We start from the raw sequence: 144,179 nt of genomic DNA, 5'->3' as shown, positions 1-144,179 counted from the left end.
AGGGGTTGAGGTAGCCTAGACCTGGAGCGGGTAGCGTGTAAGTGGGAATGGGCATGATCAAACCACTCTTTCGCAGAGACTGAAGAGAGCCTAGAGGAAGCATTTCTTCACCTGCAGACTCCAGGTAAAGCCTGCCAAGTTCCCTACTATGGGTATGATGATTCACTTACTGTTACTAACAATCATGCCTACTTTCTGTATGGAAAACATCACAATAATGACACATTGAGAAATTTCACATTGGTCTGTGTAAGTGGTAACATGCCACTTGCATGGATGGGTGCCTGCAGGGTCCAGTAAAATTACACTTCATTATATAAAGATAGAAAGACCTCGCACAAATGAAACACTGTCAATTAGCAGAGACCTTTGATCTCCTAAACTGGTCCTGCTACATTTAGGCATCTGAGGTTGGTGCCTCCTGAGTCTTGGTACCTAGGGCTTGTCCTGGAGACAGCATACTTTAACTATAATACTCATGCATTATTAAAGAGGTAATATTTTCATATCAGAGTCTGCTGAGATGTAATGTAAGATCAGGTCTAAAATGAACGCGTTAAGAGTTAATTCGACTCTAGTTGTATGGCTTTGCACACTAAAACAATACAACTTGCAGATTCAGTAACCTGCAAGTCGTCTTCAAGAGCATTTAATTTTAAATTTTGCAAGTTGCAAACGAGGGCATGCAAGTCCACTGTGAGCGGATATGTTTTTTGCAAAATATTTATCCACCACTACATTTAATAACATATAATATTAAACCAAGAGTCACTTAACCAAGAGTGACAACAATGACCTCTCCTCTTCCCTTATTTAAAGAAACCTTGGGTTTCTATTGCCCTGTGAAGTGTTTAGATATTTTATATTCTAAACAAATCACCATGGAAGACATAGATCCCAAGCTGTGCCTGCCTCTCACCTAATATACTGTTTCCTATGACATGAGGTTAAAATAAATGACTTATTACATGGGCATCTTTGCCCTCCTGCCTGTTGGATAAAGGGTTTTAAAAGTTCATCAAATCTTCTTTGGCACGGACCCCATCCCATGCACCTTCTCCATCTCTGTCCTTCTGGTACAAAAGGTCCACCAGTGTGCCCTTTTGGTGGCATGAGGTCGGAACCCAAGGGGTGCAATGTCCACAGATGGTCCATGAAGCCCTCGGTCCTCATTTTCTTTACAGAAAAGGTGACTTTTTGCCATTCAATAAATTAGGAGTGTGTGCAGACGTGATGCATCCCTGTATTAAGCTTACATTTTATACAACTAGCAAGCGCTCACAGTTTAGTGAATAAACTTGACTGTAACTGTGGTTGTCAAATATGACAAGTAGACGCGGTATGTTAAATGCATGGGCTTTTTTCATTTTGCTTTATTTTCAGGTTAGAGGAGGTCTTTAAATGTCTCACTCTATTTACTGTAAGGTGTGGATCAGTAACACCCCATAATAAACATTTTTATACATTTTTCAGAATAATGGGACTGCTCAGCTTCCCATATTAATAGTATGATTTAACCTGGACCCTGTGAGGCATTTCAGCTTGTATCATGTCTCAGTTAATTCCACTTTGCATAAGTTCCTTTTTTGTTGTTAAAGTAATTGCCACGTGATGTTATTATTTGCATTGAATGCTAAATGCTTGTATTGTGTTGGTGAGGGCCGTATTTCTCATTCCAGGGTAAAGGAAAGGGCAAACATCTACTAACGTACGGTGCGAGACACAGTATAATGTATACGCTTTGCTTTATCGTGTTTGTTTTGAATCCCATGGATCTATTAAGAAAATAACATTTAATTTAATAAACAGCATAAAACAATTTCCTCACTTTTTTTTCAAAAGATCCACAACATCATGAGGTGTCCTCTAAAGCAATTTCTATCTGAGTAATCCCTCCATAATTTAACCATTTGAAAGCCTATTTGCGCTATTTAATTTTTTGGTAACAACTACACAAACCATCTAAAGAAAAAAGAACATAAACAATATAGTTTCCTTCATTCATTTCCCATGCATTCCAAGCCAAATAGTAAAACTTGTTTAAATTAAATAATTCTCTAAAAATCCCCCACCAAGCTTAGTAAATTTATCACTACAGATGATATCGGGGACGTCTGAAACTGCCCATTTCTAGTAAAGGAGAGTGTTTATTGTCTGAGACTGCTCATGTCTGGTAATGAAGGGAATTATTTGTCTGAGATTGCTCATGCCTGGTAATGGAAGGGGGTTAATTGTCGGAGACATTTCCAAACAAATTAAAGTCCATGATTCTACAGTGAGAAAGATTTTTCTAAAGTGGAAGACAGTAGCCAATCTTCCCAGGCGCGGACGTCCCAGCAAATTCACCTGAAGGTCAGACCATGCAATGTTCAGAGAAATTGCAAAAAAAAAAATGCCAAGACTCTCAGACTCTACAGGCCTCAATTAGCATGTTAGATGTTAAATGACAGTACAATTAGAAAAAGACTGAACAAGTATGGTTTGTTTGGAAAGGTTGTCAGTATAAAGCTTCTTCTCTCTAAAAATAACATGTCAGCACAGCTTAGGTTTACAAAGTTGCATCTGAACAAACCACAAGACTTCTGGAACAATGTCCTTTGGATAAGACCAAAGTGAAGATGTTTGGCCATAACTCGCGAGACTGATAGTCATACAGAAAACGATTACTTCAAGTTATTGCTGCTAAAGGTGGTTCTACAGACTACTGAATAATAAGGTGTACATAGTTTTTTTACATATGGCTTCTCCAGTTTGGCTTTATTTGTTAAATAAATCATGACAGAAAGTAGTATGTTATGTGTTGTTTTTCATCTGAGGTTGTATTTACCTCATTTTTAGACCTCCTAAGAAACAGATGATTGTTATTGTGTCCAGAAATGTAAATCCATAGAATTCAGAGGGTCTACTTTCTTTTTCACACACTTGTATATTATATTTATATATTATTAAATCTGAAATCAGCATGTTTCTAATGGCTTCCTAATAATTTTTGTAATCTAAAATATATTTTATGTGTATGTGACAGCGTGTGCACCGTGTCATGATCACTCCATCTTTGAACTCAAACAGCTTGTCTGCACCATCTTTGGCGCAATCTTTCCACCCAAATGGCTTGTCAGTGCCCTCAAATGGTTTGTCTATGCCATCTTTGCTACCAAAAAAGATAAGTAGTGAAGGGGAAGTCCTGGTGGTAAGGGGATAATCTGAGGATGGAGGCCCTCATTGCATTGCCTGGCTACAACCCTTTTTACCTATATTATCATTCTGGCTGAAGTCTCAAAGACCTGGACAATTGACTGCTTGTTGGCTCGGGATTGGGAGCTCCACCAGACTACAGACACATTTTTAGAGGGAACCCTACAGTGCCACCACGTATGAGATGCGTAGTCGGCTACTAGGGTCCTCTTTGCTAGCCATGTATCAAATACGTGGTTGATATTGAAACCGTTAAAAGGAGCAACAATTAACAAGATTTTACTGCTATGTTAAATCTATTATTGTGATAACAAACCATTTAAAGGGAGTCACATAACAGTATTCTCTTGGCATGAGTGACATCATCAGGTGGAAGGAGCTTGGGGTTGCTATTACATATGCTGGGATGCTGTGATAATGTTTGGCTGCAGAACCTAGAGTAATAAACAGTTATTTAATCAAACTTTTGCTGGACAGTGAGAGGTAAAGCTGAGCATCCAGCAATGAAAGAGTAAAAGTGCTAAAGCATTAACTCCGCTTCAACAAACATATATACCAGGAACAGGGCCGGCCCGACAATTGAGACGAGTGGGGCAACCGCTCCAGGCGGCACTTTTGAAGATCCCCCTTTTTTTTTTTTTTTTTTTTTAAAGCGAAAGAGAGAGTAAGGGGCGCCGAGTGGTCAGTACCCGCTCGGCGCCCCTCTCTCTCTCCTCTGCGGCGGGTCTCCCTGTTAGGTCTCGGTGCCGGCTTGTAATGCTGAGTGCCGGAAGATTTCTGGCTCTCAGCGTTACAAGCCGGCACCGAGACCGAACAGGGAGTCTCGCCGCAGGACTGCTGAACGGTAAGTTATGGGGCGGGGGGGGGCGGCAGGGATGGAGGGAGAGGAAGGGTAGATAAAGGGGGGCCTGGGGCATTTTAAAATTCGCCCCAGGCGGCATTTTGCCTTGGGCCGGCCCTCACCAGGAACACAGCTTTAAAAATGTGTGATCCTTACTGTGAAGAACATTCCTGCGCTAACGGTTGACGGCAGCCGTTTTGTATACATTGAGAAGCTACGCAGGTAAACTGGCAGCAGCGTTATAAATGCTTTCATAAACTGCTGGAGTAATAAAAAGCTGAAGATTCATAATCTAACATCGTTATATGACAAATGGCTGTGTTTGGTAAGCTGTCAGGATCTGATGCAGAATCAGAAACCTGAATATCCTAGGTGGAAAGACTTAATTGCAAACAATGAAACAGATGGAAAGTATGTGTCTGTCTTCCTAACTGCTATGGGTCAAAAGATGTACAATGTATTACATGATTTAGTATACCCAGAAAAACCGGCTTCTACATCTTTGAAGAGATAAATGCAATTTTAAGTCATTACTTTCACCCAAAGCCGCTAGAAATTGCAGAGCGATACACATTTAGTAGGCAGCAGGCACCATGCGAAGACGTAAACCCATTTACAGAGGCTTTATGTAAATTAGCTAGCGCTTCTGTAATTTTGGGAACTATTTATCAATAGCCATCAAAGACCAATTTGTCATGGGCCTTAAGGCAGAAACGATTCAAAAGAAATTATTTGAGATCTGACTTTCAAAAGAGCGCAGGAAATGGAGCAATTATGGAGCAATTGAAAGAGGCAGAAACATCGCAGTCGTCTGTTGCAAATTTATTACTGAAGGGAAATATACGACAAATATTGTGAGACAAAAACGCACTAGTAAAGTTTTATATCTTCAAATTCAGTTTCCAGTTCTTGCTACAGATGTGGCGCAGCAGGCCATGATACGAGATTTAGCAGATTCCAAACTGTAAATTCTCATAATTATGGTAAACAGGGTGATCTGAAACATGTTTGTCGGAGTTTGAAGGATAAGCGAATTGTAACAAAATCAGCTGCTAGGAAGGAAACGTACAAAATGGATCGACAACATGATTCATCAAATTCATACGAGGACGATATACTGAGACATCTTTCTTTCTGCAGCAGTACGGTTATTAATAAAGATCAATGGCATGCTCTGAAGTTGAACCGTAAATCGACACCCATAAAAATAAAATTTCAAACGTATTCATTAGAGACTCTAAAACCACTGGGATGCTACTAAAGTGTTATCACTGTATGTGTTACAGAAGGCCGGTTGGTCACAATTGGTTCTATGCATTCCCCTAAAAACAAACAAAGCCCAAATACAATATTACATTTTGGTGCCCAATTTGGTGTAAAATGTTTACAGCCCCCCCCCCAACATTTTGTTTATTTTATTTAACAGGGGATTTGGAATTAAGCTTTTCCTTAACAACGGCTTATTTACCAGACTGTATGCTATGCTTCTTTCCTACTAAATGTTCTGCTTAAATATCTGTTAAGAATTCAAATAAGTCAATTTGTCTGCGGTATGTTTTCTACTAAGTTGTGAGAAGGAAAAGAATAACTGGGGGTTTTACTTCAAGATAGGACTGAAAGCACCCCATCTCCATGTGCAATGTAATGGAAGCCGATAAGCTGACCAAAACAATTTGCGCTTCTAGATTTATGATTCTATGCAAGCCTCTATCTATTCAATCTTTTAGTTTGGTTATTGAAGAAGTTGGTCTCTTGCCAGTAATTGTTTTACCAATTAAAAACTCAAAACAAAAGGATCAATGGCATTAGAAAAAATTGAGGCCCTCCAAGCTCATCCTACACACTCACGCACAGTAAAACACACACATACTAACATACGCACACATGCTAGTATGCCTACACACTATACCATATGGAAACTAGCATATGTGCTTACACACACTGTAACATACAATAACATATTTTCACACACACAGTAACATGCTAACATTCACACAAACACATACATATAGTAACATACATACACTCACATACTTATACACACTAATATTCTTACACTCAAATACTAACCTACACACATACACCCACCTTTGTTGGCTCAGGAGGGGTTTAGCTGGTGCCAGGTCTTCTTCTCCCCTGTGGTCCTCACACTCCGCCTATGTCTGAGCACCTGGAAATGATGCCAGGCCTGGGGTAGATTGGAGGAACCGGGTATTTAGGGGCACCCACATTGCAGGGCCCCATCCTGTGATGTAGGGGCCTCCATTACACCAGGGAATTCGTAGTTCACTGATTGAGGGAAGACATCTTATTTCATTATTAAAATAAAGTGCAATGAGGCGACAAACAGAATATTAAAGCCTTACTTTAAACATTACTCACCGTAACTATTGTTGCACATACAGAAAACACGTATTACATTTCACAAATGATTGTAATTAATGAAACTCAAGTCCGAATGTAGAAAGCATTGGTAATATGTAAGGTAATATGCAGGTTTCCATGGAATATAAAGAGGCTAGGTGAAATTTGTCAGAACTTGTGATTGTAAACTCGTTTGAGCCGGGCCCTCCTCACCTGTTGTCTCTGTTAGTCTATTTGTTATATTGGAATTTGATGGCGCTATATAAAACAATAAATAATAATAATAACTAGGCTTTTGTAATTTAGAAGCACCTCTGGGTCAATGAATTTATGGGTTGTTTTTTTATATTTTTAACTTAACTGGACTGGGCTGCAGTTGAGATGAAGAGTTGAGTGTAGTCTGAGTCGGTATAAATTTCTAAATGCGAATTTGACATTTTATTTGATCCTGCAAGCACGCCTCGGCTGTCGAGTTACATTTAACTCTAAAGGTTCTAAACCCCGCAGGCAGCAATCGTATTTACATTTTACATTTATCTTACAGTTAGAGAAGCAACACACTGAATGTTACTACACATGGCACATATAGTTAGCATCCGGAGCCCAGGTTCTTGTACGTAGCTGCCACTCAGAGTTGAAACATACCTTTATTTTTAACATGTAATATTAACTCATTTTAGTGTACAGAAACAACAAATTGTATCGTCCACACTTAAGGGTTAAAACATAAACATACATTTTTAATATTAACTAGTTTTTTTGCTACTGAAATGACAAATTGATTCATTTTGAAAACATAAATTCAGAAAACTGTTGGCACCTCCTAATTCAAAGATCCCCCAAAACATTTTCTAAAGGATACTTTGAAGAAGAATTGATAACATACTTTGGAACTTTCCAGGCTGGTTTGCCTAGAACTCACCCCCTGATACATGTAGAAGCTGGGTTAGATAAGATATATTTTACTAGTGACATAACATAGAATGTGGGGTCACTCATGCAGTGACGTATCCTCACCTGGGGGGGAGGCAGTCCGACTGCTACAAAACTGGGGGCCCCTTAGAGTCCCACTGCACAATGGGCAAGTTATAAGGGAAATCTCCACAACCGACCTATCTACACCATGGAGGCTGTGCATGGACCACCATAGCGGCTATAGACTGCATTAAAAGGCGCTACACGCCTTAAAGCCGACTGATAGGTACCAGGTATGATTATTACTGCCCCGATACACAGATTGAGTTTTCAAACCAGTGAACATAACATATAACAAGTAAGTGAATAGTACACGGGGGCATGTATTAAGAAACTCATATGACACCTGTGTCATTTCCATATACAAACATGGCATGCATTCCCTTAATAGTTTAGCTAACACTTATGTTATCAACTTTTCTTCATTGAGTAAATGGCATTGTTGAATCATCCATCGGGACAGCAAATGCTGCCACCTGATATATTGATTCTATCTATCTATCTATCTATCTATCTATCTATCTATCTATCTATCTATCTATCTATCTATCATCTATCTATCATCTATCTATCATCTATCTATCTATCTATCTATCTATCTATCTATCTATCTATCTATCTATCTATCTACCTATCTATCATCTATCTATCATCTATCTATCTATCTATCTATCTATCTATCTATCTATCTATCTATCTACCTATCTATCATCTATCTATCTATATATCTATCTACTTTCCTGCTAATCTACCCATCCATCATCTATATCAGTCATCTTATTTAGCTATCCAGGGCCTGACTTGGACCATCAGACCTCTTGTGCAAAGTCAGAAGAAAGTTTTTGCCCCCAGAGAGTAAGCGGCTAAATATGCTTTTGGTTAACAAAATTATGTATGCACATTATACGCAGGTACATATTACACATGGTATTTTATAGTTTTGTATAAAGACACGTGGAACAAGAAAGTAAGTGTTTTATTGAAGGAAGATAAATGACAGAAATATCACTATGAATGTGGGGTTATTACAAAACAAATCACGAGAGTACTTTTTGTTCCCATGTGCTATCATGGCTGATTAAAAGACATTTAAATGTATATCAGATTCTGATTCCCTGAGCATTGTACTTGTAGACAAAAACATATTTTTATAAAAAAATCAACCCCATATGATAATTTTCAGCTGCAATACTATATAACCCTGAGTCAATATCTTGCATGAAATATGGGACCAAATATTATATATGGAAGAAAAATCTAGAGGAAGTTTCAGAGTTCTGTAGTGGGGGGAATAATTATTGTGTTTTTTGGCACCATGAATTAACATGCCCAAGCTACCATATACGGTATATATTTTCTCATATATATATATACTTAGCATGTTTTCTGTTTGTTTACAATATTGCTATGTTTAGCAAGTATGCAGGGTTTAGATTTTCTACTTTTTGGTTAAATAGTCATTCTGTGACCCCTGCACAGCTGTACTTTGATTAACCCATTTGTTGATCGTGTTGTTAATTGGTGTGATAAGCATTTATAAGTACTTCGATTGTAAAGCTTGGTGAGCTAGCTAGCGTTTAGCCTTCATTCCTGCGTCTTGGGTCGCTACATGTACTTGCATTTTACTAGTCCAAGGACTACAATAAAACTCTTCTTATTTTATGGGCAAGTATCCTCTTGTTTTCCAGTGTCGCCTGACGTATTTCTTTTGTTCACACTACTGGGAAACTAGAATTTGAGGACCCTTTGGCCAAAATGTGGATACACTTAGGTATGGTTGTGACACATTAGTTATTTCATTATTCATCTTGACAAGTTCAGGTTTCATTTGAAGAGGACCTCCATGTGACCCCTTGAATAATAGGTTAATATTATGTTTAGCAGCTCATCTAAGGTTCACAAGGCCCTGGGTACAGAGGGGAAAACCACGAGTCAATATTCAAATTGTATCCATCTGGGCAGAGATTCAGAACTCCTCAGGATTTAGGTTGTAGATCATATACATACTTGCGATGGGAATTTACAAACAAGCTAGCATAGAAACCTTTCAGCATGCTAATCTTGTAACCTTGTTTATCTTCGATTTAGGATGTCTTTATGTCTGTCCCATGCATGTTTAAATTCCCTTACTCTGTTAGCCTGTACCACCCCCAGTTCCACTTATCTACCACCCTCTCAGTAATGGAACACTTCCTTACACTTAAGCCTCTTACATTATAGTTTTAGGTTTTGACCTCTAACATTTCTCCTTTTCTGAATTAAACTCCTCTCCTGTACTTTGTTAAACGCTTTGGATTTTCAATATTTCCACGACATCTCTTCTTTCCTCCGAGCTATCCAATTTTAGTAGCCCTCCTCTGAACTCACTCCAAAATCAATATTCTTCTGGAGATGAGGTCTCCAGTACTGTACGCAATACTCTAGGCGACGTCTCACCAGAGATCTGTAAAGTGGCAGAACCGCCACTCTCTACCTGCTACTAATGCCTCTATACTATCAAACAATCTGCTTGCTTTTTTCCACGCTTTATTGCAGTGCCCGATTAACTTTAAATCATCAGAAATATTCCCAAGTCCCTCTCTTCTGACAAAACAGTCAGGGCTTAGAGTGTACTTAAACCAAGAGCCACCCTTGACTCTTACTGATATCATGGGTGGTCACCATCAGAGTGATAAGGGTCAAACAGAGTTAACCCATGGTGTGTTTCACCTGTGCCAGTGTCTGGATTCAGCCAGATCTCTCATGATTACAGAAAGGAGATGGCTGTATTCCAAAAACTGTAACACAAAAACCTAAACACGGTGCCGATAGTCCATCCCACATGTGTTTACTCGGTTTCAGATCTACATAATGTGCCATGGAGCATGTGGGGGGACTAAAGAGGAGAAGGTCTGTGAGTGACAGTTAAGACAGAGTGATGAGTTCTACTATATGTGGATGCAATTTATGAGTGCCCTTGTATTGTTTTACCTTCCTTTGGTCCACAATTTATAATCCATATACGTATTTCTGCATCCTTTCATTCATAGTACTAAATCTAGTTTTACCTGCCTACCCAACACGATTGCACTTGCATTTGCTAATGCAACATATCCTTTAGCCTTTTGGCTAATGTTAATTTCTTTGGCGACAATCAATGTGAAAAGCCAGTACAAGACCAGTGTTTCAAGACCATTAAAATTGTGAATCGCTTATATAAATACAAATACCAGTACATTAAATACAGCAAAAACAGCATGTGTCTACCAGCCAGTGGTATACAATATTTTATATTAAATTATATGTTTTAGTCTGCAATGTATTTTATATTAAAATAATTAGCAGTGCAACATAATTCTTCTTTCATTCACTTTGTTCTAAAATGTTCAAAGTTTTCTAGCAGAATATTCCTGGTTGCGTCTCTGGAGAAATCTTGGAATAAGTTCAATAAGATGAAATTTGATTTAAATTTCCAGTTTTTCATTTTCGAACTGCTCAATAACAGAATCAAGAACTGCTAAAGCCTCGGCCACATCTGGATGGAGCTCCTCGTATTGGGATGTCTCCTCATTTTGTTTCTCATTTTCTAAGCCTATTTTTGAAACCCTCGATGAAATTCTCTGGATTAGGTGAGCTACTAAAGAAGGCTCGTTTGGTGTTTCCAGGATGTGGTCTTTATCATCATCAGCGTGTGCATTCGGAGTGTCAGAATCAGCAGTGACATCATAGGGGTTTAGCAGTAAGTCAGAATTTACAATGCTTATGACGTTTTCACAAAAGGAATTATTTTCACATGGAGATGCATGTTCAATGGATTCTCGCCCTTCGGAGTTTCCTTTTGAGGAATCAGTCTCTGTGGAGTAATTTTCATATTCTTTGGTTTCTCCTATTGTGTTGTTATTTAAAATAGGGCATTGAGAAGCTATCGTTGACGGTCCATTTGTAACAGGCGTATCGTGTTTATGATTAGTCTTTTCAGTTCCGTTGAAGAGATCATGTGAATCAATGAATCTGTTGGGCTCTTCATGCACAAGATCACTAATCTTCACTGTTGGTAGCTTTGAGCGGTCGTACTCATTGAAACTGTGTGCTTCATTGACATATCCTTTTAGCTGTCGTTCGCCTGGTTCGGGTCTGGGTAAAAAATAAAAAAATATTAAAATTGTGAATGAAAACACTCATTATGTCTCAGTTTAGCAGTAGTTGCCTAAAATAGTTACATCTCAGCACCAGGAAACTAACATGGCACATAATAAATAATAATAATGCTAAATATGGCACTTAGGTATATATATATATATATATATATACCGTATTTGCTCGATTATAAGACAAGGTTTTTTAAATACCCCTCGTCTTATAATCAGTGTTGTCTTATAATCAGACCTCAAATAGGTCTGAATATGAGACTAAGATCCAGATCCCCCGTAGCGCTGCAGGGGACCTGGATCCTCCTGTCTAATGCCCCCCCAACTTACCGGTGCTTCTGAGTCCCCGGTGTGTAGCCGGGGCAGCGTGTAGACGTCTACGGGATTCGCGTGGGCAACTTCTGCTGCAGCCGGAAGGAGGTGCGGTTAGGTGCGGGGGCTGTCTGCGTCCATCGTGCAGACCTTCCCCGGCTGTCAGAGATCAGAGTTCCCCGCACCGGCATATCACAGGTAGACGAATCGTGTAGACGCCTACACGCTGCCTCGGCTACACACCGGGGACTCAGAAGCACCGGTAAGTTTGGGGGGGGGAGTGTTAAATGGGGGGCATAAGGCATTTCTGTAGGCAGAGTGCTCTATGAAATGCCTTTTAACCCCCTTAATGCCACTCTGCCCCCAGAAATGCCTTTTAACCCTCTATACGCCACTCTGCCTCCTGAAATGCCCTATACCTCCCTATATGCCACTCTCTGAGTGAGTGAGGGTGGAAAAAGCAATGAAGCTTCTGAGCTCTCTGCTTTGTTTTTGTTTATTTCATTGGGGTCCCTCCTTTTTCAGACATTTCTATCAATTAACGGAATTGGCAAATTTAGTTAAAATTTAAATTTATATGAATCCTAATACACAAGTCTAATGTACACAAAATGTCGCAGGCACAGCTCAAGTTGAAGAGCTGTCAAAAGTTACAAGTCACAATGAATGTTTGATTTAACTTGCCTACAACATATCTTTCTCTGAGGCTTAAACTTGGTTGGTAAGGGTAAGTAGCATTAGCCAAAGCAAATGATCTATCTATAATTTGTTACACTCACATGCTAACGGTTCACATATACATAGAAAATATTACTCTAGTCATACCTCTCCAGCATTTTGCAGCACGTGCACCCCATCTGGATTTTGTCATTTAATACCTAAACCGAAAAAAAGGAATTTTTTTTTTGTGTGTCATTGAAAAACAGTTATGTATTTAAATCATTTCAAAGGCTCTATGATATGATACAAAATTAGGCAATTTCCTTATACACTAGTACTCAGTTTTAAGAACTGAGTGGGTGAGTGGTGTACAGAATGAGAAGTTCTGAACCTATGTATCAGACATCTGCTGACCTGAAGGCTTCCATTCTCCAAAGAAATCCCTTCCTTCCCAGACTTCCATTAGTCAGATCGTCAACCTGGGTGACTGATACTGAGCCATTCTATTGTTACCATAAGGCGATATGATATGGCTGGGCTAAAATAATGCAACTAGAACATATGCAAATGACTAATATGCAGCTGTCTGAATACATTATGTTATGCAAAACACAGAATTGTTGATTGATACGAGTAATAAAACCATTTCAAACAAAAGTGATTTTCTTTGACACAAACCATCCAATTTCATCTAATTTCTGCTTGCTTCTCATCAAAATAAAAACACCTATTAAATCTTGAAAAAGATACTTTTTCAAGAAAATGCTCTTTTATTAAAAAACTTGTGATAAGGTTACACAATACCATAACAAAAGAAAATGCACTATACCGTAAAGGTATTCCATTAGACGACAGGAGAAGGAGATGGACATCGTACAGCACTGCCCCTAAAAAATAAAAAATAACAGAAGAGGTTGAAAATCAGTTGATTCTTTCCTCTGACATTTTAATCGTAAAGAAGTACAGACATGCTTATGAAGTTCAGTTTATTTGGCAGCAACCTATAAGTTTCTGTACTAATGCTGCATTTTAGTTAATAAAAGTGGTAAATTAAGCAGAGTAGGTGGAACTGCACCTTTACTGGGGTAGTTAATTCAAACTGGAATGATGTATTGTTGTTACCTTCTAAACAAGGTCACTTAAAATGAATCATAGCTGCAAACCACTTATGCACACAATTATTTTATATAGTTTGAGCATGTTTCAGCATTTTACTAAACAACCAAACACTTTGTATCCGATCCAAATGCACTTGAGAATTTTTTTAAAGAAATCACTGCTAATAATCCATAGCAAAATTAGCACAGTAAGGCAACTCGAGTATTACAGCAGAGTAACAAACAGACTTAACCATTCCATATTACTCCATAAAACTCAAAGAACAAAAACTCTTTTCCCTCTACGCTGTCACACTCTGGGCATCGGGCACCAAGCCTACTAAGTCACCTCAATGTGTGAGTTAAGTCTTTTGGCAAATGATGATTATTAGCTTAACGAAAGACCATATCTATAAGAGCCTTATGGGCTTCTAGCAATCATGCCCTCCTCAGAGGAACGTATGGAATTTTGATTACATTACATTTATTTCTATCGCACCAGCAGAATCCGCAGCGCTGTTACAATCAGTCAGATAATTTCAAGTCACACACAATAACAAAACTGGTACAAAGCAGAAGAGGTCCCTGCTCCTGCGAGCTTACAATCTAGTGACGATGCTCAGGTTTGGTATGGGAAGGCCTTATGTGGCCAGTGCTTGCTGTCTTCGGGGTAATACTTGGAAAGGCCACAATAAGGACATTTAGTATATAAAATGATGGTGCGTAAGTGATGTGTTGACCGGTATGGGACTAGGAAAGGTGTTTCCCACAAGTCTATTTTACTCACACAGCCCCAGAGCTATAATTTTCCAGTGGATACACAATATACCACACTCTACCCAGTTCTTGTCATTAACTTCTTTAGAGACGTCAGAGGTGATATTAGTAACGCAGAGACATAGTCAGCAGGTAAGAACCATTTGGCCATCTATGCTGCCCAATGTTTTGCTGTACAAATCTTAAACCTCGTTTGGTCCTTGGTCTTGTCTTATTTCAGGGATAGGCTTATCTCGTGCAATTCTCTCACAGTATTAACCTCTTCCATGTTTGCTGGAAGGCTGTTCCAACTATCTACCATCTTTGTGAACATCTAAGCCTCTGCAAGCGCCTAGAGACATGTGTAGGTATCTCAGTCACTGGCATGCGTGTCACGTACTGCATGTGCGGAAAAAGCACTGCCTACGAAGCATCCTTTCCACCGCAGCGACACGGTAAACAGTCCACCCTGAGTACACATTACAGCGCAAAGGTAAACAGAGCCATTTGAACATTACGCCGAGAGGAGTGTCCGCAGTGAAACAACAATGACAAGCACGGTAGCTTTTATTAGAAGTTATTTACATGTTGGTTGGCTGCGACGCACGGACTATTGATGTTTCTACACACACCCTTCTTTGTTTTCCTTTGGTTGGAAAGGCCATTGGTAGGTTTCTGAAAAGTACTATGTGCTATAAAGAATATATTTTAGTTGTGTGGGAAGATTTGTTTATCATTTAATGTCACCAGCAAAGGCAACAATTCTATTCCCATATACGACAAAGGCCTATATGGAAGCCGCCGCACTCCAAGCTGTACTCATTCGCTAGCGTTAGTGCTCAATTAAATAAACCCACATATATAAAATGGTTGTTATGGTTTATTGATTGGTTTATTATTATTTTTTATTTCTGATAATACGGCTGCTGTAACCCTTTTTTTTCACTTTACTCAGTGAAAAACGCCAATAGCATGGTTTTGTCTGTTAGTCATTTATTGATATATCGCCATCACATTCTGTGGTGCTGTACAAGGGGTAAACATGACATAACAAGCAGTGCGTCACATAACAATCCTTATAGGAAAGGTTTTAAGGGCCCAGCTCGAATGAGCTTACAATCTATCTATCTGCCTTATCACAATAAACCCTGATCTGCCAACAAATAAAAATAAAAAATTATAACTTTAAAAATTAGGCTAAAACCATCTAAACAGTAGCGTGAGGACAGCGTACCACAGAACGCACAATCACAAAGACACTTGTATAAGAACTATTCATGCATACAGAACGCATGTGTACAAAATCAATATTTTTAGTTCAGTTCGTTCAATCATTTTGGTTCTTTTAGTTTTTTTGCTGTACATGACAATTAAGCTGCTCTATGGTATGCTTCATATTGTGTGAAGCTAATGTTTGGCCAGCTGCTGTGTTATTTTTTCGTAGTCGCATAGTTCCTTTTTAACGTATAACACACAAACTGCCAGGGTTACTGAAAGGTGAAGCTGTGTGCATTGTTTTGTTAGGTCAGTAGTCACAATAGGGCATATGAATGCAATATACTTAGAACTTTCAGGTATTCTTTAATAACAACTATTATTTTAGGAGTTAGGGCTACATATATTAATTACGCTCTGTGAATCAGAGGTCTCCTGTGACCTTAAAAGACACACCTAAAGTGTCCTGTGACCTTATAAATTTACCAGCATGTAGATGCTGGTTACTGGGTGCATGCTGGCGCAGGTGTAATGTCATGAGCATATCTCATCCCCATGTAGCTGATCTACGCCAAAGATGGCTGTAATATCACGGTGGGCATCTGATCAGTACTGATCAACTGTGTGGGCACTTCTACTGCAACAAAATGTAAAACCCTTCTGTCCCAGGATGTTCGCTGCCCCTCCACTCCCACCATCAGCCAAAGGTTACCAGGCAGTTCATGCTGTCCAGGCATGGCTCTTCTTGCATTGCACATTTTAAATGTTCTGGCACTGAATGGATTAACATTAACTAGGCCTGATCATTGTGGAATTGTTGTAGACACTTATTCAAATATTTAGGTTTCAGAGTGCTTGCTCTGGGGAATATGAGGAAGACTAATGAGAAAAGGGACAGAGGCAGGTGTAATTCAGGATAGTTCATGAGAATAAACGAAACAAAAAATAACAATAAAGAGCTATAAATTAATTCCCACCAAGAGAAATAGGAGATGAAATGTTCCGGGGCAACCTATCACTCATCAAGCAGGCAGTGGCTTTCATACATACAAAAACTGTCACTGTGTCCCTACTTTTTCACCCGGGCGGTTGTCTGTTTTCTGGCACCGTCTTTGGTCTGATGTGTTTAGAAACAGCGTAAGTGATTCGTTTCATTCTCATATTTACAACCTGTTTATTCACTATTCACTGGAAGTTTTTTTTTAACAAGATTACAACCAAACAATATCTCTTTGTCCTTCTTCAGTTTTTTATAGTAGGACTACATTTGCTTTTACATTTGTTTTTCGTGTATATATTTTGAGTAGCATAAGCAGATCCAATGAGGTTTAAGCATTCTCTCATTATCCAACCTTTGCGCCATTTTGCCAATTTTATGCATCATTCTCATTATGTTGTTGTTTACTTTTCCCTGGTGTTGAGAAAGCAGAGTTATGTTCAGCAAGCATTTTCCCCCCAAAATTGTATAGTTTTACTTGAACCCTGATCTCTAACAGCTTCTAGCTCTAAATGCATTACAAACTTAAAACAGTGATCCCCTGCAATTTAGTTATTTACAATAACATTTCTGAAACAATGGACAAAGAGTACATTGCTCATGATATACAGTATATATATATTACAAAGTTGAACAAGGGGCTACCTGTGACATTGGAGTGCCCCCTTTAAAGAAGAAAGGGAAATTGTAAGTTCCTACATGGGTTTAAAAAATACAAACTTGGCTAATGAATCATGGGTAATGGAAGTAACATGTATCTGGAATAAACCAGCTTTGCCATTGGTGATGGAAATATAAATCTAACTACTGTCAAAGCTGAACATTAAAGACATGATAGAACGTTTTTGGTTTTGGATATTTTTTTACAACGAATTTGAAAGTTAATGACATTTGAGTAAATCAGCCCAAAAGACACATAAAATTAGTAAAATAGGATCGCTGCAGCGGGAACCTCATAAATTCCCAAATAATTTACATAAAGAGTCGCCTGATGAACTTAAACTAACATAGAGGTGGTTTTAATTAAGTTTCCCATTTACACTTATTAATGAATATAACCTGGTTGTATGACATCACTCCATTAAGGCTGTTAGAAATCCTTTCTACGGAGTCATTACTGTGGCACACGGTAATTTAGTTCCACACAGCGCTCGCATAAAGCTGATTCAATGTACCTTTCATCAAATATTTCCACAACAGAAAATCGGTAATATTATATCTGTGATGTTACTTCAAAACACCATTCAGGGATATTTGCTTTCCATCTCACTGAGCACATCAAATAAGAAAGCACAGCTGCAGATTACCTTGTCTTTAGGGTCCATAAACATTTCTATTTCATTTATCTTTGGACCATGAAATTACCCTGTAATGTTTATTTATTTATTTAGCAAATTTTAGCGGAACAATCGAACATTAAAAACTTAAAGGAATGCTAATGGGGGGGTGTAAAATAGGGTAAGGTCTTCTCCTTGCTCTATGGTCAACCATAAATGTCTTCTTCCCTTGGATGGCTAGACAGCTAGAGGGCCATGCAGGACCATATCTGTTATCTCATACTTTTATAATTGTATGGTCATAGTTAGTTTGCTGCCATGCCTGCAAATAGAGACTAGTTATACTTTTCTAAAGTCACACAAGAACAGAGCTAGAACTAAATATATGGCTGGATTGCTGACTACTTGGTAAATGTATTCAGAATTGTGTATTCACATTTATTTGCAGATAAGTGTTTTAAGTCATGAATTTGCAAACACAACCCATACTACTAGTAAATTTATAAATTTGCTGATCTTAACCCCTTAAGGACAATGGGCGGTTCCTAAACCCATTGAAAACAATTCATTTTGAGCCCGTACATGTACGGGCTTTGTCATTAAGGGGTTAAAACTCAACCTATTTGTAATCAGACTGGTCTGTTCATCAAACCTGTCGGTCAATTAAGGCCACTGAGTTGTAAAGGACTTACATTTTAAAGGACTGCCAAGTTTTGGTGCCAACTGGCAAGTTGACTCTTGTTAACTTACTTTCACCCGTTACAAATTAGCTGTCAAGTGGTTAGGTTAGAAGTGAAGTTTACTTTAGTGAATAGACTACTTATGCCTGGATCCTATACAGATCCTCTATAGAATAGTGATACATGTATATGAGATGAGATTACACTTTTACACAAGGAGTTTATCATATTACAATAGAACGCATGGAAAATAAATATAAAGTAAATCTATATAACATTAGATCTGTGTATAGAAGAAGTTCCAAAAACTTTAACCTGTAGCCAATGGGGAGTTAAGAAGACACATAAAATAAGCAGGTTATTCATAGGAGAGATGTCAATGGGTTTATTTTAATAATTTGACATAATCTGGACTATTTTAATGGGGTGTGGAAAAAAATGAACTACTGTTTCTTCAGTCTTACTTCACTACCTAAAAACAATGTGAAGGAAGCATCTCTGCTGCTGTTTCTCATGGATTGTGTTACTTCTCGGCTTGATTTTTAGCGGAGCATTTGTTATTTTAGAGAAGACAGCTTTCCTCCCACTCCGTGACCTTGCATGCCTTTGTACATTGGCAGTGTACAAAACTCCATTAAATTGGTTTAGAAGAAACAAGCTACAATGATTCCGATCCAGCTGACAATGAAAGTCAATGACACATTCCATTTGTAGGACAGCACTTTTGGCCGGACGTGTAACTTGTGTTACTTTGTTTATCTCTATGTCAAAGCCAGAGAATTCTAACGTGCTCTAAAAGTGCTAATTTACTTTCCATTAACGCATTCACACATTACATTCAGTACATCCATAGTATGCTTGTCACCTGTTAACTTTGTAAATGAGTCCCATGAACATATTAACTTTTTGACAACCCATCACACTTTTTCAAATGTTGCCATAGTATAGTATGTTCTTCTACTCTAGATGTCAGGATTATCCCCAATTGAGACACCTTTGGTCATATCTGGTGATATATTTCTATTAAATAAAGAAATAGTTGATCATCAAGTCAGAGTAAAGAAGGGCTATGTCTGCTGATGCAAAAAATACAATTACTTATACTTTTGTATACTTACAAAACCCCTTGGATTTTGAAAAATGATTTGAAAAAGGTCAAAGCTCCTAAAGGATTAGGTACAAAATACTGAGTGTAGCCATGACCATAAACCATGAAGTAAACAGTAAATGTATGTCAACTAAAAGGTTAAAAATAGGAAAGTAAAATACGTTCTGTGCCCAGGTATCAGTTTTATATAAGTAATAAGCCCCAACAATACTTGTTAATGCAAGTTCAAGTTGTTTGAAATAAATGCAGTGTCTGGATGGGCATCTTAAAGGTGCCGATCCACATACTCTTCTTAATTACCACTTTTATTTCAAATATTTTATCCAAAACACCATTCTATAATTGCTGAATCACCAGACCCATCCCAGAAATAATTCTTTAATCATGTACAATGTTGCCTTATTTATAATTTTGCCAGGAACACTTGTCAGAAACACAGGCTGTGTTTTTAAGTTTCTGTGTTCATTTTTTGTGATTAAACCTTCAGAGCAAAGAATAATAGGGTTAGTTGCTTAACATACTTAGACAGCTAATGTGTTTTATAAATGGAGCAGGACATTTCATTCAGTAATATGGAGCAGCACACATTTATCATGTGCTGTGGGTGAGCCACGGCCACAATCGACTACGAGCATATTTTGAGTACAAGAAATGCAAATAGTAGGGTTTTTTAAGATTTTCTTTCAATACTAGTTAAACAAAAAAAAGTCACCTGTATAAGGGGTCAGACAGGCCTTTCTCTCTCTTTTCCTGCTTTTTTAAAATTTAGACCTTCTATTCATTTATTTATAGTTTTCCCAAATGAGGCCTGACTTGCTGAACTACTGCAACACTAGGCATCCATACTTCTACTCATTATTAAAACTTAAAAGTGAATAAACAAAATTAGAAGAACATAACACAGCAACAAAGCTTTGAATACCTTCACACTGCTAAACTGTAAGAACAGATGTCCACATTTTATGGAAACGTGAATAATTAACCCCTTAAGGACAATGGGCGGTGCCAAAACCCATTGAAAACAATGCATTTTGAGCCCGTACATTGTATCAACAGTGTGTCTCAGAAAACATGCTCATCCAGGTCAGTTGAGTAAGAACCACCAGGGACCAACATGTCCTTGTTTTCCGAACCTCTGTAGCACATTGTTGAGAGAGCTAATTTGACTTTTTAGATTGGTTTACACTAGATGTTTAATTCTTAAAGGTTGGCGTTTATAGATATATCGGTAACTATGAATTTATGTGGTGTGAGAATACCTCACTATTTTAGCAACCAGACCCAAACAGTGAAATTCATTTATCAGGCTTCTATGAGGGACAGTGTTAAACGCCTTACTATTTTGGCAGGTCACTTGAGCAGATTTTTGAGGCTGTACACATTGATCCCGTGACTCTGATTCTGACATAATGTAAAGCTTAAAGAGGGCTTACACGTTAACCCGAAAGTAATAGGTGTACGAGACAGGAGTGACCTGGCCACCAGTATGTTTGGATGGGAGCCATGGCATTTTTACTATCCCGAAACCTATCATATTTCTTTTCCTGTTACAAGTACCTTAACTGTTCTCATTCACAATAGCACAACACAATCTTTGTGCTTGGCTTGCTTTATATTTAAAACAATATGCATGTATTTATTTTTGTTCCTCCTATAATTTCACATATTATTCATTCTGGGACCTTGCCAAGATCTCTCCACCCTCCTGTGTGGTAATATGTTTCCTTTGTTCTTAGGTACAAAGCGGATTTTTGGTGGCATGCAATGGTTGATCAAATACCATGGGCATTATGAATGGTAAAAGAATAAAAATGTGCTTATTTGTTCGGCAAGTTTGGCTGATGAATTGAACGATATTTTAGGCAATTTGCTTTTATTCATAAAAGACAACTTAATTAAAGTCCAATGCAATATTTATAATTGAAACACTACAAGGTAAGAACTATATTTTAGGACAGCTGCCAGGAATAAAACGATGCATGGAGTAGGTATGGTTCCTACCAGTACTGCTCCTTGTGGTCATCATCTATGACTCATGATAGGTTTGCTCAAGGATACAAAAATGTTTAATTCGACCCTGTTCCTCCGTCCCTAATGCCATCTGCTGAATCCTGAGAACATGCACAAAAACCTGTTTCAAACCTAAACTTAATATCAAGCCTTCCAAACCCATGCTGGATATAAACAAAGCAAAGCGATTCACACACCGTGTGCGGGCTGGATATGTTTGGGTCGAAGTTAGGAACCCTACATGTAAACCAAGATAAAATGGCAAGAACGTTATGAGTTAGATCTAAAAACCCAGCAGCTATACATATACAGTAGGGACACAAGGCATGTCACCTTTTGATTCCCATGGTAACCCATCCTGGAGAAACTGAAAATTATCCTGCAGAACAAATCAGTATAATAACCTAGATAAACAGAATGACAGATCGGATGGTTAAACAGGTTCTTATCTGCCCTCATAATCTGCATTTATACCTTCTGTGTATATCTACGGTTTACAGGGTATCATTTTCCATTGTAGCTTTTCAATAAATAACATACTTTTTTTCTACGTGAAAAAGGTTTACATGAATTATGCCTTATACTTTTAGAGATTACAGTGTAGAAGAAAGAAAACAGTGTGGGGAATAAAACACTGCTAATGAAAAATCCTTTCCTCTCTGTGTTTCTAAGACATAATTTTTATATTTTATATTGTTGTATTACTTTACTGAGTGGGTAACGTAATACATGTACTTTATTGAGAGGTTGGGAGATAAGTGGTAGAAGCAGGGCCAGATTGACGGTGGAGCTCATAGAGCTATTGCTCAGGGCCCTGGTGTTTTGATGGGTGCTGCACCAATTGCTCCAAAGCCCCATCGCGCTTGTCCCATGAAGCAGCTAACCAGTTGGGTCCCGCGACATGCAGCAATCACCCTCCATCACTGACACTGCTCACCTTGAAATTACATCCATTCTCGCCACACAGTGTCAGTGACGGAGGAGGACTGCTGCTCGGTGAGGGAACTACAGGCTACAAGAAGGACACAGGAGCGATACGGTAAGCACTGTGTGTATGTGTCTGTCTATACATGTATGTGTATACATATATGTCTACATACGTGTGTATTTGTATATGTATTTATATTTATGTGTATGTATGCTGTAGCATTAACATTACCTTTCACTGGAACTAAGGGGCCCAAACCCTGAAAAACATTACCCCTCCTCCTCTAAACTTTACAGCGGGCACCATGCGTTCCGGTAGGTAGGGTTCTCCTGGCGTCCACCAAACCCTGATCTGTCCACCAGACTTTCAGATAGTGAAACGTTATTCATCACGCCAGATGACAAATTTCCACCGGCTGAGCTGTTGTTACCTCTAGATGCTTCTACGTTACATCAATGGCACTTACAGTGGGCCGGTGCAGATCTAGCAGGGCAGAAATTACACGGATTTGTGGCAAAGGTGGCATCCTAGGACAGTGCCACGTTTAAAGTCACTGAGCTCTCCTGCCAATGTTTGTCTATGGAGACGGCTGCCTACGTGCTTGGTTTTATACACCTGTTTGCAATAGGTGTGGATGAAACACCTAAACTCAGTAATTAGGAGGGGTGTCCACATACTTTTGGTCGAGTAGTGTATGTATAGGTGGATTGGATAATAGAAAGGGCATTCAAAACATGTAGCAAAAATAGTATCTTTTGTTAGATTAAATATGTCAACCCCCAGATAGATACAAAGGAGCTATAGCTATAGGTAACTTTTGACTCTAAAAATGACATCTTTCCCTCACAATCTGTGGTATTAGAAGAATGTACTTTGTTACAAATACCACAGGGTATACATTAACAACATATAATTATGTATACAATTATCTAAATACGGTATTTGCAATGTAATAATAACAAACCTGTGCTTGTATATACACTTTTCCTAAATATGCAGACTTTCAAAGAATGTTTGTGTGTAAAGCAATCACAAAACTGGTCAAGTGAGCTTACTGCTATTTGACAAGTTCTATCACACCTGTGTACGGCATACAAGGTTTTGTGCTTTTTCACAATCTCGTGTTATTAACCATACTCTGTCCAGAAAGTTAATTGGACGGTTCTGATGGGAAGTGGTAGACTCTCAATGCCCAAATTGCCCAACAGGGTTTGTGTTTAGGCGGCCACTGTCCATGTTTTGCATTACAAGGTCCAGATGCCCCCATCGCGCATTAAGGTTACTAGTGTAAGGTTGTCATCGATGATGCGCAATCCAGCGTCGCTATGAACGCTGGGATCGCGAGGGGTGCACGTGATCGCATTGCAGCGAATCACGATCACGGAATGAAAATATTAAAAAAAAAACAAACGCCGGCCCTGAAGGGGTTAATCCCCCCAAATGCCTTATTCAGTTACATTGGTAGCTAGACATACTTTCTCCGATCTGAGAGTTTTTACTTAAAATTTTGTTTGTCACTTACGTATATTATATTGTCGTGGGGGGGGGAAGAAATAAACTCAAGATCTCCTCCCCTGCTACTACTTTCCTTCACATGTTTCCAGCTGTATTTGCTCCTTAGCAGTCTTATCCATTTCATGTAAAATGTCCGGCATGTACATACAGACCTTTTATATATAAGAATATAATAATTACCAGTGCAGTGGACTCGCCAAGCAACCAAATCTGTTTTTAAGCAATTAAGAAATTCTCTGTCTGCCTCAGGCTTTAACAAATGGATTGTAAGTCTGCTGCGATCAAGAAAACTATACAGTCTATGGTGATGCAAAGATTTCCCGACCTTGCCGTTACAGTTAGGGCGAAGCACAACAAAAAAAAAAAACAAAACAAGAGTGCTATTAAATATTAACTGCAAGCCTCGGCCTGGTAGTCTGTCAAGCACAATATTTCTGTCATTCTCCTTGAGACCTCCAAAGACATTTATATTACACCCAAACTGTATCCAACTCTTTCTGAATGACACTCAAACCTCACCTAAGCCTCAAACCCTTTATGTTTGACATTTGACATACATCACTGGTATAGATTTTCACTGTTGTTGACATCACCGCCAACACAATCAAGTTTTTCTACGTTCTCCAAGTTAAATAATGCTCTTGCAGTAGCTTACTAGGTTACGACTGCCTTAGTAAAAGAAAAAAATGTTCCTCTAGTACTGTCAATGATTGTTAATTAGACAGATTTTCTTGCTACATACGTACAAGAACAGCATACTAACAAATAACGTTTTAGGGACATTAACAACCACAAGTCATTCAACGACTTTGAATGAAGGCAACATCAATGATGCGTCTAGTTGCAAAAGGTGGTAAATGGTGAAGAGAAGTCCACACGGCTAATGGACTGAAAGGGAAACAGCCACTGCCTATAAAAGCTTTGAGGACACACAGCAAGCTCATTCTGGAGTGGAGAAGACATAGTCAACAATACAAAAAAAATAAATCTCTTTCCTAGAATAGCCAGGCCAAGAAGGGAGACCATTGACAACAAACAATCATTAAATAATGCATTCTTAAAGAGGTGACGGTGTACATATGTGTGATAAGGCACAAAAATGGAAAATCTTACTATACATGATATATAAGGCAAAGGCTCATGAGAATCCAGGAATGGTTAGTAAAAGCTGCTCCTGACTCAGAGAAACTGGATACCTAATAATAATAAACACTTAAAAGTCTTCTAAATATACTACATGACATCATGTCCTCACAGGTTTTACCTGTTTACACCACATGTCTCACTGCTTCTCCTATACACTCAGTCTGTGGTCACGAGTCCTGCTTCAAGTGTTCTTCTTTTACTTTATTGGATTATGATGTTAGATGATGAACTCTTAAGGGGTGTGTTGACATACACAAGGCTAGTCCTACGGTTCAAGGGAAACAAGGTGTACTATGTTTGTAGCCCAAGTATAACTTGCTAACATATGTGGGGGGGGGGACCCAAGAAATCATTAAAGCGCATCTATTCAGATACACATGCATCCTCCTCCTCCTACCACATGCATCCTAATCACCCGTCCTCCTGAGCCTCCAGATCTACCTGCCCCTGACCTCTCCACATCACATCATTCTCACCCAAGCAGTCCCTCTGTTTACATCTCATTCCTCCTGAACCTCCTAATCATCTGTAGCTCGCAAGACCAGGACTCTGTTCTCCCTCTGTAGCAGTATATCGTAACATGTTCTCATCTTATTGTCAAATTAATGTTGTTGTTAACTCACTGCCCATTATTGTAATCTGCTGGCGTTCTATAAATAAATGTAATGTAATAGAGATTTTATCTCAAGTATTTTAGAGCTTCTTGAGGCAGATCCATAACTACCCAATCAATTTACTGCCCTCAAATAACTTAAAGAAAACATTAACTGAACTCACTGGTAGGTTAAGCAAATAAACCTTAGCTGACCTGTCATTTTACGCTCTCTTCTTACGTTTTAATCACATATGTAGAACACAAAATATTTAAGATCTTTAAGAAACAGAGTTTCTGTGCAACAGCCTATCAGTACCTACTTTTGTGTCACTTGACAATAACGTGTTCCCAGCAAAAACGCCATTCTCGTCACCCCACACTTAGAAAGCAAATAAACTACGTAGATACATATTCAAATAAAATGAATGTTCAAATTTGGGAATCACATCTGCCGGACTGACAATGGCACGGTGACCCTGGCACTTTAAGGCCAGCAGCCGTCTGATGAAGTATGTGCGGCTGAGAGCTGTGTATGTGTGGCTGGATAACCAGTCGCCGGTCGCATGCTGGTGAGTGGCAGATCAGATGTGTGGTGCTGTTGGCCAGCAGCCCACTAGTCATTTGCCCGCTGTGCCAGATGGCCAGTCCACCTTCAGAGGTCCCATATGCAAGAGGAATCCCCCATCCCAGTTATTGGAATGACACATAATTTCTACATTAATTCGTAGTAAAAAAGTTAAAATTACAGATCCGTAATACTGTGATTAACACTTTTTACAAGTGGATTTTAATATTTTACTGAGTTCTGAATGAATGATTCATGCTCTGTAAAACATCACATTTTATAAACTGCTACCATCTCATGTTATACGAAAAAGAAAGCTGATTTTTGATCTATTTCCCAAAATCAAAGCGTTATAGAGCACTTGGACCCTCCTTCTCCCCACTCTCTGTAAAAAAATGACCGGCTACTGAGTTGGAGGATGCTGAAATAAAGTACATAAATGGTGCACTTAACAGGTAAAAGGGGCTATTAATCCTGAAACCGCTCAAACCAGCTAAGATTGACTAACTGCACTGCAATACACATGAAGTCATAAGGCAAGGGAGCATTTAAACCCGACTAGAACGCTCTGCAGGTAGGGCTGGATTTTCCTCTTCTGCACTTTTGGGAGATTTGCTGCTTCTTTTATTTTGGGGAAGGATGTATCCCGGATAAACAATACAATTTGCAGAGAAAACATGGGCAGCGTGGGTCCCTCAAGTAGAATGGCCGTTGTCACATAGTATACATTGCCTAGATGCCACGTTTTAGAGGCTTATTCTCACGGGTAAACCACGGCTTTGATATTAGGTACACTATTGCTGTGACATCTGTCATTAATGCATGTGATAACTGAGTGTCCCTTTAAAATCCTACCCCCCCCTGCAAATCCAGCAGAACCCCCCCATGCTTTTAACCTCTTCCCTTCTGCCCCAAGCTCCCCAGCCCAATAGTATGTGTTTAAACGTGTAACCATCATGTTTACATGGTGTGTTAATGCATTGTCAGAGTTCCAGATTAAACATAATTTGTGTCAACAGCACCATGACTGGTAGCGTTTACTTATCCACGCCTCAAACCGAGATAACACGGGCTACTTGTGCCCTTTTTAACCATCCGAGTACCAGACAAGTATGGCTGGAGAACACGGAAATGATTCTCAAAAATGATAAAACATTGATTTAGTGTTACACCGATATCCTGATACAACACGCAACAGCCGCATAACAATACAGTACAAAATATTGTGTACCAATAATTGTACGCATAAAGCGCATTTTGGGACACTCAAGCTTTATTAACACATTTTTGAAATAGTGAGACTGTAATCTCCACGCGCATGAGCCCAATGTATACCTATTGTAGCCCAATCAAAAAGTCTGTAGAGTTACTTATTATATGACAGCAATTATTGTATGTACCCTTTCTTATACTGTAAACCTAAAAGCTCTAAATAAATCTATTAACACGCAATATATATATATATATATATATATATATATATATATATATATACACACACTGTATATCTATATATATATATATATATATATATATATATATATATATATGTGTATACATATATAGCATTGAGGCGCTGTATCTTTACTGGTACAGTTCCACCTGTAACAGGTGTGCCAGGTAACATGGTAGTGAGCACAGCAGCAGCCTGAGATAGTATTAAAGGGCTCTCTCTGTTAATCATTAAGGAAACTTACTTTAAATAAGATTTTTTTTAGATGCTATGAAAAACTCTTACTTGTTTCCTCCGTGTTCTTCAGCCGGGAAAGTCTTTTTCTTTGGATTTCCCATAGTGTCAGGTAGTCCTGTGGATTTCTATGCAGGGTGAGTGACAGCGGCTGCAGCAGCACCCTGCAGCCTGCATGACCTCTTAATGAGACACTGTAGGTGGTGTCGCAAGGAATTAGGTGATCACGTGACACTGCAGGGAAATTCAGGGCTTTCAAAGTTTGGATTTCATACTTCCTAGACATACAGCAATTAACCCTTTACCTGCAGCCTGCTGCTAACCAGACTGAACTAGGACTTGTTTTTCTTCCAGGGCTGTATAGTAAAAAAACAACAATTCTGGCTTCATATTACTTCATTTATACAGGTTTAACAGGACAGGGAAGAATATTGACATTTCTGCTGTAGCTCTCAGAGAAAGTGTATTATATATATGTATGTATATATATATATATATATATATATATATACGCTATATATATATATATATATATATATATTTTATTATTATTATTATTTTTAATGTTTGTTATAAAACATCTAGAATGTACATTCTAGATTTCTGGTATTTAAACTCATTTAAATAAGAAGGTATTCTATATTATAGTGCTTATCTTTTTCCCCAATATATATGTATACAGGTATACATTACGTTACATTCTATACATTTTGTATATATTATATTCACACGAATAACCAGGGCAATATTTACATTCCAGGCACCCTTGGAACCGTGTGACCTGCATATGAAGTTGTGGACAGGTGTATTATACTTAAGAGACTTAAACGTGATGTATTGAATATACACTGAGCATCATGTTTAAAAAATCTCCACTTGCAGTACTTTCTGTGAAAACTGATGCTTTACCTATTTCTGTATGAACTCCCATGAAAACAATGACAAGCACAAAAAAGTTCAAACAAATTTTCCTGAAATATTGCGTCTGTAGTGACATTTTCTGAGATTGACACATTTTTTTCCGCCCCAACGTTACTCTTTAAAATGCAAGGATTACATAAAATACTAAGATTAGAGTATCGGTGAGGTTAATGATGTAGGACTGTAGTATCTGTTCTCTCCGGAGAATTGGTTTTGGGCTATTTTATCTACAATCTCATGAGCTGTTAATTACAGTAACAAAAGACTAATTACACTGCTGTTTCTGAGGAGGATCTAGTGCTACTCACTACCCTCAGCACTCGTTCAGAAAATGCAAATAAACATATTTAAATGTCCATGACTTAAAAAGAGATATACAGACAAAGTCATCCACCGCTAACTATATAGGATGATCTTTGTTGTTGCCATGTGCAGTTTCTGCTATTTCCTGACACTGTTTTCACCGTCATCATTACATCACAACATTCTGCTCCAAAGATGGACCTCTATTAGATCACTAGAAGTTCCTGAGAAGACCTTCTACATAAGCTACAAAAACTTTGCTTTTTGGGGAGGGTTAAACATATAAGTTAGAGGTGGTCTGATCATTCTTGTACTCCATTCTTGTACCTTCATGCATGCACACACTGCACTGTTGGCTCTCAAAGCTGGCCCAGCTGAAATATTACATGGCATGTTAGAAGAGCTGATCTCCATTGTTTAAAGTAACAATTAAAAACAAAATACTAAAATCTATGCTTTACACTGGAGTCGCAAGCTGTTCCTCAGTTACTGTACACGTTTTCCCCATAAGTAGAGGTGGATCAACAAGTGTATGATAGACCTGTGCTTATTAAAGGAATAGCCCTCCTTTTTTTTCTTTTTATTGCCCATTAGCCTTTTTTTAGAAGGTGAGTGTATGTATAGTAAAAACTTGCCCCTAGTGGCGAAGCATTGGGTACACATGAGCACCAGGCGGTGGTAAAGGAGTGTTTAGTGAAGCATTTCTAGGTTTTTTTTTTACTGATAAGAAGTGGATCTGTGAATTAGGAGAAATCATAGACATTATTATCTGTATTCTCTGGCAGCGAGAAACATAGGAGCTTCCCACTATTAAATACCACATTCTACTTTAATTTATAAGATTGTATTTTTGTTGGAGGGGCTCCCGCTATACTTCATCCATCTGTACAAATGAATACACTCAATCCTAAAAGATTTATGTAGGTCCTTTGAATTGTTAGGGGACTTATTTGCCAAAGGGTATTATGACAGAATGAGAACATTGTCTGCGTTACTTCAGGATTAATATCAGGTGGGTCGGTCGTCTCGCTGCCGCAGAATGTGTGTATTCATTTCTATAGTTCTGTATTTAGGAGCTTACAGAAATCGTTAACCATTTTATTACCAATGAGCTAAGCTATGTATCACAAAACATTCATTTGCTTATTTACTTAACACACAACAGGTTTGTGTTAATTAATGTTCTTGTCATGCCGCAGGTGTGGAATCCAACATAAAAGGAGCTTTATATATATTATTTCCTCTTTTGTTTAACCTGGGGTTGGACCCATTCATCAGCTGTATATCGTATATAATATAGATACATAACTCACCTATACACAGCCAGCTTTAAAATCTGATTGCTAAAATCACTAACAATTATTTCAGTCTCTTTCATTGAATTTTATCAGGCAAATACACTTTATTAAAAATGGTGATATCCCCCGGATTTTATTTCACGTAAATATTCTTTCTTACCGTTGAGAAAGTATATACGTAATTTAAGTAAACTATTTACGACATTCATTTGGAGTGATAGCAAACCTAAGATAAACCTGAATTGCGGTAATAATAAATTGCAACGCCCAACTCAAAATCTAGGTCTTAATCCCCCTGACATGAGGTCCAGAACCTGGGTAAAATTCCCAGTTTGACCATTTACTGGAACTCGACAGCCTTTATTCTTGGCATATATTGCTCAGATCAGACCAAGCTGGAGAGGGAGCAAAACAATTGATGGATTTTGCCCTCTTGGCCAGGACCCTGAAAAAGACGGTGTGACGTTTTTTGAGAAGCATTTATTGAAAGGTACAGCAATACATAAGTTGGATGTGTTTGCATAACTTCCATAGTATAGTACACAGGAACTTATTTGCCCACCAGGAGTTGCTGGCATTCCTCTTAGTTTTCATGATTTGGGAGGTTGTGGTTTCCCGTGGTGGATCAGAGGTCTGGCGTGAACACAAATACACATCAAGAATTTCCCCTAGAGTCTATGAAGTACCAAGTTTGATTTGGTTCATGTTCCCACTTTGGTTTATCTTTTGTTTCTAGTACTACTAGTTAAGTTTTTTACTACTACATCAACTTCTTAACTTACAATGGTGAAAATAAAGATGCAGCAACACTGCTTCCAGAGTAATAGTTTCTTCAAATTTACAGTGTAAACTACGATGTCCGATTGATTGCTAACTTGATTTGATATTTAGTTGTGCATTTTAGTTGAGGTGTGCCCTAGACCTGACCCAGGGTAGTGCACCAGTCATCTCCAGCACTTACTTCTGTGACCACTGTGCTCTTTGTCGCCTAAGAACATGGGGCACCAGGTAAAGTTACCACAAAACCCATTGCCTTCTTATATATTTATTTATTTACTGTATATATTAAAGATGATTTTCAGACTGAGTAAAACCATGGTTTCGAAAAGTCAACATTTTACTTGAAGTGAATGGTAGTAGACAACACCCCTCTAAATTGTCCACACCACATAGAACCGTACTGGAGGCTCACATCTCAGTGCAGCCATGGGTTTTGAAAAACAGCCAGCTTTATCTACTTTATCTAGTTCCAGGAAATATTTTTATTTTAAAAGGTGAAAGCAATGATGAACGATACATGCAAACAAGACCCACCTTTCAGGAAGTGTATTAAGAAAGGAAAATAACACGGTTTTTAGCAAGACTGATTTCCTGGTCACTGGCTCACCTGATTTTGAGTGTGCTTATGTACCACTGGATTACTTAATTGCTTGCTGATAATTGATCTGTGTCACGATTAACTCATGATGTAGGGGATGCATGGAAGGATAATCCAGCAGAGATGGTTCGTTTCTTTGTGTAAGCATTGAATGGGTTAATCTGATGTTTCTTTGTGCATGGCCTCTGTATCTGTTCTGGCTAGACATGTCATCTTCCCAGAGGACCCCTGTGGTGATTCATGGCCCAACTGATAAGGATCCTGAGTTATAGGAATTCCATTCCTAGCTTAAGTGGAGGGGTTTTTCATCACTTTTACCCCAACATAACTTATTGGCACATCAAAGATGGGAACCAATTCTTGGAAAAGGTGTCATGTAATCGGACATGTGGCCAGAAAGGTGGCCACCATGCTTGACTGTAGGCAAGACACACTTGTCTTTGTACTCCTCACCTGGTTGCCGCCACACACGCTTGTCATCATCTGAACCAAATAAGTTTATCTTGGTCTCATTACATTTAATTTAGACATTTAGGCATTGATGGCTGTGTGTTGAGTTATTTTGAGGGGACAGAAAATTTACACTGTTATACAGGCTGTACACTCCCTACTTTACATTGTAGCAGAGTGTTATTTCTTCAGTGTTATCACATGAAAAGATATAACAAAATATTTACAAAAATGTGAGGGGTGTACTCACTTTTCTGACATACTGTATATGTTGTTTCCCCGGGGTGAGTTGATATACATATATGACACATATTTTAATTTGTATATCTCACAAATCTGGTATCAAAATCGTGAGTGGTGGCAGACTACCTGGGGGGATACAGGCAGGATTTGGGAGTTAATTTGGTAAAACTTATGCCTTGTTAAGGGGTGAAGTGAGTAAATCCAGAGGCCTGGTGCCATTAACCCCTTCATGCCCACGCCCTCCACACGGCTTGGCAAGTAGTCCCGACCGTGACAATGTGCCCTAAGGTCTGATCAATGCTGATGAGCACCCACGAATCTCTAGGTGAACTGCAGGATAGAGATACAGATGTCTTTTAATTACATTATTTGTCAAGGTTGTCCCCAAAATATTATCCTGTTGTGACCTTGTTGAAAAACAGTCCTTGTTCTGGAAAATTAATTATTCCCCTTCTCATCCCCCAATTATTACCTATCTTACAGTTGTCAGTTTACAACATCACTAATTATTGCAGTACAATACGTGAAAAGTTATTTACCTGCTTTTTTTTGCACATTCTCATTTAGTTTTAATAATAAAACTAAAATAAGTATTTCATAAAGAAAGATGCTACAGATTTTTCAATATAACTTCATTGCTTTATTTGTACAAACAATGCATTCACAAGACATATATCGTATGAAGACCGCCATAGAGTTCTCATTTAATTACTCTGTAACAAAAGGTAACTAAGTTAAACATTTATGAAAATATAAATCTCTGTGGGTAAATTTCCCCAACAATACAAAGTTTACATAAAAACATTCAATATTATCTATTGATTGCAAACAAGATAGGAAACACTATATCGGTTTGTACGCGAAACACAGACATATCCCTTAAAACCCCCACCTTTCACAGCCTGCAAATCTGGTGACGCTGAAATGTGACTTCTATCAATCCTGGTTTCTTTTTAGTCCTTTTGTATGCCAGGAAAGGACACACTTTGCAAAATACACAATTACCAATTTTCCCCACGTTTGAATGATTACGTGTTTTTCTTACATAATGTCTGAATTCCAACACCGTGTACAAAAGTTCTAAACAGTCATTCGCTTAATGGTGAAGAATTCATATAGCACATCAAAGAGAAGTAAGAAATACCCTATAAATTCAAAATAGTATAGAACCTTTGGATATATATTCAATGTTAAAGATTTTTTTTATTTTTTTGGACAAATTGCAGGCATTATGTTTAATCCCAGAGTTCTTGTGACACGGAAAATAACAGATATTGTAAGGCAGATGTCACACAAAATGAAACCACAGAAGGTCGACGTATTGAAAAACTTGGGCTTCTATTGACATTCTGTTTCGTAAGTAAACTATAAACAGACTAGGGGCTGATGCCTAGCAAAATAGACGCGTTGAGTTATAATTAATACTGTAGTTATTTATCACGGTATATGACTTTAGAATGGTAATTGGTTAATAAATGTAAATGTATAATAATTAACATACAAAGAATAAAATTATAATGTTAGAAGATTCATCCTGTTCAGAGGCGAAATGAACACAATTTCCGTATGGTTTATCAGTTCTATAGATTGCTACTGTCTTTAAATGCACGCACATTCATCGGCGGTGTGCACATCATTATATATGAATCTTCTTTTAATTAATTGGGATACATTCGTTGATCATACAAAGGTTTGCTTAGAAAGTATTTCCATGCTGGATACTAGCTGGGCTGCACAACACTGAATGTGCACAATGCCACACGAATAATTTGTCACTCTTAATGCTAACATCAACGTTACTAAAACATTTTGCATGTCACAGCTACCAAAATATATTGCTAGTCATTTTAAACCATAGCCCTGTGTAGTGCATTCTTGGACAGAGACAGCATCCTTGAGTACATAACAGAAATGTTTTTCTAAATATTTTAAAACGGTGTTGCTGATGATATTATGGATACTAAATTATACCAAGCAATAAACTTCAATTTACTCATCTACAGGGCAATGATGTGTAAACATTTATAATACCCATCGCCTCTAGATCTCAGCTGTCATTGGCAAAACTCTGCCCCCTACAGTCAATGGCAGAGCACATTTTCTCATAGCAAAAATTGTGTTTTTTGGTCGGTGTTGTCTCAGTGCCTTCGCCGGAGTCTGAAACTGTGATGGGGCTATCTCTGGCGAACACTTCTGTGGACTCTCTCCACAAGCAGTCGGGTAAAATCTTAAAATTGCAATGATTGCACTTGGGTCTGAATATATGTGGCTTGGTACTGAAAATCTGACGGCTATTTGATGTCGCAATTTTAATCTTCAGCGTGGCGTCAACGCGGTCCACTACGGTGTAAGTGCCAAGGCTTCCATCTTCAAATCCTACAACAATGTTAAGGTGCCTTTGTGAAACAGCAAGAAAAGTTGGAGTTTTATATAATGAGCAAGCACCAATGTTTTTCCCATCTGCTAGTCTCATTACTATTAAACTTGAGATGGAATTGTCCTCATCCTCTTCTCCACTGCAAAAACAAATGTAGACAAGGTAGCGCCCGTCACAGGACAAGCTATGCTTCCAAATGATGCCTGGTGCTTGTACAATGCGTAATTTGCCACTGTGTAGATCAAGAATATTGATTTTTTCATCACCATGTGTTACGATCCCAAGTTTGCCATTTGGAGAGATTTGAAAATCATCCAGATTTTTTAAAAAGTTGCATGGCAGTTGAACTCGTCTACAAACGGTTTCTTCAGCAAGGCTCCAAATGTTCACAGTTTCAGTCGATGTAATAAAAACCACAAATTCTGGGCAATCTGGGATCAATTTGAAATTAACAATAGTTGCACCATCATCACAGCAATACTTTTTTGTTATGCTTCCTGTCCATAAGCTAACGGCTAACAGTTTGTTCTTGGTCATGCCAACCACAAAAGTATTTGCAGTTGTTATAAGTGCATTCTTTAAGGCAGCTAAAATGTTACAAACTTTATGTCCCGTAGCTAGTCTCCATACTCTGGATGCATTTTGTTCGCAAAGTGAAACAATAAATTGATCGTTATGAGTAATTAAGAGCTGAGATATCCTTTGCCCACTAATGCGGAGGATATTTTCTCCACTGCCAGTGTGCCAAACGTACTGGTTGCACTTGTCGTCAGAAGTTACCATTAGTTCTGCGGCGGCTGTAAGTACACAATGTTCAACGATGCCCTCATGTCTAAAGGCAGACTCTATAAAACCTGTGTTAAAATTCCACTTTTGAATGGAATCTGATCCATCGAGCGAATAGATGTAATCCCCTCGACTGGTGACTAAAACCGCTTGGACGGCTTTTCCAGTTTTGTCAATGTTGGACATTGCTGTCAAGATGTCAATGTCCCAGATGGAAAGGACACCACTGATGGTCAGAGACAGAAGTAAGTTGTGATGGCTTGATTTTACTAGCTTCACTATGTTTCCTGAGATTTCTTGTAAACTTGCCATGCATTGTCCTGTGTCTCTTCTCCAAACAAAAATAGATGAGGTATTTTCCATGGAAGCAATAATACAGTCACAATTTTTAGAAAGTACAGCGAATATGAATTTCTCATTATGCTTGGCTCTAAACTTTTCTGATACTTTCCACATACGTGTGTCAAGGAGCTCAATGCTTGACGCTTTACATATAAGAATTGCACTTTGGTCTTCGGAAAGCTCAATGCTGACCACATCTGTGTCTTCCTTGGTACAATCAAACTCTTCGGTCAGTTGAGGGTTTGTTATTTCCTCTATGTTCCAAACAGAAAGGCTTCCTTCATTGTCAATCATGACCACTTCTTGGGTGTTATCAAGCACAAGAATGGATTTTACAAACCCCCCTGAAAATTCAGACGTTACGGTTGACAGCTTTTCACCACTACTCAAATTAAAAATGGTGGTTGTATTGAGGTACTGTCCACAAAACGCATATTGTCCATCTGGAGAACATCGTATGCATGTTACTTCATACCAACAATGGAAGTTATATAAAGGCCATCCATAAAGTAGATCAATAACATTAACATCTTTACTCGCCTCCAGCCATGCAAGTGCATGTGTGTTTGACAGTGTGAAACCATTAATTACATTTGATCCTGCTCCAATGCCACTGTGCTTAGACCCTTTTACTTCTACTTCGGACAAAAGGCAAGAATTAAGGTTGTCATAAATCAACAGGGTGTTCTTTGTCGTGGATACAACAAGATATTTTTCATCTGTTGTTAGCTTCATACCAATTATTACAAACTGTGTTGTTGTGATTCGTCTAAGGAGTTGTCTAGATTCTACATCCCAGGTACTGATAGAGCCATTTTCCAGGGCAGCAATTATAATATTTGGGCTATAAGTAGGAAGGACCTCTGTGACATGCAATGAGCTAGATGACAAGGAAAGTCTTTCAGGGATATAATTTACATCCATAGATGAATGTAGTGGAACAATAGAACAATATTTAGGTCCATCTTTGTTACATTCCATAAGAAGGTTCCGGAACTTAGGCAACGAACTTACAACTGGTAAGAGTATTTGTTGCAGCTCCGCAGACAGTGATCCAGGATATTTAAGAATTTTATTTTTTATGCTTTGAAGGGTGCTGGCAAGGAATTTCAGCTCTTTTTGTTGTGAGTAATTGTATGCTACTTCAATATCACCCAGTGCCCTGTCAAACTGTCCTATTTTGATCATGGTGTAAAGCCAGCTAAAGTTCATTGCAAGCCCAGACATCAGTTCATCCATCATTCCACTTCTGGTCAAGTGATGTAACAGTTCTGTCATTTTCCTGTGATTAACAAAAAAGATATCTGGCTCAAGAGGGTTACATTGAAATGCCCATGGCTGCTCAGGAGCTTGCCTGTCAAACGCAGATTCATTGTTAAAGTGGTTCTCCTGATCGTGAATCCCTCTGTTTTCATTTGAAATGCAATTTTCAAAATAATGATGCTCGTCGTAGAGAGTTTTTTTTCTTCCTCCTGACCAAAAACCTAAAAAGTATTCCGCCATATTTGTATGCATTTCTTGCAATTCCTCATCATTGCTTAGATATCTTTTCTGGGCAATTAGGTGCAATTGTCTGTTAGACCAAACCAGGAGGGTAACATTTCTTACGTGTCTTTCTATCAGGTAACCAGTCAGGTGCTCTTTAAGGTGTGCAATAACTGTGTAGGGTATCCTTAATGGATTGGATGGTTTCATGCCAGCCAGCAACTCTCTCATCACACTATTATCAAGAGCTAGGATGTCTTCCAGTTCCACTTCACTGAGTCCCGTCTTGGCCAATGTGATATAGCCAAGTGCTCTGGACACAATATTAGGACCGCATTTATTTTCAAGTGACCAAAATAAATGCTCTATGTTCTCATGAACAGTGATACTAAGAGTTGAATCATTAACATCTTTATGAGATCTCCAGGTCCTAACCTCTCTAAATGTTAAGTTCACAAACATAGGCAGAGTACACCTTGAGAATGCTTCATTGACGTAGATTTGTTGACCTGATGTCACTTTTCGCTTTACGCCAAGTAGCTGATGCTTAAGTATTTGGCTGCACATTTTTCTGTCCCTAGTTATAAGTTCGATATAATTGTCCTCATTATGTATAAGGCACCTTAGTTTTTGCAGGATTCCATGCTTGTTTGGCAGTGTTGATATGATTATCCGAACTGTACGTGGAAGATGAATAGGCAACCACCAGAGCTTTCTGGCATCATCGGTATCTGAGAGTTGTTCAAGGCTATCCAATATAATAATAAGTGGTCTGTGAAAAGAGGACTCATTCAACAAATTTAAAAAGAGTTCATGGAGATCCCGAACCTTTTTGGGAAGGTTCTGCAGTAAACATTGGTAGTTTTCGGCCAATTGTTCACATAGACTTTGCAGCAGATTGCTTAAATCAGAGCTCATTTCTGTAGATCCTACAAATCTTACAATGACTACGGGGTCGGAATCTGATGCCATTTCTTTATGAAGCCATGACCAGGCCTGCAAAAAAAAGCAAGATTTGGTTTATAAATGTTTTGTTTTGGTACAGCACTGCAAGAACTAATTAAACAAGAAATCATAAAGCCTAATCCCATTTTAACATACTTTTTGTCCCCCTGTTATTGAATCTGATGAGTTGAAAGAAAGATAGCAAAGAAAAATCAAAGTGCCCATAATGTTATTCATAGAAAAGAAAGTTCACCAATGGGAGCCAAAGCATAGCCCTCACTTATGAACCATTCAGCATACATATGGGTGTTATAAGACACATCATGTACAGTATATTTCTTCTGATACATTTGGATACGATTGATATCTTACTGATATTTTGCTGATAGGGAACAGCAGCAAACCTAGATTGTAGTGTATTTAACTTCATGTAGAAAAACGGCTCATATTTACAACAGAGTGCTCTTGAATATACTTAATGTAAGATTTTAGAGATGATATATGCTAAGGATGCACTGAATATCTTATCGAAGTATAAGAGTAGCCAGAATTGCATTGTTACCTTGTGAATATACCGAGTGCCGACCAGTAACAGTTTTAAAGTAATGCTATTTGATTATAGATGTGTGCCTTTAAAACATTTTACCAGTAGTCCCACTCAATTCCCCCATTTGTTTGTGTGTGGAATATGGCAGAGCCACTTGTTTTTGCAGTTTTTAATTTTCAATAGTCTGCTATGCAGGCTACCGCGCAGTCACAGCACGCAAACCCCTGATATCTGAAGTTTTGGCCTAGAAGCAAAGGTTTCAAATATTGATTTTGAGAGCTAAAGACAGTATTTCCACAATATAGCCTCATATACTATAAATGTGTAGACACAGTGACATATAGTGAGACGCAATAAAAACCAAGATGCATGCATGGAGCGGGGCCCGGTATTGTTATATTCCCTTTACCAAACAAGTGTCAGCAGCAATGAAGTCTAAATTTAATTGAGAACCCAGTTTCTTAAAAGCTTTGAGACTCCTTTCCAATGTCTCCTTTCCAACCCCCTATGTGAATTTACCTATAGATGAGGTGGCAGTGGTTGGTGTAGGTGGGTTAGGACATCTTATCTCTGACTTCCAGAGATCGCCAAGAAGCAGAAGAGAGAGAAGTCTGTCTAAACCGAGGTATATATATCAACCAACTAGACTACTAAGAGCTCACAGGACATGCAGCCCAGTGAGTCTCCTCGATTCCTGTCTTAGTTGCACCCCAAGAGACCCCTGTCTCTACACCACTATATACAGGGATTAAAATAAGTGCTTATTGCATACAATATATAAACACATGTTACCTTTTTTGCAGCTTCTGCTAATAAAAGGGTTTTTCCAGTGCAGGCCCCTCCATAAACAACGAGAGGGTTAATGTGTCCTGATTTGCAAGGCTGTATATATTTGTGAATTAAATGCAGTGCTTCACATCTGTATTCATAGAATAAAGAGTATGTTCTACAGAGAGACAAGTTTTGCAGGATTTCATCATAAAGGGAATCAGTCTCTATATCAAAATTCTGCTGGACAGTTGCCTGGATAATATCAATCATATCTTCATAAAACTGCTTTCCGAGTCCGTCCACGTAGTGATTTTCTACTTCTTGGGAATATCCCAGCTTCATGTCACAGTGCGTCACTGATGTGTAAACTCGCAGATTGGATGACGCAACAATAGTTGGAATAAACTCATCTCTGAGCTTTACCAATTTTTCCAAGGCTTCAGGATCGCGAGTATTCTTATTCTCCACTTTAATGACATCTGTGTATTTTCCCATCTCTGGGATTTTCACATGCCTTTCAATGTTTGAAATTTTACGGATGTAGCACACACATTTCTTTAAAAAGGCTGCAGTCTGCTTTCCTAGTGCAAAATCAAACTCGTCTTCCAAGGCTAAAACAAGACATATAGAAAGAAAATAAAAACATTAAATTATAGAAAAAATCCAAGAACACTATAGTATAGTAAAATGATAATACACTGAAACTACATATATAATTAGAATTATTAGATTTTTGTAATCCTTTCTCTATATAGCACCAGATTTTATTTAGTGCTGCATATAGTACACACATTCAAAAAACATCTTTTAGAACATCTTGGATATTGATTTGGATCAGGTATACAAACTATTCTCTAGATTTTATTTATTATGTTGAATATAAATAAAGAAGCGCCCTCTGAAGATTTTTGATTTGATGTTTTGATTGAATACAGGTCTTCATTGAAAATATGTATTTAATTTGCTTTTAAACAGTGAATTCAAAGCTTTAGAATTGGCTGGGAAAAAAAGAAGCCATCCATGCTGATAGACATGATAGACATTTCTGGTGGAATAAGCATAATAGCTAATGATTTAAGTAAATTAGAAAAATGCTGAAGAGAGCGGCAGCTCCAAAATATAGCACCTAGAGGTACTGTTCTGTCAGTGGTAAAATGGATTTGGGAAGAGATGGATTTGGGATTAATTATTTCTGAGGACTTGAAGGTAAGCAGCAATGCAACAAAGCACGGTGTTCGGTTATAAAGCTTGGGGCATTAGTAGCAAGGAGGTGGTACTGTAATGTTAAACATATCCGGTAGTATTGTGTGCAGTCATGAAGACCTCATCCAGAAGGATATTGACATTCTGGAGAGAGTTCAAAGAAGGGCTACTAAAATGGTGAATGGCTTGCAGGATACAAAATATCAGGAAAGACTTAGGGAAATTAATATACACTATATGAGCAAAAATGATATGGACATCTGACCATCACACCTATATGAGCGTGTTGGAGATTCAGGCAAAAGAGCATTTGTGTGGTCAGGCACTGATGTTTGATAAGAAGGCGATTCCACAATTCATCACAAGGTTATGGACCTTGCTTTGTGCACTGGAGCACAGTCATGCAGGAAAGAAGGTTCCCCAACCTCGTGGAAGCATATAATTGTCTAAAATGTGTTTGTAGTGCAGTGGTGTTAATATTATGCTTCACTGGAACTAAGGGGCCTAGCACAACCTGAAAACTCCAGACCATTATTTCCACCAAACTTGACAGCAGGCACCATGCATTCTGGTAGGTAGGGTTCTCCTGGCATCTGCAAAACCCAAATATTTTCATCAGACTTCCAGATAGTGAAGCATGATTCAGCAGTCCAGAGAACACGTTTCCATTGTTCTAGAGTCCAGTGGTGGCATTGTACATAGTAATTTTCAGCTTGTGTGCGTCTGCTTAGCCAAGGAAACCCATTTCATGAAGCTCCCCACACTCAGTGTTTGTGCTGATGTTGCTTCCAGAGGCAGTTTGGAACTCTGTGGTGAGTAATGCTACAGAGGACAGGTGGTTTTTATGCACTACATGCTTCACCACTCTGTGAGGATGTGAGGTCTACCACTTTATGGCTGATCTGGTGTTACACCCAGATGATTCCACTTCACAATGATTTCACAGTGGACCGGGGCAGATTTAGAAGGGGAGAAATTTCATGAACATGGCAAAAGGTGGCATCCTAGAACAGCGCCACGTTAAAAGTCACAGAATTTTTCATTACGACCCATTTTATGGGTAATGTTTGTCTATGGAGATGTGCTTGATGTTATACACCTTTTGGCAATGTGTTTAGCTGAAATACTTAAATTAAATAAACAGAACAGATATTAGATATGGGCGCAGGCGTTTATTTCAAGGGGGGGTGTTCTTCCTATCCAACGAAATTCGTCCAACATTTTTGTTTTCAGAAATCCCTTTTGTCAGTCCAGTTGCCATGGAAACAAGAAATAAACGTGTAAAATACGTTGAATAGGAATATGAGATCAATGGATGGAAGAAAGAGGGTCAAAATTAGCTTAGAGTTAGGGTTAAGGTTAAGGATAGTAGTGGACTGGTTAAATGATCTTAATTAAATTAACAGTCTTAATTAAATCAAAACATTAGAGAGACACTGTGAGAAATAGCAGGCTGAGGCTCACCAAGTCTCACACAGAAGAATCTCACTATGTAAAATGCTCAGATGCAGCACAACAATGTCACATAAAGCAGTCAGACTGAAATGAACGGATCCTCTGCATGCTCTGCTCCTATATAGGCTCTCTTCTTTACTAGTCTCTTTTTGTTTCTTTGAAAGATGAAGAACAGCCATTGGACAAGCCCTCAGCATGATGTGACAGGATTGAGCTGCTGGACAGATGAAGATCAGCTCACTCAATGTACCTTTTCTTAGTAAAGGCAAAATGGCCAGATTATCCTCCTTAGTATAGTTAAAATGACAGCTGCGGTGACAGAATGAATGAATGAAAATTTTCGTATTGCGCACATTTGTTTTTTATTTCTTTCCTCCAGTGTTGCATTTGTTGGCTCGTTATTCGGAAAAATACAAAACAGTAAAATTGGGCACGAAATGGCATTTGTATGAAAATGAACGAGCAAGTCTAATAGGTATCCACATACTTGGTCATATAGTGTATTAGTACTGCATTTGTGCATTATTAGGAAACATTGAGGGATAGAGTAGCATGATGGGTGTTATTTTTATATATGGGAATTTTGGGGGTCCTAGGATGAATGGTGTGGAGGCTGCTGGAGTTGATATATTGGCATTTTGATTTCACTTTTGTGGAACCAAATATAAATCATACCTCCCATCATTTCCAGTGGCCAAGGAGAGACGTGCTTGTTTTAGCAGATGTGGTTAAAGGTTTGTCTAGGAGTTGGCTTAATCAAGATGTTTTTTGTGGCTTTGCCGCTTCTTCTGCAGCACATTTCTGCCTTTTTTATACACAATAATGCAACTTTTTCGGTTGTGGAACACTGTCATACACAGTGAACAATGGATATTATGGACAGAGGGATTTGTAAAGGTTTTCTGAGAAAAAGCAGTACAATTGCCATAGCAACCGATGATTATTCCTGCTAATTGTTCCACTTTACAAATTTGGTGAAGTAGAACAGACTAAAATGTAAACTAGACATAAACACAGAAAAAGTTATTTTTTTCTTTTTGGAAATCACCTTGCTGTTGATTAGTAAGGGTGACAGTCATCACATTGGTGCCGGGAGATTCAATCAAGCTTCAGCAATCACACACAGTTCTTTGTCTACGTAATCAGACTTGAACTTCAGCAATAGGCAGGTTTTTCAGATGCTGCTGCATGCATCTCATTTATCAGCTTCACACCTGCATAACTGGGACACAAAGCCCACTAGATTCTACAGAAGGACAGTTTCCAATCCTATGTTTGCTGGGGTAAATATGGGGATACTTAACTTTTGGGTGGCTTCTTTACGAAACATTCAAGGGTCCATGATGACATGTGTGGGTCTGCCCACCATATGTTAAAGATATTGTGACATCACATGTCCTGCATCAAGACATCACAGCCCCCCAAAAATGCCCCATCTCTACCACTTTGCCAGGACTTGATTCAGCAGAGCCACAGGCAGCCATGGGTGTTGGCAAAAATATAGGGTAAATAGAATAGAATAGAATAATAGAGCACCCAAAACATTTGGAGCACCCCATACATGCAGTATCCTACTAGCATATTTTACAGAAATGGAATGCATACACAAATCATAAAAGGAGCATAGAGAGGATCCAGTTACCATCATGTAACTGCCACTTAAAAGTCTTAGACACCTAGACACTTGGTGGCTATATGTAGGAAGTAAAGGACAAGCTCAGGTAGTGAAGCAAAATCTTTAAAGCAGAGCATATCAGAGGCTGATTGCCCCACATCGCCCAGAAAGGTTACAGAATACTAGGTACATATCATTACCTGTGATAACATATTTTCCTCCATTTCAGCTCTGTTATCCTTACAAATACAGTAACACAGATAAAAACTTCCAACTCTACCCGCCTTCCCGCTTTATATCACTACAATGTTTCACAGCTATCTCTTTATTAAACTACATTAGTTTCTCCCTCAGGCATACAAGGCCTTCGGACATACACATACTTTTATCACTTGGGCAGTCAAAACAAATGTCCAATCCTATTTTCATTTTTAAACCACAGAGTCGCTGTTTTGCTGTAAAAACAATGTTACAACTGTTTCCTTGTGCTAGATAAAAAAAAAGCACGGAAAAGTAATGATACACAGTAGTCTTATTATTTCTCGGGTGTTTTTTCTCTGTACGCCAGAGAAATACAAATTTCTCTGGTGTTTTCCCCCGAGATAAGACATAGAACATTTGCGTTTTGAGAGAGGCTTCTGCTCAGGTAATTGTGTTTGATTGTTACGTCACCACAAAAATAATTATTACCAGACGATAAATATCTCTTGGCTTGGCTGGTTTTCAACTTTCCTTTCTCGTGAAGTAATTTAACAGCAGTATTAAAAATATGCTTTATCTCTTCAGCTACCGCTTGCCATTTCTTCACATTTGCTGAACTTGTGGAAGAGTCCGTCTGTAAAAAAAAAAAAAATAAAAACCATAGAAAGACCTGTAAAATTCTTTTAACCTATAAAACACGGCTATAATCTTTTCAATCATTTATTAAAATCTGTAAGAAACACACAATTTTAGGAATCCTTAAAGGGACACACCATTCTACCTCCACTCGTTAATCCCATGTTTAGGAGAACTAGGACAATTAAGCCACAGAGTGACAGCAGGTTGGACACAAAGAAAGATGTGAAATTATATCAAAATGTATTTATCCAACATTTTTATTCCATGTGTACATTTGTGTACGGGAACTTCTCAGCATCAAACAAGTAAACCAATACCTTGGAGAACTCATTATCTTTCAAGTTATTCATTAACCACGGAAATATTCTCATGAATGCGTTATTGCCAGCCAGCGCGACATGAAAACAATGCTGCATTTTGAAAAAGTAATTAAAATAAACATAAACAGTGATCTATTACGTTAAACCCTAAACGGTTTCATACACTGTTTGACTTGTGTGAATGCATACTTTTTATTATACACAATAATAATTCCTATTCGTTAAGGAGTACACATATTTTGTTACAATACGTGCTTGTTCCAATATAATCAGTAGAAACACTGAATGGTGTGACATTGAAAGGGAATTTCTTTTTGATAATGTTCTGTAATGCGACATTTGTGTTTGCCCCTTAGCTAAGCCATTCAAAAAGAAATCTCTGAGTGATTTTATTATATTGTAAATAAAGGGGTGTTTTACTTCTTTGGTTATCAGTAGGATCATCTCTAATTATAGACACTTTCCCAGCCCTCGGATAATAGAAACTATTTACTTTGGCTCCCTTTAATCACGACTGACAAAGAGCTGTGTTGTCCATCTAGGTTTGTGTAACGTAAAACAAACTCCACAAACTCTCAGATAAACTATTTATAATCATTTGTGGGCTAAAAAATATTTGTGAGCCATATATATAACTACACTCATCCCTCTTTAAAAAAAATACAGAAAAAAACTATGTTTCAGGAACTAATGCACAACCCACTTGACATAAAACGTAGGATCCTGCATCCTGTAGCTGAAATTGTAAAAGAATAAAAACTGAGAAACCTTTTAAGAAGCAAATGTCTGACGCTCTAAAAAAATAGTCTATCCAAAATCTTAAAAGCGAAATCATTTCCGAAATATGTTAAGCATGCTGTTCCACAGAACGTAAACCATTTGGCAAAGAAAATTAAGCAGATCTGTCATTTGATGTGGTTATAAACAGTGGTGTACTTGGGGATGCCACTCATTAGAGGGGTGCCACACTCACACAGATCCCCAGCAGGGGTATAACACTTGATGGAGATCACTTAATACCCACAGCTAGCAGCACGGAGAGCAGGAGCAGGCTGGTCGCTCCAAAAAACTCTCAAAAATGGGCCTTCAAGTGCACTGCTAGCTAGCTGGAGAGCGTCATTGTGTGTCCCACTAGATCACCAGTGAGCAAGTAAGCAAGTCCTGGACAAAGGAGGAGAAAGCAAGGAAATCCATGCTTGCAAACATTATATTTTTTGTAGACGTCTTTACATTTTAAAGTAGGGGGCTGCCAAATCTGCCCTAGGGATGCTCCTGGTTATAAATAAAGGCAAATTATGAAAAGGGCAACTATTCTGTAAGTATATTATCTAGGTACGTTGCCTTTTATCCTATTGATGCTCTCTTATATAGTCACAAGACTACAAACCAGAACTAATTATGATGAAAAATATAATTGTGGAAAAAAACGACATTAATAAATATTTGTATATAATAGTTGTGTATTAAAATGCATTACTTTAGTACTATATTTAAAGCCACACTGCCATTAATACAAATTTGTAAGTATATAAAACATTATGGTTCTGTGAACTAAACGCATACAATGGTGTTCACAAATTAATAACAATTTATAGCAGGGTGACCCATGGTAAGTGCAGTCTTTGTAAGACTGGGGTGAGCAGAATGAAAATCATTCCAGGACAGGAAATAGCTTAAAATAATTAATGATATACTACATTATCCAAAAATGGTTACGTTGACGTCAATAAATATGCCATTGTCGTTAGATTTAAATACTGAATTTAATTATGCAACAGTTCCACTTAGGAAATGAAATCATAGTAGATGAAGCTACAGGCACTTTTTATTTTTATTAAAACAAGGCCTGCCTTGTTCAAAGTAGAGTTCAACATATTGATTTTAAAATGTGACATGCAAACATTTTTTTCCTGACTAATGAAGTTCAACCTTATCCCCGGACCTCACCACTACCCAGCAAGTCGGGTTATTAGTACCAGTATATATATATATATATATATATATATATATATATATATATATATATATATAATAAGTTAAAATAACATGGGGGTCTTACAGGATTATGATGATTGCTCAGCATTTCTTCCTTTGGTCTGAGGTAATACGCCGGTGGCACGGAATTTTCATCTCTGCAATACCATTCCTCCAAGGTCCTCGTTTCCAGCTTAGCTTCAATAGCAGCATCCAGGATCATTTCAAATTCAGATGACTCAACCTCCCCAGGGATTCGAATGGTTCCATATTTCTCTCCAAGAAGGCCCTGTGAATTGGAATGATAACTGTTTAGATCTGACATATTGTGACTCCTATTAAAGTTCAATCATAATGGTTAGCTGTATAAAATGGAGTTTGATATGGGTGCAACTCTACATGTATTTATGGTTGAAATACTTTATCTCCAACACTTCAGTATTTTACAATCATGCTGATGTAGTTATGGGATACCATCAAGCTTTAAATATTTACAGCTAGCTACTGCGTTGAGAAGATTCATCTAAATGGTCTAGATTACTCACATTCTTGATTTGTAATCAAGTACCTTCACCAACTTCACATGCCTTAAACAATTGAGATATAATAATGACGTTATTTAACTTAATTTAAGGATTATTGGGTTTAAAAGACCTACCCTAGGGCTGCTCCAATTCTTAGATGTTGGGCCACTATCAGAAGAATGAATAGGAGTCTTCTAGATAACCTGTTTTGGAGGGTGTACATTGAAAAGGGCTGGATAGTGCACATGTTGTCCAATTCCATGTTGCTGGGATTTCTCCTTAGGCTGAAAATTTCCAGGTGTCCATCGCCTGTTGCCCATAGGAATCTTACTTCTGACTGCCCCAATCAACAGTGGCTAGTTACACAAATTAGGGTCATGGTAAATCTAATGAAGGGGGCCAGTAATATTACTCTACAGTAATGCAATTAATATATCTATATCTATCTATCTATCTATCTATCTATCTATCTATCTATCTATCTATTTATCTATCTATGTGTGTGTGTATGTGTGTAAAATATTAACCTCTTTAATCCCAGAATGCAAATATACCATTACTTATAAATGAATCATTGGCAGTATCTATGGAACTACATACTGTTACATAATTTATTATACACACACACACACACACACAGGGCCAGCCCAAGACATAATGCCGCCTGGGGCAAAGTTTAAAATGATGCTCCCCCGCCCCTGCCGACGCCAGGGGTCATTATCTACCCTTCCTCTCCCTCCCTATTATCTACCCTTCCTCTCCCTCCCTATTATCTACCCTATCCCCCCCCTTTGTACTTACCTTTCAGCAGTCTTGTGGCAAGTCTCCCTGCTCTGCCATGGTGCACGCTGCTTTACTGCTGAGCGCCGGAAATGACGTCATTTTCCGGCACTCAGCATTACAAGCCGGCACCAAGACCGAGCTAGAGGGCTCGCAAAGGAGAGAGAGGGGCGCCGAGCGGGTACTAATAACTTGGTAAGTGAAAACCACTCGGCGCCCGTCTCTCTCCTTTGCTTTAAAAAAAGCAATTGGGGTGGCAAAATGCCGCCTCTTCAAAAGTGCCGCCTGGGGCAATTGCCCCACTCTGCTCCATGGTAGAGCCGGCCCTGCACACACACACATGTCTAGACAGTCAAGGGTAGGAGTACTTACTGTTAGAGTAATAAGCCCATTGAATAGAAGTGCTTACAAGATTGGTTTTGGGGTGCAATCATGGGCACAGGACCCACAGAATTATGCTACACGGAAATGGCACAAAGACATTTTGAATTGGTGTTCAAATTTTTTCCATGACTTATTTGAAAGAGCCTTTGTGTGGGGTACTATGTGAGAAAAAAATATTTAAAATACATAAAACTGCTTTTTTGAGATACGGAACAGGAAGTAGAAACATTTACCCGTGCCTATGTGAAACTTGAAGGCCACATAAAGTACGGCCTTTGTGTGTTTCATTGGAAACCAGGTTTGACCCAGAGTCTCCAGGTGAAGAGCTGCATTCTGGGTCTCTGGATCATTTTCCTCCTTCTCTCATGCCCACTCCGGCCCACTTCCCCCTTATTCAAAGCTCTATTCAACAGGTTAATAGGGCTTTCAAGGAAATGTTTGTTCCAAGTTGCATTTTGAAACACGCAATTGTAAAATCACTATTTAATATACCCAAATTTATGCTTGCATTTTAATTAGATTATTATCACTTTTTCATGAAAAGAAATAGCATTTAAGCATAGTTCCTTTTAATAACAATAATTTACTTCTGCTTCAAGTGTTTTCTTTTTAATTTCAGCTATTTAAAACCAAGGCATTGGATTTTAGTGGTTAAAAAATAATCACAATTTGTGTATATATACGAAATCTCAAGTAGTAATAATAATGCCAAGTGCACATTTTAACTGAAAACCCTGCTGTGCTTAGAGATTTTGGATTAAATAAAGATGCAAAGTGGGGTGTTTACAAGAGCAGCCATCATTTTGTGCGGAAAACAGAGTCTCCTTTTTTTAAAAGAAAGAAACCCAGTGTAGTGGGGGTTAGAGGGTAATTAGACAGGTTTAGTAAGGTACGGGTTAAAAAACCAAAAAGCTAAAAAGAAAGATCCAACTGTTTAACATTTTGTTTATAAAAATAACGTCTTACATTTATGTATAAGAATATGATTTAAAAAAAAGAAGAAAAAAGCCCTACTTGTCTGGGAAAAAAAGAATCATTCGTGTGATGATAAAGCCCACCGTATGTATATACTAACAAAACCATCTTAGCTTGTGTTGTTCAGATCTACATGATTATTTCTTCGCATTAAGTTATTGCATCTGTAAAGTCAACTTTTGTATGTCTTTGTACTTTCATACACCTTATTTTTAAATACTTTAGAAGTAAAAAATAAAAATTCATTTTAAATGCAAAATTACATGAATTATTAAGATAAAAATCAAATAAATCTGTTAAGTGTCAATGCTTCCCTTAGGATATTTTTTTGATATTAGTTTATTAATATTATTGGTATTATTAATAATAGGGTATGGAGGAGTAGAGATACTTAGGACTATGTACCTTCAGGGGCGTACCTAGAGTATTTGGTACCCGGGGCGAATCCTGTATCTGGCCCCCCCACACTTTAAAATATAAAAACACCCTCAAAAAAAATAATGTTGACAAGAATATTTATTTTATAAATCTGTAAACTGTATGCCAACTGGAAAAAATGAGAAATATGAAAAAATAAATTAACTTATAAATAAATTAAATTGAAATAAATAAATTTACTGAGCAGATATGGTACAGCATAACTCCTATCACTATATACTGAGCCAGACACTGATGGAAGTGCAGAGTAACTCCCATCACTATACCTGTTCTACCTCTGCCCCTGAAACAGCCTGCTTGTGCCACCTCTGCCCCTGAAGCTGCCTACCTGTGCCAACTCTACCCATGAAGCAGATTGTCTGTGGCACTTTTGCCCCTGAAGCAGTCTGCCTGTGCCACCTCAGCCCCTGAAGCAGTCTACCTGTGCCTCTTCTAGGGTGCGAGCTCCACAATAGTATGCTGGGGATCCGCATTAGGCCAGATAGGTATCACCTCAGCCAGGTGGATACCACCCTTCCCTTCATAGGTACTTTAAGTATTGTCACAATATATATATATATATATACCGTATTGGCTCGAATATAGGCCGCACTTTTTTCCCCCACTTTAAGTCTTTAAAGTGGGGGTGCGGCCTATATTCGGGGTCTAGCGCCCGACACCCGGGACATGCAGTCCCGGGCGCCGGGCAGGCAGGCAGCGGGGTTAGGATACAGATCCCCGGCAGCGGTGCAGGGGACCTGCATCCTACTCCCCGATACGCTCAGACAGCCTCCCCTGCCAGCACTTCCCACGGGGGGGGTGCCGGCACGGGAGGTTGTCTAAGCGCATCGTGCGGACCTCCGCACGATGCGTTTTACCTCTGCCCCCGCCCCCCCCGGACTTACCGGAGCAGACTCCCGGGTGTCTTGCGGGGCCGGCGGGGGACATCTACGCAATACGCGTATACAACTTCCGGTGCCGGCACATCCAGGGCCGGCACCGGAAGTTGTATTGCGTAGATGTCCCCCGCCGGCCTCGCAAGACACCCGGGAGTCTGCTCCGGTAAGTCCGGGGGGGGGCAGAGGAGGACAGTGGTAGCGTATCTCGGGGAGGGAGGGCAGCGGAAGCGTATCTCGGGGAGGGAGTGCAGCGGTAGCGTATGTCGGGGAGGGAGGGCAGCGGTAGCGTATGTCGGGGAGGGAGGGCAGCGGTAGCGTATGTCGGGGAGGGCAGCGGTAGCGTATGTCGGGGAGGGAGGGCAGCGGTAGCATATCTCGGGGAGGGAGGACAGTGGCAGCATATCTCGGGGGGGGGCAGAGTGGCAGCATGTTTTTTTGGTGCTTTTTTAAAGAAAAAAACTTTTTCTTTAAAAAAGCACCAAACTTTTAGGGTGCGGCCTATATACGGGGGCGGCCTATATCCGAGCCAATACGGTATATGTAATGTCTTTAAAAAAAAAAGCAATTGTGTATTCTCTTCTGACTGCAGCATATCATACTAAAGATTAGGCTAAATCTGAAGGGGTTTATTAATTAAACCTAGAGTTTACGGCTGAGGTTAAGATTAACAAACACACAGTAGCTGCTGCAGAGCTGGTTATACTGGTATGTGAATACCCTCCCACAACTGGTGATTATCTTTTATTACATGGCTGACACAGTAAAGAATTACAAACCATTACACGTTAAATGCTTCGCAACTGTCAGTCTGTGACTTGACTCTCCTAGAACTTTAATTATTAGACACTATAATTCGGTGCCAACAACAACTTTTTAAGATACACATTTGTATTAGCTATTTGTAGATGGTCCACCCTAGATTTTGCAACAAATAATTGCTGTGTGTTTAGGAATAATGTAACAATTATACTACATACACATATTAATTTAAATGTGAAACATCTGTATATTTAGTAAATTGTCATTCACAGTACAGTAATAGCTGTGTACATGTGACTCTTTTAAGAAGACTTTATGGGAGAGGTATACAGTACTAGCGGTAGTAAAATGTCATAAATAATTCTTATTCGGGGTCATACCAAGGAATATTAAAGCATCATTGGAGTTGTAAATGACTTATTTAAGTGACACAAAACTATTAATATATTACAATGATCTATATTTCAATGCAGTCATGGGATACTAATAACATTATGCAATTTGATTTGGCGTAGGGGAGTGTCAAGGTATTTTTAATGACTCCATATAGGGACCTTGTATAGAAGCCATGCAGTCCGCACAATTTAATTGTGTTGCCCAAGTAGGTGGCTATAGGATGGGAACAAAGAATCTCTAATATATTTTCATTGTTGTGGTCTATGTAAAAGAGTAAGGTTAATAGCAAGTGTGTTGTAACCTGCTTGGTGTAAACAAACAAACAAAAAAATGCGTATTTTGCTGAATGTGTGTTACAGGTTTATCTGGGGGGGGGCAGGCTATTAATCGGTGGTGTATTCTCCCTATGCCTAGAACGACAGGAAGGGCGGCAGCCAAGGACAGATCATGACTTCTCCTTGAACCAGTTGGGAAAATCAGAGATCTCCCTTGTGACAGCTTTCCATAGTGACCTTACCTACTGATGTAACATCCCGACACTCAGAGGTAAATACTAGGGGATGGCTGGCTACCAAAAGACCATTCTGAATTACTAGGAAAGAGGGACATCAGGGGAGGGGGTACATACATACATGTACATGGTTTCTGACAATCACCTTTATTTTTATACTAGTTCCTGAGTGGTTTAGAAACTGCAAATTATCTTTTCTTTCTCTGCTACTGACATAAACATGAGGATGCTGTTTCACAGCTGGCTACAGACACCCGTTTAAGAGTCAATTGAATTATCCATGAGCCAAACTGATTCTTCAGAAGTAATCCTTTACGTTCCATAACAAAAACATCAACCCTGTCAGGCTTACATTGCTATGACAAATGCCTACTGCCCACCTGAGGGAATTAAATTGTCATCCAACCACAATAAAATATAATCAGTGCCCTGGAAGATATTATGAGCTGGGGAGGTCACGTGGATTGATTTGAGAAAGCAATTTAATATGTTACACCTGGTCACAACTGTTTTTCTTCTTTTGTCACCATGTACCTTTTGAAGACCAAGAATAACAATCATTACTGTTGATCAACGACGAAATCAATTATAAAATTGTGTATAGGATAACATTCAAGGTGGGTGGCAGGACTGTATAGAAAGTTGACTGGGGATATTCATTAAAATGTAAAATTCAGAAACTAACTTTTGTGCTTTTTATGTATTTTATTCACAAGGTAAAAGATCTGATTCAAAATAAATTAATTGCATATTTGCACATAATAATAATATATATAATATAATAAAAATAATGATATTTAATCATGGTTTCTTATCAGGGATTTATGTGAACTGGTAAATACTGTCCACTAGGTGGCGATGTGGCAGTTTTTTGAAGTAACAAGTTTCTGCTTTAGTCATTAAAGGCGATAAAACAGCAAAATTATTATCATGGTAATTATACAAGAATTCACACTTCCCACAAGCAAACACTTGATTCTATTCTTGAAGGTGGTATGTTCTCACTTAATTAAAAATCAAAAGAGAACTTATCAAAATTTAACAATGCTTAAGGTTTTATTTTCACTTTGATTATTTTTTCTCCTGCTAGGACTAAGTAACAATTCATTTGAACACAACGTTCAATTAATGCTGGTTTATGATTTTGGATTATTTCTGGTAAAAGTGTTTACTAGTAAGTATACGTCACTGTTTAACCAAAAACAAAATAACATATATATATATATATATATATATATATATATATATATATATATATAAAACATAACAATAACAAAAAGGTGTTATGCTCTGTGACACCCCCTTGAAATGTTTTTCAGTCTTAACCCTCCGCATAACATTGAAATTGAATATTTATCAATTTATTCCATTTACAATATTGATGGACATTAGTAGTTTGTGGGAGAGATGTGGCTCAATTCACTATTCATTATGAAGGGCCAACACTGGCAGGTTTTTCCAGCAAGAAGGGCTGAGCTGGCCCTGCATAATAAAATGGGTAAGAAGGCTTTGAAGAAATATCACTAAATTACCGTATTTGCTCGATTATAAGACGAGGTTTTTTCCAGAGCAAATGCTCTGAAAAATACCCCTCGTCTTATAATCGAGGTCGTCTTCTAATCAGACCTCATTCTGCTTCGGCCGTTCTGCTTACCGGGCTTTGATCGCGAGCAGCGTCAAAGCTAGCACAGTCATCACATAACTCTATCTCCCCCCTCCTTCCTCTGGGGGCGGGGCCAGAGAAGTTGTTCGCACTGCCGGGCCCCTGCAGAAGTCTGCGAGTGGGAGATCTGCAGTTCAGGTAAGGGGGTGGGGGTTTTTAGCGTGTGTGTGTATGTGTGATTAATGGAATGAATGAGTATTTAAATGTTTGTGAATGAGTGTGTGTGTGATAGCATGGATGTGTAAGGGGGGTGGGGGTGGTAGCATGGCATAGGGAGGCTGTAATCACACTTCTAACATCCCCAGGTTCCAGCATGTACTGGCTGCCTTGGCTTGATAGGAGTGTGGTTGCTGTTAGCAGTATATATATATATATATATCTCCAGAAATGCATTTTAACCCCCTATATGCCACTCAGCCCCATGATATGCCTTTTAACCCCTATATGCCAGAGTGGCATATAGGGGTATAAGGCATAATATTGGGCAGAGGGGCATATAGGGGGTTAAAAGGCACATCATGGGGCAGAGTGGCAAATAGGGGGGGTATAAGGCATTTCTGGGGGCAGAGTGGCAAGCCTGGGGGCAGATGTGCATAACTGGGGGGGGCAGGTTGGCAAATAAAAGGAAATAAAAATATATATTTTTCTCAATCATAGCTTTTATTAAATAGGAAAATTAGTTCACATGAATTAATATTTACTAGTAAAACTTTTTTCCTATAGGGTAGTCTTATATTCAGGCTTTTTGTTTTTTTCCTAAATTAATATTTTGATTTTGGGGGGTCGTCTTATAATCATGGTCGTCTTATAATCGAGCAAATACGGTATTATGCAGGGCCAGTTATATAAAAATAGTGAATCTGACACTAATCCAATCCATCAAAAAATATACATCTTTATCCAAAAATAGACTGCCTGTTTACTAGGCTTCGTAGTCATTTGTGGAGCCGTTGACATATTAGAAACACTAAGAAGACTTTGACAGCTGACAATAGCCATTCAGCCGTCATTTTTTCCTGATGTAAACACCTTAATCAGTGCCTGGTCTCGTCTTAGATTCAAGAAGAAATTCATCCACAGCCTACACTGTAATTGTAACAACAAATACATTTTACTCTTCACTGAGATTCTTTGATCATATTCCTGGGAAGTTGCCCCAACTTATTAAGCAATTATAATAATTATGCATTTCAATGATAATTTTTTATTTATTTGTTTTACAGTTGCATACTGAAAAAAAACTCAGATTTGTCTGACAGCTTTTGATCATTATATTATGTGTGAAATTAAATCTTTTAGCCTCAGAGCAAATCTGGAATATTTTCGTCTCTATTTTATTATTATTTCTCTTTATTTCTCTTTGATGTTCTTATTTATCCCCAATGTGCACATGTATATTTTACATTTACACATAGTGCAGTATTTCCGTCAGATGTAAGAAATATACTGTAAAGTCTCACATATAATCATATTTTTTCCTATTGTAGGACACTTAGGTAAGTATAATACACGTGTACACAATAACATGAGGCTTAATGTAAAGTTGTTTTACAACATTAGTCTAAAATTTAGCCTGAGTGTTAAACGTTGCTGCATCTTATACTTATTGTGCATAAATATTGTGCATAAATTTTGTTAATATAGCAGCATTGCTATACCGAACTATGTCCTTAATGCCATATTTATTAACATTTATGAAAATGTGGTGCATAAGTGGAATAGTCTTCCAGTAGAAGAGGTATAGGTTAATGGGAAAAGCATGAGACTATATACCAACTACATAAAGATGGGCTAACTACAAGGCACTCATCAAGCTGTAAATACTGCAGTTTTTGTGGATACAGTAACCTCAAGAGCAGCCACTGAAACCAAAAGAGCCCCAACATGGGCACATTCTAGGAAATCTAAGGGTCCAAAATGATACGACCACCACAGGCTACAAATTAGCAGTGGTGATAAAAGGGTTAATTTTTAAAATGTATATCTTTCATCCTACCTAACTCTAATTCTAGCCAATTCTACCTGTTTTTACTCACTATTATGTTTTGATGTTTTTTCCCTCTTTACATAACTCCAGGGGTAGGCTGACCTGGGGGGCAGCGAGACAATTGTTAGTCCACAATTCTTCAAAAAGTCCAGACTGTAAGTGTATGTTGCGTGAATGTGCTAGTGTGTTGGAATGAGTGTGTATGTGTAAGTGTGTATGTGTGTGCTAGTGTGTATATTAGTTACCAGGAGGAGGAACACTTGACCAGAGTGCGCCAGTCCCCCCCTGCCTAACACTGAGCAAATAGGATGTATTTCTTATCAATCAAGGGCTACAGTATGTCTGCATGGTGGCATGGAAGGCCTTTTTAGTGCAAACAGGTTACATCCTTCTAATCTAAAACACGCTACTTGAACACACTAATTTAACTCCAGTCCTTGAGAGCTGCAGAAACAGCAGGTTTTCAGGATGATTTGTAATGCCCTATATGAACTGTCTCATTACATGTTCATTAAATAAACTCTGAAACTCTAGCGGAATTTGCCTCAAGGACTAGGTTGTGTTAATCATTACCCAGGCAAGTGGAATAAAAAACTGGCTTCCTGAACCTGGAGACATTGGTAGCGCAATCCTAAACTACTGGAATCCTAAACTACTGGAATCCTAAACTCAAGTTACATATTATGTATAGTTATGTATTATGTATAGTTCCGTATTATGTATAGTTATGGATAGTTCTGCTATAATGCAATCTTAAGTGGACTTAAGTTTTAATACTTACTTTCTCCATGAGAGTTACAGTGGAAATCAGAGTCATGGACAGACTAATCCAAAAAGTATGTCATATCAACTGATCTTTAATAACTCCAATGCACATGCCCTATGCATACACAACATACTCACTTTAACCCCATCAATATTCACTATATACACACCATCCATCTACACTCTACATACACGCTATGCATCCCATGGTTGAATTACACATAGCCAACTCAACTTGCAGAATAAACATTGAGTTGGCCATGTGGTGCATAATGAAGATGACAAACATGTTTAGGCAAAGGAATTTGCTGCTTAATGTTTTTTGGTCACTGCAAGTAAATTATTTAGGGGATCAGTAACCTTCTGATCACTAATTTAGAAACGGTGTATATACATCAGTGAACAGTTTCTATTTTGTTTCTTAAAAAAGGCAACGTTTATAATTCATCTTTTTTATTTTTTTAGCTGCTTCATAAAGCATTTTTAATTAATTGTGAAGTGGGACCTGAATTAGCAGGTATGCATTTGTTTAATACCTTTAAACTTTAAAGTTAAATGTGTTTTCTAATTAATGTGGACAAAATCATTTTACAGAGACAGCGCATTTTGCTGTGTTTTGTGCATGCAGATGCTTAATTGGGAAACTAATTAATTAAGAAGAGTAAGGTTGTTAAGGAATATATTTTGTAGAAATATAGTGGAACAAGGATAATCATTGCTTTTGCAGCACTCATGATCGCCAGCCAGCTTGTTCCTAGCCACATAATACCGGCGCACGTATCCCGTCATTGCCCGCACTCATGTCATCATATTGTCACGAGGCCGGCCCTGACAGTCATCATTGGAGTTGTAGTTCATCAGCAGCTGGAGAGTTCTCTGTTGCCTACATGCATGTCTATGCAGTTTACAATAAAACTCGCTGTGTTGGCTGTTTTAGGATAATGCAAAACAAACAGGGTGTTTTCTCCTCTTACTAACAAGGGATAATTGTAATCAAATATTGATCCATGGGATTATATTTCAGTACCACGAGTGGCCATGATGTCTTTCACCTTATCAGCCTTTGCCAGGAAATCTCCCCATCTGGCTAGCTTTTTTTTGCCATTTCCTTCTAGAAACCTAACCCCCATTTTTAACATTCTGTAACTACACTTAAGATATGTACCCCTGTATTTATATATATTTATATATATATATATATATATATATATGTGTGTATATATATATATATTATTTAATATATATATATATTATTTATATATATATATATATATATATATATATATATATATATATTACAAACAGCTATATATTCCTAACAGCTATGTACAATGGGTAAACAGGATCGAGAAGTTATAAAATGTAATGATTTTCATGGCTGTATCCAGTTTACCTCCACGTGTATCATCAGAAGGGTTGTCTTCGCTGTAGCTATTAGTATTTTGAAATCGTGACTCAAGTAATTATATAATATTAAGAACTATAATTTTCCCCTCTGCAACCCTTGACAGCCTACTCTAGAACAATCTGCCCAAACTCAGCGAATGTCTTTTATAAAATGTAAATGACTCAAAAAGGATTAGATGAAGAACTGTAAATATATTATTACTGTGCAGAACCTGTATCGGTAATACTAAAGGCACACAGTGCCAAGAAAACCCAAAGGGAGAAACATACATTTTATATTTCCTTCGGCTTTCATGTTTTGTTTTACTAAGTAAAAAACTCGCCTGGTAGGGTAATATCCATGTTTATATCTTAAGCATCACAAAGGCATTTGTGAAAAAAATATATCCTACTTAAGGACACCAATGGTACTTAAATTCCTTATATTCTTAGATTTTTCATTCTTTCTTGCCAGTCTTTCAATAATGTTTTATTTTCTTTTCAGTTTCATATCGGTAGATCTTCCTCTGACTACTTTGAATCAACATTGCTAATAGGTTCTTGGGAATATGACTTTCCAACCAGGGAAACTGAATCCGCAATGCCTTCTCCTCATACTTCTCCATGCTACGGTACTAAAAAACCTGTATAAAAATGACTTCCATAACTCTAGTACATTGTCTGTCTAGTAGCTATCACATTCCAGGAATCATATTTATTCTTTGAAACTCTTACAATACTTATTTCATTTACAAAACCAAACATTCATCTGTATGGTAAGCAATTCATTGTGTGCACAGCACACCAACGTGTTTTCCCTCTGGAGTTAATGATAATACTGTGGCTATAAAACTCCTGAAAGCTATTGGTACAGGTTAGACTACAGCATCACCTTTCGGAGGCTGCTTCTCTCGCCATCTAATGTAGGAGAAGAGTAATTTGGTTTATAAAAGAAAACATTTTAATTTTACAAGCTTATTGTCAAGGGCTGGATAAATAATGCCAATGGCACAGGTATATAGGAAAGGATAAATATCGATTGAGTGTTGTGGCTCATACGGTCATATTCATCCCTTTCCCAGGGCCAGCCATGCTATGCAAGACTTCTCCAGCCTATAAGGCTTTCTTCTCCCACAACAACTACTGTAAACTACTCTGTTAATGCCTTTAATGCCTTTAATGCCTGTTTGCTGCCAATCCTCATTTTCCATATCTGAACCACTGCCTGAAAATGCTGTTTGTGACTGTATCTACCAAAATAGGTCATGCTGATTACTTTTAAAGGAGAAAACTTGAAAATATGATAGCAGTACATATAAATGTTGATATTCATTTGGGCATGTATCAAGACTTCATAAGAAATGTTTCCAATTTTTTTATGGGTTTTTTTTTGACCATGAAATATGTTTATTAAATTAGCACAATGCATAGTATAAAACATGTTTTCTTTTAATTCATTATGATAAATTCATTTGCCAGTATCTTGATTAAGGGGCATTCTAAATAATGTTACAATGGAAAAACGTCTGAGGATTTCACTGATTCAATGAAACATTAGACATAAATATGTAATATTTCAGTGCAAAAAAAATCATTCACAAATATCTACTGTCAGAATACTGCTTGTCATTTAACATACCATATCATATAATATAAAAAGCTCTGTCAGGACTAATTTGCTGTATTTGTCATTGATTAATAAAGTGTTACAGAAGAAACCTCATATAAGCTAGACCTATTAACATTGATTGGGTAAATGCAGTGATATAATGCATGTCTACTGGGATGGCGACTCTTCACACTGGCTCCAGTTACACAAATAGGGTTTTCACCAGTTCTTTGATTTAGGCACAATAGGTGATTGTTAATATACATTGTGTCTGTTCTGTGGATTTTTATGGATCCTTTATTCTTTAATTTTAAATTCTATGTTTTTTTCTACCAGTGTTTGGATGATCATCTGATTAATAAACACTTTTTTTAAGAACTGCAAATGTAATATTACTCACCACAAAACATGGTCCGGCAGACGTTTTCAGACAGTCTTCTAATAAACGCATACGGGTTTTTTGCAGTTCTGGACAATCCCACTCCTCTGGAGATACGCCCCAGTACAGATCTATGGCCTATAAATTGAAACACAGTAGGTGCTAAAGTCAAGTAAGAATCACTGCCTAGGTAATCACAGAGTAATCCAGGACTGTTCTGAGCAACACCTACAAATATGGGAAACACAGAACATAAGAGGATAAAAAACCCCTCGGCCCACCTACTTTTTTATCTGCTGTAAAATTTCCTTTGGTTTTCTTCAATAGGACAGGGGACCAGCCCCAGAAATAATTGAGTACCATATTACAAGGAACCATCATCGTGCATACGGCAAATGCGGGGTTCCTAGCCCTAATATTTTTTTAGTTTTGTTCGGAATACAGACAAACCATGATTTCAGAAGTATATTCATAAGTCATTAATAAGATACATATGATAACATCACTGTGGCCCATGACATGTAATGGCTTGGAACCAATGGGGAGAACATGTATGAGTATGAAGTATGAAATTAACCATTTTTAAGTTTAAAAAAAAATAAATTACTGAAAACAAAGTTCTTTAAAGCACGGAAATCACTTTCATAGAAGATAATAAACAGGATAAGAAACTTGAGCTAAAACTGTAAGAGGGAGGTTAAGGGAGGGGAAAATGTGTGAGCTGCTGTGAGTGAGTGTATTTATGTATGTGTATGTGTATGGTGTTAGAGTGGCTGTGTATATGTAAGCATGTATGTATAAGTGTATGGTATTAGAGTGGGTTCATGTGTATGTATGTAAAGTGTAGAGCTGTCACTGACCATCTTCATACACATACATTACAACTATCCCCCAACTACCATATTTATACCCCCCACATCATTCCTCCCCACCATCATTTCCATCCCCAAGCATTATCACCCTGTATTGGCACACAAATTTACACATGCACTGTCACACTTACACAAACACACACATACTACTCATCCTACACTAACACACTCATGGTAACACATGTACATATATAACTCATGCTAACAAACATTTATGCTAACACACTTGCACATATGCATTCATCCTTGCACACACTTACACATACATGCTAACACACATGTACACATACACACTCATGCTAGCACACACTCCCTAACACACAAACGCTCATGCTAACAGACACATGCACTCAAGTTAACACACACTTACGCATACACATCCACATAGATACTCACATACTCACCCCACTCTATACCTTCCCAGATGCTTCTTTCACCTGCAGCCACACTTACACTTTTAGTCAGTAAGTCCATCTAAGTCGTGCTGTTCCTTTTTAAAGATCATTTTTCCCCATGCTCCCTGGACTCGCACCCCCATCCTTGGATGGACAGCATCAAGACCAGCCACAGGGTGGGCAGCCCACCAGGAATTTTCTCTGTATCCCGGTAGGCCAGTCTGGCTCTGCTTAGGTTGGGGCAACACAGACCATTTCTATTCAAAACAGCCAAAAGTTGAGTGTTGTAGCTGTAACCCGCTGTAATGTCCCTGTAAAGTCCTCATTCTAATGTTAGTAAAAATGACCGTATGGCTATACGACTTAAACCTTTGTTGTGTGCACCATCTGGAACCAGAGATAAGCAAATTATGATCAGCTACTGCACAATATCATGCAACTGGATCCATTCTTTCAATGGGAGTTAATCAGTAAAATATTGATCACATTTGTACACAATGTTTGTGTTTTTGTCTCTGGAGCTAACATTGTATTTACTAGGCTTTAGATAATTGCCTAATGTTGGGAACTGAATGCAGACAGTTTATACAGGATTAATGTTTCCCTCCCTTAGGCTTTGCTCTTAAGGGAGGTTTACACAGTATACGTAAATGAGCAATTACTATACTATCAGGCTTCATAAATACAGCTCGGCTCCAGCCCGACATCATTAACGTAAATTCATATGAAGCTGAGTTATTGAAAATTGCATATGACTTTGGACTGATGTTTTACCATACCTGGGAACCGATAGCTCACTCAGTCCTGGGTCAAAAGGTGGGGCTAATAATATATGGAGGTCTCTGTCACCTAAAAACAGTAGGCATTAATCTAGAGAACATAAAAAGCCTATGTGGTTTAGCAAACCACAGTTTTAATTTTTTTTATTGCTGTTTCACAGGTTTCCAATGCAAATATGAGAAACATAGAGTATCAAGACACAAACACAGCAATGGCATAAGCCACGCAACCACATTGTAACACAAAGGATTATTATATTTGGTTATACTAATGTTACCAGTTTACTCAATTTCACATTTTATTAATTTTTTACTTTTTCACCGCCAACACGGTCTAATGTTACCCCAACACTGAAGTCATCTTGTGGTCCCACTTTCCAAGGATCTGCTCCAGATAAAAGCTGGTCACTATACCAGGATTTGTATTGAATGGTGCTTTTGATCTGTTGCCAAATAGTGTCATCCATATAGGGACCCCATAAGTTAAAACATATCAGTATGCATGGAAACCCAAAATTGCAGACATAGATCAAAGCACCCCCCAAAATGCAGATTGGACACATAGATCTTGCCATATTTTTTTCCCCCCAAACAGCCTGCCTGTGCCATCGCCCCAAACACCCTGCCTATGCCATCTTTGCCCCCACCTAAGCATACACGTCCATGCTATCACGAACATAAATACATACTCATTATCATGATGTACTCATATCATTACATAATGTGACCTGCTACGTTCCTCCTTCCCTGGGGAGGTAAAAGAAAGATTGCTTGCACATTGTGCAAGCAACACAGAGGTAATCTGCAGGCCTGCGTGAACATGGTCACAGGGGTTGCCCAGGTCACCGTTGTATTTGCAGGCTCAAGGGACAACTGCAATCGGCCCCCAGGAATAATTGGGCCAAGGGCAGCTGTTCCTATTGCCCCATGTTAAAGACAGCCCTGACCTGTGGAATACGAGGTGGGAAGAAGTGGGGTAAAACATTATATGTGGTCTGGACACTATATTATACAGTATATTATTATGTAAGGTCCCTATTGGTGTGGTTAACTGCAATATACATTTTTTATACACAACAATAAGCAAGAATCCCCCATTCTGAAGTCTGCTTAATACAACACTGGTCATATCAACCAATAAACACTCCTTGAGGTCAAGTAGTCTGATCAATGTAAATAAAATGCTTATATTTTTTATTTAGATAATATTGATGAATGTACGAAATAAAATCCAATAATAAAACCCATTAAGAAGAAAAATGTGTGGTTCCAACACATCCAAAGCACTCACAATTACAGCAATGTTATTATGCATAGCAGTGGGTAATGAGGTAATAGCAATATCTCTATTAAGAAATGTGCCAGGTTGTATTAATAAATAATATTATAATGTAAAATGCTATTAGTCAGGAGTTAAAAAAAAACACCAAAGTAAGTCTCTTTCAGAAATACAACATGCATTAGCACTTATTTAATTATCAGCAGTCCTAAGCATACATCCTGAAATTGCCTCAGCAGTTTTTTAATGGCTCTGTATGACTTTTAATTATGTTAATATGACAACTGATGCCTGATCTCCCATGTTTTTGCTTTTTAATCCATTTTATAATGTAATGGCTCTTCTAATAAAATCGCCGCAATCTGAATCTCCTCTATTAGACCATTACGATGTAGGACATCCAATGTTCTCACAGACATGACATTTGACATTGTTCAATGAAAAGACACACATTGCATATTGAAGTTGTTTTAAGGTATTTTAATCTGCATTCTTTAACCTGTTTACCTTTGGTAAATTCTTCCATGGTCCTGTGACAGCCCTTTCTGTACATGCCCCCAAAGACCTTGTAACCGCCTGAAACTAGGCTTGCGCATTCGTTTTTGGACGAATGCGTTTTCATGCTGAATGTTACAGTTTTGTTCATTTGTCCGATTAACGAAGGAATGCAACATTGGACAAAATAAATAGAAAACGAATATACGCGATAAAAAAAATCTTGGTTCATTCATTCATTTGTTTGTCACTGCAGCTACCTTTTAAACTACACTAAGTGGAGAAGAATCTCGCCATTTTGCCTGCACTAAGAGGAGGGGCATTGAGTGAGCTGATCTTCGTTTGTCCAATCAGCGAATTCCTGTCACATTATGCTGAGGGCTTGTCCAATGGCTGTGCTGAGTTTTTCAAAGAAAAGCAGACTAGTAACGAAGAGAGCCTATGTAAGAGCAGAGCAGGCAGAGGATCCATTCGTTACACTGTGACTACTTTATGTGACACTGCTGTGCTGCATCTGAGCATTTAGATTCTTCTGTGTGAGACTTGGTGAACCTCAGCCTGCCATTTCCCACAGTATCTAAGACTCTCTAAAGTTTTCATTTAATTAAGATCATTTAACCAGTCCACTACCATCCTTAACCCTATAACTCTAAGCTAATTTTGATCCTCTTTCTTCCATCCATTGGTCACAAATTCCCTATTGAATTCTATGTGCTTATTTCTTGTTTCCATGGCAACCTGACGAAGGAATGAGATTTCTGAAAAAGAAAATGTTGGCCGAATTTTGTTAAAAAACAAAAACGAACAAGTACTTTCTGCCATGGCCCAAGTTATCTGGTGGTGAGTATACCTCATGAGTAAAGGCACTAGGATATGTGATGGCTGAACACATCTCGTGCAAGCCAAGCAGCTGGGGTCAGCATCAGATTAACAGTGGTGCACATGGCGCAATTGCTCCAGGCCCCTGGCATGCTAACTGGTTTATGCTTCTCACCTGTCCCATGGCGGTCGATTTGATCAAGTCCGGCGACATGGGACAAAGTGATATCGATAAATTAATTTGCAAAGAGGAAGGAAAGAATAGAACTGAAGGAAAAAGATAGCAAGAGGCAGAAAGCAAAGAAAAATGTGGAAAAAGAGGGGAGCACTTGTTTAGCCCTTCAATCACTGTAAGCGTTAAGAAAAATCCTGGCACAAAAAACTTGACCAATTGTGATATTACAATGCTATTACTCATTTTGTTTTTGAAATCCCATTAACATGATTTTAGTTCCCTAATTTTTTTATACACTGTTATTCCTTCATGTAAGCAAAGGGGCCCGTAAATTAGAATATTCTCCGTTACACAGAACTACTAGCCCCTCTCTCTTCTTCACACACTCAGTATAATGGAATTCCAGAGCTGTAATAATTGGCAATTTGTATAATCTGTATATGGAAAGTAATGATTAATTCACAATGATCAGTACACACATACATTAAAGGGACATGATGAGAATTGGTGGAGGGATACATTTCATCTAAGAATTAGCATCTACCTTTAAAGATCACCAAATCATTCACCTAGGTTGTTCAGGACACATTTACAATATATTAATCTGACCCAGTTCAAATTTCGGCAGAAAGTCATAATCCTTTTTAGACAAGAGGTATTAGCACAAAGTCATTGCTTGTTTTTGTGGCGGTAGTGTGAGGGTTTATGCAAAGTTGAACATAATATATTATATATATATATATATATATATATATATATATATGCATATGTTGATATAGATATATATGCTTGCCACCCTAATAGGTAGTGATCAGAAAACCATAAATTATTCAAAACTCAGATAACTCAGTCATAAATCATATATACTGCTATCTCAAAAAAGAATACGTTTAATAATTCTTGTTTTAGGGTGACCAACACATATTCTGTAGCCCTGTGCACTGAATAACACAATGTAGTTCTACAAGAGAATAATATATCAGTAGATTAAAAGCCTATCATGTCTGCCCATTTTTTGAATAATATGGTGGCAATTATTGCAATAGCAGATTTTATCACATAAAATAATCCAATTGGATTTAATTTCAGTGCAATGATGGGGTACCTGGAATTCCATGCCATAATTCTCTCTGCAGAATTCTCTCAACTTGGGATATATTTGCTCTTTTAATGCATTTCTTTCCGCTACTGTATCTGTGAAGAACAAGAAATACAAAAAAAAGTTTCTATTATAATTAGTTTCTATGAATGCAGGCAAAGTAAACTTGTTAAGTGAATTACAAGAACGATACAAATGGATTGAAAATATTCAAAATGTGTGCCTTCATTATATTATAACGCTGCATTAGCTTCCAGCATAATTACATATACTATATAATTTCCTCTTGAAGTGTTCTATTTATATGATTCACACCTTGGCAAGTTACATGCTGTGTTCACTTTCGTAATGTAAGATGTTTCGGAAAGTTGCTTTGTCTGCCTGTTCCTCGGGCATGGAAGTTGCAGTATAAACTGGGGCACATTGTGCCTACAGTGATCTACTATATTAAGCACACTATTGCCTCCAAGACGGAAGAAGTTCCACAATGTACTTGGTTTTCTCTAAAAAGTGCTTCCACTGATATTTAATATTCCTTATACCAGCCAAGCGTCCTTGGATCAGTAGGATGATGATAGGTTTGGACAATGGACATTACGTTCCATCTTTCTGGGCGAGAGAAATAATGACCCATTCTGACTGTTATTGTACTATGTGTTTTACCGGACATTACCAGCACATAAATTAAAGACTAAACATTAAACATGAAGCTTTGGTACTGTATTATTGCACACAAACTAAGTTGCCACATCAAGGCACCCCCCATGAGAGTTGAGAAAGTGTTACTTGGCTAACATAAATCGGCAGGACTTCACAGAGGGTCAATTGGACTTTAATTGGCTGATGTGATCATCCTTGCCGTTACAGAAATAAAACTGTAAAGGGAGGACTAAAATAAGAAATAATTATTTATGCCAGAAAATGTAATGATTTATTCTGCCATTTTAGCTGCCAATTATGTATAACGTGGGAATATTTTTATTATACTATTATTTTGCAATAAACTAACAAATTCTAGGCTTGATTAAGTTACCCAAAACGCAAGAAAAGATTCTTTAAAGTGACTGTGCCACATAAACTGTACAACTATAAACGAATGCCACAATCTGCGTAATGAATTATAGTATTGGCGAAATGCATATACATTTGTATGTTGTGAAAAAAATTGGATGTCTTGTACAATTAAGTTCCCTTAAATTAGCAACATTTAGAGATGGTCTCTAAGGGAATATTTGCTTCTAGGCATAGTATGTGTTTATATCTGTGCCTAATTCACAGTATTTGCCATTGACAGCACAGAACCCCTGTAATTAGGGTGGAATGGAGTAATTAGGATCCATGATAGATCGTTAGGCTGATTAAATAAAATAGAACAGCAAATCTGCTATCTGAGATGTAGTTCATCTCAAATTAGAAAAACACTGCAATTTCTTAGCTCATTAAATAACCCAGCCTCTCGTACGTATTTTTATCTGAAATAAACCCTTTCCGTGGTAAAAAAAAATATGATAAAAAAAAAAAGATTTGGTATAAAATAATCAAGATCATTGAGTTATTTTATCTGTATTAATTAGATAAAGCTTTCACTGTATTTGCCGGCACAACATGTGCATCCTTTATATACATATGAGCTACGGTTCATTATTTAGCTAGTGGCCCTCTATCCACAAAATCAATTTTGTGCAAAGTTAATCATTTTTGCCATGCTGTATTAACCGGTTTCCTTCTGGATCTGACCCAGACAAAGCAGATAAAACCGTGTAACAATTATGCAGAAACATATGCAGTTATCTGCAGCCAATATGGTGATAAGTGCTCTTTTTATAGGCTGCTTCTCGTCACATACATGTAGGCAGGGTTATCTTGTAGAATAGGGGATTATGAATTCCCTAATTTTTTTTACAGGGTAAAAATGTTCCATTTAATTATCTTGCCCCAGCAGAGTATCCCCTGGATCAGCTGGCCATTGTCCTAATGACATTTATCGGGAGGAATGTATTTCAATGGTTAGAGCCCCGCCTCAAAGAGAATTGGTGCATTCGGATTTGTAGAATTTGTAGAGTCCCTAACAAAACAAACAAACCCGTTTCAGTGCCATTGCAACATGTTTTGCCACTATTTCACAAGGGAAAGCGAGAAGGGACTGTGTGTAGAAGGGCACATATAAATAGTTTATCGGTAGATGTAGTCTAAAAAATTGATGGGCTGGTTTTGATGATTATGGCTGTAATTGAGGGGTCCAACAGCCTGTGGGTTTTTTTCTTAAATGTTTCCATTATGGCCAATCAGGCTTATACCGTGTTTCCCCGATAGTAAGACACCCCCGATTGTAAGACGTATCGGGGGTTTCAGAGGGGTCGGCTAATATATGTCTTACTTTCGGGGAAACACGGGGGATTTGCCGGGTCCGCCACTCTAAGGGGCCGGGAAGTCCCCACCAAGGCCGGCCTTACGTGTCTGCGGCCGCACAGGATTTAAATTAAAACATCGGGGTTTTTTTTTTAACTTTATTTAACATCCTCCATGTTAAATAAAGTTTTTTTAACTTTATTTAACATGGAGGATGTTAAATAAAGTTGAAAAAAAACCCCGATGTTTTTATTTAAACCCTGTGCGGCCGCAGACCCCTAAGGCCGGCCCCTTAGAGCAGGGCCGACCTTTGGGGTGTGCGACCGCACAGGGCGCCACACTCCAGGGGGTGCCAACCTGCGGCACCCGGCACCCCTCCAGAGACGGACAGTAATGTCCGCCGCTGGAGGAGCAGGCTCGCAAGGGAGCGGTATCGGAGGTCTTTAACAGACCTCCGGCTCCCTTGAGTGATTTTAAGCCGGGTTGAACCCGGCTTAAAATCACTCAAGGGAGCCGGAGGTCTGTTAATGACCTCCGATACCGCTCCCTTGTGATCTGCGCGGCAACAGCTGTTGTGCGCCGGGGTTTCTTGTCAGATCCCGGCGCACAACACTGAAGCCGCGCCCACCGCTGTCCGTGCCCTCTGACCCGGAAGGAGACAAGAACTGAAGAAGAGGAGCGAAGAGGAGGAAAAGAAGCTGAAAGAAGAAAGGAAAGGTAGGAAAGCATTAAGTGAGAGTGGATTGGTGTATATGTGTGTGTGGATTGGTGTATGTGTGTGTGGATTGGTGTATATGTGTGTGGATTGGTATATGTGTGTGGATTGGTGTATATGTGTGTGTGGATTGGTGTATATGTGTGTGTGGATTGGTGTATATGTGTGTGTGGATTGGTGTATATGTGTGTGGATTGGTGTATATGTGTGTGGATTGGTGTATATGTGTGTGGATTGGTATATGTGTGTGGATTGGTATATGTGTGTGGATTAGTGTATATGTGTGTGGATTTGTGTATACGTGTGGATTGGTGTATATGTGTGTGGATTGGTATACGTGTGGATTGGTAGGTGTGTTGATTGGTAAGTGTGTGAGAGTGATGGGTGTTATGCTGTACCATTTCCAATGTCTTTTTCATGATCTAATTATGCTCTAAAAGTACATCATAACTCCCATCACTCTCAATTTTTTCCCAATATAAGACATACCCCGAAAGTAAGACATAGTGGGGCTTTTAGGGATAAAAAGAAAGTAAGACACTGTCTTACTTTCGGGGAAACACGGTATATATATATATATTTATATTAACATTTAAACCATTTTTAAAAGAAGTTAATTGAATACATGCTATGTTCGCCTGACACACCTGATGTTCTCAGGGGTGAAAAATAACTAGGTTCTCCTTTTCTGCTGCCAAGATGAGAGATATGTCTGTGCAGAGCGGGTGAAGAACAATCCCAGTGTCTTTCTTAGGAATGTGCGAGTCTTCTAGGGATTTGGCCACTGTTTAGTGTACCTATCTTGTGCAGATGGAGGCATTGAGAGGTGTGACTTTTTCAACCCTGAGAAAGCCTTCAATAGGCGAAGTGCATCAGGGGAACATAAGGTGTGTTATTGAGGGTCTATTATAATAATTTTTTGGAACAATTTTTGTTTGAAGTGTTTTTAAATACACCCACTGGCCACTTTATTAGGTACACCTTGCTAGTACTTAGTTGGAACCCTGTTTTGCCTTCAGAACTGGCTTCATTCTTCATGGCATGCTTTCTACAAAGTGCTGGAAACATTCAATTGGTGCTAAGGGGCCCAAAGTGTTCCAAGAAAATGTGCCCTGCATAATTACAACACCACTTCATGTTGTTTACGCCATATTCTGACCCTGCCATCCGAATATCGCAGCTGGAATCGAGACTCATCAGACCAGGCAACGTTTTTCCAGTCTTCCATTGTCCAATTTTGGTGAATTGTAGCCTCAGTTTCCTTTTCTTAGCTGACAGGAGTGGCACCCGGTGTGGTCTTTTGCTGATGTAGCCCATCTGCTTCAATGGTCGACGTGTTGTGCGTTCAGAGATGGTATTCCCCATACATTGGTTGTAACGAGTGGTTATTGGAGTTAGTGTTACCTTTCTGTCATCTTGAACCAGTCTGCCCATTCTCCTCCGACCTCTGACCATCTTCGTCGACACAATTGCTGCTCACTGGATATTTTCTCTTTCTCAGACCATTCTGTGTAAACCCTAGAGATGGTTGTGGGTGAAAATCCCAGTAGATCAGTGGTTTTCAAAATACTCAGATCAGCCCATCTGGCACCAACAACATGCCATGTTCAACGTCACTTAAATCCCCTTTCTTCCCCATTCTGATGCTCGGTTTGAACTTCAGCAAGTTGTCTTGACCACCTCTACATGCCTAAATTAATTTAGTTGCTGCCATGTGATTGGCTAATTAGCTATTTGCCTTAACAAGCAATTGAACAGGTGTACCTAATAAAGTGGCCAGTGAGTGTACATTTTGATATATATGTGGTACTGCAAGTATCTCACACTCTTTGCTGAGTCACTTGGAAATTTTGGTTTTATCACCCAGTGCCTGATGAGCTATGGTCTCAAGTTATGTCACATTTCTGTGTTTTCACGAAATATGACATTCCCAAAAGTGATGTTGTGCTAGTGTCAGTCAACGCAGACAACATAGACAAAAATCCAGCCCAAGGGTATTGAATGTCTAACTGAATTTACAAAGGAACTGCAAGCCCGCTATTATCTTCTGCTTCTGGTATCATAAGGTTTGTTTACTAAAAGTAGAGTTGTGGTTTCAGCAATCTCACTTCACTATTTATTATAAAAGGCCAGCCGTCAAAGGTGTCTACAGCAAAAAGGGCTGAGCTGGCCCTGCACAATGCATAATTTAATTGGCGAGGATATTGACGAAACATAAGCTGAGTGGGGTTGGATTTTCAGAATGTATAGTAAAGTCAAGGAAACCACAACACTTGCAATCTTCTGTAAGGATAAATATTTTCATCAAGGCTTTGTTGACTGCAGTTTAAATGATAAAACCTGCGGCCCTCCAGCTGCTGCAGGACTACATCTCCCATCCTCCTCAGCCAGCCCCTTAGCTGAAAGAGCATTATGGGAGATGTAGTCCTGCAGCAGCTGGAGGGCCACAGGTTGGACCCCCCTGTGATAGTGGATATTCAGTGGCAGGTTGAGCTATGGTTTTCTCTGAGATGTGACATCACCTACTTAAATTAAATTTAAGTTTGCCTGTAATGTATTATGTCAGATAAATCCTTGTTTGGGCAGGGGGTGTCCCTCTGATGCAAACCACTAAACAAATTGAATCTTACTACACTTCAGCTTTGCTCCAGATCATTTTCTTTAAACGAATCTGAATGTGACATACAGAATCTTTATTTGGGTACTGAATTATTTTGTAGTCTTTAAAGATAATTTTGAAGAGAAGTGCCCTGAACTGGAAATATCCATGAGATCTGTGACCTACATATACTGGAGACAGGCTTGTTTCTTACTAACGTGCATGGAAGGGTTTTGGATAGTTGTAAATTATGGGAAGATTTTATCATTGAAACAATACAGCGAGATGTGCTTTGGTGCAGTGCATTTATTATAAATCTAGACGTATTACAAAATAATGTATTATTCACACATATTGCTCGTTCAGATATTATTTCTGATTCCCAAACACCCTTTCAGCAATGCCTGAAGTGCTATTGCCACCATGATTTGCTGTGAGCAGTAGTTGCCATTCTAGAATTTAAAGGGACAGTGCTAAGACCCCTAAAGCCCCTCCAATTAAGAATGTACATTAAGTTACTTTGTAAGTTATATGGTGAAGGAGGTCCCTTGTCAACTCTTCCTCATATGAATGAACCATAGTAATATGAATTTGTCATTGGTGAGATTGTGTGACTCTGTAGACCTCGTCAAAAGACGATTGTCAGTTTGTCCCCATAGAGCTTATAAGGATTTATTACTTTTGTGAAGCACGCAATGATAACTAAATGAATTTTTCCCAGGCCAAGCTTTTCTGCAGGAATGTACAGACAGTGTACCATTGACAATGGAAAAACATTGCACAACCTAAAACTGACCCTACTGGTAAAAATTAGAATCTAGATGTGTTCACAGACTAATGCTTGATGATAATGATTAAGAAAAACACTCAAAGAAGTTTCGATCAAGTGGTGCATGTGATTCTTGTGAAGATTCTTTAATCAAATAAATCATAAAACGGATCTCATTAATAGGGTAAAAGAGATGTGATTTACATTTTATTAGAAAAAACACAATGTTGTCATGTATTTGGATCAAGAAGAGGAAACAATTCCTGAGAAAGAACATACATTTTCCTTTTCTTACACCGTTGCCATTATTAAAACACACAATATGCACAAAAGTATTAGATCACACCTCTTCGCGGAATGGGTTTCCATGGCCAAGCAGCTGCATGCAAGCCCCACATAACCAAGGACAATGCCAAGGGTCGGATCGAGTGGTGTAAACCACGCCGCCACTGGACTCTGGAGCAGTAGAAATGTGTTTTGTTTAGTGATGGATCACGCTTCTATGTTTCTGATGGGAGAGTCTGGGTTTGGTGGATGCCAGGAGAACATTATCTGCCTGACTGCATTGTGTCAACTATAAAGTTTGGTGGAGGAGAGATAATGGTACTGGGCTTTTTTTCAGGAGTTTGGCCCCCAAATTTGAATGCCTCATTGTACCCAGACACTATGGACAATGCTATGCTTCCAACTTTGTGGGAACACTTTGGGTAAGGCTCTTTTCTATTCCAACATGACTGTGCCCCACTGCACAAAGCAAGGTCTATAAAACATGGTTGAATGAGTTTGGCATCGAAGAACTTGACCGGCTGCACAGAGCCCTGACCTCAACCCCATCGAACATCCAAGCCTTCTGTACAACATCAGTGCCTCACTTCACAAATGCTCTACTGGATGAATGGGCAAAGAATCCCACAGAAACTCTCCAACATCTTGTGGAAGCTGTTAGGCTAGATTTCCACTTGGTTTTTTTTTTGCTAAAAACGCCCATAAAAACGCCAATAGCGCCACCTGGCGTTTTTTTTTTAAAAACGGCTGCAGCCAGATGTTAGCTGTTCTTCAATAGGAAATCGCAAAATGCCATTTCCACTTGGCATTTTTCTGTTTGGCGTTTTTTCAGTCCTCTTTGGCGTTTTTCTGCTTTTTTGGGCTCTGTGGCAGTTTTTCAAAATCGCAGCATGTTGACACTCTGGCGTTTTTTGCAAGAAATCTTGGCGTTTTTCTCCAATAGAAGTCTATGGGAGAGAAAAAGCGCCATGTGGGTTTATTGCCTTGGCGTTTTTTATGGCGTTTTTTCCACAGTTACAATGCAGAGGATGGACCCAGTATCTGTGTGTCCTACGAGAAATAGGCTGGAAACAAACAGTTTCACACAAAACAAAGTCCTGGACTGGTTCATATTGAATTTTACACCATTTGGAACAAACATGCCATTACAAACAAACATACGCGACCGGATCCTGCGTGCCAAAAGCAACAGCAAACAATTTGCACCATCATTTGGGGCCAATCTTCCCAGAGGAGCAGACATTCGAAATAAAGCATGCCTTACAAACCACAGAAAAGAGACAAAAGGGTCTACCAAGTAAATGACAGCAGGAGAGGGCAGATACTTGCCATTTATCCTAATCCCTTTTAGCTGGGTGAAACTTCTAACTTGTAAAGGCTGGAAAAACTGCCTAAGGTCAAAAAAAGCAATTTCCACAGAAAGGCTAAAACGCCAGAAAAAACTCCAGAAAAAACGCCAAAACGCAGGTAAATGCAGTGGCAGTTTTCTTGGCGTTTTTCCTGGCGTTTTTCATCAAGAAAAAAACGCAGGACAAAAACCCAAGTGGAAACCTAGCCTTATAGCTGCAAAGGGGGACCAACTACATATTAATGTCTATGTATTTAGAATACGATGTCATAAAAGTCCCTGTTGGTGTAATGGTCAGGTGTCCCAATACTTTTGCCCATATAGTGTATACAAGGTATAGTAAAATGAATAATAAAACAAAATATAACATTCTAAATACATCCATATGTCCAAACAGAATTTTCCATTTACCATTCGCTGCTCCCGACATATAAATATATATATATATACGTACCTGGGCCTTTTTATTATTTATTGATTGACATAACACCATTACATTCAGCAGAAATGTACAAGAGGTAAACCGTACATAACAAGTAGGGCATCAGATAACAATCTGGACTTACAGAAACAATATCATTTCTATTTAAAAAATATTCCACACAAAATGCCACTTGCTTACTCATTTATACAGGTAAAAACTCGTTTGCCCACAGACACACACGCAATAAACAGCCATCAGGCAGGTAATGACATGCATACATCAAATAGCATTTGTGAAAATGCTCACGTCATTTTGAATTACTGGAAGTATGTGCAGCTGAGCCGCTATGTATGAGCGCTGCACAGCTGCTCCTGGTGTTCTAATGAATGACCTTGTATCCAGTCCTAGACAGCCTGCCAAATTTTAGTCACCTCCTTTTGATCCTTTGTGTTCTAATCATACTACATGGTGAATGCTCCGATGCTTTGGTGCACTGTAGCTGTATGAAATGTCTATGTTGCCAATAAAATCCAAATTACCAGGTTGTGTTCAGTGAACATCGATGGGTGCATCAGCCACACAGGCATCATGTATTGTAGTTGCTCTACTTATATTTTGATATATCTATGGAGTTTGGGTATTAACCCCTTAATGACAAAGCCCTTACATGTACGGGCTCAAAATGCATTATTTTCAATGGGTTTAGGGACCACCCATTGTCCTTAAGGGGTTAATGTTGCGGGTCTTTACAAAAGATAGTAGTTTACCATTTCTGGGGGATATTTTCGCATGCGTATCCAAGAAATAATTTTCTTATGTTAACATCAGATATCTTTGAGAAAAGAAACATGTAAAAATCCAGGGCAGCGCTGGCACTTTAAGGCCAGTGGTTACCTGATGACATTAGTGTGGTCAACATAGAAACATTAAAAATTATGGCAGATAAGAACCATTCAGCCCTTGCAGTCTGCCCAACCTCTAAATACTTTCCTTAGTCTCTGACCTTATCTTATACCTAGCTTAGCCTTTTGCCTATCCCATGCTTGCTTAAACACCTTCTCTGTATTCACATCAACCGCTTCTGCTGATAGCCCATTCCATGCATCTACTACCCATTCAGTAAAGTAATATTTCCTGATGTTACTTTTAAACCCCCCTCTAGCTTAAGACTATGTCCTCTTGTTGTGGTAGTATTTCTCCTTTTAAGTAAACACTCTTCCTTTATCATGTTGACTCCCTTTAAGTATTTTAATCTTCCTATCATATCCCCCCTTGTCATATTCCCCCTGTCTTTCTTCCAGGCTATATATGTTAAGATCCTTTAACCTGTCCTGGTAAGTTTTATCCTGTAATCCATGAATAATTTTAGTAGACCTTCTCTGAACTTTCTCCAACATTTCTATATCCTTCTGGAGATACGGTCTCCAGTACTGTACACAATACTCCAAGTGAGGTCTCACCAGTGATCTGTACAGCGGCATGAGCACTTCCCTCTTTCTACTGCTAATACCTCTCGCTATACAACCAATCATTCTGCTAGCATTACCTGCTGCTCTACTGCATTGTCTGCCTACCTTTAAATCTTCAGAAATAATTACCCCTAAATCCCTTTCCTTGCACGTTGAGGTTAGGACAGTATCAAATATTCAATACTCTGCCCTTGGGTTTTTATGCCCTAGATCAGTGATGGGCAACCTTTTTGGCGTGGTGTGTCAAAAATCGGCAAAAAATCGAGCATAACTCGCGTGGTGTGTCACTTCGACAAAAAAAACATAATTTTGCGCAATTTATAGTTTAAACTACAAAAATGTATAATTGCAATATATAATTGTATTTAATAAACCAAAAACAAATTATTTAACATACCTGCTTAGTAACTACTTACCTTTCAGGAGTCCTGCGGTGGGGGTGCAAGGCCTCTGTCTCCCAGCTCTGCCACTGTATGGAACAGTATAGAGTGATGGGAGTTATGATGTACTTTAGAGCATAATTATATAATGAAAAATACATTGGAAATGGTACAGCATAACACCCAGTGGCGTCGCTACAGGGGGGCAAGGGGGGGCAATTGCCCCCCTAGGATATTCCTTGCCCCCCCTGTTGCCCCCCCGCCGAAATTGGAGCCACCCAGGACAGTCCCATTGACTGCTAACAACGGCATGGTGCCGTCGCTAGCAGTCACAGTCAGGTGCTAACGACGGTACCATGCCGTCACTAGCACTACCTTACCTTGATGGAGGTCTGTGGACCTCCATCACCACCTACCACCCGATCCGGCCGGTGACGGCACGCGCGATGACGCGATGACGTCACCGCGCAACTTTATTAATATCTGACAATTGTCAGTTAAAGCGGTATGGGGGCATTCTGCTTAGATGCCTGTATCTCAGGCATCTAAGCAGCTACAGACCTCCAACATATACCGTTGGAAAGGTAATCGCCTCACCTTTCCAACGGTATATAGCTTGTAAAAGAATTTAAAAAAATTACGTTAACAAAATGTAAAAAAAATGATTTAAACATAAAGTAGTTAAACTTTAAAAAAAATAAAAAGTTTAAGTATTCTAGCTAAATGATCACTGTGGTAGCCAATGTTACCTCAGCGATCATATAGCTATAAAAAGTCACATTCCCTTTTTAAAAATGGCCGATACTAATTTTTAATCCCATGATCCCTTTGATCATGGGGTTAAATTTAGCCAACGGTAGAGGGAAGCAAATTTTGAAATCCTGATGAACTGCAAATATTATTAAAATCAGCCATTTAGCCTGTGCGGTACGTAAGTTAACCATCTCATCCCTGGAGCGCCTTGCATTTTTACTGCAAAACTTATTTTTGCTGTAAAAGTGATTTTTTTTTTCTCCCTTTACCATCATTTCTTTGGGATTGTAAGGGGAAAGAATGGTGTGTGCTTATGTGAGTGAATCTATGGAAAGTATGGTGTGTGCTTCTGCGAGTGAATGGAGATATGAAAGGCGTGTGAATGATCAGTAATTAGGGTTGAAGCCTTGACATAGCATTACTGCTCATGTAGGAAGTTAAATTATGGCACAAAAAGTACACATTTGCAAGAACTACACACTTTGGCGCATCAAATGAGGGGCTGCATGTGTTTCTAGCACAAACATGGAGTGCGCTAGACACAAATGAACATGTCGCTATGGATAGAAAAAACATATTTTCTAGCCAAAGCGACATATTCCATCATTATTTGTGCACTCAACTTTTGTCCTAGAAATACAATACAGCCCCTCATTTGAAGCTCCAAGGGAGCGTAGTTTCTTAAAATGGATGAATTGTCTGAATGAGGGAGAGCATGAGTTAATGTGTGGATGAATTGTCTGAATGAGGGAGAGCATGAGTTAATGTGTTTGTGTGTATCATAGATGTATAATTGTGGAAGGGCAAAGATGGTACTAGCAGGATGTTTGAGCCTTGGGGACCGAGATGGCACAGGCCGGGTGTATATGGGACAAAGATGGCAAATCGTATGTGTGTTATCTGGGTGCTGGCCAGGTTCTATGTGGGCAGTGTGGACGCCAGGGCTTGCTTTGGGGTGTGCATCCTGTGATCTATGCCTGTAATTTAGGGGGTTTTAAATATACCTTTAATGCTGTGTTTTTATGTGAATTCCAATTGATCTATACCTGCAAAGCTGGGTTTCTGTGTTATTCTGTAGATCCATATCTGCTATGCTATGTTTCCATACATTATTTATGTATACCTGCAAATACAGGGTTTGTATGTCTTGTTCAGTTGATTAATACCTGCAATGCTGTTTCCATGTATTTATTTGATCTATACCTGCGATGCTACGTTTCATATATTATTATTGTATACCTGCAAATACAGGATTTGTATGTCTGATTCTGTTTATTTGAAATATACCTTCAGTGCTGAGATCACAAGTGAATTTAAATTGATCTATACATGCAAAGCTGGGTTTGTGTGTTAATGTGTTGATCTATACCTGCTATCGGCAGCAGGGTCTAATATTTATATATATATATATATATATATATATATCGTCAGCAGGGACTAATATTAATATATATCGGCAACTGGGGCTAATATTAATATATATGGGCAGCAGGGGCTGATATATATGTATATCAGCAGCAGGATCTAATATTAGGCCCTGAAATCATTTAGTGCAAAAGTTAAGGTATTGTGTTGTTTAAAGGATTTCAAGGATTAGTCGTACTAAATTGTGGCTTCAGGCTTCCCATGTTGAATGATCAAGTATTGTATTGTCCAATAACAAAAGTATCATTCCATAGCACATTACTTTTGGCAATATATATATATATATATATGTGTGTGTGTGTGTTTTTTCAGTGGTATCATTTAATGGTGGAAATTATTAATGCCCCCCCAGTTTGACCGTGGTATCTTGTGTGCCCCCCCTATATATTGTTTCTAGAGTCGCCACTGATAACACCCATCACTCTCACACACTTACCAATCCGCACACATATACCAATCCACACACATATACCAATCCACACACATACCAATCCACAAACACATACCAATCCACACACATACACCAATCCACACACATACACCAATCCACACACATACACCAATCCACACACATACTAATCCACACACATACCAATCCACACACATACACCAATCCACACACACATACCAATCCACACACATACACCAATCCACACACACATACCAATCCACACACATACACCAATCCACACACATACACCAATCCACACACATACACCAATCCACACACACATACCAATCCACACACATACACCAATCCACACACATACACCAATCCACACACATACACCAATCCACACACATACTAATCCACACACATACCAATCCACACACATACCAATCCACACACATACCAATCCACACACATACACCAATCCACACACATACACCAATCCACACACATACACCAATCCACACATATACCAATCCACACACATATACCAAGCCACACACATATACCAATCCACACACACATACCAATCCACACACATACACCAATCCACACACATACACCAATCCACACACATACACCAATCCACACATATACCAATCCACACACATATACCAAGCCACACATATATACCAATCCACACACACATACCAATCCACACACATACACCAATCCACACACATACACCAATCCACACACATATACTAATCCACACACATACCAATCCACACATACCAATCCACACACATACACCAATCCACACACATACACCAATCCACACACACATACCAATCCACACACACATACCAATCCACACACACATACCAATCCACACACATACACCAATCCACACACATACCAATCCACACACATACCAATCCACACACATACACCAATCCACACACATACACCAATCCACACACATACACCAATCCACACACACACACACACCAATCCACACACATACACCAATCCACACACACATACCAATCCACACACACATACCAATCCACACACACATACCAATCCACACACACATACCAATCCACACACATATACTAATCCACACACATACCAATCCACACATACCAATCCACACACATACACCAATCCACACACATACACCAATCCACACACATACACCAATCCACACACATACTAATCCACACACATACCAATCCACACACATACCAATCCACACACATACACCAATCCACACACATACACCAATCCACACACATATACTAATCCACACACATACCAATCCACACATACCAATCCACACACATACACCAATCCACACACATACACCAATCCACACACACATACCAATCCACACACACATACCAATCCACACACACATACCAATCCACACACATACCAATCCACACACACATACCAATCCACACACATACCAATCCACACACACATACCAATCCACACACACATACCAATCCACACACATACCAATCCACACACATACCAATCCACACACATACCAATCCACACACATACACCAATCCACACACATACACCAATCCACACACACACACACCAATCCACACACATACACCAATCCACACACACATACCAATCCACACACACATACCAATCCACACACATACCAATCCACACACATACCAATCCACACACATATACTAATCCACACACATACCAATCCACACATACCAATCCACACACATACACCAATCCACACACATACCAATCCACACACATACCAATCCACACACATACACCAATCCACACACATACCAATCCACACATACACCAATCCACACACATACACCAATCCACACACATACACCAATCCACACACATACACCAATCCACACACACACACCAATCCACACACATACACCAATCCACACACACATACCAATCCACTCTCACTGTATGCTTTCCTACCTTTCCTCTTTTCTCCTTACAGCTCCTTTTCCTGCTCTTCGCTCCTCTTCTTCAGTTCTTCTGTCTTCTCTGTCTTCTTCCGGGTCAGAGGGCACGGACAGCGGTGGGCGCGGCTTCAGTGTTGTGCGCCGGGATCTGACAACAAACCCCGGCGCACAACAGCTGTTGCCGCGCGGATCGCAAGGGAGCGGTATCGGAGGTCTTTAACAGACCTCCGGCTCCCTTGAGTGATTTTAAGCCGGGTTCAAGGGAGATCCTTGAACCGGCTTAAAATCACTCAAGGGAGCCGGTGGTCTGTTAAAGACCTCCGATACCGCTCCCTTGCGAGCCTGCTCCTCCACCGCCCCGCCCCCCGCTAGGTACGCTACTGCACGTCCCGCCCCCCCTTTTTTGGGGGGGTGACACGCGCAGGATTTCCTGCGATTCATCCTCGGCTCCTGCACGGCCGCCGAGGATGAAAGAATCTGTGGTGGAGGTCCTCCAGCACAGATTCTTTCATCCTCGGCGGCCGTGCAGGAGCCGAGGATGAATCGCAGGAAATCCTGCGCGTGTCACCCCAAATGGCTACGCGTGTCAGCACTGACACGCGTGTCATAGGTTCGCCATCACTGCCCTAGATGCATTACTTTGCATTTATCCACATTAAATGCCAATTGCCACAGTTCTGACCATGTTTCCAGTTTACCTAAATCATTTGCCATTTGGCTTCTCCCCCAGCAACATCAACCCCGTTGCGGCAAAAAGACATACCTTACCATCACGACCTTCTGCAATATCACTAATAAAAATATTAAAGAGAATGGGTCCAAGTACAGACCCCTGAGGTATGTGGATGTCATAGCATTTGAGACCCAAATTCATCAGTAAGGTCCCTTTGGTAATAAAATAATAAAATAATTGGTGGGTTTTTTTTTTCTTCAAATTATTCTAAACACATCCTACGCCTTACTTTTTTTTCTCAGCATGTTATTTTATTCCATTTCCCCTTCCACTAAACTATTTAATAGTTCATGTGTTGGCTTTCAGGACTTGGGATGCATGCCGTTATGTCTAAAAATACTCATGATCTACTAGCATTCTGTAGGAAGCTCTACTCTCCAAGGTGCTGAAAATGGTTTGATGTACACAATATGTACAATTTCAAATCATGGAACACATGCAGATGTGCTAATTTAGTTCTGTTTTCTTTATAAAGCATAATTAGCAATAAAATTGTTAGAATTCTATGCATACATTTGCAATGAATTTGACATAGAGATTTCCACTGGTTGTATAATTGTAGAATTTTAATTTTAAGCATGGGGGGGTGGGGGGTTCCTTCACCCCCCCCACTATAACTTATGTTATATAAATGAATGCAAAAAAAGAGATTTGTCTTTGCAATGACATTACTTTGAATAATATTAAGAAACAAAAAGTGAGTAGACAATCCACCACTCAATCAATCTTGCAGACTATCCTTCCAGAAGGAAAAAAATACAATAAAATTGATTAAACTGACAGGCAGTGCATGGAACGTGTGAATTATATTAGCCAGACTGCTTGTCTTTGTCTGCCACTAATCTATATGTTTACCGAAAACATGTTGCAGTTCTGATTGTTGATTGGACCACCTGTGCTTACCATAATGTCGCCATTGATGGAAGAAAGCTACAGATCGTTTCTTTGCAATTTGTTTTGACTTTGGTAAAAAAAAAAACCTGTTTACCTGTTGGAGGACATATTTTATAATTTTATGCAAAATGTGGGTGGGGGGAGATACCAAATGTACCGTATTTGCTCGATTATAAGACAAGGTTTTTTCCAGAGCAAATGCTCTGAAAAATACCCCTCGTCTTAAAATCGAGGTCGTCTTCTAATCAGACCTCATTCTGCTTCGGCCGTGCTGCTTACCGGTCTTTGATCGCGAGCAGCGTCTCTGCTATTAGCAGCAGGAAACAGGAAGCTAGCACAGTCCTCACATAACTCTACCTCCCCCCTCCTTCCTCTGGGGGCGGGGCCAGAGAAGTTGCTCGCACAGCCGGGCCCCTGCAGAAGTCTTCGAGTGGGAGATTTGCAGTTCAGGTAAGGGGGTGGGGGGTTTGAGTGTGTGTGTGTGTATGTGTGATTAATGGAATGAATGAGTATTTAAATGTTTGTGAATGAGTGTGTGTGATAGCATGGATGTGTAAGGGGGGTGGGGGTGGTAGCATGGCATAGGGAGGCTGTAATCACACTTCTAACATCCCCAGGTTCCAGCATGTACTGGCTGCCTTGGCTTGATAGGAGTGTGATTGCTGTTAGCAGTATATATATATATATATATCTATATATATCTCCAGAATGCATTTTAACCCCCTATATGCCACTCAGCCCCATGATATGCCTTTTAACCCCCTATATGCCAGAGTGGCATATAGGAGTATAAGGCATATCATGGGGCAGAGGGGCATATAGGGGATTAAAAGGCACATCATGGGGCAGAGTGGCAAATAGGGGGGTATAAGGCATTTCTGGGGCAGAGTGGCAAGCCTGGGGGCAGATGTGCATAACTGGGGGGGGGCAGGTTGGCAAATAAAAGGAAATAAAAAATATATTTTTCTCAATCATAGCTTTTATTAAATATGAAAATTAGTTTACATGAATTAATATTTACTAGTAAAACTTTTTTTCCTATAGGGTAGTCTTATATTCAGGCTTTTTGTTTTTTTCCTAAATTAATATTTTGATTTTGGGGGGTCGTCTTATAATCAGGGTCGTCTTATAATCGAGCAAATACGTTATATTCAGAATCCTTCTACGCATTTGGATAAACAAAAAATTTAAAAAATAATTAATAGGTAATAGCCATCATAATACACAATCCTGATTATTCATTACGATAATGTCGAGGATAAGTACAGTTAGTGCCTGCAACTGAGGTTTAGGTCTATACTGAGCTAGAATATACAAAGACCAATTAAGGACACTAGAGCCTATTGGGCAGAAAAGATGCATTCTCCCCACGGCCCCTCCGTGTGCTGCATTGTGATTTATGCAGCTCCCTGCACCGCACATAGGAACTCAGAGCATAATGTTCTAGGGGAAGTGGGGCTCACTTGGTGTAGGGGGTACTGCGGCAGAGGTATCTGCAGATACTCAGACAGACTCCATTTCTGGAGTATGATACAGCGATAGCGGATGGGGCTTCTCATTTCCTGTCACGTGACAGAATCAGCCAGAAAGAGGCTCCTTTAATAGTCACATTCACCTTGCATGGAAAGCTCAAAAGCTCAGAGTTACTGTCTGAATCCCTAAGACAGCAGCATTTAATGAAGAGAGATCAGAGATACTCAATGCAAGCAGACCCTTGGATCCATCTGTAATGAAGTCAGAGTGTGTGTGTGTACTTAAGTTGGAATGTGTGTCGATGAATTAGACTTGTGCATTCAGGTTCATATGAATTGTACATTTACCATATTTTGTTTTGGTAACAAGACCAGACCCCCCCCCACAAATCGAATGAAAACAATGCAAAAAGCTCAGAATTTTTGTCCAGAATTTGTGGGTCTACATGCTTCTGCCCATTTCTGTACCCCACCCAACTAAATGCCACGCAGAAGATGTGTTGGGCCAAATACATCTTTGTGCATGTGATATACTCAGTACTGGAGCTGAGGTGGCATGGCCAACATTGTGGGTGGTGGCATGTTCATTGATTTCAATAGGAGCAATTTCCTGCCACTGATCTTTTTTTTTTTTTTTTAAAGAACCCAGCTTTACGTACATCGTTCAATATCATGTTGTCTTTCTGATTATGTCAACACGATCTCTACAACTCAACTAACATAAATATATAATTATCAGCTCATATCTTTCTATGATTCTTCTGTTTTTTTTCTGTATTAGCATGGTCAAGTAACAATGTACATTTTATGTTAATTGACACGCCAAGATATAATAAAATAATGAAGACAATCCCTGTACACGGAACGCTGAGTTGTATCAATATCTGTCACAAATTCCCTATTTCTAATTACCACACGACCTGGATAATGATTTCTCTGAGGAAACGGTTAGCTGGCAGACCATTTCTACGCATATAGTCATCTGTTCTCTTCCAGGAAGAAATGTAGAAACATTGACTGGAATAGGAGTTTGAAGGAAATGTTACATTTGCTCAATGCATTTGCTCTGCTTAAAAAAGAAAAATCAATATTTTTAAAGAATATCGTTTCTAAAAATAGCTATAATACAAGGCATTGTTATCTTTTTTACTATATACTAACCAGAAACACGACGGGGAGAGAGATATCAGGGGAAACCATTTTACGGAACTGCCAATGTTTTCTGAACAGTATACTAATTAGCATCTATGCTCCATCTGATGTGGACAGCAATATGCCATGGGGGTTAGTATGGAGCAAAAGTAGGCCAGCTAAAAAAAGAACCAGACCATGGACATATTTTAGATCTCTAAGTTTTTTTTTTGTTCCATTTGCTCAATAATCTATGTATTAAGAATCTGGAATGTTTTTATGTGCATTTTATGCACACGCATATGAATGTCTATTTTATTTTTATATATATATATATATATATATATATATATATATATATATATATATATATATACGTCTTGGGGCAACAACAACAACATTATATTTATTCATGTAATAAAAAAAACCCAGTAACCTTTGTGGCATTACATTTAAATCTTACATTTTCTTTTATAAGAACAGAAGAGTTGTCTTAATAAAGGGCTTAACATGGAAAAGAATCAGGAGAAAATAAATAAGTGATAATTGAGTTGGAGATAGGCAATAAATATTTTTGACACTTTTGAAAAGAGTTAATTACAGAAGAGAGAGCTAAGCAAAACAGGGTGTAAATTTATACGAAGTATCTTCTTTTATCTTTATATTCTCTTCAGACAATAATATGAAGCTTTGGGGACTGCCGTCTGGATATGTTAATTATGCTCTCATAGCATGTGGCCGGGAATATCCAGCCGGCATCTCACATAAACTCATGTAGCCAGACAGCCAGTCTGGGTCTGAACTGGAACACAATAAAATAATACCAAATACAAACTCTTATTTCATAAAAGTACTATTGCTTTCAACATAAGTGCAACTCAGTTTTAACAAGTGCAAGCCTAATATAATGACGCAACTTGTTTGTTGTGTCCTAAACTAGACAGGATGACTTAATTTTTTTGTTTCTGCACCCAATAAAATTGATGTCATAACTATGACTTTCTGTTAAAGCTGATAAAAGCAGACTGTGACATCAGACTCATGCATTTGATTCCTGCCCTAGGCAAAGGAAATCCTTTGCTTCTGAAAATATTGTTTCATTCTGTAACATTTGCCTTCTTGTAAACTGTATTTCTGACTGCTTTTACTTGTAATATGGGCTGAGAAGTAGGCGGTCTACTGATATAATTGTGACTGAGCAACAGGGCCCCCATCAGGGGGGTACAGCCATTACAGTTGTAAGGGTCCCAACTGTCCTGGTGGGACGTGCTTGAGGAGACAAAGACTTTTAAAAGCTCTGCACTGGACCACTAATTAGAGTGAGGGGGGGACCTCACTAGGATGAAGGCAGTCTCAGGATCAGGAGATACTTCTCAACACTACTGATTGTCTAAGTCTGCTTACATCTGCTAATGACTATATGTATATTATAATCTAATAATTATAAGTGAGGGTTTGTGCATGTGTGAATAAGGGTGTATGTGAAATATGTATATAGGATACGCCTCTGTGTCTAATCTCATCTGCTTCATGTCCTTGAATGGCAGAAATAAAATACGGCAACCCTAGACCTCACTGGTAGAGGCGTCAGGGGAGAGTTCCGCGATGCTTCAAAAGACATCTTCATCCCCAAATGGCTTGTCTGAGCGCTCACACGGCCTGTCTACACCATCTTTACCCCCAAATGGCTTGTCAGTGCCCACAAATGGCTTGTCTGTGCCATCTTGGCCACCAAAAAACATGAGTAAAAGAAAATCCTGGTGATGTGGAGGAAGGGCCATTTGAGGAGGGGGGCCATTTGAGAAGGGGGGCTATCATTGTTCTGTAATGGGGCCCCAAAAGTTCTGATGGCTGCACTGCTGAGCAAGTCATTTAAAATAAGCCTAAATATTGTATTTATACAAACGAAAACACATTTCAGACGGAATAATAGCTGCACAAGGTTTCCTTGTGTCTAGTCAATGTAAAAACTATACAATGGACTAGTAATGTCATGCTGGTGGTAAATGCTGTATTCATTAAGAAATATAGTATATGTTTAATAATAAACTCTCAGCCAAACCAACCGAAGACAGATCTGGAGGACTGCAAGGCTGCTTATAATTGCCTTTGCCATTAATCAAAATATTGGAGTCTGTTATTGTCCCATTTGTCTAAATGTTTTAAAAATGCATATGAGCTATTCAAGACTTACCCTTATTATAAATGATGAATATTTATTCAGTTACTCTCTACTCTATTCAGTTACTCAAATTACTCTCGCTATGCCCAGAAAGGCCAGTGAATTACCAAGCACTCACTCTATAAGCCAGTGTGAGTTTTCAATGTCGTAGTGAACGCACACACGTTAAATATCCGAGTTACCAGACAATGTCTGCAGAGCAGAAAGTAAAACGTCTCGTCGTCATAAGGTATTGCAAATGCAAAGGTTAAATGGTTGATTTCAATTAATTTATAAGAACGTATTTCTTTGATCACTCAATTGCCACAAACTGTAGCTTTTATGGATCAATTTCCTGAAGCAGTACAATAAAGATTAAAAATGTATCTGATGGAGGAATACAGCGTTGTGTATTAAAGAGACACTTTCAGTGAGTAGAATCACTTGCAATTGAATGGATGGATTCTTCAAAACCTCCTTAGATGCATTTCCCTGCGCCCAGCTATTTGACTTCACTACCTTTCATCTCCAGTGCTGGATTGGTGAGAGTTCTGGGGTAGTCGAATGAGACCATCTGTGAACATTCACAAAAAGCGCTCGGGACCTCAGAGCTTCCCCTCATTACCCCACATTAACATACACAATGGGGTGCAGATCATGTATGTAAAACGAAAATGTACCTAAAGTGAAGCACTTTTCAATGCATGTACTGCACTGCAATCGTCAGGTCATTTCCACCACAAATCACAAAACATACTCAGGGCCAGTGACATATTCCTGCTTAGGTTTCTGTTCTCTTGTCCTGTCTACAAATTAAAATTTATGTTGCCAAAGAGGAGGGTTAAGGCTGCACCAGATGCTCAAGAGTCTAGCTGACCCACCCATAATCCATGCAAAGAGACTCCAAGCTTACCCTGTACCTGCAGCACCAGATGCTCAAGAGTCTAGCTGACCCACCCATGATCCATGCATAGAGACTCCAAGCTGACCCTGTACCTGCAGCACTAGATGCTCAAGAGCCTAGCGGACCCACTCATATTCCATGCATAGAGACTCCAAGCTGACCCTGCAGCTGTGGCAAATGTTGGGCAAATAAGGCACGATACAAAAATAAAGCACGACTGTGATTTAAAAGGCTACTATTTCCCACACATATCCACTTACATATATATATTGATATTAAGCATAGGTAATTTAGGCCTTTTTCTCTTAGTGACAAGCACACTGAACCGCAGAACTGATCTCCTGCTGAGATTATACTATATTCATATCAGAAATGCAACCCAATCACTAATCAACATTCCATCTACAAAGATTGCATGTTATTCCCTTCAATTATCTGAATGTATCAACTTCCTTGAAAATTGCTATATTCAGAAATAATTTAACTTTGGAAATGTTACTTAAAGGTCATTTCAGAACAAGTACCGGTATATATTCATTCTAATGTTGATTACTACTAATGCATCTTAAATTTGCCACTTTAATTTTCAGATTTCATTGTAATTGGAAACCATTGAATAATTAATACAAAAGAGATAGAGCTACCGAATATCTGCTAAATATTGTTATTTAGCATCATTGTTGCCTACAAATAAATAAGATAAAAAATACATACATATATACATGGCACATAAAGTTAGATTTCTTTATAGTATAATGATTTATAAAACATGTAATTCCATCTACTATCAACTATCTTACTTCTTCTTCATAGTGTGGTCTTTGAGTAACATGGACCATGCCTATGCCAACACAAATGACACTAGCAAATGCAATCAGGGTATTGAACATGAAAGTACTTCAGAAGTAACACGTAAGTCCCCATACCAACATTTTGTGTTAGGTAAATATGGCTTTTGGAAAAAATCCCCAAAATGAACAGTAAAACCATGGTCAGTGGTATGTGATGCATTTCAAGAGCACATAGTCAAGTAACAAGCATTAACTGATCAACCACATATTTAGTGAAGAAATCAGAAAGTCCCACAACGAATGCTGGTTTCAATTGAAAATCACTGCTTGCCTAAGAAGATCAAAGCAAAACCCCGGGCAGCCAATTGAGATCAAAGTAATAGAACAATTAGCTAAACTAGCCATAAAAAAAACAAGATCCCCTTGATATGAAGTGAAACTGATACAAGACAAATACAGCCTTTACATATGAATACATTTAAAACCCTACAAATTATCAACATGTTTATGATTTGCATACACGGAAGAGAACATGTGCATACAATCCAACCATCATATGCACTTTAAAGCTGAACATCCTTCACGTTCATCCTCACCTGCCACTGGCTAGCAACTTACACTGGCACAAAAACAGAACCACCGATGGGCCTCCTTAAGGTACTTTTTCCCCTATAGGTTAATAAATGCATAATGTACTTACAAAGTAACTGAATATGTGTTCTTCATTGCTGAAAGTAACTTGGCCCTTTAAATATGTGTAAATGAGATACAACTTTAATGTAATAATATAAATGCAATACATAATAATAATAATAATAATAATAATAATAATAATAATAATGTTTTCAAGAAAGATACCTCTGGATAAGTTATAGTGGGGGCATTAAGGCAAACAATTATTAAATAGCTCGGTTTATCATCATACACGAAAGTGTTGTGGCTAGTGCAAATACAGTTTGGAAATTCAGAAATGTGTTTTCATATTCAGTAGGTTTGGGTTAGCCTGGATTATATTTCTTTTAAAAATTAAATAGATGTCAGCATTGCAAATGTTATTGATACACTACTTTTCTTTATTGTGTGGCAGCATTTCATAAGCTATTTTTGAAACATTTTTTCTACATGAGATTGTTTGATCCATTAAAGAAAGATAGAATCATGTAGGCATGAAGCCCTGACAAGTGAAACAATATTCTATTGAATGTGCAACATTGTAACAAGTTGAGCAATAAAATCATTTTAATGTAGTTTACGCCAATGAAAAACTCAGATGAAGTGAAGCCCAGAACACAATTCAGAAAAGATCATAATAGACCCTTAGCTATCATAGTGAAGCAATAATTGCAAAAATAACCCTTGGAATGCTGGCAACGTTGAGCTATAAAATGGGCATTCAAAGTTAGTCTTATCAGCTAACAGTGTGCTATGCATACATCCTTTATCCACGTTATTCACTTCACCTGTCAGTGGTTATAATGTTATGGCTGCTCTGTGTATATGCTATACCAATCTGCTACGAGACATACCTATCAGTTACTTCCATATCTTCACTAGTTTCTGTTGATGGTTATTATCTTTTATTTATATAGTGCCAACAATTTACACAGCACTTCTTATAATAAGCAAATTCATAGGATATGACAAAACTAGGATTGACAGATAAACACAAACTGATACATTAGCTAAAAAGTTCACTGCTTGCAAGCTTACAATCGAGAGGGTTAAGTCAATAAGCTGTTCTAAAAAGTGTGGCTCAAAAACAAGGTAAGCAATCCTCCTCTTTGATAGTGGAAGGGAATGGGAACAATATATATATGTGAGATAACCTAATGAAGTAACGGATCCAAATACAACATGATTAGCTCAGAAATGCACAGAATACAAACAAAAATAAACATAACAAGAAGTATAACTCTAGGTAGCACAATTACAAGGTGAGGTTTGACAGCCAAATCTCTCTGCTTTACTCTGTGAATATTCAGAAATATAAAACAGCAGGAAGACTCGTGAGATTTGATAAAAATATTTCTTGGGGAAAAGGGAGGGAAAACTACAAAACTTCCTGCTGCAACAATAACTATGTTCTTATATGATGTTAAATTCAAAATAAGCTACTATATCAAGCCCTTTCTTTCAATTATAATTATATCAATAGGGTGTGGTAGTACTAAAATGGAAATAGCAACACTTCTAGTACATATCCTTTAACATAATACCTTATAGATGCCAAATACTCCTCCGTTGTCGTATAAACAGTTTATTTTAAGCCATTAAAAATGATGTGGTATTAATACCACATACCTCCAGTCCAGCTTACATTTTTGTGTGTTCATTTAACCCTTTGTGGTTCTTTTATATTATAAAACCTAATTGTCATTACATTAAATAGGTGCTTTTATCCTTAACCTTGCGCTCGGGATTCAACAATAAGTTTCAATGCAGCAAAGCGACTCGCTAAAAATGAACACATGAACTTCATTTAAACAGCAATGATCAGAGGTTTAAATGATAACACTACCAAGTATACCTTACACCGGTGGTTTTGTTCTTTTACTTGTAGGGAACAGAAAAATGTCTGCCTAAATTATCATTGTAATGTGCTTTATACAATGCGCAGCATCAGCCGAAGCACGAAAGCCTCTTTTAGGGCACTATCTCCTACACTACCCAGAAGGATACGTGATGACAGGTAATTACTCCACCATTTGTCTAAGGGCTAATCATAGATTTCTGGCAGATTGGACAGCTTTGGGATCATAGTAATTCCAATTATGTTGGCGAAAAACAAGTAAGTTTTCTGGAGCAGCATAAAACTAGACATGGATAATGAACAACTTCATGTTGCAAATGAGATTCTAATGAGGTGCTCAGTGCATTCACCACTACCCACATCTTGAAACGCATTCAATTATAGTACACCATTTAGTTATAATATACTGCAGTCTTACCGCTTCACGGAATATTCATGGTCAGCCACTGGTTTGAAGAAGCAACCATAGTCCGGTATAATTTTAAGTTACTAAAGAGGATAATAAGTGTGTAAAAAGGATAAAGTATTTCATTTTAAACCAAAAGGAAAATGTGGAAGTGAGTCGTACAGAACAAACACATTTAATATTCATAGTAATCTGTAGATGTTCATCAAAACCTGCAGGCTATTGGCTTGTGCCAGTTTAAATAATTATCATAAAGCAGAGTATTTTAAGAGATTTATGAAACTGGAGCCCTATGTTAAAGTAAACATCATCAACATACATACCCGCATTTAAAATAATGGATATTATTATTTATTAGCGAAAACAGAGAGAGGTTTAATTTTTTAGTATCTTTAGTATTATTAATGGATATTCTAAAAAGGGAAATAGACTGAAAGCATATATGATTACCATATGGGAATATGCCACCTAAAGCAATAATACATGTATATATATATATATATATATATATATATATAATAAATACATACAGCAAAACCAAAGTTGATCTATATATATATATATATATATATATATATATATATATATATATATATATATATATATGTGTGTGTGTGTGTGTGTATATATCTATATATATATATATATATATAGATATATATCTATATATATCTATATCTATCTATATATATATATATATATATATATAATTACCTCAGTTGAAACATGATCTTGCAGTGTCAGATCTATATATAATACACCATCGTCAGCATTTTTATTCTGCGCCACATATACATCTCACATTATGCTGTAGTATGTGGGATATATAAACTCGCAGAAGAAAAGATTGTGCTTAATCAAGATCATAGTTCACGCCATAAAACAGTGATGTGGCATTAAATGTGTTTGGAAAAAAAAAATTCTCCAAGTATATCTCTAGGCACATAATCACTAACAAATCGCATACTGCCCATGTGTCTCTGTTTACGAGGAACAGTCCTTTTTTGGGGATCCATATCAGTAAGTCTGTGTTTGTCCACTTAAATCCCTCTTTTCTAGGAGTTCTGAATGTCTGCTGGGTATGAGTATCACAGGGTTTTACATCCCCAAAAAGTCATAATAATGTGGATAGAAACAGTAGGAAATGTCTTCATATGTTAAATAACACACACAAAATGCATTATTCTTCATCTGAATGTCTTACTCAGCTACATACAGCTATTCATAGGTCACAGGGTCTCATAAAAACTCTTGGTAAAGCCATTGGTAAAACCATGCATTTATAGGCAACAAAACATTGTTTTAATGCACAAACCACAGAATTAACATAACAAAACTCTATGTGGCAGAAGAGTAAATCCAATAATAATAATAATAATAATAATAATAATAACTCTGCATAAAGTATGGTGCCAAGTGAAATACAGGAATATGAGCATTGAGATGGGACCTAGCAAGCAGCAGCAAAAAAGGTGCCGAACCATAATGGCTCATTTATTTATATAATTTACAGATTTTTCTTTTGTATTATATTGATATATTTGTTTAGAAATGTATTTCTTTGCTCGCTGAAAGGGCTGAACAGTATAGTATAGGTACTTTTTAATGCATTTTAATGTCTCGATTTATGGCACTGTCCTGATGCTCCATCTTGATGCCCCATTTTTCCGAGCAGTGGGGAGAGTTCCTTTGATCTCCAGGGGACTCTAAAATCAATGAAGGTCTATGCTGTTGCAGTGTAGGCCGTAACTTCTGCTCCCACGTGGCCACCTTGGGATGCTCAGCTGCCGATCATTGCAAGGTGGCTCTTCAGGTAATGAGGTGGGCAAGTAGCCTCTATCCCACCTGTCCCTCACCACCTTTTACCACATTCTTTAACACAGGGAGGTATGATGGTGGTGGGGTGCTGAATAATCGCTAAGAACCAACCATGTGTTAACCTGTTGCACAGAACAGATGGTGTCAAAAGCTCTCTTTTCTAATAGGACTGTGTGTGCAGAACATATGTACTGTACCTATGAATAAATCCAATCTCTGAAGCATAAGAACTAACTCTTATTAACTGAGTGTCACCAATGTCTTTGCACTCAAGCACTTCATACTGGCTGTATAAATGTAATTGAATGGCGCATTTGGAAGCTCTGAACGCAAGGCCTGGCTCATCTGTGAAATCAGACGACGTGGAGGAAATAAATGACCATAAAGAACATCGGTCAGATTTTACTGGCACAGGTCCAGGGCTGCCTGCAGTAATTGGTCATTGCGAATAGCATACACCTGTTGGATGTCTGCACTGCAGCAGCATGGGCTGCACTGCAGCTTTCCCAAGACTATTGTTATGGAAGGAATGAAAGGAATTGCTGCTCCCATTCATCACTGCTACATTTCCATTCATTGTTTCCAACAGTTAAACAGCCAAAAGGGAAAGTGAAATGAATGAAACAGATTGGTGCATTCTCACATTCCCGGCCTGTCATGACACATCCACATACATATACATTAATATTTTTATCCGCTAATAAACGAAGCAGTGCTTTCCATCTGTCATTCCCAATCACTTACCCGTCACTCACAACTTAACATTAATTCTACTGTACATTAAATTCACTCCTGGACCAATACATCTGTTTGTAAATTTGCTTTTAAACGTCAATGACTATGACTTTATTCTGCTGTCCCATTTGATACTTTCGGTGCTCCCTTTCCCAATAAGTGAACCTGTGCTGAGCTTGAGCTGCATGATGCATAGTTCATTTGATGAGATGACTTTCTAAGGGCAACTCCAGCTATCATATTTACTTTACTACATATGATAACCAAGATGTCCCATTTATGTTCCCTTTTTGCAAATACATGGGGGGGATTCTGCAGAATTCCCCATACGTATTTGCCATTTTGTCCACCCCTTCATTTTGACTCATGTTTAGCCAAACGCATCTCCTTGCACATAATATACTTACCGGCAGTCAGCTCCAGCACTGACTCGACAAACGCTTCGGGCGACCTTTGCTCACATGAGCAGAAAAGGCTCCCTTTGATTGCAATAGGAGCACTTTCCTGCCATTGAATGACTACTATAATTAATTTTGCTAAAATGGAAATACTGATATTTAAGCAAAGTAGGGTGTTCTGAAAGGGGGATTAAATATCCCCTGTGCCTTGGTCTATGGTTGTACATAAGATTAGGCTTGTGGTTTAACAATTTCGAGTTTTATATTCTTCTTCTTCTTCGATAGATGGTTTATTTGGAGGGATGGAAATTGTTTTGGTTTAGTATGATTGTTTAATATAGGTATCTGTGTTCAACAGCAGTTCCCTTTTCAAGGTGGTTGGTTTGAAAAGTTGTAACAACATCTGTAAACCAGTGAATGCCTGAGTGGCTTCATTAAAGTCAGCCAAGTTTCACTGAAAAGTGTAAATAGGCTGGAAATTGTATGTTGAGTGAGTTGTGCATGACAAGTTTCCACGAACATAAGACAGATGGATTTGGTCCTCTAGAATGCAGGTAGAATGTCTGTGAATGTAATGCACACTATTTAAACTACTAGACATCCGACAACACCAAATAAAAAGTAATTAAACAATCAAAATGTGAAGTCTGATGCTAGACAGAGCAATCCGATAGACAGCTAAAGTGTAAATAGGTTAGAGTTAAAATAGGCAGCTGCCCTTTTGACTCGGTCAGCAACTGTTTGTGAAAATGTCAGGGAATTGACAGGTACGGAAAGGATCATTTGCAGCAAGTGCACAAATCAGACAAAACGAAAGAAATATAAAGCTACGACTACACCAGAAATTCACCACTGCGGCTGGCTTCATTAGCAACACTGACATTTAATGTATACCCCCAAGGATACATTCATAGTATAGCTAAGTGGTCTACATTGTCATTACTTATAATGTCCTTTTCCCATTTTACTTTCATACAGTGTCATTTCATTTTTAATCTGTCTATACCCCATTCAATTCTAATTGTTTCTGACACAAATATACATATTTAAAAAGTGAACAGGTTACATATTGCTAATGTCTGTAAAAAGTTAAAAGGGAATTATTATTATTAATATTATTATATCCTTGTACTGTAACGTACCGTTTCTCTCTCATACATAGTTATTGTAGGATGAGCTCCTTAACACAAGCCTTCCTCGTCGCCTGGAGTTCGTGGAATACTGTATACTATAAACAGGGCAGGTGATGGTCAAAAAAGAACAAAATTAACCCCTTAAGGACAATGGGCGGTCCCTAAGCCCATTGAAAACAATGCATTTTGAGCCCGTACATGTGCGGGCTTTGTCATGGGGTTAAACATCGTTTGGCATGATTGTTGCAGTTTTTAAAACAAATTTAGCAACAAAAAACACAAAATTTCCCTGCTCTCCTTGTGCCTTGCAGAGTGTTTCTATGTGAAATGGTCTACGCAGCACCTAAGCTACACCCAGTTTCTTTATGATGCCGCTCTAGCCTGTCTAGGTCACTCCTCATCATAGCTGCAAAAGGATAGCGTCTCGAGATGTGTTCCCCAAAGTCTTCGCATTGCTTCACAAAGCAATGTAAGTACTTGGAAAACAATGTGAGTGTGGCTGGGAATTGTGAGATCAACAGCACCTGCCCAGCTACATTTAGCTACTATATAATTTTAATATGCAGTCCTGATCCCCAAATATAGGGATAGTATAGACTAGATAGCACCCCAGACAAGAAGCCCATTTCTTGCCCCACACCAGTAGACTACTCATGCCTTTGTTTATACATTTAGAAAACCAGTGTACACATAGACCTCTTGTGCACATCCACCACACATTGTAGAGTCTTCCACTACACCCCCTCCAGGTACCAGACTGACTTATTCACATTAGGAGCCATATCTGGGGTGGCTATTGGTGCCACCCTCTTCCCTACACTCAGGCATTAAGACCTGGAACGGAAAGAAAAAAGCTTGAGTTCATAAATTAAGCATTTGACAGTAATAGGCACAGACAAACTGCTCATTTAGGTTTTAGGTGCCTATAAACTTTTCAGGCTTCATACATAAAGTATGAGAAATCTCTTCCATTCTTCCATTTGCATGCTCTTCCATTTCACTGTTCTCGTTCCACAGTTTATTTTCGCTTTTAAAACTTTTTTCAGATTTTTTTTAACCAAACAGCAAATACAACAAATGAGCAACTTATCTCGTTCTTTTCATATTCTTGCTATTAATTGACCTTTGCAATTCATTGATTTGCAAAGAATTGCCCTCTGGCAGGTTGTAGTTGCAGTAGAATTAGCTTTTCTGTTAATGTTATCCACACATTATGCTGGGGAAGATATATTGTTCATGAAAATTTCAAAGTGCTGATCTTGGAAGGCTTTTTAGTTCCGTCTATCCATTGATAATTAACTTCAACATGCACTGCTAGGACAATTCTCTATGGTACTGTTGCTATATTTAATGTTCACAATATTATATCGAGAGCATAAGAACTGCTGTGTAGCGAGTAGTTTAAAGCAAACTTGTGGCCTAAAAAGAAAGAAAAAATAAAAATAAAGAATATATGGCCAATACATTTTTATTTTCTTTTTAACTGTTCTCATTGTGCTACATGCATTTCAGCGAGAATTAAGTATTCTCTAAGAAAAACGAATAAAACTTATAAATTGGAGTTATTATAGTATTATTTCTTGGCAGAATTTTGGCATTTGTTGCGAATGGAGCAGAAACTTCCACTAACCTACTGAATTCTAGTAATCTTCATGTGTATGTTCATAAACCAAACTTCCTTGGGAAGAAGTGTTGCGCTTGTCCTTGAATTCCTCTTATCTTCATGATGGAAGAGGTGAAAAAGTCAGTGAGTGACAGTATGCATTATGTATGTATGTATGTATGTATGTGTAAATGTAGAGCGTTAGAGTAAATAAAGTGTATATCTTAGAGAGTATATGTGTGTATAGTGTTAGAATGAGTGTATGTTAGTGTATGGTGTGTGTGTGTAAGTATATGGTGTTTGCATGTGTGCTAGTGTGTGTATGTATAGTGTCAGTGTGAGTTTTTGTCAACATCAGTGTGTGCGACACATGGTTACGGAGCCGCTCAGCTCCTGTACTGACTAAATGTTGCATGTGCATGCGTGGAATGTGCATGCGTGGAATGTGCTCCCATTAAAATCAAGTGTCGAGAATCGTCAGACCACAGAGGAACTGGGCAGCTGCAGCTTCTACCTAAAACAAGTCTTTTATTAATTTCAGAAAATATATTTTTTTAAAAAAATGCATATTATAATACTCACAAACTACTTCAGTGTGCATTCTTCCCTGCCTGGCTTATCTTATTTCAGCATATTTTTTTGTTTTAATGTTATTTATTATGTATGCTATTTGCCTGTCACGTATTATATTTATTGTTTATTTGCTATGTATATGTAATTGCGTATTTAGAATACACCTATCATCTCTGTGTCCTATATAGTGTTCTTGTTAGGAATACCATTAAAATGTATATGTTTGCTATTGCGGAAACACACCCATGCTACATTGTGCACACATGGACATGCGCAGACACCTGGTGCTCCTGGTTGACAGTACATACTCCACAACTTTCCTAGATTGTAAATTCCTGCGGGAACAGGGCCCTTCATTCCTCTTGTATCTGTATGTCAATTGCTGTATTGTACTTGTCATTATCTGTAACATTTTATTCTTTATACAGCGCTCCGGAATCTGTCGGCGCTTTATAAAGTATAATCATAATAATAAGAAGAAGAACTTCAAGATGCTGCTGGTGGATGAGAGAAGCAAGCTGCTTCTGCCGAGATCTCTGTCACAGAGACACATCGGGTGTCATGTATAAAGATGTCTAAATACATGATGGGCTCTATGCCTAAAATCACGCTTATGGCACAATGGTACGTAGAAGCTGAACTAGCATGTGGATATGATACTGCTACTATAAATGTGGTAGTCAATTCGATTTGTTGTGTGTGCAAACCTCTAAATAATTATTTATACCAGGGCTTGACAAATTTGTTGTGAATCTAGGTGCCAGCTAAAAAAGTTAGGAGCCAGGATTTTTTTTTAAACTAACAGTTGGTCAGGAGTGATCTGATCATCATCAGCCCACTTACTAAAATCACAGCGTTTGACCTGGAAGCACCCTGGACTGCTGTTTTTTGTTGTTGTTTTTTTTTTTAATTATTTTTTTGATAATTTTTTTTTTAACTCTTTCAATGCTGATGTTCCATTGGAGCACAACATTGACTGATATTTAGTCCCCACAAGCTTGAGGGGACAAATGTTAACCCCTGCAATGCCACGAATGTGTCATACACAATTGTGGCATTGAAGGGGTTAACGCTGCACTGCCGCTCTCGTGGAGCGATCAGGCAGCAGGGGAGGGTTGGGGCTGGTCTCCACACTCATGTGGAGACCGAAGAACCCTCTCCCCCTGTCCCTGAAGAGGCCTCTGGCAGCTGGGGTGCGATTGTTGGTCTATAGACCAGCCATTGCAGGGAGGAGTCTCTTTGATGCATGGAAGCCTACAGGAGTCATCAAAGGGCTTGTGGGGGCCCGTTTTTGCTGTTACTGGTCTGCCTGGAACCAGCAGCAGAGCCCCGTACACAATGGGAATTAACCCCTAAAATGCCACAATCGCAGCACTGAAGGGGTTAACGCTGCACTTTCGCTCTCATGGAGCGATCAGGCAGCAGGGGGATGTTGTGTCCTGAAGCTGTCTGTGGCAGCTGAAAACGCAATTGCTGGTTTGCCGGCAATCGCGTTTTCAGCCTACAGAATCACTCCGTGGGAGTGATCACAGGCTCGGGGGCGGGGTCAGGGTGGCTGTGCTGGTCTGCCCAGAGACCTGGGCAGACAGCAGCAGCGCCCCCCATGATCACCACGATTGTGGTGACGTGGGGGCATTTTTGGGGGATTTAACAGGATGACAAACACCTAGGCGCCAGGACAAATTTCTCAGTCGCCATGGCAACTTGGCGCCTGGGATTTGTCAAGCCCTGATTTATACATAGTGTGCATGGTATTTTATTTTAGTGCATGTGTTGCAAATAAAACATTCCAATTACAAAGTTTTGTACAAATTGCCAAATTTACAAAATAAAGATACTTTTCAATACTTTTGCGATTGTTACAGCTCAAAGTCTCAAAATGATTTGCATCATTAGAAAGCTGGCTGGCTGATCACTCCAGCTTCAATATCTAGTAAACTACACAATATTCTTTTTAATTAGAGACAGGATGGTGGACTTCTGGAGGATGCAAAAATAAAAACACGTGTTTACAGGGAGCTTAAAGGACATTATAGCCATCAAATGCTCTTTAATGCATATGATAGCTGAGTGGTCCCTTTAAATTTACATGGTGCTCCCTCTAACAAATGTTTGGGATATTCTGCAGAATTCTCTTTATTCTCATGTTCTCGTGCTATTTGGTCAAACAAAATCCCCTGTGCAGAAAGTACTCCCATTGATTTCAATCACAAATCAACAGTGGAAGTGTTCTTCTGTAGCTTTGGAGCTGCAGCTTCTCCATAAGGTATTTTTTTTTAACTCTCACATAATACTTTAATTTGAGTTCTTCTTTGATGAGGTGGTCTGGGACTTAATCTTTCCTTAAAATGGTGGATAATTTGGCTAGTGACATTATAAACAACTGCTAGATTGTTTTTTACTCAAACATCTCCAAGAAATGGTTCTAGTCTCCTCTTAATCTTTGTCCACCACCAAAACCCATTTGACCATAATTTCCAGTATAGTATATGAAATAATTACTTGATTGTTCACTAAAAAATGTGAAACCACAGATCCCTGAAACCAACACACATAGAGCTCAATGCCTGCCCACAATAGAATTACCATCCAAAAAACTGCATGTATCTGAATACTATATAGTGGGGAATACATGAAATTATGATTCTTTCCTACTACTGTAACCTTTGTCAATCCTGTGGTTAAGGATGATAAGAGATGGGATCCCAACTAACTGAACATTATCTGTGTTTTAGATGCTACATATCATTACATTACCTTTTTCTTTACTGAAAGGGTGGTAGATAAATGAAGCAATAGAGGCTAATACAATAAGGGACTGCATGGGATAGGGACATGCCTTCTGAATCTAAGACAAGACCAAGGACTAAGTAAAGTTTAATTCTCTAAACAGGAATAATGGACAGACCAGATGGACCGAATGGTATTTATCTGGCGTCAACATCTATGCTTCTATCTATAATGGGTCATAGTTAATTTAAAACTACAAACGGAAAGAACTTAAAAGGAGAGTAGACAGCATGACTTACTTTATTTATTATTTAATAAAGGTATTTATCTTTTTATTAGTAAAAAAAATCACAGGACATAAAGAACAGATGCAAACAACATATATAAGGCTTGTATCCTTTTATGTTCTTATGTTGATCTTTAATTATTTATTTTTTAAAATATTTTTTTTACTATCCAACAATCAAGAAATTGAAAAAAAAAACATAATTTAAGAACTTGCTGCTAAACATAAATCTAAAAATCGATTCGGAAAGAAAAAAACAGCTGTACATAATAATAAAAAAAAGATTTTTTGTTACATGTGGTTAAACTATGAATAACAGTTTTGTGGACTCAACAGCTGTCAATAAAATGGTTTAGTAACTAAAAACAGCTTCGGTTTTAACCAAAATTCACACCATTCATTCAGTACACAAATATGATTACAGTATACTAATATTGTAACAGCCCAATATTTACTGGATTTACTTGAATTGTTAATATCTCTGTCACTGAAAAATGTTTAATATTAAAATACTTATTTGACTTTTGAAATAATATGTATTGAACTTGAAGAGTTCAAATCAGATACCTAATACTGAGAAAATAATAAAAAATGATTCCTAGCAAAATATTAATATAACACTGGCACACTTGACAAATACAAAAGCAAAATCCCAAAGCAATATTGTCATTATGTGTAGCTTGTGTTCTACAGTCTCAGACTGGAAGACAGCAGATCTATAAAGCATCTTAAGATCCTGGGGAATTTTATATATAAAAAACAGCAAGGTCAAAGATAAGCTCTCAAACAATGAACAATATAAGATCTTGTCAAATAACCCTTAATGTAAAACCTTCTATTAGTTTAGATGCCAACAGAGTGAATGACGGTTACGTTGTAGGGCGAATGACACTGATGTCAAACCTTTTTGTGGTCAGTGATGTCACCAATAATCCTTGGGACCTCACCTAACATATTACTGTTTACAATGGCAATGACCTTGGCAGATGGTAATACAATCACATGAGAGATATACATTACCTTCTTAGATTTATATGAGAATTTACACAAGGCTATCCATTACTCCATAGTCCAGAACATTTTGCAACATTAGAGAGATGCATAAAACCCATTATTCCTTTCTGGAGCCTATAAGATTGCATTATGATTATACCAACTGCATTTCCAACATAAAGGGTCCTTAAATAAGTTTGTTATTAACAGAATTAGTTAAGTAATCTCAAGATCCATCCTCATCACATGCTCTAGAAAGAAGATATAAGACATATTCAAATATTAAATCAAAACGATTGCCGGTAAATCTAATTGCATTGCTTGATCCATGTAATAGATTGCTTCATTTCTACAATAGGTGAATATGATCTGAGCACATGAGCCTCCATGGGGATGAATATCCCAGTGACAGTTGTCATATACTAGTGTGACATCCAATAAGTTAACCCTCCCTTTGCATTGTGGATTTGTAGATTGCAGTGATTTGCTTTAAATGTGATCTAGAGCAATTGTATTATAACATGATACACAGATACAGAAAGCAGAAGCCAGGATGTGTTCTACATCAGGTACAAAAATCTGCTCTGCTGTTAACTGATGAACACAAAGTTTGATCCTGGCAAGGAATTGTTTATTCACATGACAGATGACTGGCATGACACAGAAGACTGGCATGACACAGAAGACTGGCATGCTCAGTTGATTAATACTGAACATAGGAAAAAATAGTAGGTGCCCCACATTCCCATCTGGAGTGTGATAATAAGATGTGATGCACACTTTTCTGCAGAAAAAGAGAAGATCAAATATGGGACATGCTTGCTGGGTGGGTCGGAAAGAACTAGCCTGACCACCTAGAGTGCTATATTTTTGATTATTTGGGTTCATGTAAATTACATGTTTCCCATTATAGAGAGCTTTCAAACACAAGCATACAGAATGATCTTTTTCACACAGAGTTCTGGATCATTGGAGGAGCAAGTGAATGGCAGGAGTAGCCCACAAGAGGTTCTGCAGCAGCTTTAGTTAAAATATATACTGTATATACATATATATTAACCAATTCTTATTATCCAGTTTGATTATAAATGATGCTGCAGAATATCTCGATGATATATTTTCCGGTACCGTTAATAATAGATAATAGGCAGGTAATAAATCACTGGTACCCTAGAGCTGAGGATGGATGTGGGAATTACCTTCAGGGTTGGCACTGATGAAGACCCGGACGCATCTCCCAGTTGGTACAAGGTGAGGGGGCAGAGCATAGAGGTTCCCGGAGAAAGCTGCCCTTCTGAGCGCAGAGTCCCGGGGGCAGGGTAACCTACTGCTGGCTCCAGACGGCCACATGTCCCCTGATCTCTTCCCGATGCCCTCTAGTTCAGAGCTGCATTCCAGAAGCAAGGGCTGGAGTACTTTTCTATGAGTGCAATCCTACTTTCAGAGCGCAGACATCCATGGAAAAGTGCCCAGCTGGATGGAGACAACAGCCATAAGAACTAGTGCAAAGCCGCTTACTAGTCACACAGCCATCACCGGGACAGTGGGATGCACAGGGGTGTCCATGGGAATGGGTCAGTGGGGTGCAGGTGCCCAGAAGAACGTGTCTCAGCCGGACCTCAGAACATCTTCAGTCCACCAGCCACTGAGCAAATGTTCTCCTCTTTCAGGCACGATCGGCATCTGCTGCTGGGAACATGTGACTTGGGAGAATCTTCACTCGGGAGCCCAGCCTGCTCTCCCAAACCTCCCTCCTCTCAGCCAGACCTTCCTCCCCTCCTCCCCTCCAGACTACATGACATGTGGGAGGAGTAGCTGCATTGCACTCCCTTCCATCGCAGGATGGCTCAGACTAGGGGCAGCTACTAGGTAAGGATAGATGCAGGCTGTGGATGAGTGAAGTAAGGGGTTAATAATGAGATACAGTTTGGTCTCCAATAGTTATCTTTATTATGTTACAATCCTTTGAGTCTCAGTAGTTTAAAAATCACCCAAAGGGTTAAATCTGTACAAATGAAGCTATATTGCCATGTGTATAAAGTCACGGTGAAGAATCAGTAGCCACTTCTCAGTATTGGAATGTATTATTATTATTTATTGTTTTATATAGCGCCATCCGATTCCACGGCGCTGTACAAAGGGTAGACAGGACATAACAAATTGTATATAACATATACAAACAACAGGTAAGAAGGGCCCTGCTCAAAAGAGCTTACAATCTAGTTGTGACATATGCTGTAACATATTATACGTATTTATGGGTGTGTAAAGCGCTGGGCATTGTGCTGTAGGTATTAACACATGTTTGTACAATTAAACCACATGATACCAAGTCATAATAAGTAGCAGAGATCTACTTAGTGTTTGCACTGGATCTTGTTCCATCTGGTTTTATTGGAAATTTGTCTATTAACGAACCGCAATATGGTAAATCCTGAACCTGGATTTGTTGAAGATTAAATAGCGAGACCAGAACCCAAAGTGGCTAAAATCCCAATTATATTAATGCTCAATAGAAGCCAGATGGCAACAAAGTATCGTATTTTCCGGCGTATAAGACGACTGGGCGTATAAGACGACACCCAACTTTACAGTTAAAATATAGAGTTTGGGCTATACTCGCCGTATAAGACTACCCCTCTACCAAGTAGAGCACTGTACCTTGCCGGTGATTGGCTGGTTGTTGTATAGAAAGCCTGCTTGGATTGGGTGGGTCATCTCTCCCTAACATATGCCTGTCCACACACACATGTATAGACATACACTGCCCTCACACACCCCTTCCTTTACACACATATACACGTACACACCAGCTTACAAACACACATATACACATACACTGCCCATACACAGACATATACATACATACACTGCCCTTACACACACACACATATATATATATCTACACATACTAACATACGCCTGTCCATACATACACATTTATACACTGCCCTCACCACACACCCCTGCCTTTACACACACACACACATATATATATATATATATATATATATACACCAGCTTACAAACACACAAATACCTACAATACTCTTACACACACCTGACCATACACATACACTGACCTTACACACACATATATACACATACACTGCACTTACACCCCTTTCTCCCCATCTCTTACCTTTCTCATCTTCTATCTTCCATCCAGTTGTGGGAGCGTGAGGTCTGTCATTTCACACCTCTGCTTTATTGGTCCCTCATCACTACGCGCCGGCAATTGATGCCGAGCGCCGGGATATGACATCATCCCCGCGCTCGGCATCAATAGCCAGCGTGTAGTGATTAGGGAGCACGGAAGCCGCTGATCAGGGCTAGTTGAGGAGATCACGATCTTGCACCTACCTCGGCGCGGCCCTGAAGAGCGGCCCAGGGGAGGCGGCTTCTCCGCTCGCCCCTCCCCTAGAGATACGCTACAGTTTTAGGGGCTTCGTGGGGAATCATGATTCTCCAGCTCGGTAAATTTCAGTACCTGGCGTATAAGACGACCCCCGACTTTGGAGAAGATTTTCATGGATTAAAAAGTTGTCTTATACGCCGGAAAATACGGGATACATTTTGTTTCAAAATAGTGTCTAGAACGTTTTTTTTAATATATACTATATCCCTTTAACTGGGATTGGTGACTACTGGTATTAACTTTCCTTATCCTCCACTGTAAGCATATCCCAAGAAGAGTAAAATGAATGACTACTTTATATCTAATGCTTTTACCCCCAGGGATTAATTGGAATCAAACTGAGCCTTTCATTCAAATGCATTCACTTCAACCCGGTCACTACAATCCAATCAATTCTGCTCCATTTGATAATTAAAGTTTAACTCTGTGACCGTCACTTGGAAAATAGTGACGTCTCTCATTAAGTCAAAGCTTAAAAAAGTCTTGTTAGCTCTAACATTTTTAGCGTAAGATATTGGCTGACATAGGCAGTAAGGAAGATGCAGGGCAAGAATACCACTAACCACTTGACTGACAGAAGAGACAAGCAAAATGCCAATGCTTGTTAGGTCCTTCGACAGGCATCTGGCATACGGAGGGTTAATAAAGGAATTTCATTTTATTTCTGGAAGCTGCAATTAACGAGTAAAGTCTCCAGGTAGAAAATCTGCAGAGTGTAAAATACCATAAAGAAAATATTGATCTACGATATAAAGGCTTTATTACCGCAGCGTAGGGACGGCGAGCACAGAGCGCTCCACAGCTATGATTAGAAAGGTAAACAATGGACAACAACCATTAACTATTTTGAGCCTAAAGGTACAGAAGAGTATGAAACAATACCTGGCGATATCAATAAGGAAGAAGATTAGGAAAATATTTAAGGGGGAATTACCCCAATCCCATATACTTTACCTTTCAAAAACATTCATTGCGCACCTTTTCATGCGAAAATGAATAGGAATAATAATTACCGGTGTTAATTTATTTGTGTTGCTACCATCTCTCTGATATTTGTAGTAGCAGCTTTACTTAGGAAGTGCATGGTTTTAAACAACATCTTGCACTGGATTCTGTGCAGGTAGAGCCAAGGAAGGTAGGAATTACTTGTCATTACAAGACGTGAATTAAACTAATTATGCCTTTGATGGAGGCAGATGTCGAAACAAAGAATCCAGCTGCTAAATGTACTTTAATGTGTATGACAGCTGAGTGGTCCCTTTACATTTTGTTCTGGCCCCCTTGGCAACTGCATGGGAGAATTCTGCTCCCCCCAGCTCCTAGGCTTGCAAGAGAAGCATCTTCTGCTACCTGCACCCAAGGTGTACTCACCACCAGTCAGCTCAGCACTGACTTAGCAGGAGTTCTTCGATGGTCTAACGTATTCCCATGTGCATGTGCACAAACAGGGCCGGCCTTAGGGGTGTGCGACCTGTGCGACCGCACAGGGCGCCTGACCGGGACTTAGATTAAAGCATTTTTTTGTTTTTTTGTTGTTAAATAAAGTTTAAAAAAAAAAAACGATGCTTTAATCTAAGTCCCGGTCAGGGGCGCCGAGCGGTTGCTCGTGAAGTTCTCGGCAACCGCTCGGCGCCCCTTACTCTCCGTGACTCCGTCGCGGTGCCAGCATCTCATGTTGAGCGCCGGACTATACCGGCGCTCAACATGAAATGCTGGCAGAGCGAGAAGACGGATGCCTCCCGCTCTTACCGCAGGACTCCGGCAACAAGGTAAGTGGGGGGGGGGTAGTTTGAAGGGGCAGAGGGGGGGTAGTTTGAAGGGGCAGAGGGGAGGGGTAGTTTGAAGGGGCAGAGGGGAGGGGTAGTTTGAAGGGGCAGAGGGGAGGGGTAGTTTGAAGGGGTAGAGGGGAGGGGTAGTTTGATGGGGGGTAGTTTAAAGGGGCAGAGAGGGCGGGTAGTTTGAAGGGGCAGTGAGGGGGGGGCAGTGAGGGGGGGGCAGAGAGGGGGGGCAGTGAGGGGGGGCAGAGAGGGGGGGTAGTGAGGGGGGCGCCAGAGGAGTAGTCCGCACAGGGCGCCACAACGCCTAAGGCCGGCTCTGTGCACAAAGCGCTCCCATTAAGCCGCCAACCAGTGGAGGCATTGAGCTGCAGCTTCTCTTAAAGGTAAGGACATTTTTTTTTTATTTTTTTAAGGGAACAAGTGACAGATGGTTTTTAGGTATGGATTTAGTCATGGTTTAATTTCTGATGTGACTGCTCCCCTTTAAATACACAGTGACCTAGGGGGTGATGTATATATATATATATATATATATATATATATATATATATATATATATATATATTTACTTCTGAGGATAACTAAATACTGCTCTTTAATCCACTAACTGCTTTGAATCCAGCCATCTTGCTGACTGTTGTATTATTCTGTTTGACGGTGGGCTTCAGGGACCTGTGTGCCGAAGTCTTGCAATTCATCCAACATAGACTAATGGGGTGAGGAAAGCAGGGGAGGGATTGGGTGGCCTCCTTTGACTTTCCATCTACATACCTTTAAACCACACACATAATCCGCACACATGAAGGCTTTGAGGGTTTTAATTAACTTCCCAGAAACAATACATGTTTTGTAGATGGGATGAGGCTTCTTCTTCCTACCAGGGGAAGCACAGATAAACAGGAGCAGTTTCCTGCCTGTTCCAAGCTGGTCTCGCTGGGAGGTTTATGTATAATGCACAGACTGTAAAGGTCTGCAGCTCACATTAATGTCACTTCTAGCTGAGGCCACAGCCACTTTCCTCTCTCTTGGCAATAAAATAAAAAGAAAGTGCTTTGTTTACAGGGTGCAAGCGGCTAACCTGATCTTTGTACTTCTTTTTTTGAATACTTAAATGCCTGTGAAAGATTAGCGAATTATCATTATAAAGCTGCACAGCCAGAGACCCAAGCAGCTTGTTAATTTTTTATTGGTGGTACTCACCAGGATGCCCTACTTCATACTGGGCAAGAGAGCAGCGAGTAGCAAGTATTATTATTTATTTATGCATTGAATCATTAGGCAGCCATACCATTATGTTATATGGATAATGGATCACCTTGTATTCCTTCTTCAGGACTCTATGAATCGCACTTCTGCTAACAAAACAGTGCTTAATAAGCTGTAGGTTCCACATATATGTTAACTATTATGCCTCTGGTGTATATAATAATAATTCCAAATTGGCAAAGATTCTACATTTAACCTTGTAATTGCTAGATTAAGGAAGAACATATTGCCAAGCAAAAGAGAACACATTGAACACATGCCATTATTTATTCCAACCAAAATGTAATGCCACTGTTTGATGGCTCATTGGATAACCATAATGGGAGATGTGCATCTAACAGAAATGAAAAAGAACAAAAAAAAAACAGTGGCCATATCTATAGCAAGCAGAGCTGGCCTTAGGTGTTCTGGCGCCTTGTGCGGACTACTCCTCTGGCGCCCCCCCATCCCAAAAAAAGAAAGGAAAAAAATCTTGTCACAAATCTCCCCTTTCTCACTATCTATCCCCCTTTATCACTATCTACCACTTATGCCCCTTCTCACTGCCTCCCCCCTGCCCCTTCTCACTGCCCCCCCTTCTCACTGCCTTCCCCCCCTCTGCCCCTCTCCTTACTTCTCATTATCCTTACTTACCTTGTTGAGTCCTTCGGTGGGAGCGGGAGGCGTCCGTCTTCCCGCTCTGCCACGGTGTGTGAAGCACAGCTGAGCGCCGGAATATGACATCATATTTCGGTGCTCAACATGAAACGCCGGCACCGCGACTGAGTCGCGGAGAGTGAGGGGTGCCAAGCGGTTGCTGAAAACTTCACGAGTGACCGTTCGGCGCCCCTGCCCGGGACTTAAATTAAAACATTGGGTTTTTTTTTGTTGTTTTAACTTTATTTAACATCCTCCATGTTAAATAAAGTTAAAAAAAAACTTTATTTAACATGGAGGATGTTAAATAAAGTTAAAAAAAAACAAAAAACCCAGATGTTTTAATTTAAGTCCGCACAGGTCGCACACCCCTAAGGCCAGCCCTGATAGCAAGTGATGGCTTTAGTTATACACAAACTGGTGAACATAATAGTCTTGCATTGGCTTCTTCCCTCTATGTGCTGAAGATATCCGTATGAATCATTTGATTAAATCAATTGTTAAACTGTTTATAATGATAGCGTGCCTATTCCACTGAAGAAGAGAGCCAGATGCTATCTGCCCCTATCAGGCCCCTATTTGTTGGTGCTTATTTGTTTTATCATACGCACTTCTTCATCACATGGGCCATCACAGTTAGATTTGGCATTTGAGCTAGCAGCTTTAGAAAGATGATCCAAACGAGGCAAGTGCATGTGTAGTCGAGTGAGTTTGTGTGTTAGCGTGTGTTAATGTGAGAATGCTGGGCCTGCCCAATCACAGAGGTAAGAGTGCAGTGGGGTCAGATAACGCAATGTTACAATATTGCTAGCTAAACTTCATGGGAATTGTAGTTATAGACTTGGGTTATGGTGACCTACACACTAACTTTTTTGTTGACTGAAGGTGCGGGTCATATTTTGCTCCCTCTGAAAAAAAACTCCTGTGGAGGACCATGTATGTGGACCTAATTTGTAACAGGAGAGTTTGTAAGAGTTGACCTCCAAGAACTTGGCTAGTTAGCTTAAATGTACAACCCTGTCTGCTAGAAACCTACACACATTGTTAAGGTGACTTTACAGAGTATAGCACAAGAGAGGTTGTGCCTTCATTACTGGAATGTAAGAGAGCTGTTAAAGCTGTTCCTTGAGCGTTTTCAGTTACAATGGAATCTGATGCTATGTGCTGTATATAATTATTAGCCTACTCAAGGCAAATTTGGTTTAATAACATCACAAATTATTTCAAGTTAAAATATGTAACAAGTGCCTTGGGTAAAGGTCTGATCACTCTTCTTTGTACACGGTCCCTAGTGTTTTCCTTGCCTTTAAATTTTCTTGTACTAATAGTTGTGGTTTTATTGAGTGTAGTAAAGCCTTGAGTAGCCTTGTGCTTCTTTCTTGACAGATAACATACCTTGTGAAACGCTTACATTTCACAGATTGCCTCATTAAAGATATATTCAGTATCTTGACTTGGCATTGTCTGTAGCCACCATCCTTGGATCCTGCCATATAAGCCAGAAGGAAGCCAACTCTTTAACAGCCAGGTAGTAGATTGAAATCTGCATTTTATTCCTGATGAATTTGTATTGGCTCTGCATAAAAGAAAAATAAGCAAGGGAGGAAAATGTAGAAATCAAGATGCTAAGCAAGAACATACAACAGGGCATATCCCAATCCTGGGTATAATCTTCATGATCTAAAAATTATAATACTACAAATAGTACCCCTCCAAATGATCCAAACAAACCCTGTCATAGAAATTCCTTGCCACCCAGTTACTGTGTGGTTCTCATATCTGTAGTTAACTATAGAGGTCCACCTTATAGTATCAAAAAAGCCAACCATTTTAGAGCACAGCCCCGGAGGGAGAGAAATGGACGCAGGGGCCCATGACTGGGGGGGCCTGGGCTTCCCTTCCTCTCCTCCCCCACTTTCACCTTTTGCACTTTGTAGTTAACTATACTAATCTGCCCAGCTATATGTAAATCTCTGATTAGGGGGTCACTCGGGGTTGGTCAGCAGCCCCTTGGTGACACCCCCCATAATATGGTCTATACATTTAGCTCCCTACAGAGTAGGGCATTATTCTTTAACTGGCTAATGTCAGGAAATATTCCCTCCCACCCTCCCCTTTTGTGTATGTTTCTATTGTGGAGGTTTTATGCTGGCATGGTGCTAGAGCTACTCACCTTTAGGGGTGGTTGGCTCGTGGTGCACAAGCCTTCGGGCTTAAGTGCAAGACACTCCTTGGGCTAGGGGCCTTTGAGATTCCTATTGGTGCCACGGGCTGACGGGCAAGGGACGCCATCAGTCACAGCGGGTATACGGTTTACACACCTATGCCAGATGGTGTTATTTATTCACGTTACACTGGTTACTGTTTCAGTTTGATGGTGGTTGGTTAATTGTTAAAGGGGGCGTTCGTTAAGCGCCCAACACATTGGTGTAAAGTTTACGAAGGGTTAATGGCACTTAACCCTTGACACTTTAATTGTGTTAGTGTCACGTTGCGGAGATGCAAGTTGGATTGCACCGTGGACAAATTAATCCATATCTGACTTTTATTTACATTGTTAAGAAATAAATAAATAAACTTTAAACTTGTTAAATGACATTTGGTGTACGTCTTTATTGTGGTTATGGGAGGAGGGGAAAAAGGGGGCTGCCAGGTAGGCCCTCCTCCAGGCATGAGAATTGTAGTCCAGCTATAGCAGCAGCTGGAGTTCCAGACACCCAGCGTCAACACAGTAAATGTAATCAGTGCAACACACAGTATTTCAAAGGTATGTATATATGACATTTTTATTATGCATGTGAGCTGGAAGCTTTTGACTGATATTGTTTAACAAAAGCTGGCAGGACAGATATTAAAACACCCATAAAGCGATTACGCCATTATGAGAGCAAATATGACATGCAGCAGTTTGAACAGAGCTATTTAGGCATGACAAGTCTTTCCTTTAAAGGCTTGAATTATACTTCATACTTTAAAAGGCTATGCACTGAAAAATAGAGACTATTGTTCTAAAAAGAAATAATGTTTTTATGTAGCATAAAAACCCACAACTGATTTTTTTTTAATTATTGTACCTTTACAGTCCACAGAACAATAATTGTTCATAACTTATTGAACTGGGTTTTCGGAGTAGTGTGTGAAGTGCTTGACACTATCCTCATTATTTTTATAGATTTTATAATGCTTAACAGTCTGATTCAGAATTTGGGGAGGAAGCAATGGCCAGAGCCTGAACCTGGGTAAGTATCTCCCAGGTCTAACAGACTCAGGAATGAGTACCACTGTCTGCTGAGTAGAACTTGGCTCATGTTCCACCTCCACCATCCACTAGACTCTGGCTAAGCTTTTTCCTCTCATTTTTTCACACATCCATCTCTCGTATTCTTTTTCATAAATGCTTGCATGCAGACTTAACTTTTGGTTTGATGTCCTTAATATATTTTAATTAAAATAACAATTACATAAAAAGGCAATAAGCATGAAACAATCCAATAAGTGGTACCCATTGACAGGTAGACATGTCAAAATATTTTAGAAAAATAAAAATTAGATTTGAACGACCACCGAAATTGAAATTATGCTTTTTAGGATGTCATGGCACATAGTTTTTCATGTTGTATAGATGCATATTATACATCAAAACATCCAGCTCTGGTAACATTCAAAACACTGGAAACACAATATCATGATTGGGTTGGTAATGCAGGTTGCTGCTAAGGGTTTTTGTATAGGTTAGTTAATTTAGTTATTTTTTTCTAATTACGTAGTCAATCATTCAATTACAGTTTTCCAATAAGACAACGCAGATAACACAGACCAAGCAATCAATCACATAGTTAAAATCAAGGCTCAGTAGACAAATGTGGACAGTGTAAGCAATAAAAAAGAAAAATCTACAAAAAACTAGATTCTAGAAAAGCTTAACTTTTTAATAAGCTGCTGTAAGTACAATTATTTTACTTTATATAGAGTAGAATTTCATATATGTGTCTTGCTAGTAACATCGGTGAAAAGAAAATGAAATGCCTATTATAGAGCGACATAAACATACAGTTATAGAAACCTTGCCAAAAATACTGTAGTCTCATATAATTGCTTTTACATGAGCAGGCCAGTAAATAAAATGTAGAAGTGCCACAGAATATATATTTTTTCTTTCTACAATATTTTAATGTTCTACAGTCTGGTTTCAAACCCCTTCACTCTACTGAAACTCTACTTGCTCTCTGCCAAAGCAAACCGTCACTTCTCCATTCTAATACTATTAAATCTCTTTGCTGCTTTTGATACTGTTGATCACCACCTTCTTCTTGACTCACTTGCTTCTTCAGGCATTCAAGATACAGCTCTCTCCTGGATCTTGTCATATCTGTTTAACCGTTCCTTCTCTGTCAGCTTCTATGGCAAGACATCATCGCCCCTTCCACTTTCGGTTGGTGTCCCCCAAGGTTCAGTCCTTGGCCCTCTGCTGCTCTCTCTTTATACCTCATCTCTTGGCAAACTAATCAACTCCAGTATCATCTATATGTAGATACCCAAACCTACCTGTCTTCTCCTGATCTCTCTCCATCTCTCATGTCCCGCATTACCAATTGCTTCTCCATACATTTCTGCCCTCATAAGCAAATACTCTCCTGCTCGATCCTTAAGTTCTTCCCATGGGCTTCTCCTAACTTATCACCTCTTCCTTTTCACATCTACAAGATTTCACTCGGGCTTCCCCATATATCTTGAATCAACTTCCTTGTCACTGATACAACCACCACACTACCTCTCACCCTTTCTCTGTGCCTTATGTTTGTCACCCCATTCCCTCAAGATTGTAAGCTAGCGAGCCGGGCTCTCTCCACCTAATGTATCGGTTTATCTTAGTCTGTCAATTCTCGTCCTGTCATACCCCTTGAATATGTGTATTGTATTAAGCGCTGCATAAATTGTTGGTGCTATCTAAATAAAAGATAATAATAATAAAATTCACATCTTGCACTAGCACTATTTTAGTTATTTTTAAGCATATGGGTTGGTTTTTTTTTACATATGGACTCTTTTTCATGGATTTTGCACTGAAAAAAAGCAGTGGAGTTGAAGTTCAAGGTGTCTGAAGACCCAGCTGTTAGGCGACCACCCATCCTTGAAGAAGGTTTGCAGTTGTGCATCAAGTGTAATAGACAGTTCTTTAAAATGAACAAAGAAGTCCTTAGGTTCTGTGTGGTGGCAATAAAACCTCTACAGGGTACCAAATCTGGACTTCACGTGTGCAGATAAATACTCTTGGCATCTGTCAATAGATATATCCTACTAAGCATGCCTTGGTACAGTGTTTGGTCCAATGAAGTTATCCCTGGCAGTGAGAGACGAAGGGCAGGGCTACACTGTGCTCCTAAAGAAGTAGGCCATATAGTCCCTAATCTCTATGGTATATCTAATCATTGGGTTAGCGTTTCTAAGTATTGGGGTTCCTTCCAAGTGTAATTTGAATGCTTTGGTGAAATTGAGTTTTGACATATCCTTGACAGTTCTGTAGCATGCACCCCACATAAAGCTTCCATTATTCTTTTCTGAACATCCTTTGATGTGATAGAATGTAGATATTCATCAAAGTATCTGATCAAACAAAAGAGACATCACACTAAGCAGGTGGCCTATCTTGCACCTACACTACAATATATTTTAATTAAAATATCAATTACATAAAAGGACAAGATCAATAAGCATGAAACAATCCAAAAAAAGTGGTGCCCATTGGCTAGTAGAAATGTCAAAATATTTGAGAAAAATACAAATTTTATTTAAACACCACTAAAATTGCAACCAAGCAAACTGTATTTTTTTAAACAAGATATTCACTTTGAGTTCCTTTTACACAATTATGTTTTTAAACTCACGCTAAGTGACCTTTGGTGTGTTTATTAAAAGTATAGATAAACAGCACAAGAAAATGTATTTTATTGTTGTGTGTATAAAGTTGACAAAAACTCTTTGTGATCCAATAGCGATAACCCTGATGTTGCAGTTACAATTTTAAGCCACACTTGAAAGGTCTGTCATATTATATGTAAACAGGTTCAAAATTCAATTTCCAGTAATAACACTCTTGCACCGCTGTTAAAAGGCCTGGGGGGAAAGTTGAGCAGTGTTTGAGTAACTTGCTTATTGCTGTTCGTCCTTGCGATATATATACAGGGTAATAATGTTTTATTATTCTAGGTTTAGCGTCTGTGCTACATTGGTCTCAAGCTACTCTTTCGCTTTAAGATATACAACGTATATACGTACTGCAAATATTTGTAATGCAGAAGCAGATTAAGGGTTCTTGGCGCCTTAGTCAACCTGTGACTTTGTTTTGCCTTCCCTGAAAACCCTCATTTGGCATCATTAGTTTCAATGTAACTACCCTGTAGCTCTGTCCATACCTTCTGCCAATGCAGTAGGTAATCTGGACACTTTGGTTGGCAATAAAACCATAACATAATCCCTGTCTCAATCACTAATGTGATCTCAATATTTTAAGCAGAAGCCATGGATAATTTAAGCCAAATTTAGCAAGAAATAGGTTGTTCAATTTACAGTTTGACTACAATGTAATTAAAATATGCCCTTGCTCGGTTCACCCCACTAAATACAGACATAAAAACCTACAAAATCCCATTTCCTAGCTAAAACACACATTTACAAAATGAAACGAAGATATTGTGTAATACTGGACCGCTGTCACCATGGACATCATCAGTAAGCAATGTTATAGAACACCAAACCAGTTGTTTCAATATTGTGATTGTTTAAAAGTACCAACCTGTTGAACCCTACCCTAAGTGTCATAATACTCACCTTGCTGGTGAGGAAAAGGTTAAATCTAAATGGGAAATATGCAGTCTGGTATTTGCTTGATTGTAAGAATGAATTGCACTATAGAAAATCGCATCCTGTTCATTTTCTGCCAGCTGGCATTAGTGGGAAGAGTGTTGATGACACCGTACTGCAGCTCAAAGCACAAAAATATATCACATCTGCAACTGCAGTAGTCTTGGGAATGGTTGACACTGAATATTAAGCGACAGCCTGAAAACCTTCTTGATGTGCTATTGGAATTCCTAACCCAGACATTGAAATTATTGATATCTAGAGAAGTAGGCGTTATATTGTTTCTTTAATAATACATACTGTATATGATGGTTATTATGGAAAGACACTGTAATTATATGGTAAGACACTGTGTTAGATTGCGCCCTACGTGCCCCTATGCAGAATCATGGTGTTGGCTGTCACAGCCTTCCTTTTGGAAGATGAACATTGTGCACATGGACTCACCATGAGAAAAATAGTTCCTCAACTCTAGGAGGAATCCAAATGTCTTACCAGGGAATAACACCAGCCTTTAGGATCTTGTAAGCCAAAACAGGATGTCATATTTGTTATGTGACCCACAGGGTCTATGGAGATGGGTACCAACCAATGATGTACCAGTACATGCCTACATGCGTGTCTGCTGCCCTTCACCCCAAACTAATGAGAGATATGTTATTACAGGTATACCCTTGACAGGTTCAATATTAATGGTGGATATTCATTTCTCCATCTCCTTCCCACAGGCATGATTAAGTCACGGAGTCGGATCATTCAGATCAATTGATCAATTGTGATCAATTTATTTGAGGAATTTAAGATTACATTTTACTCTCTGATTGACACATAATCTTTTATAACATATCTTATCACTGGGTAGGTGCAGAACAAAGATATATCTTTTCTGTGCTAAACTGGTATCAATGTTAATTTACTGCTTTTAATGCAACACATTTTGTTAAAGGAACATGTTTTTACAAAGGAAATGAATTGAAATGAGAGGAATTTGTCTGCAATGTAATAATCAGCAATAGCATGAGCCACTATATTTTTTGTTATAATATATATAACAGCCGCTATTATACCTGTTGCGCTAGGTAACAAATAAATAAGACGATAGACTGTAAATAAACTCTAAAAAATGTCACACTGAGATGAAATGTCGATTTATTTACATTGAAATCTAACTCTAATAAGCAACACTAACCCTGTGTTGGTTCTCTGAAAAACTGGATTAACCACTGTGTTAAGAGATGTGTTGGGATAATATGGATATCATTTTGGCCCAACTTTTCATTCCAATGGCTTCTACTATTGTAACTACTACATGCAATTACTACTTGTAACTTCTACTATGTAACTACTACATGCAATTACTACTTGTAACTTCTACTATGTAACTACTACATGCAGATCAGTGCATAAATCCTGGGAGTATAATGGGAGTAAGGAAATCGGAGGCCTAGTCGCTAAAAAGTCTAGTTAGTCCAGCTAGGGGTTAATGCAAAAATATTTTTTACTTAAGTAAAATATTTAAGTCTCATGTTCTCGCAAGCAACTCTTATATTTACTCACTCACGATTTGCTTGACAGTTAATGCATGCAACTTTAATTTTGCAAGTCGCGGTTGAGTTCATGTGAGTTGACTAACTTGAGTACCATAAACTGCATTTCAGAAAATGTTACCTTCTAAAAATGATCTTAAGTTAAAGAATGGAGGTTCTAACAGGAGGAGGGCAAGAATGTCCTATTTCTACCCCTATCCCTGGTATGCTGGGGATGTCATAATCTACCCTACGCGATACACAGAGTCTCCTCCAAAAAAATGCCAAGTAGGAAAAAGTGGTTAAATATCTTAAAAAGGCGCATGGGGAGGCAGAGCCTATCCATGCCTTGCCCCAGCTAAGACCTCCTCCCCATCTGCTTCTACTCAAACAGGATGCATACTTAAGTTCCCATTTAATTATTAGCTCCCATTATAAGTCAATGATATTGTAACATACTGAGGATGTATGCAGTAAAAGATTGTTTTAAGATATTTGTATATTTTTCAGAATTTTAGTTTTTGATGCATGCTAATTGCTTTAACGTTCCTTATCGAACTATTACACCTATCGCTCTCAGATAACAACTTACTGGGGGCCAAAATTTTCAACCGAAAAATACAGTGGCTGGCTGTCCAAGAGTAACAGAATGATAACAGCACATTTGGAAAATAAAAAGCCTCCATGTTGGAATGAATTCTCAGTTTTGCTCTGTATTTGTCACCTGGAATTTAGTCGAACTGATATATTCTTGAAAACTAATTTTGTTGAACAAGACTCCAAGTAGAAAACCAGTTAACGGAATTTAATTGCAGTCTTTCTTCAATGAACGGGACAAATCTTATCCTCAATCTTAAGGCTTTTAAAATTAGCAATTAAACAAAATACTAATGAAAGTCTATTTCGCTATACAAAGTTCTCTTTCTAATTTCATTTCTTTTTTATACTGAAAAATGTAGCCCACATTATGCAATTCTGCATATGTTATTTTCCCTCTATTTTTCTGCAGTTTTTTTAAATAACATTTTATCCAGAGTCCAAAGAACCCCAAAAGAATTACCAGTATTGAGAAATTCTTGACAAACATTTCAAGGGGAACTTCAGATTCACTTGACACAAATGACCTCTAAGGATGTTCAACAAAATAGAATTCTACATTCAAAATGAAAAACATCCTTAATAAGTCATTTTTTTGTATTTTTATACATTATACAGTATATTGTATTTTTGACCGGGGCAGTATTGACTTCAGTTTTCCTCAATAAAATTTGCTTCTCTTCCATTGTTCTGTGTTTTCCACTTCGATTTGAAAGGAAAACATAAATAAAGTGGTAGGGAGAGGGCATATGATGAAACACATTCGACTGAATTAAAATAGAAACCGAACTGCAGTGGGGCTTCTGGTAACTTTCTGTCCATGCTGAAGTTCTGAAATTTAAAGGCAAACGACATTGATTTTGGCACTTATTGCCATACCTGGGGACTCTCCGGGTTTGACCCGGAGATTGCCGGGTGAGCGCTGCTCCTCAGGTTCTCCGGGTCAAGACCTGAATCCTCTGGGTCGCGGGAGCGGGGTCTTGACGCGCCCCACTCCCTACCCATTTTTCTTTTAAATGGAGGTGTTTCCCGCTGCTGTCAGCGGGAAGGCCCCTGACGACAGCAGGAACTCCCATTAACGTCAGCGGGACCGCCCACTGACATCAGCGGGACCGCCCGCTGATGTCAGCAGGACTGCCCACCCATGTCAGCGGGACCGCCCGCTGATGTCAGTGTGCAGTCCTGGCCGCGTCCCGCAAGGGAAGGCTCCAGGTAGCCAGAGCCCAGAAGTTCCCAGGTATGCTTATAGCCATCTGACATCTGTGCTCAGGTACAGTTGTGATGGTGCCTGCACTTCAACCAAATGCAGAGAGAAATGCTCCTGACCTTTTCCTGCCCCTCTACCCTTCTTGCTCCTGCACTTCTTTGTGATAGCTCCTACCCCTGTTGGGACGGCTACCTTGTGGCCTAACATTTGGCCAGTCACTGACTATAATACTTGCCTCAACCTTTGGCTGCACTTACTTAGCTCTTGTTTGACCTTCGGCTTCTGATGATTAGTATGGGATGAGTATCAGCAGAGTATGCAGTGGAATGAATCTCTTGGTAAACGCCTAATTATTTTATCTTGTATTTAAAGTAAGAAAATATTGTTTTACTAAAACTATAGTGGACAACATGGCGTAACATTAAACAGAAACAGTAGTTAATGTGGTGAACATATCACATGACCTGAACCAACATACGCTCCAGCACTTTATTTAATTTACAAAAAAAATTATTTACTTTCAAAATGCAAAATGCTACTCAGCATTTTTCTTTAAAATAGAGTATTTTCATCAGATAAATGAAATGACGTGGAAATATCAATTGTGAACATTAAAAATGTGGATTTGGATCGATTAAGCACAGTATAAAATGTTATTTTACTAGTAGAGGTGTAGTTTAATTTGCAAAAAAGGAAATATATTTTGTAAACTGTAGCATTAGCAGGTCTCGAAGTCAGGAAAGACATTCAAAGTAATTGTTGGTCTTACAAAAATGTTCAACATTTAAACCTGACAGAAAAATAAATACATCCTGGATAAACTGTGTACTTTTCCTGCGCTGAAAATTATCAGCCTGAATTATTAATCTGCTTCTATTTTACTTTCAGAGCATTTTAAAAGATTAAACACAGCACGCTTGTTTTTTTCTTACTAAAATTAGTTTTTGAAAGTCACGATTATGTTTCATAGAAAGAAAGATTATAAAATAAACCATATTTTGGTGGAATTAGTGGGAGGTTCATAGCTGGATCACTTCATAGGAGTTTATTGTGGTGTAAGCATGTACTTGCATTATCTAATTGCAGTGGCGGAACTACCGGGGTCGCAGGGGTCGCGACTGCGACCGGGCCCTGGAGTTATGCCAGTCAGGGGGGCCCAAGGGGTGCCGAACGACCCCTCGGCAACTCTTGGGCCCCCCTGACTGACAGAAATCCAAGACTCCTCTGCTCCCCGCCGCTGCTGCCACCGCCTGCCTCAGTGCTGCCCAGAGTGCAGTGTTGGGAGTGTGAGGCGTTTGTCTCGGGTGCTGGCGCTTCACGCTGAGCGCCGGCATATGACGTCATATGCCGGCGCACAGCAGTGAAGCGCCGGCACCCGAGACAAACGCCTCAAGTTCCCAACACAGGAGTTGACGGTAAGTGACCTACAAATGGGTGGTAGGGAGGGAGTGGGTAGATCGTCAGAAGTGGGGGGTAGGGAGGGACTGGGTAGATCGTGAGAAGGGGGGGTAGGGAGGGAGCAACTTAATAGAACAGAGATAGATTCATTTTAAAGTTAAGAACCCCCATAGCACGCACATTAGGCAGCTTCAATATGTATATGTATTAGTCATTTTAATCTTAAAACATAATTAATATATGCATTTAGCGTATAGTATTCTAGGTATGCAGAACCTCCGAAACAGAAGATATCTGAATCAGATCCACACATCTACACAAGAGTATTTTGGAGCACTATGTAACCATTTCAATAATAATTCTTATTGACTATGGCTGTAGAGGAATGTAGGATGTAATTAGAACACTTTCCCTTTTTGATGTTATTCATTTCCCCAAAAGAGAAAGGGGTGCTTACGTTAGCTACATTAGCTCTAATGTTTCATAGGTTTCATTTTTATTAAGGTGTAAGAAGGACTGTTTTGGGACATACTTTATTTTAGTTTTTTGATTTGATGCATTTCACATCTTTTAACATATTAGCATTCATTGTTTGAAAATGATGAGGTCTGTCTGCATTATTTTGGCCTCCTGGAGCACTTCTGCATCAAGGTGGACCACAGGGACAACCTCTAATCAGGGGAGAGGTTGTTTACATAGTGTGTGCTGAGGCTCCACCTTGATGTGGAAGTACTCCAGGATTCCAGGGTAATTCAGTGGATCACCAGAGAAAAAAACAGGATGCAGACTTGAAGAACACGAAGAAAAAAAAAAATTAGAAGAAGCAGAAAACAAGCAGAGCTGTGGAGACATGGAGAAGGTAAGGAGACACTGAAAGAGAGAGTGTGAGATATAGTGAGAAAGAGCGTGATAGAGAGTGAGGGTGAATGACAACGAATTTAGTTTCCAAAAACAAAAAAAACATTGAATTTCATCAAAACTGAAAAAGGCAGAAAACTACATTTATCTAAAAACGAATTGACCAAAAAAAAAAAATTGTTCTAATTGTTTTTGGTCCATATGCACAAGTCTGTCATATACCTGTATTTTAATGTATTTTCCAAATGAACTTAATTTTCCATAAAAACCAGAAGACTTGTTTAGAAATATGCATAAAATCTAGTCCAAGACAAAGAAGACAAGGAGAGAAAAGCCAATTAATGTATTGAACACCAAAGGCAGTCAAGCACTGTCTAGCAAAGTCTATGGAGTAGGGCTAACCTCACCTGTTGTCTCTGTAAGTCAAATTGTTATGCCACATACTACTTGTTGTGTCCTGTCCACTCATTGTACAGCACTACGGAATTTGATGGCGCTATATAAAACAATAAATAATAATATTAAACCCGCCATAAAGTGCTGCACTGTAGTACGTTGCATGAATGAAGGATAGAGTGTGTTACTTATGCTACAAGACCTTTGTCCTCCATTGTATACCTCCATCGATGCGTCACATTCAACAGTATATGTGTAATAAAGTGTTTTTTTGTTTTTTAAATAGATGCTTTCCTTTTTCTCTTTTGGATTTCTAGCTATAGGGTTCATTCCCGTTATCTTTAGATATTGGATCCAATACAATCATATGGACTTTTCCAGACTTGATTAATATTTGACTTTTTACCTGGATCCTTTGAGTTAATTAATTCAATATTTTGTTCACATACAATAATTTAGCCAAGAGCAACTGTATATTTTTTTGTAGTTAGTTTTGGTGTTTTTAATGTATCACATTATCACACTACCTCTAAAAGTTACAACTGTATCTCACCTTTCTCTCAAACATTGGGAGACAGGTGTATGTGTCCTGGAAAATATGGCTGATGTGGTCACACTAACATTGATGCCTTCTAGGCAACACCAATTCAAACGGATAATTATTTGCCGTAGATACATGCCCTTGTGTTTATTCACGGGTCTGAAATGCAGTGTTCATACTTGTCTAATAATGAGCATGTGGACCTGCTAGCTATAAATTATAGCCACTGTCGCCTTAATTAGATTGTTAACTAAGGAATTGTGACCTCTTGACCTTCCCAGATATCTGCATTGGGGTATTATTAACATATCCGATTAATAAATCAGTTTTTTGTATACTGCACTATAGCAGGGTATATTTTCAGTGTTCACATTTTGGAAATAATCACCAAAATACAAAGCTCACAATATAAAAAACTTCAAAATCAGGCTTCCATGAATGCTTATAGAACATACATGCATGAACACTCCAGGGGTCTACATTATGACCATGCTTGTACCCTTAGGTATATATTAATATAAGGTAGGTGGTCGTAGGTATTTACCATAAATTCCTGTATAAAATGCTTCAACTTAACTTTTGTAGGAATATAGCATTAAGCCGTGAGTTCTTTTTTCATACACAGTGGTATATTCAATAATGTTGGGGTTTACAGTAGAAGTGGACATTTCCACTCTTTGATTAATAAAATAGTATCAATAGTAATAGCAGTAGTAATAAAATATTAAATAGTAATATAAAAGGTTAAAACTTTCCTAAAAGCTCCAGGTTTAGTGTCACAGTCCAAGGTAACGCCTTTTTCATGACCGTGGTCGACAGTGGCACATACTCATGCAACCTCCAGCTCCAGCCGCAGATCGGAGGATGCCGCGTGGAGCCACGGGCTGGATGTGGCTGCCACATGAACATGTATTGTGTATATCCAGCCGCTGGCCGCACTTACGCCATTAAGTGGCCACTGACCTAAAAGTGCAAGGGCTTCCCCACCATCGTCATTCTGGCCCTGATTACAACTGTACATCAAGGTTCTCAATATCATACAGATCTTAGTGGATCTCATACATCTACACTGCATACTTTTAACTCTTTATGAGCACGGGGCTAGAGCAATTCCACACAGTAATGATCAATCACCTCTCTGCCATTTAAAACCTTGAAGCGCTAACCTTTGGCAAAATTGCATTGATTTGCTGAAGTACTGTTTATGCAGTTCTTGGAATTTTATTTATTTAACTAAATTATGTTCTGTAGGTAAACAAAGTGTTTAATTGTAAGAGCGGAAATGATTTAACAAGAGCTTTGGAAATTATAATGAAACTGCTGTCAATTTTTGGATCACGCAGGATAAAATCTTCTTTTGGCCAACTCACATATTAATACTGCAGCTGTGCTGGAGGATAAAGTGCTCTCAACCTATTCCAAATCCAGAACAAATCACTTAATCTTTAAGACAAGGACCTCAAGCAAAATCAGAGTTCACAGCCTTGATTTAGCCGCATTTGTTTTGCAGCAGAGGTGACTAAGCTGGATTTTACTCCGAGATTTTGTTTTTAATAATGTTATTAACGCAAAAGTCTCTCAAGTAAACATTATGTTCTGATAGGATGGATAAATATATTGTTTCATAAGCAGGCCAGATTGTCTTAACTTGTGTTAGTTTTATAATTTATTTTGCAAAATTAAATTTTATGGATAAATGTGTATTCTACTCCATTGTTATAGCGCTACAAAATGTGGTGGCACAATAAATGGAATGCTTGGTTCTTGAAAAAATAAGAACCCAATGAATCTTACCGGTTGAAACTGAATAGATGGGTTCAATATTCAAACAGAAATGTCTGATTTTCACACATTTGAAATATCTAGAGAAAATGTTAGTTACAATATCAGCGGTGACATTAAGAGCTGTCCAGAGATGGACCTGCTGCCCTAGAATACACTACTGCAAAGAAAAAAAAAACATTGCAAGAATACAGTGCATACCCACCGAATACTATTCATAAAACATCCATCTAAGGCATAATTATGGGGGAATCCGTCACGCTATATAGCCATACATTGTTTATCCGCCACAACGTCAAAGTACCCCAAGTTTGGTGAGCCCTAATTTTTCATGACTATATTGCTTACCAAGGAGCTGAATCAGTAGGACTGCTTCGCATTTTAACCCAAAGAAACTCTCAAGCAATTTAAAGTCTTCTCAGGACACCATGTGTGAAGGTAGTGGGTACAGTGCATAGAGACTCTGACAACACCAAATATGCCAACCCATCCCTAAATTACTGAGACACACAAATTCCATGTTGAAAACAGGCCACAGTGTTTAATAATTCACCAATAATAAAATGTTGTTCACTCTAACATAAAACATATTAACAGGGCCGGGCGAAGACTTAACGCCGCCTGGGGCGAAGTTTAAAATGCCGCCCCCCCGCCGACGCCGGGGGGGCGGCATTTTAAACTTCGCCGACGCCATAATCTACCCCCCCGGTACGTACCTTTAAACAGTCCTGCGGCGAGTCTCCCTGCTCTGCCACGGTGCCGGCTTGTAATGCTGAGCGCCGGAAATTGACGTCACTTTTGGCGCTCTGCATTACAAGCCGGCACCGAGACCGAACAGGGAGACTCGCCGCAGAGGAGAGAGAGGGGCGCTGAGCGGGTAAGCGAAAACCACTCGGTGCCCCTCTCTCTCTCTCCTCCGCTTCAAAAAACAAAAACAAAAAAAAAGCGCTTGGGGCGGCAAAGTGCCGCCCCTTCTAAAGTGCCGCCTGGGGCAATTGCCCCAGTCGGCTCCATTGTAGGGCCGGCCCTGCATATTAATATATAATAACACTGAATAACTCGTCCCTGCCAACCGTCATTAACAAGGACATAAAAGAAGTATTCAGGTGCATCCCTTCCCAACCAACCAATCGGCCTCCAATCCTGGCTTTACCTCCAATTAGTGCCAACCACTAGCCTGAGTGGGCACAGCCATTATCCAGTACCATTACCAGAGGCTAGGGGATGGATAGCCCCATCAACCCGATTGGCAAGGGCACCTTCACCAGCTGTGACAATAAAAATAGTATTAGCATACAAAACAAACCAAGTAATAAGAGAGAGGGTGGGTGGGAAGCTGTTACCAAGTCATTGATTTCAAAGTGGCTGAGGGAAGAGTGAGAGGCGGTGGCCTCTATATGTCCTACTAGACATAGACTCCTCCTCTCTATCACACCACTAGCCACCCCCTCCCATTCCCTACACTTCCCACACACTCACACATGGCCATTGTCTGTCTAGCTGCACCCAACTCCCAAGGGTCCTTAATGAGGCACCTGTGTGGCAGAAGGGGCTGTTCAACCCTGAGGTTTGGTCAGAACCTGCAAATATGCACAGCAAATAAATAAATAAAAATATACATATATACAGAATGGGGACCTCACAACCTAATAGGAAAAAGGCATACACATTCAGATTTCTGGGTTGCTGCTAAAATAATAATGACCAATATGTACACAAAACAAAGCAAGAATTCAGCGCATGCCAAAACCACCTAACTAAAGCATACATATTGGGTATTCCAGTGCTTTCATGAACTCCTAGTAAAGAGGCATAGCAAAGTGTCCATCTCAGCTATATAGGGTCATAACCACAGGGTAAGGATTCTCAGATTAGATTGCATTAGATTTAATGAAATTAAACCGTTAACATTATGCATTACTCAGCAATGTATCAGCTGGAAAGCCTGTTAGGTTTACTGACTTAGAGCACTGGATATGCACATTTCTGAAACCATGTTGTATAGTGGAAGATCATTTAAACCAATAAATTGTCTCTTTAAAAGTTAACCTTATAAATATTAGCTGAACCAGCCAGAAACAACCATATTTTTCAGATATAACTGGACTCTTTTTACAACTGTGTACATACCAAATTGTTACTCTGTCAGGCCCTGAGGTCCCCTCCCTCTCGGAGAAGAGGCCCACTACCTGCTCCCCCTTATGAGGGCGTCCTGTAATCACACTGTGGCCCACATGCCTGGTCTCAAGTAGCTTGTGTGCTGCGTTCAGATTGGGGGGCGGGTCATTCTTGCGAATGGAGGCTTCTGATTGGTGGTTCAGTGCTGGATGCTGTGGAGGGTGCATTTGGCTAGGAGAGGTGGTTCCAGGCCAGGAGTGGGCAGAGCTTCAGCGTCTGATCCTATATAACCATAATTCACAGCTCAGTCCGTGCTTGTGTGTTCGAAGCTGTGGTGTCTGTCTTAGTACAGGCACTATTTCACACTACACCCCTGCTTTAGCTGCCTGACCCTGTGTGAACTCCCGGTTACTCACCTCGGCCTACTTTTGGATTATCCTGTCTATCTCCTGCCCCATGATTTCAGCTTGTTTTGACCTCAGTAACCCCATGCTGCCTGTCTTGACAATTGGACTATCTGACTACAAGTGTGCTTTTTCCAGCTGGTTATTACTGCTCAAGGCCTGCTCTGGCCCTCATGGCCCCAAGCTCCTGCGTTATGCTCCCAGTCTTGGGCCTGACGTACCCTAAGCAAACAGCAAACAAGAAGATTAGCATTTTGCACATGGCTAGCATTTCATTGGCTGATTAAGTGGGTAAAATGTACAATAAGTCAGATTTAACCGCTGCAGAAAAGATGAGAAATTGCTCCCAAAATAAGCAACTTTTCATTTTGCCCTATTTTTATTTTAGGGAAAACTAAGACACGAAAGCAAGAAAAACTCAGACATCATATTTTTTTAGTCACAAAAGTCACAAACCATAAAAAGAAATGTATTCAGCTTTAAAGGAAACTCGGACAAAACCACAGGTTTCCTCAGACTGTAGATTTATGGATCCAGACATCCGCCCTTTAACCTTTGTTTGATACAAAAAGCTGAAATTGTGTTTCACGTTTACATACGGAGAATGGATTTTTCAGACATCAAAATGGCACCATCTACTCACTAAAGATAAATGTTTGTAATTCAAAGAGCTGACAGCACCATTATAACGAACTTTGTTGCAGTAAAAATGCTTATTTCGGGGCTGTAAACCATTTGAGTGTAATTCTAAAGCTGTTTCATATGTTTTATTAACCGCATGAAATCATTCTTCTGTTTACAAGAATTACTGTATATGCATGAAAAATTCTGCAATAACCCACATTCAAATCTTCCACAATAACATTAGCCCTGACCCTCGCTATTTTGTATTTGCATTCGCTTCTTGACAAAACGGAGAATGTGGAAGAATCACTCATTGCGAGCACAAAGATCAATGAAATGCTTCGAATGTAAATGGACCACTCATATCCATTTGCAGATACATTTAAATAGAAAATTGTGTGCCTACAACTTGCCAACATTTCCCAAAGTCATTAAACATGCATTGAAATATAAAATACCAGAACTCTATACCAAACCTACAAGCATTATGTTAATTAAAAACACAGAACTGGACGGCAGATAAAAACCATTTGCCCGATCTAGTCTGCCTGCTGTAAATCATCAAGTCCTCGGTCCTGTCTTAGATTCAGGATAGAGTTATGTCTTCCCCATACATGTTTAAATTTCCTCACTTCTGATGGGAGGCAGTTCCATTTATCTTTCATGCTCCCTGTAACGTGAAATGATTACTCTAATACTATATTTTTCCAAGGCAGATAAGCTCACATAGAAATATTATGTGACGGCAGAGAAAAAAACATTCAGCCCATTTAGTATTCCTGCTGTTAAAAACCGTACACCGTAACCCTTCTCTAATAAGGGCATATTGTTCCTTAACACCTGGAGCTTTCTTCCCGTTTTAAACACATTCTTCTTGGACCATAATTCCGCGTCTTGACTTTCGGTATACCCGCATATGTAATACATTGTTTTTTTCAAGGACAGATAGGGCATATTTTTTAATACGTATAGCCCAACAAAATGTGCATCACACGACATAAGGGTGTAAATAAAAAAAAATAAAAAATCATAATTTATCCATATTATTCCTCTATATATGCCAAACTAGATCATATTTTCTTTTTGACAGCCGTCACATTTAGTATAGAACTGTGGCTTTCATAATTCCAGAAAGTCTCATATTTCCATGATATTACACAAGAACAGTTAACAGTTATATTATTATTTGAAGGCATATTCAGCACTTTGGACCTACATGGCTACTAGTCAAGCCTTGTTAGCGATTTTATTAGATCAGGGAGTTTACTTTATCACAGAGTTTACTTTATAGCATTGCTACTCATCTAGTTAGTTATCGATTCATGCACTGATAATCATTTCATTAGGAAATAAGAAGAAGAGGTATAATATTTGGAGTGTTATTGCTCTTTTTTTCTATTTGACATACCATTACAGCTTTCTCATTATGCACATTTGTAAATTGTCTTTCTATTCTGTAATGGAGCCATTGTAGCATTAGAAATGGGATAAGTCCCACAGTTAAATGATCATGATTGCTGTGGGACAATACATTGCAGCTCCTTTCCACTATATACTCAACTATACACAAAGACCTGTCTGTGTTTATTATGCATGAAATCAGCAAACAGGGAATTTCTATTTTGTTCAGCTGGATTCCGAGAAACAAAACAACGCATATGTGAATAAATAAATAGATTTAAAAAATTAGATAAAATTAGATTGGTTTGAATACCAACTAAACTAGTCCCAGCTTGGCTCAAGCCTATGGACCTTACTTAATGTCCTTTCCCTTCTGATCATGTGGTATGCTTGCTACGTTTAGTATACAAGACCCAACAAACTCACAGGGTTATTGACTATTCATTAAGTATGCAGAGCTAACGCTCAGCAAGACCGAGGCACATTTGTTCATTACTTCATCAGCTTGTTCATCAGATTCATTACTTAATGGTTGCTACATTTCCTGAGTGTTCTTGAGCTGAGTCAACACAGACCCATTTTAAGGAAGCAAATTTAGGGAAAATATGTCTAAATCATCTGAAACAATTAAATCTCCAAAACAGAGGCCTATTAAGTGAATAAAAAATAAAAAATAAAAGAACTGATCTACTAAGGCTTGTTAGCACATCATGGAGCATAGAGCAAATGATGGTTTATACAAGTGGAAACATAAATCATTTGTAAGGGATCATAACACTCACTGCGAATTACATGAGAGCAATACCTTAGCCAAAGGATACATTTATAAAAAACACTATAACTAAGATCTGCTCTAGCTGACCAGGACAGGATGGTTGTAAGCATTAAAAACAGAGTCACTATGCATATTAATATTTAATATTGTCATATTGACAGCTGGCTGCAAAGATGGTAAATTCTCTAGAGACCAATTTCCTTGCCGAGACTGTGATTGATTTTAACTGGAGTAACATAACCTATAGTTTTAACTAAAAAACCTGTCCTATGAGTGGCTGCTTTGTTAACGCTTTGTATTCTTGCTGTACTTTTTCTACAGACATGCACATTATTGCGCCACGGCTACCTTGTGGCTGTTTATGTGTAAATCAATGAGCTGATTTACAAATTATAACATCTGAAATGTAAAGGTCCTTCTATATGCAGTCCTAACATCTGGGCAGCACTGATCTGCATTACAAACCTATGCTTCAATCAAAATATTTCATTAATATATTTTTAACCCTTTTGCATGCTAGGGGTTGGGGCATATTTTCCCAATAGGAGACTGGGCCAATTCTCATAATTTCCCCTATATCTAGTAATAGCAAAACAGTTTACACGTTACCCATGGAAATATATTATTTATATTTAATAAATTGATTGTTGCCTTACTGCAGTGATTGAAATTTAGCTTTTTACTGATCTGTCCATAAGACAAACGCTGGACATTAACAGAGCTTTCGTATGTAACAGATGTTTTATATATACCGCTAAACATGCAAGCTCTCCCCTGGGGGGTGCTGATTTGCTCAGGAACCGTTTGGCAGCCTACCTACACTACAGAAAAGGATTACGGGATGATCAGTGGCGGAACTACCGGGGTCGCAGGGATCGCGGCTGCGACCGGGCCCCGGCGGCAGGGGGGCCCAAGCCAAGGGGCCACCCGAAATCGGGCCCCGGCGGCAGGGGGGTCCAAGCCAAGGGGCCGCCCGAAATCTTTTTTCAGTTTTTTTTTTTTAACTAAGGCAAGGGCGTCCAACATGCGGCCCGCGGGCCAAATGCGGCCCGCGAGACCTCGAGGTGCGGCCCGCGTAAGATCGGCAGCCAGGGCAACCGATCTTACGCGAGCCGCACCTCAAGCCCTGCTACTTACTTGTGGGAGGTTCTTCTGGACTGCACAGAGGAAGTGGAGTTCACGTGACATCCTACTTCATCTGTGCTTTAGCAGAGAAGGCAGAGGGAGGCCGCGCCCCCTGCTGAAGTCTGTAAGCGGCATCGAGGAGCTGCAGTGCAGGTAAGGGGGTGGGGAGGGTGTTTGAATGAGTGTGTGTGATTTAGGGAAAGAATCTGTGAATGAATGATTACCGTATTTGCTCGATTATAAGACGAGGTTTTTTCCAGAGCAAATGCTCTGAAAAATACCCCTCGTCTTATAATCGGGGTCGTCTTCTAATCAGACCCCAAAAAAATGGCTGGGGCCATGCTGCTTACCGGTCGCGAGCAGCGTCTCTTCCGTTAGAAGCAGGAGGACAGGAAGCTTGTAGCTTCCTCACAGAACTCTATCTCCCCCTCCCTCCTCTGGGGGCGGGGCCAGAGAAGTTGCTGGTACAGCCGGTCCCCTGCAGAAGTCTTCGAGTGAGAGATCTGCAGTTCAGGTAAGGGGGTGGGGGAGGGTTTTTGGGTAAGTATGTGTGATTAATGTGTGAAGTATGTGTGATTAATGGAATGAATGAGTATTTAAATGTTTGTGAATGTGTGTTTGTGTGTGATAGCATGGATGTGTAAGGGGGGTGGGGGTTGTAGCATGGCATAGGGAGGCTGTAATCCCACTACTATCATCCCCAGGTTCCAGCATGTACTGGCTGCCTTGGCTTGATAGGAGTGTGATTGCTGTTAGCAGCAATCACACTCCTATCAAGCCAAGGCAGCCAGTACATGCTGGGTTAAAAGGCATATCATGGGGCTGAGTGGCATATAGGGGGTTAAAATGCATTTCTGGACCTCCAGAAATGCATTTTAACCCCCTATATGCCACTCAGCCCCATGATATGCATATATACCTCCAGAAATGCATTTTAACCCCCTATATGCCACTCAGCCCCATGATATGCCTTTTAATCCCCTATATGCCAGAGTGGCATATAGGGGTATAAGGCATATCATGGGGCAGAGTGGCAAATAGGGGGGGTATAAAGCATTTCTGGGGGCAGAGTGGCATAACTGGGGGGGGCAGGTTGGCAAATAAAAGGAAATTTAAAAAATATATTTACATGAATTAATATTTACTGGTAAAACTTTTTTTCCTATAGGGTCGTCTTATATTCAGGCTTTTTGTTTTTTTCCTAAATTAATATTTTGATTTTGGGGGGTCGTCTTATAATCGGGGTCGTCTTATAATCGAGCAAATACGGTATATGAATAAATGAGTGTGTGTGTGTTAGCATGGATGTGTAAGTGCTGGAACCTAGGCATGATGGGACTGTGATTGCTGTTAGCAATCACACTCCTATCATGCCAAGTCAGCCAGTACATGCTAAAAACCTGGCAAGCTGCCCCCCTTGTGTATTGATGCTGCCAGCAGTATGGGGTCTGCACTTACAGCCACCCTGTACCAGCATGTACTGGCTGACTTGGCATGATAGGAGTGTGGTTGCTAACAGATTCTCGCACCCGGGCCCTGAGGCGTCTAGTTACGCCCCTGGGGATGATAGAATTTAAAGCGCCACTACATGCTTGGCACGTTGTTGGCATCGTTGGCTAGTAGTTACTATAGGAAAATAAAATGCAAACATAGGAACATCTCAAGCTGCATACGAAATCATTAATCAAAATATATCAGGTGCACAAAACAGGACACCTTCTTCAGGGTGTATAATTAGAGGTGAATGAGGGTTACAGGCAGGTCAGGGCCGTGCAGTTTCCTTCCCTCCTTGTGTTACAGAATGCTCGTATGTGACAGTTCATCAGTTCAGTGTGCCATGTGGAAGCCACATTGGACATGTGATTGACGTCTGTGCTTCAGAAACACAGACCTCAATTGATTTTATAGCTTAGTAGCCAGCCAGGGAAGATCCTCTGATGACTAAGCGACATTGTTGGGCAGGAAACTCATAAGGCGTTCACCTATAGGGTGAATAATTACAAGTGTTGTGAGCCGAGGAGAAACGTTTTTCAGTTTTGCAGATCTTCTGATCTCCCTAACCGACAGATGATCCCCACTACCCACCCAACCTGGACAGTAGGGCATCTAGATGGGGCAGCGTTGTAATAATAATGACTCACTTAAATTGGAATGATTGAGAGGCATGCAAAATAGTATAATGTTCTTTTTACAGCATTATCATTTTTAAATGTATATGCTAGTCTGATAAGTACATTTCACAAATTTGATTACATATGATAGCACAATGATCTGTTGCAAAATTTCCGATGTAAAGCAGAATCCCATCTGTTGGATCAGATACATTTTAACTTTCCTGAAGAACAACAATTTTGTTATCAGATCATGCCTGCAACAGCTGCAGATGCCACAACATACCGTCATGGTATTTAGGCTTGTGACATATATTGTCCCGCTTACATAAAGCTGGAATATACAAGGTTGACATAAAGGTATGATTTTTAGAATTCATTAGCAAGTCACGCTGTTTTGTTGATGTCGAATTGTGATTTTGAATTTTAAAAAGGAAGATAATTTGCTGATCCATAATCACTAAGGTATTGTACCAGCTGCCCTCTCAGCATGGTGACTATCTCTATCTCTATTTCAATCACTAATCATGTCTTAACAAAATGTTACATTGCTATTAAATTGTACTGCATTGCTACTTATGGATAGCATTATATTACATTTACATAAATTTATATAAAAAATATATATATAGCATATATATATATATATTTTATACCTTTGTCAGTGTCAGAAATGGTTAAATATTAAATGTTACCCTTAGATGAATTGAACCATAATTCATAAATACAGATGATCTATTTGTGTTAGTGTCTTAGTTTTAGGACATTTGGGTATATTACTGATGGTAGATCCTGTCCTAGGTCAATACAAAGGAGGTCACTCAGGGAACATATCAATTATTATTACCTTGAATGTCATTGTTTAACAGATTACTTTTAGAGTGTACAGCAATTGTGTGTTTGCTTTTTGTCTTCTTTAAGAGTTATATGAGAACATGCAACGCATTTAATAGATAAGCCGTTTATCAAGGCACATAGGCTTACATTCATGTTATGATATAGATTGTTTTAATATGTATGTTGTATTTTTAAGTATGGTTCAAGTCTAGTGTAAAGCCAGAAACGGTGCAATTAATCAAAGTTCATAACATCGAGAAAAGGGCAAGGTACTGTATGAAAGCTTGATTAATCATACCATGGTGCATGCAGGCCATCCTTGAGACTTGTATCCTGTAAGCACTGACTGCGGGGGGCAAATATTAACACCAAAACACATACACACTTACACTATCACACTCATACATGCACACTTACACTAACTCACACACATACACACTCACACACTCAATGAATACATAAGATATACATAAGATATGATCTTATGACTCTCTATAGACACAAAGGAACAACTGATTGTTACACATTTACTTGTTTACTCTTACTATGGTGTCTCGTAACTGTAAGGCATATCTGCACCCTGACCTATTACTTTGTTTTAGTTACATATTTCAAATCTTGGCTACTTGGATGCAACCTAGGCTCATTCTTCATGATCTGGACAGTAATTTGACTATTCTACATCTCTCCTACCTAGGTGAGCCACACTGAGCCCAAGTAAACTTCAGTATGAATTACAGTCTAGCTGACCTCACAAAGAAACGCAACTTTTGTAAGTGAATTTCGACTTGACTGTAAGGAGAATAAATACCTGCGGGAGGCATTAAATTGGAAAACATGCAGTAAATGAAAGTGCAGAAAATGTTCTGCACACATCTTTTTGTAATTTTTATAAACCACATGGAATACGGTTGCCAGGAAAACTGGAATTTGCACAGTTTTTCTTTTGTTTCATTTATTTTGTTCCATTTAAAGGAATTTTTACCCAAACCTGGATTCTGCAGCTCATTCTATAGCTCATTATATTGAATGAATGCCCATTAAAGCAATCTAGTGAGATATGATGCATTTAAAATAGGGGATTTGACGTCTGTAATCTCTAGTGCACTCAGGCCAATCTCTAGTGCACTTAAATATATGTTGAAGAAATTTGTTTTCTTTCCTTTGGTCAAACTGTGCCTTTTTCATTGCGTTTTAATACATCGCCATCATCTCCCTTGCTTAAAGAAAATGTCCCTATGAAGCCATGTTCACGCTTGCAATTAAAAACCTTGATCAGTTCAGTAGGCATTTTTGGTTGCGTCTCCAAAGAATTGATTGCTCCTTTGTTTGTCTGAAATTAGAAATGCAAAAGGCAAAGTCCCCTGTTGATCTTTCAAATATTTAAATTCTAATATATTAATAGTTTCCCCACCTGCTGATAGTAAGACAGTTTTACTTGCACAGTAGACATATGTTTTATATTAGCTTACAAATGTACATTTAACAAAAGCAGTTCCAAAAAAATCTCAAGATCTTTAGTGACAAATGGCAAATTGCTGAACAGATTTAAACGTAGGTTATTTTTACTCGCTTGAAAATCTTAAATGTACAAATTTAATTCAATTCTGGATTAACAATCAAGTTAATGTTAACTCTATTTTATGACAATTTGTACCCCTCATTTTTGCCCTAATTTATGAAAACTGTAAAAAAGTAATCTATATTGTCAAAATTTGCAACCGTTCATGTTCCCTATTTTCACTTTTTTAATATAGGCTTTAATAGTTTTTCTTTAATTATGGATATTATTTTGATGTGACAATTTTAATTCTTGATTTGCAATTGGCACTGAACAGAACTTTTAAGTAGCCAGATACAGACATTGGCAAGGACACATAAACAATTAAGACATTGCGATTAAAAATTAATTAGCTTGGAGATCAAATATAAGCAAATGAAGCAAACAAGAAAAAAAAAGTAAAAAAAATAGCATTGATCTAGCATTATCAACAACATAGTTATGCTTACTTAACGATATTTATTCAATTATGTCATAGCTAATTATTTTTGCCAGTACATTAACTCGTGATGAGTTATTTCACAAACTGGATCTCTACTAATTATCTTAGCTACAAACAAAATTAATGCCTTCCACTGCAAACAATAATAAGGGGCCCTCCAATGGATGTATATAGGTCTTGGATCTAAATGGATATGTCTCAGTGGGTGAAATCAGTATTTACACATTTATTTTACAAGGTGTCAAAATGTAGCCAGTTATACGATAAATAACACCTTACCTGAAGCCCCCTATGAACTGCCCCTTATCATGGCCACATACCCCTTCCTGGCGCGTATATGTAGCAGGGGAGGGAGAGCTCTGCGCCAGCTCTCAGATATTCTTGGATATGTCAAATACACAGAGCTTGCCTTGATATAATAGCGCAGTCCACAGACAGGCAGCTCTTAGAGAGCAGTAATATCTTCTAAGGCATCTAAGCCTTCTGGCTTGGTCCAGTTTCACAGTGTACCTGGTTTCAGAGAGGTTACTTCTCAGTTGTTGTCATAACTCTTCATTCTTATAACTTATCCTTCACTGACTACTGATAACAAAATTGAATGACTTTACAATCTATTTTAGTAATAAATGTGTTAGTGTCTGTCACGCTCTACCCAGGCTGCGGAGCTGCATGTCTTTTGTTTCCCTGTCTTGCTGTGGTCCATTTCTGGATTTCTGTATGTTCTGTCCTGAACCTCTGATTCCTTGATTCCAGTCTTGCTCTTTGCTTCAGCTCTGTTTCCTTTATAAGGTTTGCCCCACCTGTGTGTTCTGTTTGTTTCAGTCAGCAGTCTAAAGGTATGTCTCAGTGCTATGTGTTTGGATTTCATGTTTGGTTTGTTTCGTACCTCTGTAGGCAGGAATTTAGCGTTAGGACCCACCGTCATTTTCACAATCTTTGGGCTCTCTGGGTCTTTACAGTCGTCTGTATGGACCCGGTTCCTGACAGTGACTTTATTTTTATGCAATTGGGTGGTTAAGATTAGAAGCATTCTGTGGAAAGGTAAGAATGAAGATGGCAGCAATCAAGAGACCCCAGGCAGAAGGTGTTACATGACCCAGCCATGCACTCAGGAAAGAACCTGGGTGAGGATTTCGGTCAAAGAACGATCAACAATTCTGTCAGATCTGGGGAGGAGTTTATTTTGGCAGGAAAAATTCATAGTATATATATATATGTATGTGCCTTATTCATAACTGTTTTCTGTATTCAATTATACTACAAGAGAAGAGAAGATTCCTACTCTACCTATCAAGCTTTGTTGTCCAGTGGTCACCTATGCCTCCTCTCAAACTCTGGCCCTTTCCATGACTTTACCTTTCCCTGCATCTTCTGCCGTGTGTGATGAAAAGGGGTTAAGTCATGTTATAAAATTGAAGTCACCTTGTTCATTTTTTAAATGTAACCAATATTTTTCATTTTTGTCTAATATTCCATTTCCTTTATATGATTTATTGTATACTACACACGGAGAGAAAAAAGAGCCACTGTAGGACGTACTTTGTTTTAAATCACATTAAGCCACAGATAAGCACAAATATTAAATTGTTCAATCTGATTACATTGCTCAATTACATTAGTATTTGCATTATCTCGACCAGAAACACCAAAATTGTATTATGTATTTGAACCAAGGATGTCACATCCAAGCATTTTTTAAAATTTACTTCAAAACCAAGAATTTCTTATATTTTAAATAGATAATGAATAAGAATCAAGGACCTAAAATAGGTGATTTTGATGGATGACTTTTTGAACAAATAATATGATGGTATTTTGTTTTCCCAAACAAAGTAAAGCATTACTAGGAATGAGTAGCTAAGGGTAATTGCACAAATAAGAGACAAAATACTGTTCTAAGAATATTCTTTTCCTGACTTATGAGTTAATGTCACACAAGCTTTTTAAATGATTTGTTTTGTTCTGGAAATATTAAAGATGACGGTGTTTTCCAAAAATACAGAATGACCCTCTCAAGATTAAATATTATTATTCATGCGGGAGCAGTGAAGTGATAAGTGGATCTCTAGTTTCAGGACGATGGACAGCACATTGAAATAAACACCATAGCATAGCAGATAAATGGAATATCAAATCTGTTCTGTCAATTTCCGAAACTCTACTGTGTTCAGTTCACCATGCCTAATAAACTCATGTATTGGTGCTTACAATAAGCAGTATATATGTATATATATATATACATACACATACATCCAGTATATATTAAAATATCAGCCTACTTGTGTACCATTGCTAAGCTAGAAATTTAGCTTATTTGTCCCCTTACAAAAATATAAATTCAGCCTGTAGACACAGAATGTTCTATTTGTCGCACAAACTAAAGCATGAACGGCAATCCTGGCATCTATTGCCTCTATTTTTTTGCTATGATTAATATACTTTTGAATTTGCCCCGGGACAGGCCGTCCTCCATCTCTTAAGGCCAGTATCACGCGATTAACTTTGCACACGTAGCACTGGGATTTTTATATATCGATTCTGGTATTTTCCATGTAATGGATCAGCATCTTTCACATGGCATTGTACGTCTCATTCCTACCACCATCAATGTTTTTGCCCTAAAGAGGAAATTAGTCCACAGACAGGGCAGCTCTTAGAGAGCAGTAATATTCTCTAGGGCACCTAGGCCTTCCGGCTTGACGTAAAGTAAAGAGACGGCTTGGTCCAATTTCACAGTGTAACCTGGTTTCGGAGAGGTTACTTCTCAGTTGTTGTCATAACTCTTCATTCTTATAACTTATCCCTCAGTGACTAATTATAACAAAACTTAGCGACTTTACAATCTATTTTAGTGGTAAATGTGTCAGTGACCTTATTTTGGTACTTCCCCGTAGAGTTTCATAGTGATAAATATGATCCACTTTTTGCAGTTTATTCTTAGCACAGTACCTTCATCTTCTTACAGTACAAAATGCCACCATTTTTACTCTAGGCTTTGGCTTGAATATCTCCTATATGATCGAAGATACAGGGCAGCGACTGACAGGTGAGTTGGCGACATGTATGCACCTAGCTACACCCGTAGTAACAGTAAGCGGGTGCTTATAATTAGAGGCATTCTTCGGAAAGGTAAGTATGAAGATGGCAGCAATCATGGAAACAAACATTAATGTTTTAGTTATTCAATTTTTTTTTAGTCTGTGTGTAATTCTTACCACAAATAATATTCAAAACCCTAACCTCAACAGTGCACTTGGCGAATAAGCCTAATAAGTGATGTATCTAAAGAATAACAAGAAATATTCTACTTAAGGGTGAAGAAGCCTTAGTATTATACCTGGAAATAAAAGGCAAACTACCTGTGGCTTCATGAAAGAGTAGGGCTATCAATGCATAGGGGTGGGGCTAGCTGCATGTAGGGGTGGGGCTAGCCGCAAGTAACCTTTAGTGGGTGGAGAATGGAAGAGAAGTGGGTGGAGTGTGGGAATGGAAAGAAGGAGTCAGAAAGGGGGGAGATTTCAGGTCAAGCCTGGGGAGTTCGTCAGTGTGATTATGGACATTCACCTGCTCTGTTGCCTTAAATAGACATTTTTTAAAAAAAAATGAACAATGAAAACCGACTGTAGATCTAAAAGTGTTCTGTTCAGAAAGAGCAACGGATCATCCCTTGAGACTTGAGGAAATAGGATTTCCGATTAAACAACAGAGATAATTCTATCAAATACAGTACATCCTGTAATGCATTTTAACAAGAAAGTGTATATATATATATATATATATATATATATATATATAATATTTATACTAATAAAAATACAAATGCAGGCATGTTGCTTTATTTTTTAGGACTCCTGTGGGACTGTTTAGTGTTTGAAAATAAAAAGGAAGCTGTTTGGTAGTTTTAAGGCTTTGCATCTAAATTCGAATGAAATCAATATTGTTTAAAAAGATTTTGTTATTTAGATAAGCTACATCGTTGCTTTGCAATTCCCGCTGTGATTAATTAGGTCATGGAAAATGGAAATATATTACACGTTTAGATATTCTATATTAACACATACGGTTTATGTGTATATATTAGTATTTATTAGGTTAAATGTACCTATAGACTCAATACTAATAAAAATATAAAAACAACAACTTTACTCCATACTAACTCGACCTTAAAATAAACTTCCCTGCTTGCTGTTACTTTAGCCCTCCTTTAGCCATCAAACACAATTTAGAAGAATTAACCTTACCGACTAATACTACCCATTCTTTGTGACATGCTGAGTGGAACATGAAATCCCTACTGAGAAATAAAACTGCAGTATTTTTTTTTACTGGCTCTTTAAAAACTGAAAGCTGAGAATTTTTATGTCCGATGTTCTATAATACACACCTCCACTGACCTTTTACAGAGTTAAAGTAATGTGCAGAATAGCTGCAGGCCTCTTCATTTTGTGAAATAGCAAATGTGACCTTTCCATACTAAGTGCAAAAATAATATACAAAAAGGGTGATGTGCAGATGGTATATGTAGCACATTGCATGTTTTCGCTTCATTTGAACTAATGACTATGCAAAGCCTTGTATAAAGGGTCATCTCTGTGGGTACGAGACGTTTGTAGGCAAATGCTCTTGGTGCTTTAAAAGAAACCTTAAACTAAAATGCTTGTCCACGTGTAACCTTCACAAATAGGTACATAGGTTTTCTCACTGGCAAAAAGTTCTTGACTATTAATTGGAAAGTGTAATTAGATTTTTCATTAGTATTGTTTAATGAAAAACTTTTAACAATGACTTCACAAGCAGTTCCTGTAGCCAGAGGAGCAGCGCAGCTTAGCGGAACAGGACTTGACAGAGCTAGGAGGAGGGCTCTAGGGTTTTAATGGTGGGGGATTGGTGTTAGCAGGGCCGGCCTTTGGGGTGTGCGACCTGTGCGACCGCACAGGGCGCCACACTCCAGGGGGCGCCGCCGCGGGGTCCGACGCCACCGTAGCGTACCGCTGCCGCCAGCAGCGTACCTAGCGGGGGGGGGGGGGGCGGTCCGCACCGGGTGCCGCTCATCAGGGGGGCACCCAGCACCCCTCCAGAGACGGACAGTAATGTCCGCCGCTGGAGGAGCAGGCTCGCAAGGGAGCGGTATCGGAGGTCTTTAACAGACCTCCGGCTCCCTTGAGTGATTTTAAGCCGGTTCAAGGATCTCCCTCGAACCTGGCTTAAGATCACTCAAGAGAGCCGGAGGTCTGTTAAAGACCTCCGATACCGCTCCCTTGGGATCCGCGCGGCAACAGCTGCTGTGCGCCGGGGTTTGTTGTCGGATCCCGGTGCACAGCACTGAAGCCGCGCCCACCGCTGTCCGTGCCCTCTGACCTGGAAGAAGACAGAAGAACTGAAGAAGAGGAGCGAAGAGAAGGAAAAGGAGCTGTAAGGAGAAAAGAGGAAAGGTAGGAAAGCATTCAGTGAGAGTGAGAGTGGATTGGTATATGTGTGGATTGGTGTATGTGTGGATTAGTGTATGTGTAGATTGGTGTATGTGTGGATTAGTGTATGTGTGGATTGGTATGTGTGTGGATTGGCATATGTGTGGATTGGTATATGTGTGGATTAGTATGTGTGTGGATTGGTATTTATGTGTGGATTAGTGTATATGTGTGGATTGGTAAATGTGGATTGGTATATATGCGTGGATTAGTGTATACATGTGGATTGGTATACGTGTGGATTGGTATGTGTGTGGATTGGTATATGTGTGGATTGGTATATATGTGTGGATTAGTGTATGTGTGTGGATTGGTATGCGTGCGGATTGGTATGCGTGCGGATTGGTATATGTGTGGATTGGTAAGTGTGTGAGAGTGATGGGTGTTATGCTGTACCATTTCCAATGTCTTTTTCATGATCTAATTATGCTCTAAAAGTACATCATAACTCCCATCACTCTATACTGTTCCATACAGTGGCAGAGCTGGGAGGCAGAGGCCTTGCACCCCCACCGCAGGACTCCTGAAAGGTAAGTGAACTTCAAAGAGGGAAAGGGTAGATAGTTAGATGGGGTAGATAGGGAGAAGGGAGTGAGACAGGGGAAAGGGGGTAGATAGGGAGAAGGGAGTGAGAAGGGGTAGATAGGGCAGAAGAGAGTGAGAAGGGGTAGATAGGGCAATCATACTCCTATCATGCCAAGTCTGCGAGTACATCCTGGAATCTGGGTATGCCTGGGCATGATAGGAATGTGATTGCTGTTAATTATATATATATATATATATATATGTAAATATAATATTGTTATTTAATTGTTTTGTCCTATTTTGGTGTGTTACTTACTAAATAAAAGTGTTAGATTTTTTTATGGTGTGGGGGGGTCATATTCGGTTTTGGCCAGGTAAATACTGCACTTTCGGTTTCATCGTTTCGGTGCATCCCTACTACTAAGCCAGACAATGAAGTGGTAGGCCTACACCACATCAATGTTTGGCGTGGTATATAGTGATTGGGGTTTTGTTACAAGTTTTGTTACAAGTTTTTATTCCTTTCTTTTTTGGGGGATGGGGGGGGGCGCCAGAGGAGTAGTCCGCACAGGGCGCCAGAACACCTAAGGCCGGCTCTGGGTGTTAGTTTGTTAGTAGGTGGGGTTTTGTGAGCGGTATAAATGGGCAGACATTTTAGATCCTGTCACATTTAATTTGAGCCACTTACCTGTTTTTTAAAGCTGTGGACAATTATTTTCCATCATATCGGTGGGGTCTCCTTTATTGGGTTCACAGTGGGGTAAAATGTTGAGTGTTCCTCTCAAGCCCTATCTCGACGATGCGCCTCTCATCTTCTAGAGCCACACCAAGTCCTAGTTGTTGTCCTCCTTGGATAGAAGTTAAATGAAATACATATGGAAATAATGTAGTGTTTAGTATCAAATTATTTGTGTGAAATGAAACAGAATGTGTGATTCAGGCTTTTTAGTGAATACTTAGTGAATACTTTAGTGAATACTGGTATTGTAATAAAAAAATATTAGTAATCACAACCTGAAACGCTTTATTTTTGCTTTATGAAATGGCTTAAGACATAATTTAATGTATTTTTTGATGAACAGGTTGTGAGATTAAACATTATAGGGTGGTATATCTAATAATATTTAATTATCTACTTTCATATATTTCTAGTCTTTAATTTAATTAGACTTTAATTTCACAGGCACTGTCAAACATATGATTGACTACCTGCTGTCGGCAGCATAAATGGTTCATTAAACCAGTGTCTTCGGTCCAGTTAAAGATTTTTTCAAATTCACTTGATGTCTCACAATGCATATTTTCTTATATCTATGGTCTTCCATGCTCGCTCAAACTAAAATATAATTTCTGCCTTAACAATGTATAATGGATTTTACATAGGATATGACTGCATCAGTAACATAAGCATGTCCATTTAGAATTTTCATTTGTTTTTTATGTCCAATGGATAAAATACTAATATCTACTCCAATGAACCTTTATATTTGCGGAAATACCAAATTACTACATTTAGCAGTTATAATAACTTTGTAAAATGGTTTGTACAAGGTTTCAGGTTGAGAATATTAGTGCAAAATTTGACGAACTTACAACTGCAAGACAAAGTGTAGTTGGTCCAATATTAAAACAAGTCCTTAATTCTGAAAAGGGAGGAAAATTTCAGATACAAAGTATTTTTATTTATTCAGAGTATGTTTCAA

At 38.9% G+C, this 144,179-nt stretch overlaps 2 protein-coding genes across 2 annotated transcripts; both read right to left on the bottom strand.

Moving 5' to 3' along the window:
- Positions 1–10,538: 10,538 nt before the first annotated feature.
- Positions 10,539–28,229, bottom strand: LOC128472977 (uncharacterized). Its single transcript, XM_053454975.1, has 4 exons — positions 28,102–28,229; positions 13,304–13,361; positions 12,640–12,692; positions 10,539–11,488 (listed from the first exon to the last, which is right to left on the bottom strand). Exons 3-4 carry the CDS (start codon positions 12,669–12,671, stop codon positions 10,819–10,821), a joined length of 702 nt encoding a protein of 233 aa, XP_053310950.1. The 5' UTR covers positions 12,672–12,692; positions 13,304–13,361; positions 28,102–28,229; the 3' UTR covers positions 10,539–10,818.
- Positions 28,230–34,569: 6,340 nt separating this feature from the next.
- NWD2 (NACHT and WD repeat domain containing 2) lies at positions 34,570–104,352 on the bottom strand. Its single transcript, XM_053458356.1, has 7 exons — positions 104,021–104,352; positions 66,657–66,745; positions 60,759–60,875; positions 47,389–47,592; positions 44,860–45,004; positions 39,918–40,507; positions 34,570–38,629 (listed from the first exon to the last, which is right to left on the bottom strand). The coding sequence occupies exons 1-7, from the start codon at positions 104,169–104,171 to the stop codon at positions 34,691–34,693; spliced, it is 5,235 nt and encodes a 1,744-aa protein (XP_053314331.1). The 5' UTR covers positions 104,172–104,352; the 3' UTR covers positions 34,570–34,690.
- Positions 104,353–144,179: the final 39,827 nt, after the last annotated feature.

This window comes from Spea bombifrons, chromosome 1 (assembly GCF_027358695.1).
Source record: "Spea bombifrons isolate aSpeBom1 chromosome 1, aSpeBom1.2.pri, whole genome shotgun sequence".
Taxonomy (NCBI): Eukaryota; Metazoa; Chordata; class Amphibia; order Anura; family Pelobatidae; genus Spea; species Spea bombifrons.
This window is presented reverse-complemented; position numbering and strand designations above follow the sequence as displayed.

Coding starts and splice junctions, on each gene's coding strand:
- NWD2 (XM_053458356.1), bottom strand. CDS start 104,171: ATGTGGCCGTCTGGAGCCAGCAGTAGGTTACCCTGCCCCCGGGACTCT. Junction 45,005..47,388: donor TGAGCAATCATCATAATCCT/GTAAGACCCCCA, acceptor TTTTTTTTACAG/ACGGACTCTTCCACAAGTTC. Junction 40,508..44,859: donor CAAGAGATATTTATCGTCTG/GTAATAATTATT, acceptor GTCTTGTTTTAG/CCTTGGAAGACGAGTTTGAT.
- LOC128472977 (XM_053454975.1), bottom strand. CDS start 12,671: ATGGGGTGCACGTGCTGCAAAATGCTGGAGAG. Junction 11,489..12,639: donor TGCTGCAAAATGCTGGAGAG/GTATGACTAGAG, acceptor TTTTTTACCCAG/ACCCGAACCAGGCGAACGAC.